Source organism: Argentina silus (genome assembly GCF_951799395.1).
Source record: "Argentina silus genome assembly, chromosome: 4".
In the NCBI taxonomy this organism is placed as follows: domain Eukaryota; kingdom Metazoa; phylum Chordata; class Actinopteri; order Argentiniformes; family Argentinidae; genus Argentina; species Argentina silus.
In genome coordinates, this window is record NC_139658.1 from 13,229,193 (window position 1) to 13,373,371 (window position 144,179).

At 42.8% G+C, this 144,179-nt stretch overlaps 7 protein-coding genes across 7 annotated transcripts in view; 4 read left to right on the top strand and 3 right to left on the bottom strand.

Annotated features, from left to right (window-relative positions):
- Positions 1-14,779: 14,779 nt before the first annotated feature.
- rspo4 (R-spondin 4) lies at positions 14,780-21,642 on the bottom strand (the record flags this gene model as incomplete). The annotated part of the gene is made up of 5 exons (XM_083667724.1): positions 14,780-14,784; positions 15,082-15,279; positions 16,552-16,689; positions 17,845-18,033; positions 21,618-21,642. 5 exons carry the CDS (start codon positions 21,640-21,642, stop codon positions 14,780-14,782), a joined length of 555 nt encoding a protein of 184 aa, XP_083523850.1.
- A 16,318-nt stretch (positions 21,643-37,960) lies between these two features.
- Positions 37,961-43,593, top strand: psmf1 (proteasome inhibitor subunit 1). Its single transcript, XM_083668318.1, has 7 exons — positions 37,961-38,184; positions 38,664-38,816; positions 38,926-39,008; positions 39,235-39,432; positions 41,978-42,031; positions 42,898-43,056; positions 43,311-43,593. The coding sequence occupies exons 1-7, from the start codon at positions 38,056-38,058 to the stop codon at positions 43,360-43,362; spliced, it is 828 nt and encodes a 275-aa protein (XP_083524444.1). The 5' UTR covers positions 37,961-38,055; the 3' UTR covers positions 43,363-43,593.
- A 16,922-nt stretch (positions 43,594-60,515) lies between these two features.
- On the bottom strand, positions 60,516-61,289 carry tmem74b (transmembrane protein 74B; the record flags this gene model as incomplete). Its single annotated transcript, XM_083667725.1, has 1 exon — positions 60,516-61,289. One exon carries the CDS (start codon positions 61,287-61,289, stop codon positions 60,516-60,518), a length of 774 nt encoding a protein of 257 aa, XP_083523851.1.
- A 2,607-nt stretch (positions 61,290-63,896) lies between these two features.
- blcap (bladder cancer associated protein) lies at positions 63,897-65,830 on the top strand. Its single transcript, XM_083668319.1, has 2 exons — positions 63,897-63,977; positions 64,790-65,830. The coding sequence occupies exon 2, from the start codon at positions 64,948-64,950 to the stop codon at positions 65,209-65,211; it is 264 nt and encodes an 87-aa protein (XP_083524445.1). The 5' UTR covers positions 63,897-63,977; positions 64,790-64,947; the 3' UTR covers positions 65,212-65,830.
- Positions 65,831-66,601: 771 nt separating this feature from the next.
- ripor3 (RIPOR family member 3) lies at positions 66,602-93,488 on the bottom strand. The gene is made up of 22 exons (XM_083668317.1): positions 93,388-93,488; positions 82,325-82,433; positions 80,412-80,564; positions 80,071-80,149; positions 79,923-79,946; positions 79,745-79,798; positions 79,407-79,556; positions 78,305-78,368; positions 78,162-78,205; positions 77,157-77,282; positions 76,127-76,272; positions 74,952-75,081; positions 73,544-74,272; positions 72,586-72,731; positions 71,965-72,124; positions 71,688-71,817; positions 71,200-71,361; positions 70,573-70,731; positions 68,802-69,004; positions 68,194-68,277; positions 67,318-67,408; positions 66,602-67,059 (listed from the first exon to the last, which is right to left on the bottom strand). Exons 2-22 carry the CDS (start codon positions 82,420-82,422, stop codon positions 66,959-66,961), a joined length of 3,033 nt encoding a protein of 1,010 aa, XP_083524443.1. The 5' UTR covers positions 82,423-82,433; positions 93,388-93,488; the 3' UTR covers positions 66,602-66,958.
- A 4,555-nt stretch (positions 93,489-98,043) lies between these two features.
- On the top strand, positions 98,044-141,098 carry chd6 (chromodomain helicase DNA binding protein 6). The gene is made up of 38 exons (XM_083668316.1): positions 98,044-98,144; positions 99,502-99,551; positions 106,635-107,251; positions 108,177-108,330; positions 108,431-108,580; positions 108,884-108,949; positions 109,051-109,112; positions 109,492-109,609; positions 110,539-110,625; positions 110,785-110,919; positions 111,088-111,209; positions 112,362-112,605; positions 117,030-117,206; positions 117,912-118,055; positions 118,602-118,857; positions 119,140-119,350; positions 119,622-119,817; positions 120,481-120,648; positions 121,331-121,510; positions 122,564-122,674; positions 123,258-123,460; positions 124,447-124,646; positions 125,115-125,274; positions 125,609-125,698; positions 125,934-126,037; positions 126,192-126,321; positions 126,598-126,670; positions 126,785-126,839; positions 127,073-127,364; positions 127,734-127,942; positions 128,188-130,365; positions 131,248-131,393; positions 131,574-131,798; positions 131,948-132,517; positions 133,354-133,554; positions 133,794-133,937; positions 134,135-134,239; positions 136,076-141,098. The coding sequence occupies exons 2-38, from the start codon at positions 99,525-99,527 to the stop codon at positions 137,171-137,173; spliced, it is 9,408 nt and encodes a 3,135-aa protein (XP_083524442.1). The 5' UTR covers positions 98,044-98,144; positions 99,502-99,524; the 3' UTR covers positions 137,174-141,098.
- Positions 141,099-141,670: 572 nt separating this feature from the next.
- Positions 141,671-144,179, top strand: part of rbl1 (retinoblastoma-like 1 (p107)) — a 15,799-nt gene continuing 13,290 nt past the window's right edge. The window contains exons 1-3 of the mRNA XM_083668657.1: positions 141,671-141,918; positions 142,703-142,836; positions 143,520-143,720. Of these exons, the coding sequence (XP_083524783.1) occupies positions 141,760-141,918; positions 142,703-142,836; positions 143,520-143,720 (494 nt within the window). The 5' untranslated portion in view covers positions 141,671-141,759. The remainder of the gene's footprint in view (positions 141,919-142,702; positions 142,837-143,519; positions 143,721-144,179) is intronic.

The window sequence follows — 144,179 nt, forward strand, 5'->3', positions numbered from 1 at the left end:
GGGCAGTATTCCCTGGTTTGATTCCAGAGGAAAAGAGAGCTGTATTCCCTAGTTTGTAAAGTGAGGCTTGTTAAATCTTTTCTCACTGTAATGAAAAGCAGGTCCAGAGCACTCAACCAGGACTAATTAGAATCCTACAAGACACACACACAAGCATGCATGCACACACACGCACACACGCGCGCAAAACGTCTGGGGGAGTAGGGGGAGGAAGAGTGGATGTGTGTGAATGACTGAAGCAGAGACCTCCAGTGAGGAGACTCTGGGTCAAAGTTCAGAGGTCACTGCCACAATCTATGTGAGGGACAGGAAGTGGAGACAGTCCTCAGAGAGAAATAGAGCAATTGAGAGCAGGAGGGAGAGATAAAGAAAAGAGAGAGCAGGAGGAAGAGAAAGAGATGAAGAGAGAGCAGGAGGAAGAGAAAGAGATGAAGATACAAGAGAGAAAGAGAGGGAGAGAGAGCAATAAAGACAGATAAAGTGAGAGAGAGAGAGAGAGAGTGGGATGAAGAGTCATCTCCTATATCATCATGCTTAATACAACCATCAGAACTGTGACAAGGCAGTATGCAGTACATAGCTTCCAGGGTCTTATGTTTCAAGCTGGACACAGCACATAACGCAAAACACTTAATCCTGTGTCATCATTCCTCCATGAAGCAGATTTACAGTGTAGTGCAGGGACATTAGTGTGTGACCCAGTGAAGCTCTCTCACACAGCGTTAGCCTGCTATCCAGAGTCCATACAGAGAGTCTTAAGGCCTGTCTAGTGTTCAACCCATAGCCATTAATCCTCTGACATATATTTAACATCCTGCAGCTAACAACCGATCTCCCAGGGGAATGTTAATTTATGGGATACTGTGCAATTGGGCCGTGAATGGCGGGTCTTAAAACATGTTCCCCCAGTGAGGGGCAAATCTAATGTGATGTTCAACAGGAAGGCATAACTGGGGGTTTCTGCGTGACTGTATGTTCTGTAGTTGCATGTATGATGATTGCGTGACACTGCATTGAGATACCCAAGATAAGACACATGGAAGATGTGGTAAGTTTGTGTGTGTGTGTGTGTGTGTGTGTGTGTGTGTGTGTGTGTGTGTTTGTACATGTGTTTATGTGTGCGCGTGCATATTGTCATAGAGAGTATGGAGGAGGTCATGTTTTACGAGCTAATTAAATTGACTTCAAAGAAGCTTGAAGCTTGTATGAAAATTCAATTTTTACCTAATTGCCACTATGTGCAACAGAAAACGTAAGGTTATGTATACAACCACTGTTCCCTGACGGAAGGGAACTAGCCATGTCATTGCTATGGAGAATATTGAATCACGTACGGTCTCACACAGAGAATTAAACAAGAGCTCAGACAGACAGACATACCATAGGTTCGTTCCTTGATACGAAACCTAGATATACATGAGTATACGCACACGCCGCCTAACCCAGACTAGACCCAGTGGTGAAAACACTGTGTGTGTGTGTGGGGGAAAGTACAAGGGGGGAATGTGTGTGTTTTCCTGTGAGGCAATGACATCGTAAGCCATCGTCGTGGTGTTGTCCATTCTTACGAGGACACGGTGTCCCCTGAGAGGGTAGGACATTTTTTGTGTCCAGGAAAGATTGCGACATGAAAGTATGCGTCCTTTAGATAGATCGTTGTAAACCAAACCCCTGGATAAATGGTACAGTTGCCGATGTGTTAACATCTTGAACTGAAACACCCTGAGGTGTCTGTTCAGAGCCCGGGGGTCTAGAATAGGGTGCAGTCCTCCGTCCTTCTTGGGAACCAAGATGTTTCGGCTATAAAACCTTGATAGAACATCCTGAGGGGGTACCTCAGTAGAGAGAGTATATCTCTTCTCTCATTACAGGGACCACTTCAAGGGGGTGGAGCGCTCTTTATATGGGCAAACTGAACATGTGTATGCGCAATGGAGTTTGACACCAGGCAAGAATACAGTGGGGCACGATACTAGCGGACAAGGCAGTGTACCATGCGGTTTTACCATCGTTAATCACATTAAACACATACAACTTTTTGATAGCCAATAGCTTGGAAATGCAGGTTAGCTGGGCTAAACACGCCCTTTTCGCACAGTGCCCATGTATTTATTACCTGACCTCCTCTCGAGCACTGGAAGGCCATTGGCTCACCAATAGCATTCTGAAAGGTCTTCAGCCAGTCTCTTGTGAAGGCGAATCCCCATAGCAATGGGATGGCCAGTGAACTGACCGAAGGGAAACAGGTTGGTTCTATATATTCTATTTCTATGTGCCAATCATTTCTATGGCTTGTCGGAGGATATTCCATCCATACCCCTGTGAAAACCACTGTCCCATCACTGTCTCCAAGCGTGTTTATTTTGTCTACGGATTCAGTTTACTAACCATGATCCCATCATATCTACCAAATCTCAAAGTGACATTTTCCATCTCCAGCTTTAACAGTATAGCTCCACAATATTTCTACTCACTAAACAGGAGTGAAGTTGGCCAATCTCCCACCTAATCAAACTGCACCAACTATAAATAGGCCGCTCTATAGGAATGTGTGTTTGTTTGAATTAGCGCTGTGGTGTGTCTCGATGACGGGCAGAGTCTCTCCACCAATCTTTTCTGACCACAGGGGGCATTTTTCATAATTCCGGCACCTGAGTAAACGTCACCCACTGTTTGGCAGCCGTTTTCTTAATTTTGAGCGCTGGGCCGTGCGGTCAACACATCCTCCTCGCCTTGAGTCCTCTCCTTCACTCCCCAATGTTTGTTTGTGTCCATTCAGTCCTCCGGTTTCACTTTTGAATGATGAGGTAAATGTAGTGGAACTGGTTATGAGAATATCGTGAGGTGGTAGAGAGACAGAGAGACAATAAAAACAGTCCAAAGGGAAGTTTCATTCATTCCTGCAGTTGAATTAAGGGTGTTAACACCTGCACTGGCTGACGGCTGATTTAAAGTCAACAGCTAAAGTAAACATTATCACAAATGAGTCATTATAGGAGAATAACAGAGCGTATTGAGCTCCAGCTATGGGCGACTGTTTCAAATATTAACATCTGTGGGGAAATTATTGTAGGCTTACTTTGGTGAATTTTATTCTTCCACTGTAGACCGTTTAAGCATCAGACTTTCACTTGGTATTTGGACACCAGACTGTTGAAGTCTAAGAAGTAGACCTACAGTAGGTTATACAGCTCACTCACTGGCAGAGCTACAGTAGGTTCTACAGCTCACTGGTAGAGCTACAGTAGGTTATACAGCTCACTTGTAGAGCTACAGTAGGTTATACAGCTCACTGGTAGAGCTACAGTAGGTTATACAGCTCACTGGTAGAGCTACAGTAGGTTATACAGCTCACTTGTAGAGCTATAGTAGGTTATACAGCTCACTTGTAGAGCTATAGTAGGTTATACAGCTCACTTGTAGAGCTACAGTAGGTTATACAGCTCACTTGTAGAGCTACAGTAGGTTATACAGCTCACTTGTAGAGCTATAGTAGGTTATACAGCTCACTTGTAGAGCTATAGTAGGTTATACAGCTCACTGGTAGAGGTAGGTAGGTTATGGAGAGCAGTAACCAGGCTCCTCTGGATAATGTTTAGCTGACTATTCACTCACTCACATACTCTCTCTCTCTCTCTCTCTCTCTCTCTCTCTCTCTCTCTCGCTCTCTCGCTCTCTCTCTCCCTCTCTCCTTCTGCTTCCCTGAGACTCAACTTTGATCTTGGTCAATATTGACCTTCCAATCCAATCAGGACTCTGTGTCACAGAAGTCATCTGATCTACACCAATCATCGCTCCTGGGACTTGGCGAACATCAAAATGGGATTAGGAACTTTCAATCAGACCAACAAAGGCATTATGTGTAATTGGATTAATATTGGTTAACTGGGGCATGAGGTAAGAGGAATCTTACACAGTGTTTGATTGAGGGATCACACACACATATAAATGTTTCTTCATAGCTGGACAAAACATTGCTTTGCTGCATGGAATTGATCAATGAAATGAACAGCAAACAATGATAGTAACCTATATTATGCCTCAACTGTAGACCATGGGGCAGATTGACACCTTGTTTAGAATCTCTGATATCACATTCCAACGTTGTGCACCTTCCCTTTAAAAATGTTACAAAGGTTCTGGAGGCTCTGGTTATTTTGCCTTGGGTTAGGATTAGGGTTAGGGTTAGGGTTAACCATAACCCTAACCTCACCCTACTTCCTATGGAGCACTACGTTGTTCACACAGCTCTGCTATAATCTAATGCGTCTCTGAAAAATCTGAACAGTGGGTTGCTGCCCCCCAGTGGTGGAATCGTATAGGAACATGATAGGAACTGTACTGTAGTGAAGTGGAACATCTTGCTCGGCTGAAGCTGAAATATCTCTGAAGTCACCCCACTTCCTGTGATAACGTCATATCGCTGTGTCTACCCTCTAATTAGGATTTTAATTGCTTTTTCAGCTTTTGATGACATACTTTGTCAAAGTGCAGAACTCGTAAATGGGCTGGGTGACTGACATATTTATTTATTTAGCAGTTTAGTTGACAGGGACAGGATTCACATTAATGAACATATCAGTTAACAGACCAATGTTAATATGTTGGAGTTAGCTAGAAAGATACATTTTACAGTATACATCAGTAGTCCCTGATGCATCGCTAGGGTAAGTAAAGTAGATTATGGCGGGCCGATCCCAATGCTATATGGAGCATGCACTTGATAAAGCTAAGGTACACAGTGTTGTACATGGTTATATTATTAACCAGCTTTGGAAGGCCAATATGCCACTGCAGCAGTGAAATATGGGCAGTGTCAAAATATTGACCACCTCGGGAAATCTCAACAATCAATTGTCTCTTATGGAAAATTAACCTGAGAGCTCTACTGAGAGTCCAGGGGCTTAAAGTGATTTAATAGAAGTGAATAAGGACAGTAGTGGCAATCAGTTGTCATCTGGTAACTGCTGTATCTTTTTACTCAATGATGCATACACCAACTGGTGTTTCATTGGTCTGTTGCTACAGTACATCCCATTTCTCCACTCTTAACACCTCAAGTATACACTTGTGCACTTCCTAACATTGATTTAATAGCATTGCATGGTCCAAGCATGGGCACAAGTCCATTCATGTCTAAATCTAAGTGGGGAATACACAAGTAGCTACTTAAGGGTGGGGAAATGGGATGCAGCTCATGATAGTTTGAGGACAGGACACAGTAAGGTACTGTAGGATGCATGCCACAGCATGCAGCATGTACCTGTAGAATGCCTCCTTCTTTTTTTTACCACCAGGAGGCACTGATTCCAAATATTTCCTCAACGGGAGCCATCATCATTCAAGGACATTTCAAATACTTATGCATGTATGTGCTTGATTAAGTTTACCTGCCACAATGGAACTAATAGAATAGTCCTAAAAATGCAAACACCACCCACCTGATACTGCAGACAGACTCAAACAAATGCTGAATACTTTATGAGCTAATAATCCACCAGACATATTGTTAATATCTGTGTTTAAGGCAACATCAACTACATTAATCTGTACAAAACAGCTAGTCAGAGTATTGCAATACTGTGCTTCATTGTTATGTACCAAATACTGCATGACAATGGAAACATATTTTAAAGATTATAGATGTCCTAAAAACAGTTTTTTGGCTCTGTACTCCAAAATCTGGGATTTGAAGTCAATGAGGTTAAAGTATAGATTCTCAGCTTTTATTTGATGGTATTAATGTACATATTAGTTTCATCATTTTGAAATGACAACACATCCATAGTTTTTTTTTTATTTCAGGGCACCAAAAGTAATAGGACAGATTCAAAAACGAAATGAAGCACTCATGTTTAGTATTTGGTCGACAATTCTTTGCATGCAATAACTGCCTGAAGTCTGCGACCCATTAATCCCACCAGACGCTGGGTATCTTCTCTGGTGATGCTCTGCCAGGCCTGTACTGCAGCCATCTTCAGTTGTTATTTGTTTTTCTTTTTGCCTAAAATGTTATCATCAGGAAATTAAATGCATGTTCAATTGGATTTAAATCTGAAGATTGACTTGGCCAGTTAAGAACTTTCCACTTTTTGGCCCTGAAAAACTCCCTAGTTGCTATGGCAGTATGTTCTTCTTACCGTATGATAAAGCACCATCCAATGAATTTGGAGGCATTTGCTTGTACTTGAGCAAACAAATTATTTCTATACACTTCAGAATACATTCTGCTGCTGATGTCTGCAGTTACATCATCAACATGCCCAAACCATAACACCCACTCCACTATGTTTCACAGTATATTTTGGGCAGATCCTTTTTTCTACAAACTTTCCTCTTGCAATCACTCTGGTAGATGATAATATTCATCTTATCAGTGTTTCATCCTGCAGTGAAGCCTCTGTAGTTTGGCTGGTGAGGTATTCTGCGTATGGTAGTCTCTGACACATTCACGCCTACCTCCTGGAGAGTGTTCCTGGCATCCACGGTGGAAGTCTTCCTTGACCTACCAGCCAGATTGCTGAGCTCACCAGTGCTTTTTTTTTTCTTTTTAATGATCTTCCAAACTGTTGATTTTCGCAAGCCTAAGGTTTTGGCTTTGTTTCTGATAATAGCCAAATAATGGCTTCCTTGACTTTCATTGACATCTCTTTGGTCCTCATGTTGACAGACACCAAAAGCAAACGCAAAGCCTACAATCAATACTAGACATTAACAGCTCTCTTATGCCTGCACAAATGATGTGACGGAACACACTTAACTAACCAGAAATACCTGTCAGTCCAATTGTCCCATTACTTTTGGTGCCCTGAAATAGGGGGACTATGTATAAAAAGTGTTGTCATTTATAAATGGTGAAAGCAATATGTACACAAATATCATTAAATAAAAGCTGATAGTCTATACTTCAACTTCATAGTACCTGTTTGATTTAAAATCCAAATTTTTGGAGTATAGAGCCAAAAGATGAAATGCTTCACTGTCCCATTTCTTACACAGGGCACTGTAATTCACAAATTGACAGCCGATAAAATGATAAAATGATGAACGCCATAAATGAGGACAATTCACCACCATGAAGTAGGCCTAGGCCTAAGTTATGGCCAATGGAGAACGGCAGGTTAATTTTCAATGTTGTTAATATTAAGTGAATTGAAATTGCATGAGCAAAAATCTGAAATAGTTTTTATTTCCAATGACTGAAATAAAGATGGAAAATGTAAATCATTATCATAATTATCTAGAATTGGAATTTGTATTCAATGAAATAGTTGCGAAAATCTACAGAGGATTTTCTTCAACTACGATGAAAGGGACCAATAACCTGGTGGAAAAACCTGGTTGTAGCATCCACTGGAGGGGGCATGTTTGGTAGCAACTGGATTATCTAATGCGGAGATGAGCCCCAGGTGTATACTAATTGATGCTCTGGTCGCATGGGGAATCTTGGTTGCAATTAGGATAAGCTCTTTCACATCTGGATCTGATTTAACAAGAGACCATCTTATGGTCATCCCATTCAGAATGTTGGTTGCAATTCACTCAACAAGTCTATTTTAACAGACAACAGACAACACAAGAGGGATTCAAGGCTTCCTGTTAGGAAAATAAATGTATTGAACATTTGAAATAAAGAACAATAAACTGAACTGAAACATTATTTGTAAACATTTATGGATCTAAGAAAAAAGAAAAGTAATATTTGTAATTAGCTCAACTGCATACTGACTGCATAACACATTTCAAAGCAAAATATACATTTAAATCATACATTATGTATTCTGATTGAGCTAAAATTAGCTTCTCTTATGTAATGTTTCATTTTAATGAATCACGTCAATCTCCTCATGGGCAGAACTCCTCATGGGCAGAACTCCTCATGGGCAGACATATAGTTGAGCCAATTAAATGTCCCTAAAAGCTTTCATAGTCTATGACTTTTTCACAACCGCTCATGGCAATCAGAGTATGGTAAGCTAAGCTCATTGTAAATGGATAAATAGTTGGCATGCCCTCGTAACACTTTGCCAATAAAGTTATATGGTTTGAATCTCTGAACTGAGGACAGCTCTATCTAATGATGGGTTTAGCCAAAGATTCACAAAGCAAATACCAAACATGAGCAGAAACTGCACATGATCTGCTAAAGACGCAGTCAGCAAAAGTGTCTACTTTTACTGTGTGTGTCACTGTATAAGTGCAGTTACCAAGGCATACATTCGTATTGGGGAATTACTCCCAATTTGTCATTTAAATGAGTAATAAATATGAGATATGATGAACTGGACCACCATGACATAACTGCTGCCCTCCACGAGGAGTGAGTAGAACGGACATGTTTGTTTGATACATTTACAATATTCTGGCCTCAAGACAAAAACACATCCATACATGTGTCTTTTTTTAGGTTCCCCCGGGCGGTTCTGTAACAGTTCCATTGGTCAGGAGTTGCAACCGTTTCCTCTCTTTCTTTTGTCCACCTCGTCTCTTGTTTTTTCTTCTCTCTGTTAGGAGAGAAAACAAACAAAATCTTAATTCATTGCATTCCACTATATATTCTAGTGTCATATCCATTCTATGTTGTTCAGTATCAGGTTAGCCTTCCACCTTGACCTTGGCTCTTATCTCCCCCGTCTACCATCTGTTTTGATTTGTGCCAGCATCCCCTTAAACTGTTCATGGTTTGATCTGTTGCCATAACCCACACTGATATCAGAAACCATAGCCATTACCGTAAAATGGTTGAAGCTTTACATACTGGAGGTTACGATTGCTATAACAAGCTGTAAATTCTGCAAACACTGGCATATTAATAATTCAGACTGATATCCAAATACAGTAAATGTCAGTGAAATATTGGGTTGTTCAACAACGTATTCTCAACAGTGGGTACTCCAGGAGGCAAGGCCCACTGGTAGACATCAGATACAGCAGTTACCAGAGTACAAGGGTGTGTAAATCTCCTGCAGTAAATCTCCTGCAGCACAATGTAATGTTCTTTGATAAACAAACATCTAAATCTAATCCTTTTTAACAAGGGAATGATTAAAAACAAAAAACCTTAAGGGGCACCGTTATGGGTAGCCAGTCTTTTTGGCGGAGCACCCCTATTGCCAATCTGTCATGCCCTCCCCCCTGTCAGGATGAAAAGGATTTAAGAAGGATTTATGGTCCTGATGCCTCTCCTTTTACCTCTGCTGCTCCAACTGCAAAATATGGATCGTAAAACCATCACAGTGAGCTCCTCAGATCTTCCCCTGGGTGATGACGGAGATGTTGAGTCAGGTCAACTCTAAGTTCTTGCTCAGGTCACTGCAGAGCTCAGACTTGAACAAGATGTAACACAAATACCACTGTTCTCTGTGGCACTATAGCAATTACATTCACTATACAGACAGTATCCTAAGTAATGGTAAGCGTGGTACTAATACGAGAGAAAATGCAATTAAACTGTATTGAACATCCACATTGGACCATTCAAACATTTGGGAGAACTGTTTTATCTTTTAGATCTCTCACCAGCAAATCATGAATAGATTGCATTCAGGATGAATAGATTGCATTCAGAAGTGCACAGAGAAAGAAATTCCCTCCGAGCAACAGTTGGTTGTATCAACGTAGTTTCTAAGTTATTTCAGCATTCAGTGTTATCATGTTGCCTCACAGTTGGTTGAATTTGCAAAAGGTCAAGGGTCAGTTTCTCGAAAGCTTTATGTGTATGTGTATTACAACAATAGCTATGTTTAACTGGGGGAAGTTCAATCACATTTTGGATCATTACAGTTCTATTACAACTTACATTACGCCATTTTAAGCTGTAGTCCATGATAAACACTGCCTGTCTAATGGCCAAACTATACCAATGTCGTCACAGCGCCGTAACATCTCTGTATCGTGAGCCGCAGTTTAACAACTCACAGCGCAAAAGCAGCACATCTGCGAAATGAGGCTCGCTTGAAGCAGCATAGTTTTTACACTTCGAGTCTATTCTCCACGGCAGAGATTGCAGAGCATTGCAGAGATGTAGATGCAGAGAAATAAGCACATAATATCACATTTAAATTCACAAATAATCTCAATCATCCTAAAACTAAGGAGGAAAATTGCAAAAATCACCCTGCACACATTGAAAGGTTCAGTATCGCATTTTAGGCTTGTATTAAAAAAAAAAAGAAAAACTGTGTTGACACAATTGTTGAAGTCATGCAGGTATAGGCTGCTTAAAATAATTGAAATTGCAGATTTGTTGTCGAGGTTTCAAGAATATAGCCTCCTGTTAAGAAGTGTAGCCGAAATAATTTTTTAAGATAGCTTCTCTTTATGAAATAGAGCCTACTTTGTCATCAGATCTTGCCACTTGTTTGTGGCAGTTCATCTCATCTTGCTCTTGGTGCAGCACTCTGAAAACTGTGTTAACTGAACTAAGATGGTACCCTCTCATTTCCTGTAGTTTCAGAGTGAGACACAGAGACCAATGAGATGGCATCTGCATATGGGGAGAGAGTTGAGAATCATCCATCCTTGTTGTCATCTGGGCTTTATTTATATGGACGTTTGTTTGATTTGAAGAAGTTTCCAGATGATTGAGAATTAAAGTCACTCGTCCTGAAATGCTTCTGTAGTTTGCTACAGTGTGTTTTTCCATTTGTGTGTGTGTGTGTGTGTGTGTGTGTGCGTGTGCGTGTGCGTGTGCGTGTGCGTGCATTCATGTGTAGGCCTTCAAGTGTGTGTGTACCTCTGCATTATGTGGAGGCTTTTTGGTCTCTGTTGCAGATCAGGACTAAATTAGATTTCCATCCTGCAGGACCAAGATTTGGTGGATCCCTTCAGGAGCCTGGGGAAATGTCATGAGAGCTAACCATCTTCATGTCCTCCTATAACTGAATCAAGCACAACGATGGAAAACTGGCCTCTTCACCGAATTATGAAAATCCTCCGAAGCAGAACATTATTCTACTGCTGACATCCATCATGGAAAAGGAAGACCTGACGGATACAGACAGCACACTTTTAGCTACCAGTAGAAGTCGGCCATAAACTCAAATCTAGGATCTGAGTGGTAACACTTCTCCAGCCCCATGCCTCATCTTTATGTGGCAGGGCTGATGTTTTGTTGTTTTTCAAATTACGGATTGGGGCTTTAATCCTTACAAAACTATAAATCTAAACCCTGAGGGGGAGAGGGTTGCATTTTATACAAATGACCATTTTAAGGGCTGTAAGAAGCCTACATAAACCATGTATCATGTGAAGGTCACACTGCAGTATATATAGGGTGAAGAAGTTATAACATTTGGCAAAACGTCAGATGACCTGTTATAACACCCTTTATATAATAAGCTTGTGAAGCATGTATAAGGTTTATAAAATGGGACAGAGGATAAACTGGTCAGGGCTTAAGGGAAGCCTCATCCAATTTGGCACAGTCACCAGTAGAGATCTTGATCTCAGTCGAAGATCCATTTTATAAATAGTAGTGTTACTTACAGCTTTGTGAGATGCAGACAGTTGATTTGGTACCGGCAAGAGTTTGGAGAGGCATAGCTTTTGCACTGAAATCAAGTAAAAATAACATTCTAATTCCCCTTCACATACTGTATACTGTAGTATACACATCTAGGGAACATGGAATCTCACTTTTCCTCCCAGTGTTGAGCAACAAGATATCTACCCAAACAGTGGGGACTGTATGTAATCAAATGGGGATAAACCCCTGCTATAAAACAGGAGACACAAGAACAAGTCTACACTATAGCTGCCAAAAAGCGGATAATCAATCATAGAAGACTAAATTCAAACCATAAGCGTGAATAAGATGTTCATGTTGACAAAGCTATACAGACCCACTATGTTCCAGAGCAATAGACCCCCTATACAGTACAACACCAACATTGGGGTCACGTACTTGTCTGGATAGATTCAGGACATATGCTGCTGAAGACTTCAACTGTTTTGAGAGGCAGGAAACATTTATCCCACATGCTTTTCATTTGGATTAGATGTTTTGGTCACTGTAATTTCCTGATTTGAAATCAGTGTTTTAATCTTGTTATTAGGGAAGTATGGTTGGAGACTGTTCTTGGCCTCCACTTAAACAGATTACGCCGCACCAAACACAGATGTGCAGTCAAACAGAGGTTATTGTATGTACGTCTCACTCTAATTAGTGGGCAGACATTTAAATAACATTACGAACCACTGAAAACAACAGAAATATGTTTTTAGAACATCATTTCCGATACATTACATCTGTCCTGTATAAGGCAAAAAAAAATATCATCCAAGTATCTAACTAACATCTATGTTAGTTTTACCTAAAACGTCTGGAAAAAATTCAGCTGTATCTGAGTCAGGCCTAACGTTTAAGATATTCTTATTGACTGATGTCATATTGGTTTCATGGAAGGTCGTTGGACAAATACAAAACAAGGAGCATGTTCCACTTTTCCTGAAACCTAATATCCTGGTGTTTTTGCCATACACAAATTACTCTTGATTCATACCGATATTAACAGATCAAACATTCTAAATCACGTCCTCTTTCCATGGTTCATTGTGAACAATGATTGATAGCTTAAGCAGACAGGTAAATGCCACTAATTAGTTAATTACCCTCTCACATCATTTAGTCTGCCAAGAAAATAAGCTCCAAACAGCCGTGGTATGACCCTCTGGATGTAGAGGCTAGGAGGATGTGTCTGTGATGATGTGCAGCTCCAATATCCGCATCTTAGCCTGCAAGTATTATGTAATGACATCCTCTAGATAAATAGTGGAGCACAGCCAGTACCACATAATGACATCAGCTAGCTCAACAGTGACATTAGTAGATATATCAATATTAGCAGATATTTTATATTTGTAGCTAGTAGAGTCCTCTAGCTCAACAGTCCTCTTGCTCAACAGTCCTCTACCTCAACATCACATCCTCTACCTCAACATCATGTCCTCTAGCTCAACATCACGTCCTCTAGCTCAACATCACATCCTTTAACTCAACATCACGTCCTCTAGCTCAACATCACATCCTTTAACTCAACAGTCCTCTACCTCAACATCACGTTGAGCTAATTAGTGCATGATGACATCCTCTAGCTCAACTAGGGGACCATTAAGGGGGAGAGCATTTAAAGTGGCCAGAAGTCAGTGACCAAACGGTTGTCCTTAAATGTATGTTACTACATAGTAGTAACTGTGGTATCAACATGGTACTTACATAGTAACTACTATGTAACTGCTATGTAATTACAGTCTAGTGTTACCAGTTATAACACCAATGTTATACGATTGGCCAAAGTCTGCTCGATCAATGTCTCTCCCTGGCAATAGATAACAGTATAACTCCATTAAACATGTTAAAAACTGCTAAAAACATGCTAACAACTGTAGTCACTGTCTCAATCTATGAGCTGTATTTGCTTTTCATCGAACCAAAGTGGCCCTAAATATGATTTAAAAAGACATAGAGAGCCAGGCCTGAGTAATGAGTGCCTGTGCAAGTACTGCTTCTCGTAGCTCGGGGGCTGTTGGAACATGGCTATGTGATAACCTAATACATATGATACAGGAGAGTTGACTCTGGGTTGTATTACCCTGGACTCCTGCTCCAGATGGTTCCATGTGTTTCCTACAAGCCACTGAGTTCAGTAATGAAGTGACTATACATTACAGCAACATTGTGCGTCATAAATACTCATTTTTAAAATGGAGTAGTAAATCCGCCAGTATATATCATTGGCGCAATGCATATCATTTTAAATCCCTGTCAGTATAACCTTATACATATGTTTGTATATCTAAACTGGTTATAATTTAGATTAGACTCAAGTGGGGATTATTTAAAAATGTGTTAAATAGCTAATGAATGTTTACTGTGCTTGATGTAAAACATGAACTTACTGACAGAAACATCTGTCCAGGCTGCATTAATGAACACTGGCAAAAATATGTCACTGTGTTGCAATAACAGAACGTCTATAGCATTACTAACTAAACAGATATTTACCAACCTCAGGGCATTAGGACTCCTGGAGCTTACTGACAAACAGTGAGTGGGTCAACAAAAAAAATAGAGAAACAATGTCAACCCTGACAATCATCTGAAAGCAATAACAACACGAATGGAAATTAAAAAACGTAAACTAATCTAGGAGAACAGAGGAATGTCAAAGAATGCCACAGTGCCTTTCATCCCAGATGTGTGTCATTAAGCCTGGGTGATGGCTGCTCCCAATGTGAGCCCCGCAGATCATGTTTCTCTGTCTGTTAATGCCACTGGACATCTGAACTGCCAATGATAATGATAATTGCTGCAAACAAATGCCTTGCAGTGTAGCATCAAGATGGAATAAATACTCACCACTTAAACAGAAAATATCTCTAATTGGGGGCAAACACTATGTAGCCTACATTCCAGTGTTTCAGTGTTGTATTTTCTAACATAATATTGAGCAATAAAAAGTCGCAAATGGCCCTGATTTGTTTGAGTAGCAACAAATACTGCCAGACTTTGCTACTAATGGCAAACACATATACATATGACAACTATGATGAATATTATGCGCAGCAAGACAAGTAACTGGTGACCACTAGCCAAGCCAATAACAATCTCTCTATAACACAATGTTGCTTCTGTTGTTGACGATTTTCAAACTACGGGGGACATATTTATAATATAATCTCTGTTTTCATAGTCATAAATGCTCTGGTTTAATGGTTTATTTGACCAATTTCACAGTGGGACATTTTGAAATAGATGTTCTATTGGGTTTGGATGGATTCAGTCTGAAAATGGAGAACATATGACGGTACATCTAACTTCGGGAGGACAGCACTAACAATCTTTCCTTCACGGTGAGTTACAGAGAATGCAAGACAAAAAATCATACGAGGGAAAGACTACTTTTCTTGGCCAGGAGAGCAGCAAAGTTTTTATATGGTGCAGCACAGTTATGGTATACCATTCAGATTATATCGCAGAAATACTGCCAGATAACATGACTCTAAATTTGTTGGAAAGGAAAGGAGAGAGATGGACTGATATATTAGCCTCCCTCATTTCCTGCATCAGGTTTGTCTCACCTTTAGTGCATCTCTTCTTCATTCTACACCTTCTACTCTCACTCTGAGATGGACAGAGCGAGGCCTTCTCTTCGGGCATGGTCCAGGATGGTTGACGGGTCCTTGTCTGGAGGCCCCATCGGAAGCCACAGCTGAGGCCATTACGGAGACAGGCGGTCCATTCGCCCCACTCGCCTACAGGACCCAGCGTACAGCCCTCTGAGATACAAAGGAGAGACAGGGACTTTAGACAGGGCTATCAGTGTCAGGTAGATAGACTATAGATAGAATTAGTGTATAGCAGAGGTGATTTTTAATTAACACTCTCATCATGAGATAGCCCTGTCATGAGACTTGTAAACTCAAATGTTGCCTCAGATCTTGAGGATGTCTTCTTGGTAGACTCTTGTGTCATCCATGCTGGTGGAACGCAGCCCATCACAAATGCACCTTACTCTATCCATTATGATATTCATTACAATACAGGGGAAAGGAGGGACTTTAGACAGGGCTATCGGAGTCAAGAAGACAGTTTTAAATACACCTTACTCCACTTAAAATACAGGGGAAAAGGAGGGACTTCATAAAGACAAAGTTATCAGAATAAGTTAGAAGTTGTGAACATACAGTACCTTCGGAAAGTATTCAGACCCCTTCACTTTTTCCACATTTTGTTGTGTTATAGACTCAATTTAAAATTGATTAAATTAAAAGAATTTGCCATCAATCCACACACAATACCCCAGAATGACAAAGCAAAAAACAGGTTTTTAGAAATTTCAGTAAATGTATTAAAATTGAAACAGAAATACCTCATGTATTCAGACCCTTTGCTATGACACTCTTAAAATTTGCTAAAATGCACTCAATTCAAAAAGTTGAATTGAGTCCATCTTAATGCAAGGATAATAGTTCATGTAATTTTGTAATTAATATCTTTTTGGGTTTCTGATTTGCATAGAAATCTATTACACACCGTGTAATTGTGTAACCCACTTTCCGAAGACACTGTAAATCTCACCTTCGAAATAAGGATTTCTAGGCAGTTTGTCACAGTCAGGTAGATAGATAGGCCTCAGGAACGCACCTAGTCCAATTCACCTATTAGAACTATAATTGATGCTCAACTATGTATATGCATACAGTATACAGTATATGCATGGTAAGGAATCATCATTCTCATAGGTGCATGTGGTCCTCTGTGGCTCACTTGGTAGAGCCTGGCGCTAACAACGCTTAGGTTGTGGGTTTGATGCCTGCTGGGACCATATATACTGAAATGTACGCACTCACTGCAATGTAAGTCGTCAGTTAAATGGCATAGAAAAAGACACATATGACATATGTTACATCCACAGCTGGCAAGGAGGGTTAATGTAGCATCATTCATTAAGTACACCTTGAGAGGAGGCAGCATGCATAAAGATATATTCAATCGATCATCACTAGGGGCCCGAGATGAGTCAGTGAATATGTGTGTAAATCACTTACCTATACAGTCGGTTTGGTGGGGTAATGTGCCATCTGGACAGCCGCTGTAGCACTTGCCTTTGAACAGCTGGAACCCTGCTGTACATTTAGTACAGAAGTCTTTGTTGAAGCACCGCTCGCAGTCAGAAGATCGGCATTCTGGGAGGAACAAATGCTATAATGCTCAGTACATACATGTACAGTACACTCCGATGGTAAGATAATGATAATTGTGTAATGCTTAGGCTACAGTAAATTATTATTAAAGGAGCTCCACATTAAATCTGGTTCCCTTGTGGCCATGACTGGAAATTGCAATTACAAAAAGTGGGTTTACACTAGCCATTAGTACTAACTAGCTTCCATCACATAATCAGCTATCCAGACCATTATGATAAGATCACGACATGTTAAGTGACATGTCAAGTGAACAGGTTACAGTGGGGAGCTATTACTTTTAAACACTATCGCTCCACAATCCCTGCTGATTTTCTAAGGCCATTATATGCAGTAGTACAGTGAAATTGTCATGTGTAGTTCCTTTAAACACTGTAACACTTGCCATATCATACACTTGCCTGCCATAAAACCTTGATAAGCATCATAACATAGTCATGAAGTGCAAACTTTCCTCTGTGATTCGATGACATCACATAACCCAGTTATAATGACATCACATAACCCAGTTATAATGACATCACATCAGTTATAATAACATCACATAACCCAGTTATAATGACATCACATCAGTTATAATGACATCACATAACCCAGTTATAATGACATCACATCAGTAATAAGTCATAATGCAAGAATCATGTTTTTTATTAGTGCATGTCAGTTTCTATAAACCAAGAGTTTCATATATCTGGCATCAGGGCAGCCCCGAATATTAAAAGTGTATATATAAAAAAAAAAATTCAGGGGGCCCTCCTGCAACCTGCACAACCTGTTGTGGGGGATGGGTGCAGGTTACAAGTGCAACACATTTTCAGCATGTGCAATATTTCAATTTGTTTATTGTTTTTGTTCTCAACTGTTAATAATACAGTTATAGACAATATAACATTCATCTTTTGGGGAAAATGCATCCAGTCTATGTGTTTATTGTTGTTTATTGTAGGGAGTAGGGTGTAGAGTGGGGTCTAAATTACAGGAAAAAACTCTTTCAGGTGTTTGAGAAACTCAAAAAGCAGAGCCCTGTCTGGCATATTATACATTTTATGAGTTATGAGAAATTAATTCAATTCAATCTTACTTTATCAATCACATTACTTAAGAAACACTCCTTAACCCTAATCAGATAAGACTCACTCATGCAGCGGTTGATGTCTTTGCCACGCTGGCCGAAGTGTCCGACCGGGCAGGCGTGCAGGCAGGCGCCGTGGTGTGTCATGCCCTTTCTCTGCAGGAATAGGAACAGCCTTTCTGGGCAGCGCACACAACCATTGTCCCTGGAACACTCCAGACAACTACGACAGTCTTCTGGACCCTCTCTAGGAGCTGCACAACACAAACATACGTCACCTTACACTGAGATACTGCTACTGTTAACATTCTTGATGCATTGGTTCATCAGTTTCAAAGAGGATGTTAGGGATTTTATGTACAGTACATATTAGTGGATCTTGATGTGAACATTTAAATGCATTAATGTATTAAGTATAATGCATTATAACTTATTATAAGGATGTATGAGCATTTATATTATATTATATTATATTATATTTATTTTTCAAACTCATAATCTGTTATGTTTTTCTGTGGGAACTTTCGTACTGGCTGATAATAACTGATAATAACATAATAACATGCCAATGAGACATTTGTCAGGTTAGTAATCTCTGAATGTTAAAAGTTCTGCAAAAGCATGATCGGACTGTGAGGGTAAGCCTCCACTGCTGGTTCCAGGTATAAAGATAAAGGTCATTTAGGGAGTATGCGAGTACATATAGAACTGTAAAGCTCTCTTTGTCTGGTCCCAGGTATCCAGACATTAAATAGCTTTAAGAATTGTTAGAGGGAGATGAAAGGAAAGGATTGTGTGAGCATGAGCGATCGCAATCTCAGATTCTTGCACAATATCTGTGGCTGTGTGCCTTGTTGAAATTCTTGTTGAATTTCATCTGTATAGTACAAATCTCCAAGAAAAGGTGCACACATGAAATACACAAGACATGCTGGGCACTTTACAGTGACTATGTACAGGATGTTGTTAACAGTGCTATGAAAATGTCCATTATCTGAACTGTATTTGAAGAGTTTTGTGGCAAAACGCTATATCCACCATTTTCTAAAATATACTTTCTCTTCTATAAAATGATTGTTGTCATGACATAAAAACCCTTTATAATACATTTGAAAGGACAGTAGCTATGTTAAGTTATTTTCTTACATATTAATCATATCCTTAAAATTGGAATCAATCTTGATTATTTAGATTTGTTATGATTGCTAATGGATAATATATATATATATATATATATATATATATATATATATATATATATATATATATATATATATATACACAGTACCAGTCAAAAGTTTGGACACACCTTCTCATTCAATGGTTTTTCTTTATTATTTTTATTATTTTCTACATTGTAGATTGATATTGAAGACATCAAAAAAGGAACACATATGGAATTATGTAGTAGACAAAAAAGTGTTAAACAAACCAGAATATGTTTTATATTTTAGATTCTTCAAAGTAGCCACGGCCCTGGACTTTGACAAGAAAACAGCTCTGGACTTTCAGCCGACAGGGGGGGGGGGGGGGGTTCGACCGGCTCATCCACCGGGAATTCTCCCGGTGTTCCAGATGGCCAGTCCGCTACTGTATACAGTATGTGTGATGATGATACAATAATACAATGATAAAATGATACAACACAACAAAGAACACAGGCTATTGCTGCTAATGCCTACACAATTCAATTGAGTTGGTAATGTAGCAAAATTAAACCATTATCAATGAATTGAAGCAAATACCATGAACAACATGGTTGAACTACAGATTGTTTGCCAGTATAAATGAGGTTTAGTATGTTAAAATGTGTAGCTTACTGCATACATTTGGCTAAACAGTAGGCTCTAAATAGCATGTACCAGGGTTAGTACAGTATGTAGTAGATACTTTTAGTAAAAAGTGAGCTTTCGGTCACATCCCTGGACTTTGGTGACATAGTATTTTATAACCAAAAATCAATAGGTCAATATTCCCCAATTCATGCCGAAATCATCTCAAAGTAAACTGTGTTAGCCACTAGGGCAGCTGGGGGGCAGGGGGCAGCTGGGTGGCGGGCAATTTAGTAACCCTTCTCTCACGGTTCCATCTAGACACTAGGGGGCGGCAGAGACCACCCCATGAACTAACTGGCACAACAGGTGCTCCTTATTATTTCATTAGGATCTTCCTATTTAAGTTGTACGCTTTTGTTATTCCTGTGTGGTAGCTTGACTCTCAGCAGTTGTATGTTTCTCTCATGGTCTTCTAGGACATGTGTTAGTTAAAGATTCTCTAGTGTCCTAGTTATTCTAGTTATGTCCTCGCCAGTGGTATGTTATTTTCTAAAGTTGTTCCTGTCTAACCTGTGGATTACCTGAAGTAAAGTGGCTTTGCCTTTGAACTGCATTCCCTCGTCTGGTCTCCTCTCTGCACCTGGGTTCTACCCCACACAACCTCACACCTTCCTTCCTGCTGAACATAAACATCCATAGCTAGCATGGAAGAGAAACTGCTACAGCTTCTTGTCTGTAAAACTTTGAAAGGGATTTTGAAGCTGTATGACTTGTTCAGTTGGAGTTACTTTTTGGGGATTAAATTTAAAACATAGATAATTTGGGCAAACTATCCTTTTAAGTCAAACAAACATTAGTCTTTAAGAAACATAACAGGACTTTTGTTGGTAATTCTTTATCACACTTTGGCTTGAGTGTTGATATATTGTTAAACGATTTATTATCCCATTCTACCACTCAGTCCATAGTTTAGAGCAAACAAACTTTTGTAAAATAAGCTTTTGGGTGTGGCCTCTGTCTGTCCAATCAGGCAATTTCTTGACAATTTCTTGACATTTTGTTTGGCGACTCACCTAGTTCAAGAGTTCACCAAGTTGTGTATGGTAACTTTAAGTTCTGCATCCAATTACAGCAATTCAGTGAATTATCAGTTTTCAAGTGTTTTTTTGTTGGATTAGTGTGTAGATATCAAATGTTGACTTTTCACATGATTCTACATGAAGATACAACCCAGACCTCGGCACTCATCATTTTCCATAAGTTACAAAGCCTGTTTCCCAGTCCTAAATGTGTTACCAATGTACTAAGTTCATGCCTGTTTAAGTGTGGATGAAAACGGAGGGACTATTTTCTTTTTTCTTCTTCCTTTTTTCCTATTTTTGTCTCCTCTCATATTTAGCCCCAGGAGTCGCCGGAGGGGCTATGTGAAGTGGAGCAGATGGTTCTGATCACTCCCTATCCTTCATGACGGTAAACAGAGAAAGAGACAATGATGTCTGGATTGAGGCAACTAGGGACCACAACCCACCACCTCCCATCTGAAAGAGAGAGCACTGTGAATGGAGGAAGCGACAGAGAAACCACAACTCCTCTGAAACAGAAAAAGGCAATCCTGTTGAGATGGAGGGACCTCAACCCGTCTGAAACAGAGAGACCTCAACCCATCTGAAACAAAAAGAGACAAAACTGTCTGGATGGAGTTAGCAATGGAGGGACCACTACCCCTCTGAAACAGAGACAGTGTTGATAGAGAAAGAAATAGATCCCCTCTGACTGTATGTACACATTTATTATTATTGATTCTTGACATCTCCTAGTCTCAGATTGAAGTGGGAAGTCGCAAATGACAAATGAGGCTAAATCTGCTGGAAGTTTATGCAGTCAATCTGTTGGAAAATTCCTACAGTCGCCATAAACCATTTCCACTCTTCATCTCTGTAATTCATGAGCTGCTATAATAAACTTGATTTTGCCAATCTATTTGATAAGGCAAGCTGATAAAAACAAACCATTCTCTTTTCAAACATCCTTCACAGGTGGTGGCTGTCTGCAGCACTTCACACCTTGTGTCTGCTGCGGCAGCGGCATTAAGATAGACCACCGCTGCAATGGCGGCATGAACCTATGGTCCACTGTATACTTTCTTCATGACCGTCTCCATCTTCGAACTTTGCAAGATTATTTTCAGAAGTGATGAATGACTAATACTGGCTCCATGACATCCATGAGATGTATTATATTTTTGTGAAATGATTTGAACATGCAAATCTGATTATTGGTAGCATTCAATTTAGCTATTTCAGTAAAACCTAACATTTATTTTAACCCCTGAGCGCCCCGGTGCATTTTGGAGACAGGCTATTGTTGGAGAACGGAAGTTATTCTGTTTGATCACCACCACTGCTGCCCAACTGCTGCTCAAGCCCAGGATATGACAGAGCTGAATATACTGTACTGAGAATCAATATCCACCAACATTTTATCAACATTATTAGCCTACAATAAATCGGTAAAAACAGATTAATCTTTGATAGATATGGTAATTTATTAACGTTTACATAAAAAACTGCTGCTGTCGAAAACCAGTAATGTTGCAAGGGTTGCTCAGAATCAAATGCTTTGCTAAGTTCGCTTTAATAATATAGTAATATCAACAGAGAATACACATACCCGTAAACAATGTATTTTCACCAGTGTTTAATAGGGAACAGTACTTATTTGCTTCAATATCATCAGTGGCCCTATATATTAGATAATTCACAATGAGATTGACAAGATAGCAGTTGTCAAATCTTTATCATAATCATATTGGTTTGGTACTGTATGCTTTACACATTTTGAGTGAAAAAGTCGTCCCAAGAGCCACAAGAGGTACAATCCTTAAAGGGGCAATCTGGGATTGGTACATCCATTTTTTTTACTTTTAAATTAATGATATATACCTAGCCATTGATTTTCTTGAAGAATAAAACTTGCCTCATACATCAATTTAGGACCAAATACAGTCAGTGTGGTCTTGGCATGATGAATAGCGCTTTTCAGAATTTGTGTTCTCAAAAATAGTCATGAGACGAATTAAAAAATATGCAGGGAAAATATGAGACTAATAAACAATATAATGACACACAAAACAGTCTGGTTTTAATCAGTGTGTAACATAAAATGTGAGAACGATGTTTTAGGTTCCAGCATATTCCCACACATTTTCTAACCTGCTGTTAGAGAGAGCTGCAGGTTTAAGGAGCCAGAATGGCTATACTGTAAACTTTGACCCTGTGTCGGTCCCTGTGTGGGTCATCTCATTTGGTTTTTAACAACTTCCAGGTGCATAGAGCCCTGCTGGGGCTCAGAGGAGCTGGCTAACTAGCTAAAAGCCTGGGGCATATGGTTCTATCGAACTCAGTTCAAGTTTCTACATGTTCGGCGCAAATATAGCAGGACATACTTTGCACTTTTGTTTGTTTTGAATTTGTATTGATACCACAATATACAGCAGATGGCAATATACTGATGATGTACAGTGCCTTCGGAAAGTATTCAGACCCCTTTTTTGTGTTATAAACTCAATTTAAAGTGGATTAAATTAAAAGAATTTGCCATCAATCCACACACAATAGCCCAGAATGACAAAGCGAAAACAGGTTTTTAGAAATTTCAGTAAATTTATTAAAATTGTACATAGGTATTCAGATCCTTTGCTATGACAAAATTAGCTAAAATGCAAAAATGTCATCAACAAATCACTCAGTAAGTTGAATTGAGTCCATCTTAATGCAAGGATAATATTTAATGTAATTTTGGAATTAATATTGTTGTTTTTATAGACTGAGCAAATGGAGAGGAACAAAACTGGAGAGGAACAAAAATCTACAAAGTTGAATGGTGGAGAGGAAAAAGCACAGTCGATGGGACAACATCATCTCAGTCACTCTACAAAATAGGTCTATAACCAAGTGGCTAAAAAGAATCCCTTAATGGAAAATAATCTATCTCATATCCATAATTGTGTTTGCAATAACAAATTCATACAGCAAATGCAGCAAAGAAAATGGCTGGAAATGTGTTTATTTGGTTTTACTACAAAGCCTTAAGTTCGGTGCAAATCCAGCACATGCAATGCAGTTTCCGCACCATTTCTTGTGTGAAGCATAGTGGTAGCTGCATCAAGTTATGGGTATGTTTGTCACTGGCAGGGACTGGGGAGTTTGTCAGGATCAAGAGAAAATTATGAAATTTGTTGAGTTGGTAGTGACATCCTCAATCTGGAAAATAGCATCCCAATGAATTAGCACTAGGCTTCTACTGTGACTCGCAAAATTCCCCACTCTTATGCAAGACGTGGGCTGTAGTAAACAAAATAAGCAACTACTGTACACTCACTGGCCACTTTATTAGGTACACCTGTTCAACTGCTCAGTAACGCAAATATCTAATCAGCCAATCACATGGCAGCAACTCAATGCATTTAGGCATGTAGACATGGTCAAGACGACCTGCTGAAGTTCAAACCGAGCATCAGAATGGAGAAGAAAGGTGATTTAAGTGAGTTTGAACGTGGCATGGTTGTTGGTGCCAGACGGGCTGGTCTGAGTATTTCAGAAACTGCTGATCTACTGGGATTTTCAAGCACAACCATCTCAAGGGTTTACAGAGAATGGTCCGAAAAAGAGAAAATATCCAGTGAGCGGCAGTTCTCTGGGCGAAAATGCCTTGTTGATGCCAGAGGTCAGAGGAGAATGGCCAGACTGGTTTGAGATGATAGAAAGGCAACAGTAACTCAAATAACCACTCGTTACAACCAAGGTATGCAGAAGACCATCTCTGAATGCACAACACGTCAAACCTTGAAGCAGATGGGCTACAAAAGGGGGTCCAACCCAGTAATAGCAAGGTGTACCTAATAAAGTGGCCGGTGAGCGTATATCCTGACAGCAAATTGCACATACTGTACATATCTGGGTACCTTCCTAAAAATGTATCTTTTGTGACCTAATATGGTGAAGAATTTTTAGTTGGTGTTATTTCATTCGCGGAGCTAAGAGCTAGAGTCTATAAAATATATTGAACTTTGACTCTGTCGTTGCGACCATTGTGATGGTTACATGACTGTGAAGCATCAGAGAATGTGCAGTAAAGTTCTAAAATTCTTAGATGGAATTCCCTGCTTTAATTTTGTCACATTCAAAATGTGAGATTAGATATTTTCTGTGTTGTATTTTGCCTCTGATCTATAAAAAGTTAACAGTGGATTAATATTTTTGTAATTAATAAAGCGTTGCTAAATCAAACATTTGTCAACTAGTCATCATTTCAGCTAACAAGCTAGCCACTTTTGCTAGCAAATTGTAGTTAGCAATGGGAACAGTTATAATTTAGAAAGATAAAAGCATCACTGTTGAAATGCCAGATAGATTAAATTCCCTTTTGATAAGCTATTTTCAAAAACTTATGCTAAGTGAAGTGGAAATATAACAACAATGTTTTTCTAAGGTGTTATAGGGATAAGGTCTTATATAAAGTGAATACACACTGTAGTTTGTGATTGTGCATGAGATGCTTTGGAGAGTTGCAAACTTGGCAAATTTAAAGTTGAAGTTGTTACATCTGGCTGTCACCTGAGAGTGTTAATGTTGTTTGGAGTTTCTGACATCAAATCACTTAAATGATCCGAACTTGGAGGTCCAAGATCACAGATCACAGAATTCTGAGTTTTTGACTTGGTCATGAATGCACCATGAGTTTGATGTGCGTACATATTCAACCAAGAACTCCGCTTGCGACCTCATTCATGTTTGTTTATGTATTATTACAGGCAGCAACATTATGATTGTTAGCAGAAGTGAGTACAGTTAAGTTGTAACATTGCTAGCTGACTAGCAAATGTCTCCAACAATGACTAATGTCTTCAGTTCAGTTATGTTGACATTCTACAGTTTATGGCATATGGACTTGACATGAATCTTGTTATACAACTTTTACATTGAACGTAAACTAGGCCAAAGGTTTCTAGCTCGAGAGCTAATAGGAAACATCCTACTGTAGGCTACTGTACTTAGCTACTGTACCAGCTGCTGTAATTAACTGTAGCTAGCACAGCGGTTTGTAAGCAGAAGGTTGTGAGTTCGATACCCGCTTAGGGCAAGCTACTCTATCCCCCATTCGCTATATTGATGTCAGAAGTAGTATGGTATCAGAGAGGCATGTCCATGTGAGGGACTTGGTATAGTGAAGCATGAAGGGAGTTAATTCTCTTGGTGTTGTAGCTAGCGCATTTTTGTTTTGTGTAAGTGAGATAATGTGTTTCTACGTGATATTGACTGATGATGGAAGCTTTACTGCAACCAATTCACACTCTCACTCTGGGAAGAGTGGGTGAACATTCTATGTACAGTGCCATGCGCAAGTAATGGGACAATGAAGCATTTTTCTTCTTTTAGCACTATACTCCAAATGTTTGGATTTTAAATAGATTCTCAGATTTTATTTGATGGATTTATGTACATATTGGTTTCACCATTTAGAAATGTCAACACTTTTTATTCATAGCCCTCCTATTTCAGGGCACCAGAAGTAATGGGATCACTGACTTGACAGATGTTTCTGGTTAGTTAGGTGTGTTTGGTCACATCATTTGTGCAGGCATAGGAGAGCTGTCAATGGCTAGTATTGATTCTAGGCTTTGCATTTGCCCTTGGAGTCTACTATTGATGTTTATCAACATGAGGACCAAAGAGGTGTCAATGAAAGTCAAGGATGCCATTATTAGGCTGAAAATCAGAAAAATTGCCAAAACCTTAGGTTTGCCCAAATCAACAGTTTGGAACATCATTAAATAGAAGAAAAAAAAAACTGGTGGGCTAAACAATCGTGGCTAGTAGGCCAAGGAAAACTTCTAGAGAGGATGGCCAAAGAATGCTCACCATAATTAAGAACAACCCCAAAACAACTGTCCCACAGATCAGGAACACCCTCCAGCCGAACTACAGGGGCAAGGTGCAAACCACTAGTTATCCTCAAAAAGGATGGTCAGGTTACAGTTTGCTAAAAAGCCTGCAGAGGAATTGTGGACAGATAAGATGAATATTATCATGTACCAGAGTGATTGCAAGAGGAAAGTTTGGAGAAAAAAAGATCTGCCCAAGATTTACAGCATACTACCTCACCTGTGAAACATGGTGAAGGGGGTGTTATGGTTTGGTCATGTATAGCTGTCACTAGAACTGGCTAACTTGTCTTAATTGACGATGTTACTGCTGACACCATCAGCAGAATGTATTCTGAAGTGTAAAGAAACCTTGTGTCTGCTTGAGTACAAGCAAATACCTGCAAATTCATTGGATGGAGCATCATTATGTAGTAAGACAATGACCCAAAACATAATGCCATAGCCACGAGGGAGTTTTTCAAGGCCAAACAATGTAGTTCTTCACTGGCCAAGTCAATCTTCAGATTTAAATCCAATTGAACATGCATTTCATTTCCTGATAATACAATTTTAGGCAAAAAAGACACAGAAACACACAAAAAAGATGGCTGCAGTACAGGCCTGGCGGAGCATCACCAGAGAAGACACCCAGTGTCTGGTGGGGTTAATGGATCGCAGACTTCAGGCAGTTATTGCATGCAAAGGATTGTTGCATCACTTAATTTGGACATTATATGAATCTGTTTCATTACTTTTGGTGCCAATTACTTACACAGGGCACTGTAGTCAAACAGTGTTCTTCAATAAACTTGATGATGACGCTCTAGTCAAAACATGTTGGTGTGCTTTTGCAGTTTAGCCCTATATCGTTTGCTCTGTCACTGGGACATTATACATTATTTTTTCTCTCTACCACACGTGTCCCACCCATTAAAACACCTTATATCCTATTTCTGTCCACTCCATATCTTTTGTTTGTTTTACACAGCCCAATCAAGTGCCTGTTTGGCTTCCACTTGATTGTTTTGATTGTCTTCAATAAAATGTGGCATCATTTAGTCTTGCTGCAAAGTCTTCCCAACCTTTTTGTAGACTCCTTGAAAAGTTTCTGAGGCCTCCTTGGGGTCTTAGATCCCAGGTTGAGAACAACTGCTGAAGCTTATAGCAGTAACAATGATTTATGCTAATCTTGGTTTGATATGAATCATGTTTGTCCAGATCTCTGTGCCAGCATCGCCCCAACCACCACAGTTCTCGTAGGTTAGAAATTGAAGGGGACAGCTAACAGCTACAATAACCAATGCCAGATGTATATGTCACACACATAAAGTGATGGGTTTTGACAGCAGGTCAACCACCATACCTAAATGAGCATTTGACCTCTTAAGCCAAAAAGTGGTAATAGCTTGAACTGTCGGACTGTGTTAGCTTGAAATGTGCCTGGGACTTCATGGCACATGATTATACTATTAGAGTCCTCTAATCACAATCAAATAAGCTATTTTGAGTTTCAAGCTAAATGTCGGAAACATAAATTAGGGTATATCTTCAGACAGGTCTCCACAAGTGAAATTCAGTATGTCACTGAAAGCTACCTGCCTCACAGTGCAAACTACTACAAAGTATACATTCAGAGCATTGCAAACAAAAGATGTTCTGCAACTCAGCTCCTTGTTGTGTCACACCAAATAGCTAGTAACAAATAGCCATTGCAATATTAAATGCACTTTTAAAGTACCTAGAGGAAGGGTAGCACATAAGCTATTGTATTATAAGGATTTAAAACATTTTTTATAACCAATTTAAAACATTTTTTATTTGTTTGTTGGTGAGTGTAATGATAGAAATGTGTAATATAGAAATTGTAACATACTATGCAAAACAAAATCTATTAATTGGAAGAGAAAGGAATCTAGATAATATCATATTATCAATGTTGATTAAATCACTATGATAAGCTTTGGATAAAAACGGTTGAAAACAATCATTATCAAAGGTAATGTCACATTCTATACCCCTTTTAAATTTGTATTTCATTTGTATCTTTCTTCATAATTCATTACTTGGTATTCTAAAGACATATACATACAAATGTGTAACAACAACAATCAATAACTATGTTTGTTGCAATATTCTATGCAATAGGAGTTTTAACGTCAGGAATGACATTTTATCAGCTGTCTACAAATCTCTCATTGAGTCCACGTTCACTTTCAACATCATATCCTGGTACAATTCCCTTTCCATAAAAGGCAACAAAACTTTCAAGGATCATCAATCAAGCAAGCAAAATAACTGGTACCACTCAGCAACTGTCTGAACTCTACACACAGTCAGTTACAAGGAAGGCCACACTCATCGCACGGACCCCTCACACCCCCTCCACAACTCTTTCACTACTCCCATCAGGACGCCACTTTAAAGTTCCTCTGACCAAAAAAAAACACTTACAAAAAATCCTTAATTCCCTCTGCAATAACCATCCTAAACAAACAATAAGGATACCGCATACTATATATACTACTACTAACCTTCTCTTTGTGCATGATGTACTTACCACTTACCACTGTTCATGTTGTGTCTGTGTTGTTTTTAAGGAACTGAGCCTATGTCAAAGACAATTTTCTGTCTAAATGCAAATTTGATGGACAATAAGGTTTTCTGAATCTGAATAATACCATTACCTTATCATATGTGAATTTGAAAAGAAAATAGTTATCAAATAGTTTGTTACAGTACTGCAGTATGAACAACAAAATACCTCACATTTTTTAAATAATTTTTGGCATAATTTGCAATAGTGTCTAAAGTTAATCTTCCATCAATTCAGCAATTTGTATTTTCATTTAGATTTTCTGAATGGTCTGTCAAAAGAGACTTACAGTAAGAAAAGAAAATGCTCACCATTTCGTTTTCTTGCACTGGAGCTCATCATTATTGCATTACAAACCAAGGTTAAAATGGCAACAAGTCGCAAATGCATCTGGGCTGACAAGGAGCGCCTCAGAACAGGTCTCCAGACATCTGAGGGGACTCCAGGGCGGCTGAACTTTAGATCCACTGTCAGACGAGTTTGGAGTCGAGAAGGTGGGAGAGTGGTCTCCTTCCCACACTGGCTGCTTGAGGGAAACTCACCGTTTAACAGGCTAGAGAAACGAGCTCCACTTATCATAGCCATCTTTAACCCTTAGCAGTCCACTACAGGACCTGCAACATTGTATCAATAGCAACAACCACGTCACTTAAGAATGTTTGTAGAAAGAAATTGTTTGGTTTTAGGCAAAATTGTTTTAGTTTTTACTCAACAGACCACTTTCTTTTTAGTCTTGAATTTGTTCATATACAGTAAGGGGGTATTAGCAGAGGGAGTATACATTCCATCACTCTTGATATACAGGTCATTATCCTCTTGAATTGAATCCTCTTGCTAAATGCTACATACTTAAAAACAGGGCCCTTAGATCATTTGTACTAGCTCATAACAAGTATATTGGTTTCAAGTATATCAATTGTTTATTTCTTCTATACCACAGAGGGCAATTTGAATTCTTTAGTTGCACGATGACAGTCAGGGATGAATTAAGTGTGGTTCTAATTCCTAAATCATGGCATTTTATTTGGAAGTTTGAGGCTACGTTTGTTTATTCTTCTGGGTAAACTGTGGTTTTGAGGAATTGTAACAAGACAAAGGTTAAGTCTGAATGCAGTGTGGCTTTCCACTATGCCAGTGGTTCCCAAACTTTTAACAGTCATGTACCCCCTGTCGGTTATTTTGTAGCCTAATTGATATTCTATGAACATTATCCCTTACATATTAGACATTGTGATAATATTATTCTGTTGGATAGGGTACATGCATTTATTTTTTGGTATTGAGACTGCAGTCGGCTATTCAACAGGACTGTTTGGGAATGTAAATCACAGATTTATTTAGCGTACCCCCGATGGATCCACGTACCCCCGGGGGTATGTGTACCCCACTTTGACAATAGTGGCTCTATGCCATTTTCAGGCTGTATGTCTTCTCATCATTTAAGTATGGGAAAGTAAATTTGATAATGGGCGAAATATATTTTAGAGAACAGTGGACCATAAAGAAACATATAAACAATCAATTTAAATAAGCCTAGCTTTGTGATAAGATTAAAAACTATTGATAAGATAACATAAGATAGGCTTAAATAAGCCTAGCTTTGTGATAAGATTTTAAGTATTAGAGCACCATTCACAAATGGTTGAAAAGTTAATAAAAGCATGTTCATCAAAAATAGCTGGTATTTTAACAATGCTTTGTTGAGTATGACTATTTTACCATGGACTCAAATTCGACATCCCTAGTAATTTAACAATTACTATCTTTAACAAAGTTGTATTATGACTATTAACCCACACAATCCAATCTTAGCACAGACTATCTCGTTGGTAAAGTTAGTGAAGAGTTAATTACTCATGATATTATCCTTTCCTTTATGATTATGATATTGTATTTTCTCTGTGTCTCTGTTGAGAAGACTTGATATTGATTTAAAGGATGAAAGATACATGCTAGCACACCAAATGTACGCAGTCCATGCCAGAGATCAGATTGGCTACCGTATTGCTACTGTGTGAAATACTGTCTGGGATAGGATTTGTGTACATTATGTTCAGATGCAGCTGTGCCGAGGATAAAAAATAGTTAGACTCAAACAAAAATTTCCCTGATGTCAGTTTTTTTACAAATGATAAATAAGATAAATAACTGAGTGTGATTTCAAAGCCAAGGCCAAAGACAGTTCAACTGAAACGTACGGCACGGTTCACCTTGATCTGATAAACGCCGTGGAGCTCCACAAACCTACCGCAATTGAAACACAACCCATTCCTCTATCGGAGGCATCTAAGTCCCGGGTTGAGACACTGATCAGGTCTGTGTTTGATGAGGTTCAAGAGCTGGGGGGAGGAATAGAGGGGGTGAGAGAGAGGGGGAAGAGAGGGGGCCCATGTGGCCATGACAACATGTTAAATGTACACCAGATGCACCCCTTTGCCTGTGTGTGTGTTATTGGCTGCTTAGTGGCACGCCATGGTGCTGTAGTATCTGCACAGTGTAGCCCAGACACTTCACTTCTCCCTTTCAGCTGTGATCTTCCCACACGGCCTGGCCACCACCACCACCACCGTGTCTGGTCTAGTCGGCACCGCCTCTCTGTTCTGTTCTGTTCAGGCCCAGCCGGGGATGATCTCAGGGGCTTATGGTCCCTGCTGCTTCCAGTTTGTAAGCTTTTGTTTCTCTGGTTTCTCCCTTTTGGCCTGAGGGCACCAGTTGAAGGGTGTAGGAACCCCCCCCCCCCATGCAAACACACACACACACACACACACACACACACACACACACACATGCACTCACACACCACCACCACCTCCATCTTCCCACCTCATTTCTGTCCTCCAGTTACCAGGAAGGTCTGTTCTGGGCCTAAGTGTTTGTGTGTTTGTGTGTGTGTGTGTGTGTGTGTGCGTGTGTGTGTGTGTGTGTGCGTGTGCGTGTGCGTGCGTGTGCGTGTGTGTGTGCGTGTGCGTGTGCGTGTGTGTGTGGTGTGTGTGTGTATGTGTATGTTTGTATTCAGAGCCTGGTTTCCTCTTGCAATGGATATGTCGGATACTCTGTGTATCTGTCAGGCCAAATTCATGTGCTTTCTGATAACACTCAATACTATCTGATATTTTTTATGAAAAACGATCAACTGAGCCTGCAGTGATCCATCACATTCCCAGACAGCAAGCTACCGGTAATATTATGGCATCAGCGTATTAATGATGGGTTGACAGTAGAGAGCCGACGGTTGGTATGTCGATGATAGACATTGGCATGCAATTGGTAGACCGACAATCTGCATGCACCAAAGTTCGGCATGCCATTGGAAGACACGCCAAAAGTAGACCGACGCCGGCATGCCCGTGGGAGACGGACTGTCAGCTTGAAAACGCTAAACTGACAGTCATTATGTGAATGGTGGACCAATGTAGGCGTGGTAGACCAAGGTAGACTGACAGCAATGGTGGCAGGGGAGTGGGAAGAGGGTGACAAGGGAGCGGTAAGAGGGTGGAAAAGTAGCGGGAAGAGAGTGGGTAATGACCTTAGTGGAGGGCTTGTCAACAGCCAGAGCAGTGTGCCATCAGTGGACTGACTCAGGGCCGGTTGCGGGCCAGTTGTTGGGTTGCAGATGGTGATCCTAATACAGTGTGACAACGGACCACTATTTGTGGTGTCAGCTTGCCACTGTTGGACCATCATAAAGACGATTCCGACTCACTGACAGCTTTTGCCGATAGAGGGCCACTGCCTTTGCTGACAAAGGGCCACTCATGGGCCACCACAAGCTTGCTAGCTAGGTTGTACCAAAGGATATCTTCATCCTCAAAGGACTAGTTGCTAGTTGCGCAGACATACTTTGGGGAAATTGCCAAACATGGGGGGTGCTCTCAGTAATGAACACCCCTCAGGCTGCATGGGTGTATTTCCAAGTGATGACAGTAAAAGGAGCTACTCCAGCGTTGAAAGATGTCATCAAGGCTATGGGTGATGTGTTGAGATTTATTTGTAGGAAAACACATGAGGAAAACCGCAGAATGTTTTTCATTTCTCTTTGAGCTCGTGTCACAGTAGGAGTTGATGATCCTCTCATCAGACCTTTTACATTTGACCATTAAGGGGACATTTCTGTTGGATGAGTTGGAGGTAGATAAAATTCAAGTGGAATACAGATGTCCAGCGCACACAGAGGCCTTTAAAGATGGACAGAACATGCAGGTGTTTGGAATGTGTTTGCAATGAGGGAACGAGTTCAGTCAGAAAAATCATTATTTTCGGACCGGAGCCAATCTTGTATGGGTCAAACTAGTCCACACATACGTTGTGAACTCCTATCAGTATATCCAAAAGCATCCATCATTTAGCCTATGAAATAGAGATGTCATCTCTGTTGGACGGTACTTTATACTTGATGCCTTGATGTTCTGAGATGAAAGAAAATTCAGCAAAAATCTAGATGGTTAGGACTCAGTCATTCCTACAATGGAACATACTTACATTTTATTGGGAATGGAGAGCAATAAGAATCAAATCATTATGTAAAGCCATTTATGACATCACCGACATCTACAGTACTAGGAACGCCCACAAAACTAATCTCAGTAAAATGTAATGTAAAATGTAAAATGTAAAATGATGCAATTGCCTAATTAAACACTTTCTGAGCTTATCCTTCATATAACTAAAGTAACAATAGTTTTATGAATTAATACTCAATACAAAGAGTCAGAGAGAAATACGAGGCCTCCTGATTGTACAAACAATGATGGTTCAAGCTGTGGGGAGCAGTGTTTAGCAGTCAATCAAGACCATATGGTGCACCTGGGATTGTGTGTGTGGTGCATGTGTAGAGCAGGCCCTTTAAGCCGTAGCACGCTAGCACTTTTACACTCAAAGAGCAGTGTCGAAAGAACATCCACTCGCTGCCTCTCCCGTTCATTCATTATCACAGTACAAGATACAGCACAGCAGCCACTGCTGGCCATTGTTCACCTTTATATGCAACATGCCGATATAATGACTGAGCTGGGATGTTTCACATTTTATTTTGCCCACAAATATCAAATTTGATTTGTATTTGAAGTAGTGGCCAGAATCATGGATACTATAAGTGACTAATGTTCGCCGGCTTCAATTGCACCGCCTGTGCCCCCTTCAGATAGGAAAACATTCCTCACATTGACAATCATTTATTCATCTTATGACTGGGAATGGAGAGGAGGCTACTGTGGCTTTTTGTTTTATAACTGTGTGGAAAAATCCACCAGAACAGCTTGGCTTGTGCGGAAGACTCCAGTGGGGTTGGCTAATGAAGGCCAGACTTCGCTCATCATTATCGCTAAAAATTACCTGCCGATTCTCACATTAAAAACACAGACCAACCTAGACACTGCCACATGTGCAACAATGTTAGGCAACAGAACATGGTACATGTTGCTGCTGTGGGAAAGCAGGGTGGCAGGGCAGGGGTGAGGGGGGTGATACACCGGTAGACCTACAGCCTCATTTCAGACTCATGGGTCTCTGCTCTGCTCCACCAGTGAGTCTGGCAAAGTCAGTGTGTGTAAAAAAGAGGAGTCAAAATGTGGGTATTCTGTTGATGTTCAAAATGAAGTTACTAACAGGTTGTAGCACCAATCAGATATCAAGAGAATGGGGGTTGAAGGGTGGGAGACGCTGTTGTACTTCCACCGTGGAGCCAACATCTAAACCAGCCCATGTATGGATGTTTTTGTTCCAGTACAGCGCTAATTTAAGAGAGGTGGATCAATTTACCACACTAGCGTGACGAGTCAACTTGCCAGAGACCTGAAGATTTACTGTACGTTGCACGTCCCTACCCCTTAAGCTCAGCAGTCTAACTCAGTCTTGTGGCCTGGAGTGGACCCTGGTTCGAAATTGTCACCCTAACACACCTGGTCTATGTAATTAACTATCATGGTCCTCAAGTCCTCATGATATTTTTAAAAGTTGTGTTCGTGTTGGGATTGAACAAAAACATTCATACACAAATGATGGATGGAAATGGTTGGAAAAAACATAAATTATTTCACCATATGACAAAGCAGCAGGTGATTTGACACAGGAACAAAACAGGGACACAGGAACAAAAACTAAATGCTGTTCCTTGCTGAGTTTAAACATCGGCACGTAAAATTGTTGCACAATCCATGTTCAATTGATCATTTTGTTTTAATAACCAACATTGCATTTCCCCAGTGATTCCTTACCCCCACTTATTATACTTTCAGCTCATTTGCCATGGGAAATATTGTAGGTCTCGAACATTATGTAGCTGGGGTCAAGGTTTAAAAGTCTGCTATAGAAAAGAGAACAAAACCTTGCAAAGTTTGCCTTCAAGAGGCAAGTACAGGTGGTGATATGGTATGCCTTAGTGAATCACACCACTTTTATATAATTCTATTCTATTATTTTATTTTCGATTCCATTTATTTTCTGTCTATATCGTACTGATGATGCTTATTTTCTGTTTATGTACTGCCACTGAGGTGATTTGGAATCACGCTCTTGTGATAAAGTAGTCCAGCCTGAGATATATAAACTCAAGTGTCGCCCTCAGACCTTAAGGATGACTCTTGGCCTAATGGTAGACGCTGGGGTCTTACACTTTGGGGACCCAGGTTTGAACCCCACCTGTCACATGTATACCACAGAAGAGAAAGATGCTGTGCCACAGCCTCCATATCCCACAGAGAGACTGGCAGAGGTTAAAGGCTGTTGTAAAAGCGATCATTATAAATAGTGCAAACAGAGGGGCACGAACTATACAGTAGATGGCAGAGTAGGCTTTATTTAATAAATTAACTTCTGTGCAACAATGTGTTTTAGATATGTGTAAAGGGGAACCAGATGGCAGTGTTATCATTCCTTGAGGTTTTAAGGAACTCGATGAAAGTGTGAGATCGCATCTCTATGTGATCTCATCTCATCTGTAATGATTTATTTCAGCATGGCAAATCCCATCAGAAACGCTCATTTGTGGCTATCTGTAAATAAGCATCACAGCAAATTAGTGCTCTTTGGTTATCAGAAGCTGTTTATGTCACAAACAGGACAGTCAACCCTCAGTCTATGAATGTTGGTGTTGGATATTAGGATAAATATAGGATGAGGCTTTCTTTTCCCAGTAAAACCCAGTTTCAGGTCTGGTGTATACTGCAGCCTACTTTACCTGTTCGTTCTACCAGGTTCTCTATGGGTCAACCATTAATAATTATTATAATAATGCAAGCAAGCATTTCACATGGATTATTAAAGCAATCTGAGAGTTTTTGCTGTGCCCGGCCTCAACACCTGAATATTCAGAGGTCTTATGTGATTTTCATTTTGGACAGTAGGTGTAAAATGTATTATGAGCCAATTGCTCTTCTAGGAGTCATAACTTTATGTAGAAATACGTGTATAGTTTTAATCGCTCTGACAATTGTCAATTTGGGATTAGTTTGACCCTATCTTATTTTACTTATGATAAATGAAACCGCCCTCAAAACAGCACTAGAAAGCAACATGCCGGTATTGTGTCAGATACTGTAGTATTCCCGATCTGACAGAAAGTGTGTTTATAGTAATTATTATGATGACAATTATTGTAAAATAACAGTAATAGTTGCTTACACTTATGATGCTTGGTCCTCCAAAGCAGTTTCGTGACTAATTACAGTTATTGATGATACCATGAATACTGATATATTACTCAACTTTTGCAATTATGATTAATTACTACTTCAGTAATGATTGTCAATTGCATACCCTTGTTTATCACATTTGTGTAAATATTAGAACAGTGATAGCAAAAAATCTTGGCGTGCTTCTAGACCTTGATTTGAATTTTGAATCTCACATCAGTAATCTCACTAAAACCTGCCAGAGGAGCTGAGGGCATCACAAACTGTAAACACCTTTAAAATAAATCTTAAAACATACCTTTTTAGTTTAGCATTCTTTTAATCCATTTTATCTTAATCTACCCTCTTCTACTGTGCTGCACTGGTCTCTCTGTTCTACCATGTCTCGTATTTCCTATACTATCATTTCCTTATATTACTGTTTATTTTCACTGTATTGTTGTATTTCCTTATATTCACGTTTATTTTCACTGTATTGTTGTATTTTCATTGTATTGTTAAGCACCTTGTATTGCAATTTGGCACGAAAAGCACTATATAAGTAAAGTCTGATTTGATTTGATTTGATTTGATTTTGATATTCCAATGCACTTTAGATCATCTATATTAATCTAATTATGTATTACAAATATGTATCTTTTTAATTTATTAATTTGTAAGACGTTGCTGATGTTTGCAGATCACATATTAATGATTGCATCTGTAACTTTATATCATTCAAGTCAAAAATGTTGATTCATTTTGGTGTTAAATTGACAAATTGCGATTACATCCATGTTCTGAATTAAATTTAAAATGTATGAAAACACGTGAATGCAATGGTGACATCTAAGTAAGCCATCATCAATTAGGTTTAGCCTCAGATCCCTCTTAAAACCACAATTAATAGAGGGGGAAACCCATCTGACAAGGGAACACATACTGCCACCGGTTTAAATGCCTAATAATTGTATGGCTCACAGGGCCACCTGCAGGCTATCTCATGCGTTACAACCAATGACAGTAAAGTTACCATTGATATGGAAAGTCACAGTACGTCCACACCACTACTACGAATATGTATTGCTGTTGACTTTAGAAATATTGTAAGACATTTCTCTTTACTATGTCGTATATATTGTCTAATATGTATTTGAAGTCTATTGCAAAGACACAGCTTTGCCCTTCAAATATGGGCAATACCACAGGTGTGAAGTCAAGTGGAATACGCAACCGGAACTGAAATAATGAGTACGTTTTTTCCGGGGACGGCATGTGACGGACCAAAACATCATGACCAACAACACCATACGTAATAGTCATCTCTTTCGTTTTCTTTTCTTCTCCAAAATCGTCAGCTCTTAACTTTCTGAAAGATGGCGGGGTTGGAGGTGTTGTACAACGGCGTTGCAGGTAGCATTAGCTGTCCACAGGACGTTGTTGTGTGTTTCGTTCACTGGGAAATTATAAAGAGCGGATACAAATGTCTTGGGTCTGGCGATGAGGTGAGTGGTCTGCTTGCTTGCCACTGCTCGATAGCTAGTTAGAAATTCAACGTTATCACTTGGTGTCAAGCAGTTTAGCTGTTAAACTAGGATTACACTGAAATTATGCCATGGTGCCCTGACTGTCAGTCAGCTCGTTTACGGCCCGTGGCAAGAGGCAGGATGGCTCAAGTTGCTATAGTGATGTTGTACTCTTTTCCCGACCTTCTCGAAATGATCAGCACAATGATCGGTTGGTCACTGTCTAGCTTGCTATATTAATCGTATGGCTGAGGAGTTTGATAAGCGATTATGGGAATGTGATGTTATATTTATCTGAAGAAACATTCAGAGATTCAAGCTGCCATAACCTAGCAGGTGCAAGTAGGTTATCCAGACCTTGCATTCACATTGGGCTATCTGTGTTATGGGTCTAACATAGGGATAGCTGTGTTATCTGTCAGTCACTGATGTGTCTTTCACTCTGTTGTAATGATCAGCCTGGGAGTGGTGACAAAAAGTCGGAGTGTCTTCCCTCTGGTTGGAACAGCAGCAAGGAGCTGTTCACCCTGAGATACCAGTCTAATGATGACAAGTCACATGTCCTGGTCAAAGCCATCACTGTGGACTCCACCTTGATCTTCAACCTAATGGTAACCTACAAACCAAATACTGTAGTCTTCAACTCATTTAGCAATAACTTATGTCTTAGAAACGTCTGCAGGCTTGATCTAGATGTTATTCTCTCCTGTTTCTCGCCAGGATTCAGCCACTGAGCAAGTTTCAGACCTGACGGTGAATGTCGGTGAATATGTGGATGCAGATCATTTGCAAACATTTGAAAGGTTGGTTCACATGTTGCAACACTAATCTACTTGACATTATAACAAATTATATTTTGCCAATAATCACAGATGTTCCATCTGTGTTATTTGTTGACATCTGTTTTATTTATTTTTTTATAGAGATTTTATTTTCTCTTTTCTTCCTGTAAAGCACATTGTGTTGCATCTGTGTATGAAATGTTATATCAATATATATATATGACATTTGATCGCCCTCTCTTGTCAGTGTATTCAAGAACACAGAGGATTTGGCGTCAAAGGTCAAGACACGACTCCTTCCCGTAGTGCCCACACCGAAAGCAGAGGGGAGTAAAAAGAAGAAGGAGAAGAAGAGTAAGAGAGACACGTCAGATGACAACCAGCCGGACAGTGACCCTCTCCGCATTCCTACAAGACAACCACACACTGGGAGGCAGCCTAACTGGTGAGTGGTGTAGTAGTAGTAGTAGTAGTACAGTAGTAGTAGTAGTAGTAGCAGCAGCAGCAGTAGTAGCAGTAGTAGCAGTAGTAGCAGTAGTAGTAGTAGTAGTAGTGATAGTACAGTACTTTATCAGTCTGTGGCACTGAGCATCTATTAACTCTCACTCATACCAGATACTTTGCCCTAAATTGCACTGATATGTACAAATTGGCCCTTTGGCCCATGAACTATTCAAAGTACGGTAGGCTGACCTCACAGAGGACGTTAGAACTAATGCATGTGCTATGTTCAAGAAATAACAAATCGGTTTTGCTTCATTAGTAGGCCTACATGGTAGATAAAACATCAGTAGGGGCACGTTCAGTGGGGCTTAACGTTGTGTTACGTTTTGCAATGGAATCATTCATTAAACAACATGTTCTGTTTGAACGGTGCACAGCGATCTTTAACTTTCTCTGAGGCTGTTGGCTCCCGCTTGGTGGATGCGTAACAAGCTGGTGCAGCAAACTCTCAGTCAGCACCCACTGTTGCTAGTCATTCACAACACCCCTGTTTTCATTCCATTAAACGTTGCACCACATTGTGACCAGCTGAATGCGGCCCACTGGGTCCCCACTGGGTAAAACGCCACAGCTTTTGATGAACAACCTTCTTACACTGAGGAGCGTAGAGCATGACATGTCACTGCTCTGTCACAGTCCCAGGGTCGAACTGTGGGCTGTCTATGTCTGTTTTCCCCAGTATGGTATGGGCTGTGGGGTACAGTAGGTTGTGAAAAAAACAAGGATGAAAATAGTAGTTATTTTGATAATGGTGTAGGCTAGTTGAAATGTAAAGCCTCTATGAAAATTCATAAAGATATAGTGTTATCTATTAGCCCATATATTGTGACTCTGGAATAACTCGTGAGGAGCAATTTTCCCAGCAACATTTGAAGATGAGAGGAATATTATTGTGCACACCCAAACGCAGACTGTTAGAAATCTTGGGCCATAAAGTTGTAGCCTTTAAATACGTTTGATTGACTGCATAATGTTCCTTGTGTCTAAATTAGTCATACGTTTGCTCTAAAAGAACAGTTGAGGTGGATAATGAAATGAGACAATATGACAAGAGGTACTCTGTAAAAGTAAGAAATAATTGACAAAGTGGAAACTAAAAGCGAACATTAACTACAGAGTGTGCCCCCCCCCCCTCTTTATACACACACACATAGACACACACACACACACACACACAAACGCTCTCTCCCTGGTGGCACACTCATGCCCTCCTTTCCTTTTGATGTTGAGGTTGGCTTGGAGCGCTGTCTAGACACTGTAAGTCACACAATGAGCTCCCAGCTTACCATTCAGACAGACACAGGCTGTGTCTCAGTACTCTCCAACACTCCTTCATCTGCACTGATCTAAGGACACAGGAGAGGTGAAGGCAACATGGGCGATGGCTATTATTGGGTATTCACTTTTACCCGTCCGGGTCCCTGCAGATAGAGGGAAGGAGAGTCAAGGAGAGGAAGCAACTTGATACTATTGAGATGTGCCTGCCACACTACTATCCAACTCCCCATGGTTATTTGCCCTGGGATTAATGAGAAATGAACCATAAACAGTTTAGTATAGTCTTGGCTGTGGATGTGGATTTGAGGGTATGTGGACGCTAGTATGAGTTGCTGCAACTGGCGACTACTGGGTGTCATCCCAGCGCATGTCCTCCATCTTATTCAATATTTACAGCAAGGGGTCTGTGCGTCTACTGAGAAGGAGAGAGAAAGAGTGAGGGGAGTAGAGAGAGGGAGCTGGAGGGTGAGAGGAAGAGAGAGGGGGGTAGACAAAACATGAGAGAGCACGGAGAGGCTATTTTTAAAAAGTTCAGTAGTGTCGGTCTCACTCTGCAGACATGAGGCAGGGGGGTGGGGGGTGCGGTGCAGGAGAGAAGAGTGCTGTCCTTAGGAAATGGCACAGGTCCAAAGATGGATCCTGTCACTTGGCTTCCGTCTTCTTCCCTCCTCTCTCTCTCTCTCTCTCCCCCCCCTCCCTTTTTTGATCCTGATGACCCTATCAGATTGGTCCGGTGATGTCAGCGATTTATCGACCTTGGTGCTGTCGTGGCCTTTCCCGGCGGGAGGGGAGGAGGGGGAGGGGGAAGGGGGGGGGAGAAAGATGGAGAGAGGGGGGGAGAGTGAGAGAAAGAGAATGAGAAGGAGAGAGAGAAAAAGAAAGAAAAGGGGCCTCATTAATCACAAACTGCACTGGGATAACCTGCTGAGAGACACAGCTTGTGTGTGTGTGTGTGTGTGTGTGTGTGTGTGTGTGTGTGTGTGTGTGTGTGTGTGTGTGTGTGCACGTGTTGGGTGGGGCACTTGCTATATCAGAACATTAGAATAGAGAACGGTATATTCAAATTGTCTTCGATTGAATTGAAGAGGTTGAACAAACACTGAATGTTTGTCTTAGCATACATATTGCTGAAGTAGTAGTGTTTCATTTGTCCGAGGATGATCGTGTGTATGTGTGCGTGCGTGCGCGCGTGTGCGTGTGTTTTTCAGGCCAGACCCTATGGCTCCATTTGCTGCAGGAGGAGCAGACCTGGATCCGTTTGGGTGAGTTCCTCTCTTTCACTCAGCAAGGGCAGAACAGCCGACAACGGCAAAGACCTTGGACCATTCAACATCCTTCATAATGTCTCCTCACTGACAAGGGCTTTTATATAGAAACGTGTGCACACTTCCCCTGCTACTGTAGATGCAAAGTAAAAGCAATTGACAAATTCAGTAAGAAGTTCTCCTTGAGTGCAAATCATGTTTTATTGTTTTGAATTTAAAACAACTACTCAGCCACCAAGGCCGTGTGGGCAAAGAATTATTCACAATTCATTGTAGACCGCTTCAATGTTGTTGTACTTATCGAGGATTAAGGGACTTAGATGATGAATAATGGATATAGTGCACAAATATTACGGAAGGATTATTATCCCAGAAGACACAAAAATAGAAATTAAAGGGATAGCTCACCCAAATTACAAATTTAGTTAGATTAGTCTACGGGCCAGGAAAGACTGTATTCCACGGTTTGGATTTGTTTAGTTAGCCACTGTTAACTTAAAATCACTTTAGCCACTGTTAACTAAATTAATGGGGGAATTGGAAAAAGTTCCAGATTGCATGGTGAAATCAATTCAAATTAACCCTATGACTTGGTTTGAAGTTACATAGAGGTGATTTGGCCACACATTTGGAACTTATAGTAGTCTACTTTCTCCATTACCTCTCATTGTTTTTTGGTTAGCGGTGGCTAAGGTAAGCCATTAGTGGCTATTCAAACAGGTCTGAACAGTTGATTACAGTCTCTCCTGGCCCATAGACTACTGCTCACTACTCAAGGTAGGGAACAAACTAATTTAGTAATTTTGGTAACAATAGAGGCACAATAGAATAATGGCTGTTCATTGTCTGTGTTTGCTTCCTAGGGGTCGTGCTGGGGGGATGATTGTGGACCCCCTGCGAGCTGGTTATCCTCGTTCAGGGTTTGACCCCTCTGGTGGGTTACCAGGCATTCTGCCGCCAGGCGCTGTGCCACCTGGGGCCCGTTTCGACCCATTTGGCCCCGTCGGGAGACACAGACCTGGGTAAGACTTACATTCCACACTGAGGCCCCATTTTGCTTGAGCAAAACAAATTGCCAGACATGTTCCAAATAGGTGGGATAGGACGTAAATGAATGGAAGCTTTGAATACTGAAGCTAGACATTTCATTGTACTACACAATAGTTGTAGTAGTAGTGGTGGTAGTAGTGGTAGTAGTGGTAGTAGTAGTGGTAGTGGTAGTGGTAGTGGTAGTGGTGTAGCGATGATGTTCATATATGTGCTCTTTGCTTTCCAGGCCAGACCCAGACCACATGCCACCACCAGGTTATGATGACATGTTCATGTAGAAGAGAAGTCACTTCCTGCTTCCTCCTCACACACTGGACCACTTCCTGTCTCCCCACTGCAAGAGGAGTTTGAACTTAAAATTACTGACAGAAACCTGTGTGTGTAGTGTGAGGAATACAATGCACTTACATATTTTGACGCTTTTTCTGTTTTTAGATTTGTGTTTTCAGTCTTGGCTGGTCAATAACACTCAATGCAAAATGCTCTAATAAAATATCTATGACATTCCAGCTTTTGTTAAGTATGATTCCATAGAAAATGGGTTGGAAGGCAGAACAGACTGTACAACACAAAGTGAGCACAATTCTGTGCTCATATATCCTTTATTTAAAAAACAGCCTACAACGGTGCCCAGGAAATCCTGTTAATTTATTTTGGGTCACAGTATATCAAATTCTCTTCTCCATCTATTAAATACTGACCTTCACAGGAGAACCAAACGAACGTCGGTGCTGTAATGTAAAATCGCTTTTTTTGTACTCCCCCACAGTGAAATGAGATGCCAAAGGGTCATATTCCCCCTGTCTTTTTCCTGGAGCTTTTAATACTGTGTAATCTGAGGGGATAGAAAAAGAGAGATTATCCTAGTATAAAGGAATACATAAAGGACAATTGATCGCATGATACACACCAGTATTTCCAGAAATTACCTGCTTATTTTAGGTCTCTGAAAGCAAAAGGTAACACTTAGAGATATACAATTATGTATTCATAGCACATTATAAGACTTGTTATAAGCATGTATGACTGCATGAAATCATGTCATGATCTTGAGCTATTATCGTAAAAATTATATTATTTTTACACTCCAAAAGTTTCAAACAAGTACTATGAGGTTAAAGTAGAGATTATCATCTTTTTTTATGGTATTTGTGTACATATTGGTTTTAAAAAAATATATGCATAATCCCCATATTTCAGGGTACCCAAAAGTAATGGGACAGATGTATCAAATGTCCAAATTAAGCACTCATGTTTAGTATTTGGTCGGCAATCCTTTGCATGCACTAACTGCCTGAAGTCTGCGAGCCATTGACCCACCAGATGCTGGGTATCTTCTCTGGTGATGCTCTCCCAGGCCTGCACTGCAGTCATTTTCAGTTATTGTTTGTTTTGATGTATTTTTGTCAAAAATCTGAGGTTCCGTGGTCTATCTTTTCTCCTGATTGCCCCGCATTGACCAGGGAGACCTCAGCGGGTGGAGATAGCACAGCTTCTTTACTCGTGACATTGGTGCCTCACATTGTGCAGGGACTTGCTATCCCAATTGCAGGGCTAAATATTCCACCCGCACCCCAGGGTGATGCTTTTATGGGTTAGCCTGTGAGAGGTCCAATTTACACTAGGAGGGCTTGACCCTGAACACATTTCAGCATGAGTGCTTGAGCCCCCTCCACAGCAAGTCTACATGACCTCAAGTGGAGGGCGTTTGAGGGTTGGCTTGAGAGACGTGGTGTGGTGCCTTTTCAGTGCTCCACTCCCACAGCCCTCTCCTTCTTACAGGACCTGCCATTAAAGGCTACATGGCCACCATCCGGCATGTCATGTTGGTCCTGGTCAAACGACTATAGGGGCTCACCCCCTGGTCTGTTGTTTTCTGAAGGGAGTGCGCCGCATTCATCCGGTCTCCAGGCCACCTGTCCCATTTGGAACTTGTCCCTGTTTTTTTATGCGTTTACAAACGCTTGATCGAGCCTTTGGTGACTTTGAGACATTGTCTTATGAGACAGATTTGTTGCTGGCCTTGACCACGGTCAAGAGCGGTCGTGACCTCCGTGCGCTTTCGGTTCATCCTTCATGCACTCAGTTTGCCCCTGGTGACGATACGTCCTAACGCCGTGTTCATTCCAAAAGTCATTTCTATGACATACAGTAGTCATGCTGTTTTCCTTCCACTTCCCGATGCTTCTTCTCCGGAGGATAGGTGTCCAAACACTCTCTGGTTGGTGCGCACACTATGCATTTGCAAGGACAGATCTGAGGTGTTCAGGGGGTGTGGTCTACTGTTTGTGTGTTCGCCAACCTCGTACGGGGTAGGGTACTATCCAAACAGGGGCATTGTACAAATGTCTCATAGTGAGATGTTGAACCAAGTCGACTGAAAGAGAACTTCTCTTCTCTGAGGGAGACATCTCACCAGAGGTGGTTTGCAGAATGAAATGGCAGTGCATTGCAGTAGCCTTTATAAGGTACTTTCTAGTGGTTTGCACCTTGCAGTGTTGCCTCTGTAGTTCAGCTCTTCTGCGGATGGTCTCAGACACATTCACGCCTACCTCCTGGAGTGTTCCTGATTTGTCGGACAGTTGTTTGGGGATTTTTTTTTTATTGTGGTTATCATTTTTTGGTAATCCACTGTAAAGGTCTTCCTTGGCAAACCAGGCTGTTTGCATTTGCTGAGCTCACCAGTGTCTTATATATTTTTAATGATGTTCCGAACGTTGATTTTGATAAGCCTAAGGGTTTGGCTTTTTTTCTGATTTTTCAGCCTCATAATGGCTTCCTTAACTTTCAAATGACTTTCAGACACCGCTTTGGTCTTCATTGACAAACACCAATACCAGACTTACATTTTTTCAGTCTAGAATCAAGACTAGACATTGACAGCTCTCTTACAGTGCACAAATGATGTGACAGAAGAACAAATGAATAACCAATAAATACTTATTTATGTACATAAATACCATACTCAAGTAAAAGCTGAGAATATATACTTTAACATAGTAATTGTTCAAATTGTTGTGGAGTACAGAGTCAAAAGAAGAAAAAATGCTTCACTGTTCCAATAATTAGAGGGCAATGTATATAGCATCCTCAGCTTGCCTTGAAATGTATCTGATACATATATACTTATATATTTTTAACATTTATTATACAAAATATTATCATATGAATCATAATATATATTTTGTATTAAAAACAGAATATATATGTGTGTGTGTGTGTATATATATAATCATATATTATGATTCATATGATCATAAATGCTTTAAATGAAAATGTAGACCTTATTAAAAAGGGTGTGTTGGTTTAGTGTTTAGTGTTCTGCTCTCTGCTCTGTAGCTATTGCTCTCTGTGTCTTCTGTGATAGTCTGTACACAGTGCTATACTCCTTTGTACTGGAGTTATCCCTCATTGTTATTCTGAGCACGTGCACTGCGTGGAGGGGAGTGTGTGGCATGCTTCTTTTCCTTCATCTCACTGTTTCCCCCTCTGTCGATTCGCTATCTTTGTTCTCTTCTCACTCCACCTCTCTGTCTGTGTGACGGTGTGGAGTGTGCAACATGGTTTTGAGGAATGTTCCCTCTCTGATCACTCACCACAAGTTGGAGTATGGCTCAGCCGCAGAAGAAAGCTCTGACCACCGACCTGGTGAACTGTTGTAGCCTGGAACCAGACTGAATTAAGCTTAGTTTCGCTTCTCTGAAAAGAAGTCTGGACCTGCTTTAGTTGAAACCATTTGTGCCCGTGTCATCATTGATGAAGGATGTTATATGCAAAACTAAACTGTCAGCGAGTGGATAACCTCCAGTGCAAGTCCTGCCCATAGTTTCTCTCTGAAAGAGCGGGTCCAGACTGATATTCAAGGACGTAAAAACGAAGAAAATACAGTCTGGTTGCAGACTACAGTTATGTAGTCTTCCCAACACACACACACACACACACACACACACACACACACAGTATAATCAATTCCTGAAACAGTAGCTTAGTTAAAATTGTCGATTCACTGTAGGGGCTCTCCACCTTTAATGATGGAGTGGGCTGAAGCAGATGTATTGGAAATCAATGAAAGGAATTGCACGGCTGAGTCCTAATCCCCAAACTCTCCATTCCTTCACAGCAACAGCAACAACAACCACACACACACACACACACACACACACACACTCATTCCATTATATAGAAATACAATGTAATATTATATAGAGTGGGGCCAGGTGATGAAGTGTAGTTTCATAAGGGCCTGTTGTTCTTGCAGTGTGAAACCCCAGCCGACTCGATGTGTCCTCTGCGGTTTAGATGGCTCCCTAGGTTACAGACTGGCTGAAAGAGAGAGAGAGAGAGAGAGGAGGAGGAGGAGGAGGAGGAGGAGGGAGCTCAGATTGCCTGCGGTATGTGTTCTGCTCTAGGAATAGCAATTCATCCTGTGGACTTAAACAACACCAGGGCCATGGCACTTATTAAAACATTCTACAGCCAGGAGATACATAGAGTGGGAATGGGAGGGAAGGAGAGAGAGAGAGGGATACTTTATCTACAGAGCCTGACAAAGACAGAAAGAGGGGGATTGTGCTGGGGAAGCCCTCTGCGAGCACTCTTGCCACAGGATGTGGAAAGCCATCTCAGACAGAGATTTCCGTGTGAAAACATTCCTTCACGTCTGTTACATTCACATTTGTGTACAGTGTACCCCAGGCACACTCAGAGCTATGGCTGAGCGATGTGTACCATTGACTACTACTACACACAGTCTGGGATTTGTGCATCTGTTGTCATTTCATGCTGTATACTCACTGATTCTTGAATAATATGACTAATGAATGCTTAATATTAGTAGTACAACTGTCTTACCTATTTCTCCATCTCTCAACTTACCAAAAACCTATACCTTTTGTGGTGGGCCACTAAAGATTTATATGGCAAATATATCTTGGCAAATACAGTGCCCTGCGTAAGTAATGGGACAGTGAAGCATGTTTTCTTCCTTTGGCTCTACACTCCAGAAGTTTGGATTGTAAATCAAACAATTACTAGACATAGTCTAGTAATTGATGGTATTTGTGTACATATTGGTTTCACCATTCAGAAATTATAACACTTTTTATGCATAGTCCCCCTATTTTAGGGTACCCAAAAGTAATGGGACAGTTTGTTTGACAAGTGTTTCTGGCAAGTCAGGTGTGTTCTGTCACATCATTTGTGCAAGCAAAAGAGAGCTGTCAATTTATGTATTGATTATAGGCTTTGCATTCGCCTTTGGAGTTTGCTATTGGTCTTTGTCAACATGAGGACCAAAGAGGTGTCATTGAAAGTCAAGGAAGCCATTAAAAGGCTGAACATATTGAAATAAACTATCAGAAACATAGCCAAAACAGTTTGGAACATTATTAAAAAGAAACAAAAGCACTGGTGAGCTCAGCAATCACAAGTGGATGACCGAAGAATGCTCACCATAATTAAGAAAAAAAGGCATTGTGGACAGATAAGATGAATATAGAGTGATTGCAAGAGGAAAGTTTGGAGAAAAAATTATCTTTATATATATATATAATAAGAGTTACAGTATACCACCTCATCTGTGAAACATGGTGCAGGGGGTGTTAGGTTTGGGCATGTATAGCTGCCACTAGAATTTACTAACTTGTCTTAATTGACGGCAGCAGCAGAATGTATTCTGAAGTGTACAGAAACATCTTGTCTGCTTGAGTGCAAGCAAATGCCTCCAAATTCATTGGATGGTGATTCATCATACAGTAAGACAATGACCCAAAACATACTTCCATAGCAACTCAGGAGTTTTTCCAAAAAGTACCGAAGTCAATCTTCCGATTTAAATCCAATTGAACATGCATTTTATTTCCTGATGATTTTAGGCAAAAATACCTGAAAACAAACAACAACTGAAGATGGCTGCAGTACAGACCTGACAGAGCCTCACCAGAGAAGATACCCAGCATTTGGTGGGGTCAATGGGTCGCAGTTATTGCATGCAAAGGATTGTTGACCAAATACTAAACATGAGTATTTATTTTGGACATTTGATAAATCTGTCCCATTACTTTCAGGTAGCTTGAAATAGGGGGACTATGCATAAAAAGTGGTGTAATTTCTAAATGGTGAAATCAATATGTACACAAATACCATTAAATAAAAGCTGAGAGATATCTACTTTAACCGCATAGTAATTGTTTGATTTAAAATCAAAACTTTTGGAAAAAGAAAATGCTTCACTGTTCCATTACTTACGCAGGGCACTGGATATCCTGGCCACACACACACACACACACACACACAGACACAAACACAGACACACACACACACACACACACACACACACACACACACACACACACACACACACACACACACACACACACTTCCCTGGTCCCTCAACGTGATTTCACAGCAATAACACCACCCTTGCAGGTCATAAATCACCTGTCCTGCTCTCTGGAGAGGTAGTTTACTCTATTAGACGCTTTGCCTCATGTCTAGGGTTCTCTCCCAAACCAAGACTCCTCTCTTTTCATTGTGCTTTTCCCAGAATGACCACCCCCAACCTTTCTGTATGGCCATCCCATTTCATCTGGAGAAAAGGAAGGCACCTCTCCCTTGTGTAGCTGCTGGCTGCTTTCCATATACCTATGGACATGCTGTGGTCATGCCTGAAAATAAGACAACTTTGTATCATTCTTTGTGCCAAGTACACTGAGCTTGCTGTTGGTAGATACATCCATTATTTAATTGTCACAGTCTGTGAACAGCAGATATGAATAGTCTAGGCTGGACCCAACTAGAGGATGAATGACTGAGATTATAGTCTTGGGGAGAAGAGATGGATTAGACCTAGAAATTAGACCTTGGGACGAAGCTGCAATGACTGATATCATAACCACCAGGGAGCTATTCATTACTATTCCCACAGCCTCAAGATGTGTCTATGCTGCTTGTTACTGTAGCTGGACAGTCTTTGCCAACAGCTTATTCATCAGCTAAATGTACCTTGCACAGTTGCCATAGCACATGATTAATTCTATTATGATTGCAGATGCAGAAGGCAAATAATCTCTTGTGAGATTGGGGCACTGCCAGTTTCATCTCTCAAATCTACATTAGTTCCAGACTGTAGTTCATCATTTAACTTGTTTAACCCACGATAATGACGCACCCCCACCACCTCCACCAAAAAGTGTTATGCCGTCATCCATTGGTAACACTCTGCCTCCGATACAATAGCGAGTTATTGTTCATAGTGGGAGCCTGATCTAAACGAATTACCTGTACTGGCATAAAGTCGACTATGGAAGATGATATGGTAAGAGATTCTATAAGAGTTTAGTTGTCCTCCCAACTTGTGCAAATCAAACACATGGCAGAGGATCTGACAAAATACGTTTTAGTACACAACTGAATAAATATGTCCAAACCTTACATTTTCAATGCAGGTGGAAACGGAGTCGAGAAAACATGAAACTGTAGGCTAAAGAAACACTCCATGCAATACTGCTTCAAGATTCAAGATTCAAAGTGTTTATTACCATATGCACAGTAGAAAACTTGTTTCCCTGTACTTGCTTGCGCGTTTAATAATCACTGACGTTTCGGTCAAGAGACTTTCTTAAGAGTGTAAAATTCTGCGCAATTGCCTCGTCGCAATAGATAAGGTTGATAATGGGCAATTAATTAGGCTACAGCGGATTCCAGTTGCATCCCAATTTGTTATGCATAGGTATTATTGATATTGATATGGACGTCACGTGACTCAACATCAGCCACAGATCGTAATATTAAACGAAATAGAATAAGCAAAAGGTTTAGAAGTGTAGGGAATTAAAGCACAGAACAAACAGATCCCGCAAAAGTAGGCATAATGGACATGAAACAATGACATAAAGGGATATAACAAGCATAGGCCTATTGATTCCGAGGATAGAATAGAGAAGTGCATGCATTTTTATCAATTAGGCTACCTTCTTTTAATAAAGTTAACGTTACAGCCTATGTAAAGTAGCGCAATTCAAATGTAGCATTTGGGGATAAAGACCTTCCAAAAGGCTGATGTATCTGTCGCTTAAAAGTGGGTTAGTCTCTTTCCAGACCACAGCCGCTTTGTGGTCTGGTATACAACTTTTATTGTCGACCTATATAGACCACTGTTGGATTGTCAGTGCGCCCTGACAATCGACGTCTGAGGTCAACGGGGTTTCAGTGCCATGGACAGGTACTCACCTTCGAATACGATTCATGGGGAGTGTGAGCAGTTGCTTGGGATAAGGATCATTGTGGCCTGCAGCGCTTTTTCTACTGCTGGGGAAGCGTTTACAAGAGAGCCATCAACGGGCCATCAATGAGTATTTAATAACAAGAAATGTCAGATGGCAGTAAGGTAGGCCTAGTGATTATTTTAAGTTTTGAGTAGAAATGATCAGTAGGCCTAAGTAGCCTATTTGATTAGTTGATATGATTTAGACCTATTAATCATTCTGACTGGTTTAAATACAGGTTGAGATATTAGTTTCAGGTTTCATAGGTAAGCTATAAACGAACCTTTAAAAATTGCTATGCTTGCTTGTTATAGGGTTGTTATAGGCCTAATATTGATAAATCTATGTGCAGAGATTATTTACGGAGGCCTTTTTGGGAATAGTTTGACTTAATCGTAAACCAAGTGTAAGAACATCAAACAAAAATGGCATAACAAGTGATTAGCCTGTTCTTTATGTTAGGAGTTGGTCAAGCAAGTTAAGAAAGGTTATATCAAGAAAGTAATGACTGAGCATTAAGAAACGTGAAGTTTTTAGACCTTAGGGCACAGGTGTCAAACTCATTCCATGGAGGGCCGAGTGTCTACAGGTTTTTGCTCTTCCCATCTACTTGATTGATGAATTAAGGTCACTAATTAGTATGGAACTCCCCTCACGTGGTTGACAAGGTCTTAATTGAAAGGAAAAAAACAAAAACCTGCTGACACTCGGCCCTCCATGGAATGAGTTTGATACCTGTGCCTTAGGGGATCAGAATTTAAAAAGCAAAAAGCAACAGCTGAGATTACCTGCTATGACGCAGACAATGCGTGTAGCCATCGTTTGTGACGTCATGTGTAAAACACTTAATTCACGGTTTTCCATTATGATCAGTAGCGTAGAGTCTTCGGTTGCAACCGTCTTTCCTAATGAGCCATTAACACAATCAACGGGCATTTAATTACTTGTCTATTATAACAAGAAATGTCAGACGACAGTAAAGTAGTGGTCGTTTTGAGTTCTGAGTAGAAGCGATTGATAACATTGACTATTCAATATGATTTAGATCTATTAATCAGTCTCACTGGTTTTAGTATAGGTTGATATTGGTTTAAAGTTGTATTGGTAGGATATACAGTAGCCTATATAACCTAGATTGCAAGGTTGCTGTCTCTTGATGGGCCTAAATGTATTGTCTATTATGTGCTTGCCAGATATTTACAGAGGCCTATTAAGAAATAGTTTGATAAGTCATGAATAACATTGAATATGTCCTTATACCCATCAGAGCTTGGAAGAGAATGATAATAATGATAGAGAATAAGGGGAAGGAGAAAGTGATTCAGGAGGTGAAGGGGCCATGCAACGTAAGAAGGCAGATCTAGGATTAGCTATTCATGTAACTTTATTGTATTTAAATGTGCTGCGATCTGTAATCTGACTGACTGTACATTTTATTTTTGGGGAGCTTTTCTACACCTTACACCATAACAAAAGTGGTAAAACTAAATGTTGAACTTGTTGTGATGGCACAGCTTCCTCCACAGGAAACAGGTCTGATTTTCTGAGCAGCAGATCAATGATTGAGCGGCTGGAGAAGGAAGTCCAGAAGAATCTGATTACCTCACATGTGGAGGCAATAGGTTCTGCTCCAGTGCTCATCAGCTTCCTGAAGAGTATGACCAATGAGTATGTCCCATGTCTTTCAGTAACCTTGTATTCACATTACACACCCAGCTACGTGGCAGGGCCAGCCTACAGGTTAGAGAGGAACAAGAACGTTATCTTCAATTCAGGGGAGAATGGTGGAGGCAGAAATCTGAGGACAGGCTCATTGTAATGCATGGAATGGAATGAGGAATGGTATCAAACATGTAATACCATTCCTTATTCCATTACATGCATTACAATGAGCCCGTCCTCTGATTTCTGCCTCCACCAGCCTCCCTTGCTTCAATTTCAGGTCAAGTACTATCATGTTTTAACTGTGAATTCACACCAATGAGTGAGCAACTTAAAGAGGTTTTTCTCACCTTCTATTTCTTTTTTTAGCCAGTGGAGGGTGATACAACAGGGAGGTAAGAATAATGTAAAATTCTCCATCCATGTTCACTGAGTAATACTCTAAGAGTAGTATCAAGAATCAAGAATCTTTCAGTGTGTTTTAGCCATCATTTTATCGATTATATTTGATTCTTGTTTAAATAGAACATGACAACAGAAATAGGAAAAGTGGAGCCTTTGATGTGACCATATAGTTATCATAGAGTATACAAAGGTCACTGGTCCAAAGTAATGGACTTTATGAGGAATAGGTTGTAATTCGAAAAGGACCCCTAGAATTTATTGACCAAAATAGTACAGTCTTCAATACAGCTTACGTTCGAGCAGCTATCCATGCTATGCCTGAGGATTATCAAAGTCGTGACCCAGACAGCCCTTCAGATCATACTTCCAGCCTTAGCAACAATACTGGGAGTCAACCTGAGGAGTGGTGTAACCTCCCCAGAGTCCCAATGCTCTCTGGAAGGATCTGAGAACTCCATAGTACTCAATGAGCGAGAGCAGAGGCTTATGATCAGTGAGATGAACTACCGCTCAGGGAAGCAGGAAGAGAGTGTAACTTTCATATCCGGAGAAGAATTCAGTCCCATCACTTTGTGAACTGAGATGATGGGTCCTGGGGAATATCAACTTATTTGTTTTCTTTATGTTTTTGTTTTTTTTACCATTGGGAAAATGGAAGATACAGAGTGTAACAAATTAGTTTAGTTACAGATTGATTTATACTATGTCACCCGTCATTACATAAAGTACTTACTTACTTGCGTAATTCCCTTTTTTTTTTTTTATTGTTGTTTAGGAATACATAAATCAAGTAGATCATCCAAAGCTTTACCCTTTAACAAAAGCAATGACCTATTATTCCAAATAGCATAGCACTCAAACATATAATATATGCTATACAGTATTTTGGACTTAAAATTATGATCATGTTGAATAGAAACCTAAGAACCTCTTTGTTTGTTCAAATGCCCAAGAAACCCATTCATACACTTCTTGAGCAAGACACTGAACAGTTTTCTTCCTGGGATGCACAGCTCTCGTTTCTGTAGGTAAAGCTGCAGTCCTTCTGGTTACCAAACTCGCACCCACCCACCTCACACATACGCAACACGGAAACCCTGCCTCACGCATCCCACCCGTCCACCACCACTCCACACATCCATCCTAAACCCCAATCTAGCTATAATATAAACACATACACTCAAAACTCATCCACCTATCAAAACTCATCTCACACACCCATTCAACTGCAATCAGAATCAGAATTATTATTTTTTATTATTTATTTGGCCAAGTATATTTGCACATACAGGAAATTGACTTGGTAAGGTTGGTGTTTAACAGAAGGGTGGCTAGAGGTGCAGCTGTTGGTGTAGAGGGAGAAGAGTAGAGGAGAAAGCACACAGCCTTGTGGGGCTCCAGTGCTGATGGTCCTGGGCTCCGAGACAAGCTTGCCCAGCCACACATGCTGCTTCCTGTCTATCAGGAAGTCAGTGATCCACCTGCAGGTGGGTTCAGGCACGCTCAGCTGGGATACTTGTCCGGGAGAAGAGCTGGGGCGATGGTGTTGAATGCAGAGCTGAAGTCCACAAGGATCCTGGCGTAGGGTGCCGGGGGAGTCTAGGTGCTGGAGGATGAAGTGGAGTCCCATGTTGACTGCGTCGTCTACAGACCTGTTGGCACTATAGGCAAACTGCAGTGGGTCGAGTAGGAGGTTGGAGATGGCCTTAAGGTGGGTCAGCACGAGGCGCTCAAAGGTCTTCATTACCACAGAGGTCAGGGCGACTGGTCTGTAGTCATTAAGGCTTGTGATCCTCTGCTTTTTAGGAACATGCATGATGGTTATGTTCGATGTTTTGAAGCAGGCAGGTACCATGCATTCAACCAGTGAGGTGTTAAAGATGTCTGTGAACACTGGAGACAGCTGGTCTGCACAGTGTTTCAGTGTGGAGGGGGAGACAGCGTCCGGTCCAGCTGCCTTGCAGGGTTTCTGTCTCTTTAACAGTTTGTTGATGTCTCTCTCCTGGATGGAGAGAGGTGTGATGGGGGAGGGGGCTGTCTAGGTCCATTGTGTAGGGGAGGGGGGGTAGTGTCTGTGTCCAGGCTGGGAAGAAGAGATGTGACAGCTGTGGAGAGGGGTTGGGTGTGACCCATCTCTGGCCCTGGACCAAAGTAGTGCATCCTTCTCCAACCCAACAGCTTTCATCATTAAATGTCATTGCATTGATTTTACTGTGATTTCTGCCATCTCTGAAACATAGTTGTAGTGATGCTGACAGGACGGAAAAAGAACACTCACCTATTCTATGTTGTCTGCACATCTCTTGCAGTGGAAGTGGTTGTTTACGGTTTCAATCGTGTTGTATGGGATGTATTCCAAGACACTGCCATAATGTAATGTTGGTTCTTACATTTTATGAAAATAGGAAATATATATATATATTTTTTTATTATTTTGATCTTATTCATCCAAAATATCAATTTGGATATTACACTTACAATGTGTATAAAGAGCACACCTTGAAGTATCCTAGACATTCTATCCTCACAAATTTATTCACAAATCCATTGGAACAGCAGGCTGTTAGTAAAGTTTCCCCAAATAAACTCAGGGTGCTCCACCAATGGGTTGGGTGTACAGTATGAATCAAACAGAGGATTAACTGACAGATGTAAAGTATCAATTGTGGGGCGGCATTCTGCATTCACTTAACTTGATAGTATTTCCAGGTTTTCCATTGAGATTTTGCCTCTCTGAAATGGTCTGTCACGCTGCTGGGGCTAATGTTCCTTTATCTGCAGCTCCAGAGCCCACTGTAATAGAATCAGTGAGTTAAACTTGTCAGACATGGTAAATCCAAGGCCTCTTCACCTTCTAATGCTATTTGAACTTAGCCCTTGTCATATTCAAAAATGGAAACTAAAGGTAACATACCTATTTCCCCATAATGCAATGTCTCCTGAATCAGTGACCCATGACAACATCTGACAAGAGATGTGGAGGAAATGTATTGGGAGGAAATGTGCAAAATGTGTACAAAGCCTTTAAAAGCACAATAATGTACAGTACAGTAAATGCCTAAATCTTGCTATATTAATAAACTGAGGTATTCAAGATTGAACAATACGATACTGCTATCAATTCCACCAGTGAGATATCCTGTCACTACTAATGCCGCTAATCAGATAGCCCCTTCCATCATTGGCAGGTCTTGTTTACAAATCTACAGATGGCCCTGCAGGTTGATAGGTTGATGTTCAGCTAATAAGCGACAAGAGTAGCCAACTACTGAAATGTGAGAGTGAGAGAGAGAGAGAGAGAGGGGGGGGGGGGGGGGGGGAAGGGGTAAAGACTGGCTGATGCAATGAATTACAAACAACAGCAACCAAAAATTTATTTGTCACATTGAAATTATTCTTAAAAATCGTCACATATACAGCTCTTAGATATTTACATAAATGAGGCATTGGACATTCACAACATCTGACAAAATACACATGCGATTTCAACAACCCTCTTTCTCTGTTTATTTTCTACCACCACATTAGATTCCACCCTAAAGTCACTGCATAACTGTGCTGTTCAATTATGAGACATACAGTATATTGTCAAACAGTCTATAGTATTCACTGGTATCTCAATCATGTCTCAGTCATGCAAGTTCATTTTGCTGTGCTGATCATATTCATCATTGTCAAAGGTTTATAGATACAAAAGATTGAATAACAGTAACATAAGTCAACTTTCTAACATATCTGGATGTATCCACAACCATTTTGTAACCCCTCTATTCACTTTTGTAAGACTTATTGAGGATAAGTTTCTGTCAAAACTAACAGGAATGTTTGGGATTTACAGTATCAAATGTTGTGACTGTGATCAAGTGAGTACTTGGTATCTCTGTGTGAAGATAACATCATGCTACCTGTCATTCAATGGTCAAACCCCAAGAGTGGGATATTGCATCAACCGTAATATATGTGAACTTGTAAGCATTATTGTGATGTCACTGTCATTCGTAAATTAATATATGTTTTACATTCATTCATGGTCCTTGAGTGACAAGGTAGTGTATTACAGTTGTGCATATGCTTTTTGAAGTGCATTTATTCAAGTATTATAACTGAATATCTACTGTATCAGGACCTGTGTTGACTAGAACATCTCTTGAATGACACTACATCCCCCTACCAGTACAACATAACCCACTGTAACATTCATTGGACACAATCAGCTTCACATGGACATTCAATTATTGACCCTCTTTTTCATAACTATCAATGCGACATTACTCTTGGTCATAAGCTACAAACATTGTATTGATTGTTAAAAACACCATTATAAGAAAAAGCCAAAGTACACAACCACTATAAAACTTTGAACTGATATTTAAGGCCAAACCACGTTGCGCGTATCAACAATGTAAAATGCTCTGTTAGTTATGACATAAAAAGCAGCATCAGTGGAGGTCAGGTCCGGTGAAGTTTATTTTTGATTCTTGTTGGAAAAGATCTTGCATATGGTCAATAAAGATCTGTAAATGTGTTTCTCTGATATATTTTAATGTATACTTATTTTGAATATAATACAACCTGTGACCCAATGTTGAAACAACTGTCAACTGTCCATAGGCCTATGTAGCTTATGTATATAGTATTTGACTAGTGCATACAGCATATTACTATTAATATCATTTCAGAGAAACATGTTGCTCCTTTCCAAGTACACAGACAGAGTAGCCTCTTCTGTCTAGACCAGTTGACCCCTGCTATGTTATTTGTGGAATTGGAATTCTTACATTCATGTTGGCCTACAAGACTGATCCTTGGCATGTGAGTATGTTGCTTACATAAATGGTACAACCTGTGTCCTAACTTCACAGTTGAATTATGAGACACAAGGCTAATATCCTCAGCTCCAGCATATTTAAAGGAGCCTTAGCTATTCATCTTTGATGTGCTTTCTGAACCCATAGAAATTATCTCATTTGGTTGCTCTAAAAACAAATGTATAGCAAACATATTCTAACCTGTGCATTACTTCGTCAGTCTTACTCTTTTCTTTATATGGTTATAGGTTTCTCTTTTGATATCTGGACACGCATTTTGTATAGGAATGTAAAATATTTAATTTGGACAAAAGGTGTATTATTGTGAATATATGTACAGTAGTAAATAGTACTGTGAGTAATATGCTGCTTTATAACATGCTGGTAACACTTTTATTAAAGGAATGTTCTACCCAAACATTTGTTTCCCTGGTTTGGCCCAGACAGTGCTTAGTTACATATGTTGCTTCCTTAGATACTGATAGGGCCCCATTCATTCTGGAATATGTCCAAAACACCTTACAGACACTCCAATCCAACTCACATTATGACATAATCCCTCTATGAAGACTTTGTCTGCATTATTCTTTCAGAGAATTCACTTTTTTACACTATAATTAACCTTTCCTAGTTTGGAAAGTCTGGGAAAATCATTTGCGGAAAGTGGCTACTAAGGAGTGGTGGAAACCTGTTTGAAATGAGTGACACTTTGTGACACGTAAAACCAATTAAATACCTTGAGCAGAGCGGAGCTCTAAAAAAAACAGAAGGGTTCTTGGTTCTCATGTAACATCCAATGAAATTGCGAGCACATTCTCCCATTGCTCTGTCTAGTTCAATCCAAGCCAGTATGGCTACTCTAAAATTCTCCAGACCTCCAATTTGGAGGTATGGCTACGCAAAACTACACTGTAATACATGCATTGTGTTGTCATAGTAACAACATGCTAAAGTGGTTTACAATGTAGTAAAGTGACTTTTCAAAAATCAAATGTAGACGACATCTTCAGAGGGGGATTCTGTCATAGTATTACTTAATTTGGAGAGTCTGCAGTGTTTTCAACATATTTCCAGAATGAATGGGTCCCTATAAGGCCCAAAATATGACTACTCAGTATCTAAGGAAGCAAAACATGTAGCTAAAATCTATCTGGGTGAATCAGCTAGGTCAGGGCCAAACCAGGAAAAATATATAATTGGGTGGAACATCCCTTTAAGATGCTCAATGTCTGTTTAGTGACAATGTAATTACTCAAGTAACAATGTTGTACTGTATGAACACATTGCATCGTACTTACAGTAAGCTCAACTTCATTGCAATAACATGTTAGTGCAATGATGGTGGAGTAATTGCAGCATAACTACAAAAGTTGAAGAACTTAACAACTTAATGTCAATTGTTACCAACTTTTAGAGAAAGAGAGAGATGGGATAAGAGAGAGAGAGGCACAGAGCACAGGTCTGGCTCCAGCTCCACAGCAGACCTTAATAAAGACCTCCATGATATCTGTTTCACCGAATGGATTTTATATATTTCTAAGGATATATATATATATGCAGAAATAGTCTATAATAGCTGTTTCATTTCACTGTTTTAAACAAGGGACTCTCTCCTTCTCCTATTTGGTCAATGTCTTGCATGACGGACAGCGTCTGTGGACTTTTTACTAAACATATGTTTCAGAGTTTAAACTGTTGCTGGTTCTACTCATCTGGTACCTATATATATTTGCACCATTATGAAATAAAATCCTCTGTGTTATCTCACAGGTTCTGCAAAAAACCTGGCAAAGGGTCTCTGTTACATAAAGTTCTAAACATTTCACTATGTTGAGATTGTGTTAGTGTTGCTATGTATGCTTGCCAAGACCAAGTCCACTGGGTATTTTAAGGGTCAATGTGTTGCTACATGTTTACCTTGGCTTATAGGCTCACAGGATAGAGCTTTGCATGTTAGCAGATGTGAACATAATTTACAGTGACCGTGTAACTTTTTAAGGCATAATTGTATCCTTACATTATAATAGCAACAATGTTTGTTTACATATAATACATCTGTCTTGTTGATTTACGATGTGATATACAGTAGATTATGACTACCTCACCTGTGCTTTTCATATAGCCTATGATAGTCTTTGATTGGATCAGGGGGCAGACGATACATTTCTCTATGATGTGTGTTTTCCTCAGATGTGCTCTTATCCACATTAGGGCTTTCTTTCTCCACTTTTCCAAAGCCCCATCAAGCAATGATTACAAACCTTGACATAGTCTGTATTTCTAGCATTGTGCTCAGATTGTGTGCTGCTCCTGCTGACTCCCGCCGGGCACCTGGGCTCCGTGTGTACTTGTGGTCGGCACTGAGGAGCCAGAGTGGCTGGGTTCACATTCCACCAGAGACTCACCCCCCTCGCCCTCCCCCAGCTGTCTCATCCGCAGGTTGATCGACCCGTACGTCTTCTTGGGACGGACGAAAGTTCTCCGGCGGTAAAGCTCACCTTTGCATATGGACACCATGAGCAGGATGGAGAGGAGCATGCCCCCCAGAGTCAGCAGTCCTAGGCCTGCGATGATACACTTGTCCAGATGGGAGCCCAGCTGGGCGTAGTACATCTCCAGCTTCTCCATCTGACGAGCGGAGATCAGGTCTGGGTTGACCTTAGCCTCTCTGGGGATGGTGTAGGCAATGACCACCAGCACTATTCCACTCACAAGGAACACAAGGGCAAAGATAAACCCATAGTCGACGGAATGGTCGTTGAAGTCAATCTCCTGGCCCTCCTCAGAGTGAGGTGATAGCTGGTCCCTCTGGAAAGGTTGGGGGTGGGACTGATAACCCCTGTCGGTAGATGTGGACCGAGGAACACTTGTACTGGGCCCAACGTGGTCATTGAACCTCGTCTCGTGCTCCTCGTCCTGATAGGAGGCATTCTCGATGCCGGCGCTGGCCGCTGTCCGAGGTCCTGACGGCTCAGCTTGTCGCGGAGTTGTAGAGGTCTGGTGGGCAGCGTGTTTGCTGCTCCCATCCCCCAATTCACGGAGCTCTAGGGCGTTATAAGACTCCATCGAAATTCAGTCGATGCGCTCATGTCGTTAGAATATGCAGCCCTTCATTATTTTTGACGAACATCTAGGGGAAAATGTCAGATTATGCAAAACAATTGACAAGCACACACGCTGTGGCTTTCCATCTGAATGCAATATTGTCTTCAATCTAAATGCAATCAGAATGAAAATATACAAAGCTATAAAATAGCCTATCAAGCCCTGAATTCGATAGTAAACAGTGGCATATACGTTTGTTAAGTGTGTTGGCGGTGGTGTGGATATAGAGCCATTAAACCACTGTCTCGAAGGGCATTGTCACATTGAAGGCTGAATGATGCCCTCAAATAATATCTTAGACATGTTTAAAGCCTCTAAGCCATTTACCGACAAACATGTAACACACATTTACTTTCATGATAAGACTATATGAGACCACACACACACACACACACACACACACACACACCCTCTAACCTCGACGAAACACCAACATCTAGCGACTCTACACAGCTGCTCGGATCACTAACTAACGGGTGAAGAGTCCACGCTTTAACAACTTTGACATAGGAATCGTAGTTATCAAAGAGCAATCTGTCAATTGAGGTCGATATTTTTAGATGATCAAGGTTATTTGTGATTACAGAATTATTCAACTACAGGTTACTGACTATATATAGCCTAAATGATTTAGATATCAACCCTATACCTGCTATGTTGGTCCAGGGGAGATTTCTCCTTTTCGAAATACGCTACAACGCGCAACCAATAGGATGACCTTGATCCTCATCACAAAAAACGTCTATTTCTGATAACTCAGCGAGATTAGAGTATTTTAACTGAGTGGTAGATAAGGTGCAATGCAATACAGCGTACTGTAATAAGACTGTCTACTATATATGCTAGCCTACTGATGCATAACCTTTTCATTAAAAAAAAAGTCACACCCCATATTAAAGACACGAGAGAACACATACCTCCAGGTGTTGATGCTCCGGCGATAAGATTGTTGTAGTGCAGAGATGCCGGGTGTTGCGAGGGAAACCTCAGCGAGAGACCTTGGAATGGCCATGCGCAAATAACCGTGCTGTGGAACTGGTGTTTGAAAGCGAGCGCATCGCTTAAGTGAAGCGATACCAGTCATGACATATTAAAAGCATAACCCGCTATACGCTCTTTCTTATCTGAGTCAAATAGGCTCCCCATCGCGTAATATAAGGCGCGCTTGGGTAAATGATAGCCGGGCAACGACGTTGTGATGGAGGACCCGGATCGAGCGACATACAGGCGGAGTACTAGGGTTTACCATTTTGAGGCAAAATCTAGGTTTACCATTTTTGTGCTCGCTGTGAACTGTTAAAGACCATCTCAGATGTGTTTTAACTGCACTTAGCATAACCAAGGTCAGAATGTGACGAGCCAAGGCTAATCAAGTCCAATCCAATACTGTAGATTGCGACGTGCAATTATGCCATTAAACAGGCGACTTTCAGGGCGACTGATTGTAGTGAGCTGTGACAATCACCTCCACCGGGGATTTGCCTGAGGTTTTGGTCCTTAAGTATGGTTCCTTCCATTTCTTAGCCTATTAAACAAACTAGACCAATACAACAAATGGCTTCAATGGAATAAAAGTTCAATAAAAATGTTTTAAAAATCATTTAGTTAATTTGTCTTCTCCTTTGCCTCATCTAGGCCTCATGCTCGTAGACCTGTAACCTGTCGCAACAACACCACATATTTGTGTATCCTCCCTATAGCCTACCCGAAACGTCACTAACAATTCACAAGATATTCAATTAGATATTGTAGGGATATCCTCGGATTTCACCACTTTGATACCATGTAATTGTTGCATTTATTAGGATTCAGGGAGTGAGGAGCGTCAAGGAGTGAAATGGTGGGATTGCCATGGAAACTGGGGGATCAAGCGTAGGATATGCATCATTTATACAATTGCCTTCACTGAGCTCCTTTCAATGACTTTATTCATCACTAAATTGAAACCATTGTTGTTGTTGTTGTTGGTTGTGTTAGGGAGTGCAATATCAAATGACAATCATAATGGAAGATACTCATATAAAACAAGAAATCTAAAGGATAGTAAGTTACATTCCTTTAGGTTGTTGATTGGCTTATTGTAGAGTAAGCCTATAGCTTTCTAAAATTAGTGTAAATTAAGCTTGCTGCACCACATCTGTAAACATCTTGATTCCAGAAATTAAATAGATTTTATTAAACAAATAAGTTACATCTTATTTATTATGACTTTCCTTTCCTTTCCCTTTTATTTATTTAAATTTTTTACAAAGCAAGCGGTTATGTTTACATAAAATCGATTTTGAAAAGATGCTGATAGGCCTACCATGATGCCTCTGCTGTGCCTATTTTCATGTACTGTTTTCACAGCATTTTGGGCTTTTAAGTAAGGATGTTTAGAATAAAGCCGGAAAATAACTTTTAATTCATCTACAGTGTATCAAGGAGGCAATTAGTTGTGTGATACAACATCTACAATATCAGACAATACATGTATGACAAGTTCATGCTTTTAATTCATTCTGCAGTATGCGAATAATTGTAGTAGTTTAAATTCAGGCGTAACATATTTCGGGTCCTTTGACTCATAATGCTAAAGCTACGCAGTCGATTGGGCAGCAATGGAGTCGAGCAGTATGCTTGATCAAGAATGAACCTGGAAAATGGCAGGTCAGATTTGATTTGATTGTATTAATTATATTTATACATGAGCAAATAACGCATTCATATATGAAATATAGTTTGAAATATCGTTACACACCCCGTGCTTAGTAGGGTCATCAGACGTTTTCATTAGCTACATACTGGCTAAGCTGACGTTAGCTGCTACGTGCTAGCTAACGGACTGTAAAGTCACCAACAAGACTCTTCACGTTGCTAGCTAAGCTAGCCAATACAATTGATTAGCTAGTGAGCTTGCTTGTTACTGCATTGTGAAAAAGGTAGTCTGTGTTAACACAATTATTGCCACTGTTTGATGAAATGCTAGCTAACTTTCCGCCTTATAAAAGCTCACGTATCTAAGCTAGCTAGCGTAGCTCTCTAATTAGCTTCAGTTGGCTAGGCCTTGGCCACTAGCACTAGCTAAGTGCTAGCTTAGATATGCTTTGCTGTCGAGCACTAACTTAGCTAGGTACCTGCTCTCAGAGTAGAAAGCTATATATCCCATTTAGTATGCGTTTTTATTTTTAATCAAAAGTGACTTATACTTCAGTGAGTTAGTTATTTTTTGTGTAGGTTTATGAACCCAGTGAAAATCGAACCCACAACCTTTGCGTTGCTAGCGCCATGCTCTACCAACTGTCTGGACTACACACAGGACTTCGCTGTCAATGTTTTTGCTGTTTTAAATACATCGCTTGCTAGTTGGTTTATGATGACATTTCAGCAAGATAAAAGCACTCATATGGTTGATGACATCTCGGTACGTTGCATTGCATGGTGTAACTGCACATTTTATTTGATCCCTTTTCTCCTTTCAGGCCTGACCTGATGGTAACAAACTACAACCCGCTCCCACGTCGCTGCAGCGGTGGTTAGGATTCCCCTGTCTGTGTGTGTGTGTGTGCGTGTCATTCCACCCAGCCCTGTGGCCACCTGATCGAGCTTGGTGTGCTTACCACCTACCTCCTCAGAGACAATGTACTGCCTGCAGTGGTTACTCCCTGTCCTCCTCATCCCCAAACCCCTGAACCCGGCCTTGTGGTTCAACCACTCGATGTTCATGGGCTTCTACCTGCTCAGCTTCCTTCTGGAGAGGAAGCCATGTACCATCTGTGCCTTAGTGTTCCTGGCGGCACTGATCCTCATTTGCTACAGCTGCTGGGGGAACTGCTTCCTGTACCACTGCCACGACTCAACACTGCCAGACTCAGCACACGACCCCAGTATTGTGGGCACCTAAGCATTGCCTCCACTTCTCACAAGAGGAGCACACGGACCCTGGACAATCTGTATCTAGGCTGTCAATAAGACCCCTCCTCCTAACCAGAGACTTGTGTAAGATGCTGAGAAACCAAGTCTCTCCCACCAATGGCCTACCCAACCCTTCCCACCCCATCACTTCCACTACTGCGCTCCACCCCTCCTCTTTTCCCCTGGTTTTGCGTGAATGTACCCTCCCACACTACCCTGGACTCATCGGATCTAAACATTTGCATGGGTTGCCTTTAGAGTTTTTCATATGTCGTGTTAATACACATATTTTAATTACAGAATGCTGAAAGTTTCCAAAGGGTAGAAAATTGAATGTGTGTGAGTGTGTGCGTGTATGTGAGTGATAGTATGACTTGGTGTTGTTGTGAAAATGCTGACTATCAGTATTTTGTGTTAAGGTAGCAGAAAGGCGGAAGTGAATCTACTGTGTACCTGTTTGAGTTCTTTGTGGATTTCCACAGCAGAAGAGTGTTGTTGAACCTGTAACGTTGTCACCTTCCGCTGCAGAGCTCGACCGCTGTCACTGCTTTTAATTTAATAAAGTTCATCCTCTGAAGGTGTTTAAGGTGTTATCACACTGAGCATGATGCCCTGGCCTTGTGTGTTTTCTCTGTACTTTTAGATTTCATGTTGAACTGCAGGCGTTATCCATGTTTATCCGTCACACACTGTGTGTCTAAGTCTATGCATCCTTCTTGCTATTCAGCAAGACCAAAAACAAAAGGCTTTATTCGATAGAAATAAAAAATAAATAAAAAAACAGGGTTATTTTCAGAGCCTGTTCACAAAGTCTCATAAATGAGAGAATGTGATTGTTTTCTGAAAGTCATCGATATGTTAATTTCTTTTTAATAACAGCATACCGTCTGGAGTCCAGTATCTGGGATGAACATTGATTTTCATGTTGAAACAGGCTGTAAAGAAACCCCCTGCTCCAGCTAGCTAATGAGCTCTTGATCAAAAGGTTTTGGTTTATTTTTAACTCTCGCCCAGTGTGATGTCCCACTAGGAAAGGTCACCATTTTACTGCTGGCTATCCAGTCAAATGTGGGCCCTTCAAAATGTTCACATTATTCTGCCCAGTCTGCTTTTGGAAATACCTTGAAGTACAATGAAACCAACAAGTTAATGGTATGTTTATGTTCTACTGTGTGTTCTGTTTGGATGCTGTAGCTGGCTAATGACACATTTTGCCATTAAAAGAGATTAGATCATCAGCCTGGATATTAAATTGCATTTTTCAGCTTTCACACCTTTGTTATAGGATAGTTATTTACTGTATCTAACCTGTGTATGACGGAATGATTCACTGCTGCCCTATTTCCTGGACATTTTGGGTCACATGAGAAATGTATTTTATTACAAGCACAAAAAGGCTGGTTGGACACAATATTATATACATTTATTTGTTTCAACTAAATGTCTTGTGTACATTTCATATTGATATTGGCAACATATAGAATAAGATTAATTCATAAATATATATCCATAAACGTTTCATATCATACAGAGCACCTAAAGATTAAATATAGTCTGTTCCTAAGACATTCCCCATTTGGGTACGTACAATGTCATGCCTCTACATGAATCAGGAAGACCAACATAGTCCATTGGTATGTTTTACTGTGGTGAAATATGTCCTTTTGGCTCTGATCCAGCCAATGCAGTTTGGCAACACTACCAGGAGAGGGGGTACATCCATATGACTTCCACCTCTATAGTCTTGTGATCTCAGTGTCCAAGTTCTGATATGCTTCCTCTTGCAGCTCACAGTAAATCTTATCCATTCTCTGGAATGCAATGTGGCCCTTTTTACCTAAAAGAAAAGAGAGCATTCTATCTGTTCTTTGTCTATGTGAGACAAAGCCTATCAGGAACATTACTGGAGTGGAACTCTCGTTATGCATTAAAAAACAAGATTAGAATAGAGCTAAATTATGTATCGGCTGTAGACACCTAGCAGTTTGATCACATATAAGTTCATTGGTCTAAGCCACCAGGTCAATAATCACAATGCAGTTTCATAGAAATAAGTGGAAATGGTTTAGGGAACGGTAATAGACTGAATGGTTACCGAAGGAGAGCACGGTCTCTCTTGCTGCGCTGCGTAGGTCCTCATCTACTGATCTCCACAACTCTGCCACCTGGTCAACGCTCTCTGTCGCCTGCCCAACAAAGTGGTTCAAAGGTCATAATATTAGCGTGCCAAAGTTTGTACACATCACCAAGCCTCCAAGTTACTACCTCCTCAAGACATAATCTCATCATCTAAACACCATCGACTTTACACATAATCCAAGCCCCGAAACTTTTCACAGTACGACATCTGTAGTCCAAGCACAGCTCATCTTTGGCCAGTATCTTATTTTGAATTTGAAATGGCTGCCATTGGAGTGGCTCCCTCAAATATGCCACAGAAGAATCCCAGTGAAATACAGCGATAGGAGAGAAAACCACCAGGCCAAAACAAACAGGGTTATAGCATTGGTCGGCAACAAGGTTAAGAATCCGGGGGCACGCTAGTGGTTAGCGTCCAGCATCGTCCAAAGTGTGTTGACGCAGAGCGGAGAGACTGATGGAGGGAAGGTCATCTGTGTACACTAAGCTTGGTGTTTGATTCTCTTCATGACAACACACTATGGCATGGAGGTCCACCTTGAATCCCAAATTGGCCCCTAGTATCGGCTATGCCCTAGACACTTGTGTAGATCTGAGAGGATTGGACAGGTTTAAGTAAAATGATAATGCAGTAGCTCCACTTTTCCCTTTGATAGGCCAACATACTGCCGAAACCTATCCTCACAGATCTACATCTAGTTTTAGGGTAGTTGGGGCAAGGGGTTGGTTTGGGATTCAGGGACAGTTTGCAGGCAATCAGACCGCTGTACAGCGAACACATACACATACATATACACACACACACACACACACACACACACACACCACCCACCCTGAGACACTTCAGGGCGAGACAGGCGGCCTGCTGGACCTGGACATCACTCTCCCTCAGTGCCTCCGTGTAATAGACGATTGCCTGGCACGATAAGGAAACAAAGCACATCTTGTAGCATCTGTCTTTAGTAGTTGTAGTAGTAGAAAACCATTATCATCCACAATGGGGAAATTGGTTTTGCAGTGAATCATAGTCGAGGAGTAATCTTTGAAATCCAAAAACACATTGCCATTTGTAAGTAAGACTGGAATTCAAGTCAGAAGTCACTGTGTATTCACGGCCGGTTTCCTGGAGCAGTCCCTAGACCAAATCGGCTTTTTAGTCTAGTAGATTTAAACCAACCCAGGGAAACCAACCCATACTGTAGTTTTACCTAAAACAAACAAAACTTCTCTTACTTAATCACCATGAAATTGGCAGCTCAAAGAAATGACATGAATATCAAATGCATGAACATGACTGATCAGGATCCAGAGTTGAGTTTCCCAAAAGGTTTGTAGCACGAAAATCATCTGGAGTCCATCGTAAGCTGTGAACATGAAGATAAATCATAGTGCTGCGAAACATTCGGTGTGAGGACTGATAATTCTCTTCCCCTGCTGTACCTTGGCTCTGAAGGCCTTGCATCCTGCGGCTCTGCAGAGACAGTTGGCTGCGGTCTGGGCCACCTTGTGGTTGCCATCGGTCTGCAGACCAGCCAGGAGCTGCAGGGTAGAGCCCAGAGGCAGCAGCTCAGCGATGCGTCTCCCCCTCAGCTTTTTCAGCGCCCTCCTCCTCTTCGGACTCTTCAGACACGACACCAGATACACTGACGGGACAAAGGAAAAGCACATTCATCGTAGTGTGTTATATATAGCGTGTTATAACAGATGCGTTAGTGTGTTATAACAGGTCCTAGAATCTGCCACTTGACCCTTTTGCCAACATTTATGGAACAATGATAAATGCTCATCGATTATTTCTGACACATCTAGACTATGTAGAATTCATAGTTCGCTTCATAGAGTTGTCATTCATTTAAAGTGTGACCCAGAGATAGTCTACTGCATGCATTTTGATGAGTAACATGATCTCTAACGAGTGATACATTTTTGCTCTCGAATCTCATGCACCTGTCTATTTCTAAGCCTATTAGGTATCTTGACTGTTTCTGCATTAAACAACAAATGCTGTTCTTGCCCAGCTAACGTTTCTCTTTCTGCCTTAGTCAGCTTGTCGTTTTCTTGGCAAACACCATTGGCCAGGCAACAGCATTGTTGAATGCAGAAACAGCCAGACACCTAGGCTAGGAAATAGACAGAAACATATATAAAGGACACGGTACACAATCCTGTATTAGTCAGACAATCGAGACTGGTGGTATTCATTTCCATCATGGTGGGGGGGGGGGCTCGACATTCACCGAAATAAACAGAAATAAGACAAGACAGACAACACATACAATATAATACAACACTGTGCAGGGAACACATGTGCAGGAGATACAATAGCAACATCTAAAACGGACTCATCAGAAAACCTAAAAGAAAACATCCTATCATCACAATCAAAATGCATACAATGGATCCAACCAGTTGAGTATTGTTCCTCCCAGCTGCTGCTGCTGCTGCTTGGGCCACATGATTATCTCAGCGCTTTCCTCCTCTGGATATAGCAGCCAATTCTGGACATGCAGATTCAGTATGGGGCTTTTTTGGAGTGTGTGTGTGTGTGTGTGTCTGTGTGTGTGTCTGTCTGTCTGTGTGTGCCTGTGTCTGTGTCTGTGTGTGTGTGTGTGTGTGTGTGTGTGTGTGTGTGTGTGTGTGTTGTCCCCTGGGCCTGCTGAAGACACAGCTGTAGAGGAGATCTGTCCTTTTTCACACCATGAGCCTTTTCATGTCCTGCTGATTCACATGCTCTAGTTTATGGCTATAGTATGGAACATGGACCATGCTCTAGTTTATGGCTATCGTATGGAACATGGACCATGGTCTAGTTTATAGCTATAGTATGGAACATGGACCATGCTCTAGTTTATGGCTGTGTTGACATGTTCTCGCCAGATGTATGGAATGCTTTGGACCTATATACAGCTTTCCCACATTCTCTTGGAGGTGAAACGACTATGAAATCTTGCAGTAGTTTAACTGCGTTGTCGTTGCATTCAAAACCTCACCTCGGATTATACATGACAAATGCATGACACTCATCACGCATCATGATCATCAGCAATGGTTCTAACAATTGAAGGATCCTTTGAATGAAGCGTTTACATTGTGTAACGTAGAACATATCTAAACAGAGTGTGTGCATGTGTATGTCCTGCATTCAAATTTTGGGAGCATCTTATATGTGTGCGTGTGTGCGTACGTGCTTGCATGTGTGTCACTATACTACCTTCTCTGGAGAGGCAGGAGATGTGCTCCCCCAGGTCCTGCAGGCCCCAGCGGCTCAGGTAGGTGGAGAGCTGGAAGATGGTGACTCTCTCCTGGTTGCAGCGTGGCAGGGGCACCATCCTACAGCCAGCCTGGATCTGTAGCAGCAGCTGAGAAAACACTGCAGACAAGAGGATGCCAGCCAGCCAGTCAGTCAGTCAGTCAGTTAGTCAGTCAGTCAATCGCCACAGTTTCATCTGTGTGTGTGTGTGTGTGTGTGTGTGTGTGTGTGCGTGCCAGTCAGTGTTTACTGACCCTGCAGCAAAACTCTATTCATGCCAGCCAGAGTATTCTATCTCTATCCACAGTTGCTTTATTTCTGAGTATGACATTAGAGGCTACTATTCCACTCTCACCATATCTGTTGTCATGCTACACAGGACACAGGATTAGTGGTACCAAACAGTGCACAGAGTAAGCAGCCTAGCTGTATAACACAGCATGTACAGCAGCTATTTGTGAATTTCTTTTGTCAAGCTACGGGTATTGCTAATTGGAATAAAACAAATTAAATTTAAAAAAAAGAATTTTGACGCCAAGCGAACCAGCTCTGTTGCACACCGTACCGTAGCAACACACTTTATTGTACCTGCGTATGGCTGGCCAGGCTGCTTGGCTTTGACCTTGTGGATGTAGCGTTTCCTCAGGGTCCCAGCGAACGTGTCAACGGGGCAGCAGAAAAGCGAGTCGCCCTCAGTACACTCCTCCCAGAACACCAGCAGCTCCCTCTGCCTCTGGGCCTTGGGCAGAACTGGGACAGTGAGAGAGGACAACGATGATGAAACAAAGAAGTAATGTATGAAAGGTTACATTCCGAAGACGTGAAAACTATTTAGAAAGACTATTTTCACATACTTTTTACTGAATATGATAAATAGAGATTGGCATTGAAACATACGATATTGAGTGTTTAGTGGTACATGTAGGCCTATTTATGATTTTGGTGAATATTTGAATATGAATATTTGGTATATATGTTGTACCACGAAAACAAAAACAAAATCTGCATATGTAAAGTATATTGAATGAATCATTTTTGTTTTGGGGGCATAAAATGAAATGACTGTGACGACTTACTGTCATTTGCTGAGAGCATGTCAGTCTTCTCCAACATCAGCCTGCTGACCTTTTCAAGTACCTCCGCTTGTAGTGACATCTCCTCTAGAATGTCCCTCTGAACAAGCAATGACTCAGAGCTCCTCATTGCCTGTAAAACATGGTCAGTCAGTGCTATATCTATCTGCCTGCCTGCCTGCCTGCCTGCCTGCCTGCCTGCCTGCCTGCCTGCCTGCCTGCCTGTCTGTCTGTCTGTCTGTCTGTCTGTCTGTCTGTCTCTGTGTCAGGGTCCTCTCACCTCCAGCAGCACAGTGCAGATTCCCAGGTGGGTCTCCAGAGCCTGGTCCAGACTACAGTTCCCAGTGGTCAGTGGGGCAAGGTCCAGCTCCTCTGGTGATTGGCTGTCCTGAGAGAGAAGTCCCAGGCTCCTCAGAGTGTTCTTCTGGAAGGAGCTGATTCTATTGGATGGGAGAGCTGATATGAAAACACAATTGCAGTAGAGACTACATTGGAGTCTAATAAATGTACTGCATCTATTTCAGTGTGTAACAGCCATGCATTTTCTTACTACTTGTGTGTTGGGAGGCATTTTTAGATGTGTAGGCCCATGAATGAGTATTATGGATGTGTGCTTCTCTATCACTTGATCGAGGTGCAGTCGGTATTTAGCTCTATCCCACGTTCACTAGCATTTTACATCCACAAGGGGGCAGATTGGTGATTCCCTCCATTTCGACTTCCCCAATAGTAAACATGAGTATGGCTGTAAGATGTTGGTGTCAACTTAGTGAATAGGCAAAGTTGTCAGTTAAGTGCACAGTATAGTCTGATAGTGTGTGTACAGTTGACAGTCCTTCTGTATGTCTGTAGCTAAGAGTGAATCATGTGTGATGATCAGTGACATGTCAGTGTAACCCACCCAGTGTTTCTGAGATGTATGCTGCCCATACAGGACATGTCATCATCAGCATTGAAGTCTGTGGACAGGAAGTCAAAACTCCCCAGAACCTCTTCTACAGCCAGCATCTCGTCAGACAATGTCTTCTTCAGCAAGGAGAGATTATTCTGAAGGGGACAATACGCATGCGCACACACTCAAACACACACACACAGACACAGACACACACAGACACAGACACAGACACAGACACACACACCCACACACACAGACACACACACACACACACACACACACACCCACGTACACAAACACACACCCACGTACACAAACACAAACGATACACAATCGTGTTAACAAAGCTGACAGAGCAGTTACTTGGAGAATTCATCATTTTGACAGGGCCAGTAGTTCTAATCACGAAAAGAGAATGATATCTTTATGTTTTCTCGAACTGTTCCATGTAAAGTATGTGTTACAATTCTTGATGGGTCATACAGATAATAGTAGATAATAAGCAAAACAACATTTGTTGGGATTGTAAACATGGGTTCGTAGGGAAAAAGAGAGGACACCATTGACACTCCCCAAGGGAGGCTGAGGCAGAAATGAGTCCCAGTTTTTTGATCTGCTTAAATGAGTATTGCACATTAAAAAAAAGGCAGTTCAACTTTACAAACGAGTGGTTTTGTCTCCTCTCTTTGGTCTCCTCTCTTTGTTGGAATCACTGCTTGAAATATTGCACCTCAAGGCTGCGTGTGAATCTCTTTTTTTTGTTGTTGCTAATAGGCGTTCAAACCCAGAGGGTTAATGGCTTCAAAGTTCCTATCAGAATCAACATCTAATACAGTTCTAATACAATATAGCACTTGGCGGAGGAGTTTTACATAGAACCATAAAGGGTTCTCCCACAGGGGCAAGCCGCAGAACCCTTTATAGTTCTAGTAAGTCTTGTACTATACATTCTCCTACTACTCACTTTTAAGATGGTGTTTAGATGGAGGATCTGGTTGTCTAGTGCCCTCAGCTCCTTCTCTGTGCACTGCTGATTCTGTAGAAGTCCCTCCAGCTCTGCTAGCAGAGTGCTGACCCTCAGAGCCACAGCTCTCCTTTGGCTGCTGCTGCTCCCCGCTGGCCTGGCTGGGGCCTGGTGGTGCTGCTGATGCTGCTTCTCATAGTCATCCTCATAGCCCAGCCTCACCTCCTCCCCAGGGCCCTCGTACTCCTCCACCGTGGGGCCTTCATACCCCAGCCTGGCCTCCACCGTGGGGCCCTGAGAGGTCTCATTGCTCCTCACCTGGGGGCTCTCTGTGTCCATAGTAGGCCCCGGGCTAGGGCTGGGGCTGGGGCTGGGGCTGGGGCTGAGGCCTCTGTTCTGCCTGAGGATGTCTGGGGTGCTGTACCTCTGCAAGGCCAGCAGGGACCCGGGGGTGGAGGAGGGAGAAGAGGGGCCTGTGTCCTGGTCGCTGCTGGGCCACTCCTCCCCCATCTCCTCCCCCCTGCTCCTGCCATCCAGTGGGGGGGTCTCCGTGGGTTCGTGCTCTACCAGGGAGATGTGTGTGAGGCTGCCCGCCTGGCTGTAGGCAGTGGTGGGGGTGGGGCTGGTGGAGGTGTCGCCCAGGTAGTTGAGCAGGGACACACCACGCGATGACTCCCCCGAGATCATGGAGAAGGTGCCCTCAGGGTCCTGGAGCTGACGGACCATGGACTGGACAGAGAGATAGAGAGATATACAAAGGGAGGGAGAGAGAAAGGGAGGGAGGGAAATGGAGGGAGAGAGAGAAATAGGAAGGAAGGAAAGAGAGAGAGAGCGTGGGTAGGAGAGAGACAGATAGGGAGGGGGGAGGGAAGGGAAGCGGTGGGAAGGGGGGTGGGGGTGGTGGTGGGGGAGGGGGGGGGGTGGATACAGCATGAGAAACATCCCCAGCAGTCTTTTGGTGTCAAATGTACTGCAACGATACGTCCAGCCTGACATCTGGACACACATTCCTCTTTCCAGGGTTGCCTTCAGGTTAATCCAAGGCAGAGGTCGGAGACAGACATGTAAGACCATTTTATCCAAAGCCAAACTACAATGTCTACAGTATGAGAGAGACGGGTCAGGTCATTAGTAACATCGAGACAAAACCCACTAGAGATAAACAAAACACAACAGCTAACAAGAGCTAACAAGAGCAACATGGTCCTATACAGTAAGGGTCGTTGACTGTGAGAAATCAGGTCAACATGACATCATTTTATGATGTTTAGATCATTAGACAATTTTCCTGTGCATTGTGTGTGTGTGTGTGTGTGCGTGCGTGCATGTATGTGTGTGTGTGCGTGTATGCATGCGTGTGTGTGTGCGTGCATGTGTGTGTGTGTGTTGGGATGGAGAGGTTACTCACTATGAAGTATTTCTGTGTGAAGCTGGGGGTGTTGGGAGCGGTCCAGCTGTACACGGACCCCTTCCTGCTGGGGATGGATAGTCTACTGGGGGCGCTGGTGATGGGCCTCATTTCCCCGCTTTCAAACGGACTGGAACACACGTAAGAGGGAAGGAGACGATACATGGAATGGATGGTGTTAACTGTTGGGATGCCGAAACGAAAGCAAACATCGAGACCAAAATGTATGACAATGTATAATGTATAGCATTTCTCTGCACAGTATTGATGATCTTCCTCTTCCATATTCTCTGAGTGAGCAACATGGTCCTATACAGTAAGGGTCGTTGACTGTGAGAAATCAGGTCAACATGACATAATTTTTTTACAATCAGAAGGTATCGGACAGCTGAGCTTTAGGCATTAGGATCTGGTTAATGTACCAGTACTGGGGAGAGAAACCATGAAATGTCCCCTACCTGCTGTCTGTAAACTCACTGTAATGTGATCTGTCGTGGTGTGTGTGTGTGTGTGTGTGTGTGTGTGTGTGTGATGTGTGTGTGTGTGTGATGTGTGTGTGAGTGTGTGTGTGTGTGTGTGTGTGTGTGTGTGTGTGTGTGTGTGTGTGTGTGTGTGTGTGTGTGTGTGTGTGGGAGGAGGTGGATGATGTATGAATGCGGTAGTCTGTCTAGGATCAGCTGCTCATCCACAGCTGGCCCATGTTAGAGGTGCAGCTAGAGGACTTAATGGAAACAATGAAGCGTGAGGGGGTGATGATTGTCTGGCCTTCACTCTGTTTCTGTCTCTCTTTCTGTCCCTCTCTCTTTTTCTCTATCTATCTATCTACCTACCTATCTCTCTCTCTCTCTCTCTCCCCCCCCTCACACCCACTCTCTCCCTGAGAATGGAATGTGAAGGCAGCAGAGAAAAATGTTTTAATTATTCTTAAATGCTCTGTCTCACACTGTCTGAGCAGCAGCTGCAAATGTCACACTATTTCAATCGTGATATCATGTTTCATTCTCTTCTCCTGTCTACTCCCGTCCTGGAAGGTCGCAGTGTGTGTGTGTGTAGGCTTTTGTTTCAGCCCTTTTTTTTATGCACCCGACTCCACTTCTTCAATCTGAACTAGAATTAGTTGTTTACAATTGGAGTCAGGTGTGTTAGTACTGAGCTGTAGATCTGTGTGTACATACTTCCAGACCACCTCCAGGTGGAGCTTGATGGTTCCCAGTTCAGTGATGTCGACCACCATCAGCTGAGGGCGTGCCATGAAGAAGTCGGCGCTCTTACATGTTACCATGCCGACCAGCAGGGAGCCCAGCCCCTTGGCCTCCATTACCTGAGGACAGACACCTCATTGGTCAGTGGTGAGTTCATGAATGGCCACAGAACCTGTGACCCCTCCTCATTCTGCAGATTGGAGATTCTGATCATTACAACTGATTAGATGTAAAGAAACATTTCACCGATGGTCACCACGACTCAACAGCAAGTTAAAGTTGTCTTTGTTTTTCTAAACAGCCAGGAAATCTAAAATAGGTCACACAAATACGCAAGAAAATGAAAGTAATATGTCCGAATGATGAAATCCTACAACATCCATAGTGAGGCATGTCTAAGCTAAGATGCACATTAGTAAACACAGATGATAGATGTATGCGCTAGCCAGGTGCTTCTAGATGTAAACAAACATGGCAGTAGCTAATTTGGGAACGGTAAGATCACTCCTCCCTAAAGTTTAAAACCATGTGATGACCCCCAAATAGGTCACTCAGGGTAAAATCCTCAAACTAGCGATACCTAGCTTTTAATCTACAGAATGCATTTGTACGCCGTTTACCCTTGCCCACATGTTTGTAAGGTGATCTGGAAAACGATTTTGAGGTAAAAAAATAAATAATCTGTAATGTGTCCCTTTAAATTAAAGGGATGCTCAAAATCTTTTGGGGGTATATTGCTCACCAGTCCACGCATCATCATCTAACTTTAAAAAAAGTAAATATAAACTTGTCATTAGGATATCTATGAAGCTTGTATGTACAAAATAATGATATTTTGGGACCATACTTAGTTTTATGATTTTAATTAAAGACTGAAATGTACCTGAACGCACTTAACACCACAAGTTAAGTTCCTCATGATAAAATTAAATAAAGTTCTTCCAAGTGCAGGAGCAAATAGAGTGTGTGATTTGAGACAAAGCCTGTCTAAGAGAAAACCGACCTTGATCTCAAAGTTCTGATGGATGTGAGGGAGGAAGATCATCTCCTCTTCATCCCAGGACTGCCTATCATCCGTCTGTATCTTCCCCCGGATCTTCCAGCGCTGCCTCCCCAGACGAACCACAACCTGGAGGGAGAAGACGTTATCATCCACGGACCACAGCTGTCATACTGTATTTGTAGTGGAGATGGTTTGAAACCTACCCGTAGTCAGTTACCTGACCTGACAACCTGAATACATGCCTTAGCTCTAATGCCGAAACGACACCTACACCGAAACGAGAGGGTACCGTCTTAGTTCCGTTAAGACAGTTTTTCAGGGTGCTGCACCCAGAGCGAGATGAGATGCGCTGCCACAAACGTTGGTCCGATTACAAAATAGCCTACAATTTATAAAGGGAAGCTATCTGAAAAAAAAAAACCTGCTACATTGATAAGGGGTGGCTATAGTCTTGACAACAAGAATGACAACTAATCTGCAATTTCAATGATGTGAAGTAGCCTATACCTGTATGACATCAACAATTGCATAAACACTTCTTTTTTCTTTTTCTTTTTTAAAGTAAAAGCCTAAAATGCGTTACCGAACAATTGAATGTGTGCAGGGTGATTTTGGCAGTTTACCTACTTAGTTTCAGGATGATTGAAATTATTTTTTTTTTGATGTGCTTATTTCTGCCAAGGAAAATAGACTTGAACCGTTAAACGACGCTGTTTCAAGCGAGCTTCGCTTTGCAGACAAAGCTGTCATGTCTCATAGATCACCGTGAGTTGTTAAACTGCAGCTCACGGTACGGAGACGTTACTGCGGCATGACAGCGTTCGTACAGTTTGGGCTCGCTTCCACATGGGAGTCCTGTGTTCGAACACCGGCCGGTCACACATTCACTGAAAAATGCAGCTGGTATATGATATGTGAAGAACATACTCATGTATGTTAGTCTTTAGTATGTAATACCCGATTCTGAACATTTTTATTGGAAACAAGTTCAAAATCGAAGTTTACCTCATATTGGTCTCCAGGGCATAGTCGAGCAAAGCCGATCAATCCTGTTGATAAGAACCATATGTTTCAGAGACTGAAGTTCCCATGCCCTACTTTAATAACAACCTTCATTGGATGGATTCAAGGTAGAACATGTGTTGTACCTTTCATTTTGATGTGCAGTTCTCCCAAGAGAATCTCCAACTCTTCTTCCATGACAGACATATCCTGAAGAGTAGGAATAATACAGAATTGCAGGTCACGCCTTACAGTCTGGTTTTAGTTGGCACTTACTTGCTACTGACTAAAAAGGTATTAGAAAAGTAACAAAGAAAATGGACTTTCTGATACATCAAAAAATTTGGTGGTAACTGGTTCTAAAATAGTACTGTGTGTAGGGGTACTAATGTCAATGATTCTTAAAGAAACCAAAGTGTTATTCATATGTTATCATAAAGTAATACTATTTGATCAAGGACTGTCTTTCCAAATACTTGGTAAATTGCAGGCTTTAAAATAAAACGTTAAAATAAACCATATTGCATTCTCACCAGTCATTTCTTGACCTTACTGGACTCAATAGTTGTATGCTGGTTCTAAGGCTGTGAGAGAAGCCATGACAACCATCTATCTTCTCTTGTGACAACAGAAGACAGATGGCAGGACAGTAGCTCATGTGTGAACCATACGTCTGAACCCTACCCCCAGACTATGTCAGTGGTGAATGAGGTTATGGGCACTCACGTGTGACCCGTACCTCGTCTCTGTCAGTGCCAAAGAGACTTATGGTGTGTTAGGACCCATGACATATGAAGATAAGTGGGCAGTCAGGGTCTCATCAGTGACCTGTACTTCCAGATTAGTTGATTGTGTGTGTGTGTGTGTGTGTGTGTGTGTGTGTGTGTGTGTGTGTGTGTGCGTACCTGCGTGCATGCGTGCATGCCTGTGTGCCTGTGTGTCTGTGTGCCTGTGTGAGTGGTCATAAACATGGACACAGAGGGTAGTGTTTGACCAGTACCTTAAAACTAGGGTCAGTGGTTACAAAGCTTAGCATGTATGAATGGTCTCATGAAAGAAAAAGATGAATGAGCTTTTAGTTGTCTGTTAATGACCCATGTCTCATGATCTCATGTCTGTTACACACATGGAAACCCTTGGGTTATGTTTGACCAGGGGTCTGTATAAGCTTTTAGTGTGTGAGAGAACCCATGAAATCGCCAGGATAAATGAAGTTGTTGCGGTCAATGGTGTGTGACCATACACTACCTCCAGGCTGTGTCGGTGGTTGCGGTTGAGTTCCAGTAGGCTCTCTCTGGAGGCTCTGGAGGAGGGGGATAGAGAGAAGGCCTTCTTCATGTTGACCGCTCCCTGACACAGACGCCACTGGATGCAGTAGGTCTCGAACAGCTCCTCTACCTAGGAAACCACAGGTTGTCATGTAAACAAACATCCAATGGTTTTTTATGAGGCTGTCATAGTCACCCACATGGTCTTAATCTTCCCGATGCATGGATGCACAATGGCATGTAGGCAAATGGCTCTCTATTTGACAGTAGGACTAGGTTTGGGACTACACAAAAGTAAATTAAATCCTAGAAGTATACCTTACTGATTTGGAACTCCAGTCTTCGTATGTATCTCTCCAAAGCTCTGATCTCCTGTGAAAGCGAATGATGAAAGCAAAATGGTAGATGATGTAACATTTGATATTTGACATTTGAACTTCTTGTGTTGCAGTATAGAAAAAGCATATGAGAACACTGGGATAAATGTGGAACATACCTTCTCCAAGTCATATAGGAAGGCCTGAAAACATAAAAGTTTGTTGTTATCTTACTTTACTGTAAAATCATTTACTTGTAGATCTTGCACAGGTCATATCATACAAAATGTTGAGTCTGCCTGGAGATGTTTGGAATGATACTCTCACCAGTCTGGAGTTCCTCTTGGTGTCTCTTTGTTGAGAGGACAGAAAGTCCATCTCAGCCTGATGGCCCTCCAGATACTCCCTATAACGAAACTCAACATCAGTCACCGAGCAATACCTACAGTGCTGATTGGTGCAGTAGTACTGAATTAACACAAACTCTGATTGGCTCTCAATTAGTTGATGCCCCTAAGCACAGGTCTAACATAAGCTTACTGTCCATATCCTTACCTTAACCATCGGGGAAATAAAACAACACTGACCTTAGATCAGTGTCTATTAGGGGCAATTTATCCTTCTCTGTTCGAAATGAGTTGATGTGATATTTGTGAGTGGATACGTACTTGAGGCCCTTCCGTAGGGCCTGGAAGATTCTGTCCACCTGCTCAGGTTGATGTCCCCAGATACCGCCGCCTGTCCGGCTGGGGGAGGGTTGCATCCTTGGAGATTTCGATGACAGGGCTTTGGACCTGAGAGAGTTTCGCACCGAGGAGACCCTGTTTTCAAAGAGACCAGTGGCCAAAATCAAAGTTTGTTAGATGTTTAACATACCTCAAAATTGGTCTAATGTCAAGATGAGTCAATGTCCCATGCCATTGGTTGTGTAGATTCAGCTATATGTCTCAACCCCAGATGAAAGGAGAAAATAAGTACTTTGAATTTATTTAGGACAACATGATGTAAGTGGCCAACACAATTTATGGGGTGGGAAGTGGATTCATCTGGACAGCACACGACAGTACTCTGTTAACAGTTAGTTCATTGTATTGCTATGCCCATAGGCCATAGCCCAGTTCACATATCGTGGTAGATACAAACAACAGTATCATTAGCACAGCTACACATGTGGGGGGTCAAGAGGAAGACTATATTTACATGACATCATCTACTGCATTTTTTCTCACACTCTTGTGGTCAGTGTGGTCATATATATAACACCATCAAAGCTTTATAATGAAGAAGGATGAAGACCACTGTCAGACCACCTGTTAGCTTGAGGTCAATGGACTCTCTGATAAATAAACCTCCAGCTACAATCTGTCTCTCTCTTTTTTTTCTCTCTCTGTCTCTCTGCTTTGTTACAGGAAATGCATTCCAGTGTGTGCTGCTCCAGAGTTCTTGAGATGACATTTTGTCTCCCTTTGCAAACCAATCTGAATTCCGGAGGCCTTTCCCACGTGTGTTGAGCAATCCTGCTGTATGTGTTCAGATGTTCTATGGCATATTCATTGAAACCAGAGAGGAACTAATTGATCGATTAGGAAGAGAGTTAATTACACTGAAATCAAGCCAGGTTCCACTTTAAAATAATTAAGGCTGTTTTAACAGGGCAATGTGGGAAAAACCTTGCCAAAATCCATAGCTCCATCTCTGAATTTGAGAGTGGTAACATTTCTCCAGCCCCAACCCTCAGCTGTTTACCAAAAAGAAGTGGGGGGGTGACCGCTTTGTTGTTGTTTGAATCATGCAATATAAAGGGCAGTATAAGAGCAAAGCACAAAATGTGAGGACCTGTTATAACACCATTTGTATAGCAATAATTTAATGTACTTACAAATGATTTGTTAAGCATCTGTGTAGGCCTTATAAAAATGATAAATTGTTTAAAGTGCAACCTAAAGCCAGGCAGGGAAGGCTGGTGGAGGTAGAAATCAGAGGATAGGCTCATTGTAATGCATGGATTGGAATGAGGAATGGTACCAAACACACGATTCTCTGATTTCTACCTCCACCAGCCTCCCCTGGTATAAGATATACACAATGCAGTATTGAAAGAATGAAGTGCAGTGTGTGTTGTTTTAACATAAAGACCCCATACTTGGTTTGTACTCGTGATACTGTAAGATTGTTTACTTTAACCCCAAGGCACAGGGGGCCACAACCAACAGTGTTCTCAGAAAACTTCTTCCCTTCCACTAGGCAACTGGCTGCCTGGTGATATGATCAATCCCAGCATAAAGGGCTTAGGGATAGAATCCATTTACATGAGCACTGCATCAGACTTGGGTTCAAATAGTATTTGAAAACAAAACAAACGCTCAAAGTCGACCCAGGTCTGCACTACATCATGGAGGTCTTCCTTGACTTTGCTTGTTTCAACTGCTCTATATTGATTAAGCAAGGAACTGATGTTGAGCATTTCAGTGGGAATGGGGAGGTGGTTGGTTCGGCAGGCTATGGCTGAAACAGAGGTGTGCTGATTGGTTGTCTCAACAGCACCACTGTTGGTTGGGTGTGGGGATTGGTTGTCACTCACCGGCGACGTCCACTGAGGGAGCTGAACCCAGTGAAGGAGCGACTCCTCTGAACCACGCCTACCTCCGCTGGACACTCGAACCGCAGCTTCACCGACATCACCTTGCTGCCTGCTTTTTCACACACGCATGCACGCACACACACACACACACACAGATATATGGGGATTTAGTGGAAAATACTACAAACAGACCAAGGGCCGTATTCAATCAAAACTTGGCTAAAACAAGTTTCTTTCTTTCACTGTGACATTTTAATTTCATCCATCAAACAATGATTGATAAGGAAAAACCTGGTTACTGGATTTAATGGTACAGAGCACAGAGTGCTTCACCTCCAGCAACACATACTCATAGTGTAACGTTTCTTTGTTTATGTTTGTCTTTGTTTCATGTGAGACATTTTTTGTTTCCTGTTTGTTTTGTGTTCCTCACCTTGTCTCTCGTTTCAGACACTTCACCACCTGCCCTTGTGTGTTTCCAACCTGTGTGATTGTCGACCCCGCCCTGATTAGCTTCACCTGTTCCTCATCATCCTTCCCTGTGTATTCAGTCTGTTTGCGCTCCTGTCTTTGTGCCAGTTTGTCTTTGTACCTTGTGTCAAGCGGTCCAGTGATTTTTCCTAGCGATAAGTATTCCTGTTTTTTTGATTTCCGAGTGTGTTTTTGACTTTGCCTTTTTGCCTACCCTTTTTCGGATTATCTGCCTGCCTTTTTGAACTGCCTGCCTGTGTACCAAACCCTGCTTTGCCTACCCCCTTCCTGGATTATTCTGCCTACCCATTGACTGCTTACCTGTGTACCGAACCTTTCTGAAAGTGAAGACTTTTCTATTGTATTTAAGTTTTTGTCTCTGAGTTGTGCGTTTGAGTCCTTTGCCTGAGTACTCCAGTCATTACACAGATTTGGAGAGGGCACTATTAAGTCCAGATAAATTAAATACAGAACACATGGGTTTACTCAAATTACTTAGACAATAAATCACTCCTTCATACCCTCAGACACATCAAAGCTGTCTTCCCTCGCCCCTAGGGCCACATGACACTCTACCCGGTGAAGAATGGCTCTCATTTGGTCCTCTCATATTTTGTCTCAGTAAAGTTGTCACATACTTTTTACATTTGTGTATTCTTCACCAGTGTCAGTTGACTTTGCACTCTCTGTCCCACAGCACCCTCCCACACACGTGCACACACACACACACACACACACACAACCCCCCCACCTGGTCCCCACACACCCTCCATCCCTCCCTGTCTGTCTCAGTGTTAGTTAGACTCAAAGGATACGTGCTGTTGACAGTGAGGCTGAACTCGGTGAGGACCATGGAGAGATCTAGCGATATAGTGATCGCAAAGCCAGAACCCTCTCCTCCTCCCTTTGGTTGTAACTCATGTTTCACTTCCTGCCCGGAGGTAGAAAGATCCTGAGGTGCTCAGGAATGGTTTGGACAGACATACTGTCTATCTGGCTGGCTACTCTCCTCACTACCAGATGGAACTGTCTAGAAAGCCACCATACAAACACACAGAGAAATCCTTTGAACATTTATGACATATGTTATGATAGTTTCTTTTTGTTTTACATTATAATCTTCCATAGTGCCAGGCTTGGTCAAAATTCAACAGCTACTGTTCAACAGCTTTGGAGAGGAATTCAATTCATTGTTGAAAGAGGTAAACATGGAAAGGTTTGGTGTTCCTCATATCCGGTGGTGGGTGAGAGAGCCGAGGTAAATGTTTACACCGACAATCTAAACATGTTTAAGCCTCAGAGGCCATAACCACAGCTCTATGACTGTCCTTTAGAAGCAGAGCCAGACATAAGCTAGGGGAGGTTTCCTATTGCAGGGGTTCCCAAACTTTTTCACTGTGGGACCCACCAGATGAGGTGTATTTTTTTTTCAGAACCCACCATGTAACCGGGGGTGTGTGCAGTGCATGTGCGGGAGGTGGGGGGGAGTTGATTGATGATTGATTGGAAAATAAAACATTGTTTGTTTAAGGTGTCAGCTAGTAAAACTGATATTTGGCAACCTTGGACATGTGGATTACCTGACAGTACGTGGCCTCCCAATAAAAAAAGCCAAGCAACTTGCAAGATATTGTTCTGCGTGTGTGTGTGTGTGTGTGTGTGTGTGTGTGTGTGTGTGTGTGTGTGTGGTCAAACATTGTTTACAGAACTATTGTGACATCCAACTCATCTGAAAGCTGTTACTTCCACCCCAGGAGAATTGTGTCCCCAACGCTGGACTAACAAACAGAGCTGATTTAAGTGTCAGTTAGAAGAAGTTGACATGAAGACCCATGCTGCACATGTTCAGCATTGTTCACATTGCTGACAAAGCTTAGCACACTGGGTTGATTAAAACAAAAACATCCCTCGCGTCCGAGAGTGCATGACTCAGATGGCGTTTTTAGCAGCTGGATTCATATCCATGGCAACTGTAATGGTTAACAGGCCCTGGTCAAATGCATGTCAAATACTTTCACATACTTGATGGAGTTGATTAAGTTTGCCTGATACAATGGAACCAATGGAATATGTGTGGGGTGACAGAGGCCATATTAATAAGAAGAGATTGAGTTACTGCAATTTTTTAAATCTTGACACAAGGTTGACTCTGACTCTGAGTGCAGTGTGGATCTCCACATGACACACACACACGCACACGCACACACACACACACACACACACACACACACACACACACACACACACACACACACACACTGAAGCTAAGGGAGCCCCTAGCCAACTGAAATATTAGCACAGGGATCGGATCCAGGAAGAAAAGCTGTCCTTATGACAACTTGGAGGGACGATCCGGAGACTCACAGTTCTGTTGGCTCTGTGTCTCTATGCTTATTTCCACAAAGTGGATCAGAATCACCAGGATTATCCTCATTGACCCAAAGTACAAACATTATGTCAGGAGAGTGATGAGACCTACTGATATCTGATGAAAAGCTGATCTAATCAGGAACAACAATATGGCCATTATCGAATGTCAGAATGAAACAAGTTAGTTTAGAGGATGAAAGACTGTGAACACAGCCCAACACTCCAGTCAGCTGGTCTAGAATGGTGTTCTAGCGTGTCGTTCAAGTTCTTGTCTTTTATTAGTCTTCATTCCACTTGGAAAATCTGTATTCATCATAATCTGTTCAGAGTTTTAACAACCTTTATTCACCATAATCTGTTCAGAGTTATAACAACCTGTATTCATCATAATCTATTCAGAGTTATAACAATCTGCATTCATCATAATCTATTCAGAGTTACAACAACCTGTATTCATCATAATCTATTCAGAATCTTAACAACCTTTATGGTGGTACGGTAATGCTAGTGTCAGGAAACAAAGCACATTTGCTTTCTTGTGATTTATTAAACATCAGCTCACTTGGTTCTCATAAACCATTGCCTGCTTAGCATTATAGCATGTGTTATGACAGTGTTATGCAGGTATTATGACAGGCAACTTTGAGTGTGGTGTCAGTGAAAGTCCTGGTCATTAATATCAGCTAATGCTAGTGTCAGGGGTATCAGGGACCTAAGCCTATTAGCAGCTCTTGTTTAAGCCGCTCTACATGGTGTATTAACCAGTAACTTCATTAAGCCTGTTAATTAAATGTTAAAGAGGATTTTCGTTCCCAGTTGTACTGCCACTCCAACAAAATGGACAGAGCCTCAATGAATAGAGTTGATAACTCGTAATGGTTATTCTGTTTGTTTAAAATTCAAACTTCGACTGGTGAAACTGATGAGAGCCACAGGCTGTACAATTTACAATTTAAGAAGAACAATTTAAGAAGTGCATAGTAAAACACAAACTCCATAACCAACACAGACACATTACTGATCTTGTAGCCTATTACAGCACTAACTGTACAGTATTTGTTGCCTGGTCACGGTTATGGGAGATGTTTCTGAGCATAGCTCTTCACTCTGGGGACATGGGACATGAATGAACTTTGACCTCCAGCAGGGCCGGTCCCTACGGGCCATTCGGCTTCCTCTGGCTCTGCACCACACATGACGAAGGCCGGCCCCTGCAAAGTCCATAATCTGATCATCAGAATAATGTGCTGTTTCTCTGCTCTCGTAGCAAAAACCTACAGAGCTCCCATTATGCTTGCCAGTTCTCTTGCAAATACTGTTTCACGTCTGGCATTCAACAAATAAACAAGCCCTAGGAAAGCTTACTGTTGGGGGTACTTTAGGTTTTCTGAAAGTTTGAAAGGTTTTTCCAATCGCTATGAATTCGTTTTGGGACACGGGCTACGGAGGGGGAACAGGAATCCAATGTGAGCAGTACTTAGCGAGCAGGGGGAGCACGAGATGTTTTTGTTTTGTTTCGAGACATATTTTACCTGCTGGACACGAGGTATCCAGGAATCACAAGCACTTTTCCATATGGTGCTGTTAAAAACAGAAACTCATGCATGTTTTGCAATCTTGTTTCCTAGGAGATAACAACTGTGAAACTCTTTTTGAGAACTGGGTTATACGTATAGCTCTCATATGCAATTAGAGAAAAACACTTTTACTTTGAAAGTTACAGTATGGTTACAGTATTTCTGACCTAATTGGCCTCCATTGGGAACATAAGATATTAAGAAAACCACAATGTTCAAAACAATCACAGCTTCAACTTCCCTCAACCAAACAAGAACACTCTGTAGACCACCCCACCCAAAGAAAGAGAGAAAAGCACCAAATCAGTTCCTTGTGTGTTAACCTCACATGGACTTGTGTACATAAAGGGGGGCCAAGGGGTTGTGTGTGTGTGTGTGTGTGTGTGTGTGTGTGTGTGTGTGTGTGTGTGTGTGTGTGTGTGTTTACAGGGTAAAGGGATGATGTATGTTGGGGCCACATGGGGGCTGCTAACACGTCCTCAGCCAGACCCACCAAGGGAACACCTCCTAAATCACCTCCAGGTCAGGGGTAATTGTTAAGGACCAGCCCTCTCCCTTCCTCCCTCTCTCCCTCCCTCCCTCCCGCCATCCCTCCATCCCTCTCTCCCTTTCTTTCCCCACCCTTCATCCCTTCCTTCTCAGTCAGACACAAAGGTATTCAGTGAGACCCCTCACACACTCACTCAACTGCTGCACACACATGCACACATGTATACAAACATACTCCCCCCCCCCCCCCCCCCCCCCCCCCACACACACACTCACACACACGCTCACACACACACTCACTCACTCACCCAGTAGACCTTGGGTGCTAATTCTGTAACCTAAAACCATGACAGTCTTTAGCACCACACAAACCAGCGCAGACCTCCCTTTTAAACACATCGTTCACATAAACGGCAAGTTTTAAGAGGTTCTGGGGTGTTTCATGGATGGTCTCAATGTTTTCTCCAGATGCTGCCTCAGTGTTCTCTCCGCACCCCCCCCCCCCCCCAACCCCCCCGCACCCCCTCCATTCATGATTTACGAGTCTTAATCACTCCTTTACTGGCATCATATTCTCATGATTGTATCTTCAAGTACATTCTTTATTCGCTGTGAGATGCTTCCATGTATGAAATGACTTGGTGGTCCCCTGAAATCAAAGGCAGTTTGTGTTAAGTTGAGGAAGGACATATTCATATCCATAAGACTACAATGCTTTGACCATATTACTGGATCATATCAGTTTGTTCGTCACTCTTCTGCCTCTCATCTTAACCAAAAGATGCAATTCACAGACATTTGACAAGCTGTTCCAAGACCATAGAATCTATACAGATGGAACGATTATTGAGAATAAAATACTGCATGAAAGTAGCATATGAATGCCTGAGTAGCATATGAATACCCTTTGCTTGGGTATGCATGCAGGTCTGTGTGTATGTGTGTGTGTGTGTGTGTGTGTGTGTGTGTGTATGTGTGTGTTTGTGTGCGTGTGTGTGCATGCATTGTATGTGCCCGTGTAAGTGTGTGTGTGTGTATGTGTGTGTGTGTGTGTGTGTGTGTGTGTGTGTGTGTGTGTGTGTGTGTGTGTCACTCTGAGCAGACACTGGACATGATTTAAAAGGCAGAGAGAGTGCTCAGGGAGTACTGAGGCTGATTGACTATCCTGCTGACTCTGTGAATTAAGGCCCACAAACCTGGAGGAGACATCTTAGTCTATTATATGCTTGGTTGCTTGGAGGCACAGCGTATCAGGGAATTAAGACAGACGAGGAGGTACTATATCCTATGTCTGTGTATTCACTTGCAAGCAGGGTTAACAGAGAAAAACATGATAGCTGCTTCTATGAGGAAAGAGCCTATTCTATTGACTTTATATCCATATATTATCCATATACTATATTAATCTTGACAAGCACATTGACAATGCTTCATCTCTATATAATATGTATCATTTCAAAACAAGCATGAAACTAAACAAGCCTTAACCTAAACTTATCACAAGACCTAAGCTAATCAAAATGAAGGGAGGAGGAGACTGATTAAACTATCGCTATTGAGACAAGCTAAAGTTCTCTGTCACATGCACTCTGACAAAAGAGACTATTTTAGTCGTGTAAACAAAACAAAAGGAATGGTGTTTTTGTTCGTATACAGAGAGCTAAGACTTCCCCTTGGGATTGAGAGGGAGCCACTTGAAAGCCTGACGGCGGACAAACAGCACAGACAACGGCAGACAGCGACTGACCAAAGAGTAGTTCAATTAAGGCTTCTTTTTCAACTTGATATTTTTGTTCTTGTTTTGTTTTCTTTTAATGGATCCCAGAGCTGTTGCTTCCTGTTTGTGTGGAGTACCAGATGTGCTGTAGGTCTGGGTCTGGGTCTGGGTCTGGGGCATGATGCTGGGGCTGGGGTTGGGGTTTGTTGCTAGGGCTGGTGCTGGGGTTAGGTTTGGGGCTGGGGCTGGGGCTGGGGCTGGGGTTGGGGTTGGTGCTAGGGCTGGTGCTGGTGCTGGTGCTGGTGCTGGGGCTGGGGCTGGGGCTGAGGCTGGGGCTGGGACTGGGGCTGGGGCTGGGGTTAGGTTTGGGCCCCAAATTTAACCCCAGCACCAGCAGCTCTAAACTAAACAGGCTGGGGCTCTGACTGGGGCTGCTGCTGTGAAGACCATGGGAATGCAGTCACAACACAACAAGCCTCCTACATGACTCGGAGACCAGGGAGCCTCTGGGATGGCTCTAGTACGGTGGCCCTGAGGGGTCACTCAGTAAAATGGTTGATGTTTACATTAGACTGTAATGGATCCAACAGAGGATACAGAGGATAATAGAAAACACAAGGGGCTTGTGAACCAACATGAGGTGTCAGACTACTCTACTGCCTAGTTAGAGCATCAGAGTGTTTTAACATGAAACAGGTCAAGGCCAATGGCCATCTCTTTCCCTCTTAATCTCTCTCAGACTTTGTTTATCTCTCTCTCTCAATTAAATTAAATTCAACATTGCTTTATTGGTAACACACAGAACTTTTGCCCCCTCACAACAACAACTAGCTCTCTCAGCGGAACACCCAGCTTAATAACTTCACGATAAAGCCTAGTTTGAATTCATGCTGTCCCTTTGTATCGGCATATGTAAACCTCATTCCAGCATTTCTGTCCTGCTGCCAATGGCCCCCCTTGCATTACTAATACAAACTCTCTTCTGGAAAATGAAACCTTATATCTGACTGGGGGGAATATGGTGCATTCGGCATGGGGGGTTCATACAGTATGTAGAATGTTCCAATGTACGGTACTGTCGTAGAACATGGCGTGATGTCATAACTACCCCACTGCAGTAGATAAAAGTAGTTCTGATGACTTTGTTGGAGCATGGTATATGGTACTACGTCATTCTAGTGTGAGGTAAGTCGCATGAACTGCCTAGCGTGGACAGAGTTGTGCTATCTGTAGTAAGACAATGGCTTGTACCTTGACTGAGACCTGAAGACAACCCAAGCTATATATGACTATAGGCTTTAGCTCAGTGGGCTAACACATGTACAGACTCAGGTTCAAACCCAGTTTGTCACACCATAGAATTGATCTCAAACTCAGTGCTGTAGTATAGAAGGAAGCTATAGAAGGCGTCTCACAGAATGGCTCAGTTCGGCCACACAATGGTTGCATTCCAGTAGGTTCCTCTATTCCTCATATCCTCTCTCCTTGCTTCCTTCTCAAAACGCATTGGAGGAGAATATCTAAGGGGAGGAACCTTGGATCTTGGAAACGTGGAATAAAAAAAAGACCATTGGGACTCACCCAATGCGTCCCTCAAGAGTTATACAACTTATTTTTCTCTGTTATCAGTGCATGTCATCATGACTCTTCCACTGTCTCCCAAGCGGCTGAACACACAGAGGTCATTCACATTCTTAGGAAAGAAAGATCTGAGGTTTTTGACAAAGATTCAGTGAGAGCTTCCATGTTTCTCTTCTGTATAACCTTTCAATGACTGAAAAGCACCATTGACTAGTGAGTGAACCCTGTCGATTTCTACCTCCTCCACTGGTATGTCAAAATCCTTCACATACATGACTTAGTTTTCCTGGTACAATGGAATGAATAAAATAGTCCCAAAAAGGCAAATGTATTTGACATACATGTATGTATTTGCATATGGTTTGCTCATATGGTTTGCTCTTGTGGAAACCTTCTCAGTATCATTTCTAAGCCAGGGAGGACTAAGTGTGTTGGGTATCTGCTATCTCAAAGAGACAAACAGCTGTAGGGCTCTGTGAGGTTGAAGGCATATGCTGGGCATAGATACAGATGGGGCACATGTCAGTCTGGGCAGGACAACATGACATATTCAGAGTAATACTACCAGTATCAGAGAGTCACTATGAGTCTGATGACTATGGGTGGAAACTGCCCTTCGGCACAAATCCTAACCGTAATTATTGGTGGGAAAAACACAAAACTGACCTTAGATCAGCGTCTAGGTCCAACTTCACTCTACCGCACTGTAAGAGGAGGGGTGACAGAGAAGTGACCCATCCTACCAAAGGAGTCAAAGGAGAAATTGCAAATGGTTTTCTCTTTTCTTAAGGGTGTTTGTGTCCAACCAATAGATCCTACCCTGATAATGGCGGTGCTGAGACATCAAACAGGTTCATGCTGTACATGTATGTGTTGTAGGAACATATTTTGGACCTGTGTGTGTAAAAGCAAGAATTATGAGTTTATCTGTGATTAAAAGCTAATTTAGTGTAAAGAGTTATGTTTGGTCATGAAATTTCAAACCTGTCTTATTGAGGGACATCGATCTGTATTAATTTTAAGTTAGCAAATGCTGTTAGCGGTTGGTGACCGTGATAAACAGAACTAAAGTGTGAACTGCAGCCCATAAACTGCTTTTAGGGTAAGAAACCCAATTTGTAATTTTGTTTGTGGGTGAATTGAGGGTAGTTATCTTTTGAACTCATATTTTGAAGAGTAATATAACACAATAAACCCAATTTCGAACATTCACTTACCATTTGTAATTGTTGCCTCGCTGGAAGGTGAACTTGTTTACTTAAGATATTAGATTTTTTGGAGTTGAAATGGAGATAGCTATCTTGGAACACTGCCAGCTGCCAAAAGACCAAAGAGTTTATCAGCTGCATCACAGATATACTCTGAGGAAACGCTATCTGCTGCCATAGCTAATGAAAAATCCAAATTCACAACAATTGCATTCCAATGGCTTTTCTATGTGTTTAATGGAACATGACAGCTCTTCAACTCATATTGACCTCTGTGGGTTATCAGCTGTAATTCCTTGGACGCCCATTCCAGTGTTATTGTTCATGTTCATGTTCATTTGACAACAGTGACCTCTTCTCACTACAGCTTGAAACAGTTCTCACACTCCAAACTGGAAACATTCCTTGGATTTTCTCCCCTTTCGGGGTTCGCATTTCTCAAGCGAGTAGGTTTAATCTGGAATTTGGTTTCGGTTCTCACAGAAGGGCATCGACGCAGCCGTGGAGTGTATGTATGTGTGTGTCTGTGTGAGTGTGTGTGTGTTTGTGTGTGTGTTTGCTAGGATGGAGGTGGTGGTGGTGGTGGTGTCGGTGGTGGGTGGAGGAGAGGGGTCGTAAAATATGACAGTTCACAAGTGTAAATTAACAATCCTGGTCTTTGAGCTGGTGTGGAACCTGTCAGACTCTTCCATGGGTGCTGCTTCAGATTAGCGCACGTCAGAAGAGCTCCATTGGATCTCATCACTCAACCCTCCGCACACCTTCCTTCAAAACAGACATCTGCTTTCCAACCTTTGGGAGAAGATGCTTCACAGGCTTCAACCCCTGGTCTCTTTCACACCACTCAAATATGTTTAGATATTATCATGAGGAGCATACGCAACTCTTCATGTCTCAAGCTAAACATCACAAAACCACCTTTGACACAAAAACGCCAAGCAAAACCAGCCCAAAAGGATCCCCTATGTGCAGTATGAGCCCTAAAACTAGAGGTTCCATACCTGTGGAAAAGCACAGCTTAAACACCCCCAAGCCCCCCCCCCAACCCCCCCTCTGTTTCCCAAACAGATAGATTGCGGTTCACGATTTTCCAAGAGCACGTGCCAGAGTTTGAAAAATAAACACGGGCTTCAGACTTGTGAAAAGGCATGGTGAGGCTTACTAGATTTGAAATACTGCCTTAATCATGACTTGCGGAGCCGTGAAAGCCCTGCTCTAACCTGACTGACAACTCTACTGTTTATGTTTGATCTGGCAATGAGAGGATGATGAGTTCATGAGAAAATATGGCAGATTTGGCACAACAAATAACTTCAGGCAACTGCAGTACTCAGCTACTATACACTGCAAACACATCTACAGTATTTGCTGAAAGTGTGTGTGTGTGTGTGTGTGTGTGTGTGTGTGTGTGTGTGTGTGTGTGTGTGTGTGTGTGTACCATGCAAAAATGTCTACTGTGCTAACAGTAGAACAGAATTACAGGTATGTAGAATTATTGAATGGTTAGTATGAATGTTCATGTAATTTACTTGGAATGAAAACACAAGATGCTGTAATGGACACAATCTGTACATGCAACACCACTGACAGCGGAGCTAGCTGAGTAAATAGTAGAAGTACATTTGAAATGACAAAAATATTGGACCTTACCTGATAGTACACACTCCTATCCCAGTGTCACAACTGTGTATCTGGCAGACGTTTGAAGTTCCTCTGTTGTGCTCATCTCAACTGCTGTTGGAGAGTGCGTGTGTGTGTGTGTGTGTGTGTGTGTGTGTGTGTGTGTGTGTGTGTGTGTCAGTGGGCTAGGCAGCCGCCTGTTCTCTCCTGATAGTGCAGCGTCTCAGCTGAGAGGCTCCAGGAGGTAAAAATGACACTTGATTCCAACAAGCCGTATTGCAGGAGGAGTAAAAGACAGAGGCTGGACATATCAACTACTACTCAAACTCGGCAAACATCCTTGCTCTCCCCACTCCCTCTCTTTCTCCATCCCTCAGTTCTTTCTCCAGCCCACTCCTCCCCTCCACTCTTTTCTCCAACTCTGTGCGTTAGGTCTCTCTCTCTCTCTCTCTCTCTCTCTCTCTCTCTCTCTCTCTCTCTCTCTCTCTCACTCTCTCTCTCTCCCCCTCCCCCTCTCTCTCACGGCTGCTCCCTCTGTTTAAGTGTAATTTCTCTTCTTTGTCTTTCTGGCCCAGAGTTACATCAAAGCTGTAAATTAAAATGCCCCCCACACACACACACACACACACACACACACACACACACACACACCACACATACACACACACACACACACACACACACACACACACACACACACACACACACACACACACATTTGGCTAGCATCAGGTTTGGCAGCTGGACTGAGACTGAAGAACTTGGCTATCTCACAGCCCCATACAGCTCTATTACATAGAGTTATTACAACTCTATTACACATAGGAATACCCTCAGAGAGATGCCATGTGTGGGAACAGGCAACACTCCAAGATACTTACCGCAATCAACCCATAACACTTGTGTCACACACACAAAGCCTCCTGGGATCCCAAATAGAAAATTTGATTTGATACACAGAGATGCACATATGCACACACACACACACACACACACACACACACACACACACACACACACACGCTCTCCCGTTACACACATGCAAAAAAGAGATAAGGAATGAGACAGACTTTTGCCTCCTGTATCTCACTAAGGGGACCCCCCTCTCTCCACTCTCATGTCATGTGACCATGGTGGACAGGGAAGAGCTGAAGCATGTGTGTGTGGAGGGGGTCTGTCAACACCTGTGATTGGCTCTTCACCACCTTGTGTGAGAGACACATAAAGCATGAAGGCCCTCAGTTGGACTGAGACTAAAGCCCTAAGCACATTTCTAACAGTGTCTAGAGAACATTTATCAAACTCGATGGAAAGAGAAATAGGCATCCTAGGAAATCCAGTAGAACTTTCTCCTAAATTCCATGTATTAGGAGAATTAATGCGTAAAACTCATGGAATCCTCTTACCAAGTTCCATAAATCTCTCACCTTATGTTTTTCTTGCAATGGGCTTTAAAGCTATGCTATTGGTCTAAACACTATTTCAATAGTTTGGATTGATATGTCACAATACTGATTCTAATCACATGATTGTCTTTGGTCTGAAATGTTGCTCTTCACATGCTGTCAACATTCACGCTGTAGTTTTGGAATAATACAAATACAGTACCGCCTTGACAGCATGATACTGTACAACACCACTGGACCAAACATACATCCTCCAGTACTGATGTTGTGTTGTTTTTAGCCTCTGATCTGTATGACCTTTGTCTGTGAATACTGTATGTAGTGACATCATAGCGCCCTCTGCTGTTGAATTTGTGAAACTTGTCAGGGTAATGACAGACACACACTCCCCCTCTTCAATGCAGTGCAGTTTATTCACTACTCCACAGCCCAGTGATCATCGCAGAGGTTCCATGGATTTGTCACAATGGTAAAACCATTCATCCTGCTTCAGCATATTAGCCATACTGTATTTCATTTGCTGATAACATCCCCAGCCCAATGTCAGAAAGTCAAGTCACAGAAAAAAAAGTGTTATGTACACATCTGTATTGATCTGCATGTCTATGCTCATGTTGATAGAGTTGGTTTCAAACATTCATAGATTGGTTGAGTCCTTTGTCTCACACAAAGAAAAGAAGGGAAGCTAGGGTATGCCACATTGGTCACAATTTGGTGAACAACCTTGAAGAGAAAACCAGGGGATAGACCATGGTACCGACATAAGCTATCGCAACTTCCCCTAAAAAAAATATATACTTTGAGAGAAAAAAGACCAATCTCCCCTGTGGTGAAAAGCAGAGAAATTTAAGGACTCAATGTTTTCAATTTTTTTTTCTTCTTCTTCTTTCCAGTTCTCTGGGCTGAGGGCCAAAGCGAGAGAGGAGAGGAGCAAGGGGGGAGCGAGAGAACGGGAAGGAGGGGTAAGAAAAGGGGGAACGAGACGAAAGCCGGGGATAGCAGGGGTGCATGGAACAGATGCCTAAATGCTTTAACCCTTACACAACCAAATGTGCTTCTCATTAAAGGCTCATGTTGCATTTTTGTTGCCAAATGAATAGCATATGCCGTTGTGGCACTATCATTGCAATTTTTCCACACAAGTACTTTACTAATAACACAACAAACCGATTTCCTTCATCTATAAAGGAGACAATGATTGTCAGAGAATACAGATCTCAGTGTGATCATTGGTGGATGGTGGTTGAGCTTTGGAACTCTGGGCCGGGGTTTACTGCATCCATAGCCTCACTGGGGGAGCAGATGGGTGGGAATCAACTATGCTTTGGAGATGGAGAATCATTGCACAAGCCAGAGAGGGCAGCATGCAGGTGCACGCATACACGTCCATACACGCACGGACGCACGGACGCACGGACGCACACACAATCAGTTGTTATTGTGTTTATTTTTTTTTTACTCAGACTATACACTATACACTATAGATAGAACAATCTATCTATCCATCCTTGTAATAGCAGTACATTATTGTTGACAGTTTCTCAAATTGATGAGTGAATGACTCAAAAACTACTGAAGGACTGAGTCACAATCTGTTTATGTGATCAAATCAATAAAACAAAGATGGAGTCTGTGAAGGTCTTTGTGCTTTATCATGCTGCATGAGTAATACGAATGATCATTGGAATATTACTAACATTTTTCATCCTATTTCATCATTGTTACCATTTTTCACCTCCACTTTGAGCTTGGTCTAACAATGCCCCTCAGCTGAGAATTTATTCACTATAAAGCACAGCCTCTCATGCCTTATTGCTTAAATTGGTACAATCAACATGTTAAACCAAGCATTGTTATTTAACATTGTTCCTACTTTTCACAATATCACAATAAGCATAGTTATTGTAACATTAAGTGTTAACACATTTCGTCATGTCACAATAACCATTGTTTTCAAAACAGTGACTTTTACCACTTTTCATCATGTCACAAAACCAATACATTATTACCACTTCTTACCATTTCACGTTTCACCAGGTCACAGACTAGGCTAAGCATTGCTATTGTAATGTTGTTACCATTTTCTTCGTGATTACTAACTTTTACCAAACATGTAAATACATGATTGCAATGTATTGTTGGAGCTATAGACATCCTTCCTTCCATGTACATTGAGAGATGCCTACAAGTTTGGAAGGGGATGTTGGGTAGGGGATGGGATGGAGACTAGGAAAGGATTTCAAACTTCCAACCTCTCAGCAACTGACATGTGTAAGTGAAGAAGCAGGTACCGTAGAATCTCTCATTTTGGAAGTTGTGATTTCTTGGAAGAATGTATAACAATGACAATGATTCACCTTTAAGGCCTTAGAAACATTGTCAAGCGGACAGACAATCTGCATCCTTTTTAGCTGGACATAAAGAGAACATGATGTTGTATCCTCCTACAAACTGACAGTAATTGCACATGGGCTATAGTTCCGCAAGGGTAGTGTCAACAGCCCAACAAGGGCAGTGGCTGACACATTGGGCACTGTCATTCCACCAAGAGCAGAATGCCTCAGGTAATAAAACACCTAGACTTCCACATACATCATGATTATAGGGTTTCATACAGACTTTACTAAAATATCCCCAAAAATCCACCCTTCTCCTTAGGCTATACTTGATACACCGTTGTTTAACTTGTGGATGGAGGAAAAAAGTAGAACAAAGGCCCATACAAGGAGAACACATTCTGTACCGTCTGCACACTTCACATCACATCAGAGGAGTCCCACAAAACACAATTCACTGATCAAATTCTGCACAATGGCAACATGTTTTTATCCAGGAAATGTAACATCCGGGAAACGAAACATGAGCAAAGACGTGGAATGTTACATTTTTTCCCCTTCAACGCTGTAATGATGGAGTAAAAAGCACCATGATTGGTGGATGCAGGGAAGAAGAAATATAAAACCACCGGAGAGCCGTAGCATTGAGATCAGCAATAAAAACGTATTCGGGAAAAACGACACGACCACAAAGCGAAACCGATGGACTCTTACGGCCGAAAAATCTGTTTTTTTGAATGATTTACGGTAAGGAAAGTAGTTACATACGGCCAATCGTAATACGGTTCACATCAATGCAAATAACTAAAAGTGCACAATGGTGCTTGCAATATGTAGCTCTCAGACAAACGTAGAACGGCACTCCTTGTTTGACAGCTGGAGGACCAATGGAAATATCCATCGACCCAGCTGCGCTATGGTGCAGCCAATGAAAAATAGAATGTTACGGGTCCAATTAAGGTTAGGCTGTTGTAGCAGGCGGCCAGTGCTAAACTTCACCAAATAATAGCTGTTTGTATTTTGGCTGCTGCAGTAGCCATTTTAGGTAAGTAGGTCTTTTAACTTTTATTTTTTATTCTGTGTTGTATTGCTGGGTCCTGCGTGTCTGTGCGGTGCTTGGATAGTCTCGAACTCGTGCATCCCTCCTGAATGAACTCCTCGGCTCTTGTGCTTTATGAGGATTAAGAAATTGCACGAGTTTTTTTCCGTCACCCACCCCCTCTAATTTTTTATGCATTTTTCTAAACTGTCATGGCGTTTTTGTGTCCTTGGAAATAAATGCGGGGGTAAAGCTCAGTGTTCGGCAACTGATGCCCTGACCGGTGTGTTGTCCAGGTAGGTGAGGTCTTATTCAGAGGGGTAGCGGCGATGTCCCTGCGAGGAGTTATAAGGGGGTGTTAACACGTGTAAGGACTGGAATATATAACATCGTTGCAGTGACATTAGAGTTAGCAAGCTGGCTAGCTCGATAGATTGCTAGTATAAATAGGACACGGTGTTGCCGTTGTTTGTGTTATTTTAGTGAGATGTTTTGATGAACAAAGCGATCTTAAACATATTTGAAGTTGAATGAACAAGTCAACTTGTAGCAATACGGTTTTGTTCTTAGGATTGCATAGGTTCTTACAATGGTATGTGCTCCCGCAGGTAGCTTGCTAGGTAGGTTAATTATTCGTATAGATTTTGGTGTAGCCCTTTGCAGCACACCTACGACCGGCCAGGTGCAACATTGCGCCTCTGACCAGAGCCACACAAAGAGCCAGTGACACAGGTAAACCAGCCCATAGACCACCTGTACTACATCACTCCAGCCTCCGCTCTAAACTGTCAACAAACAAATTGTCAATACTTTTTTATTTTTTTTTGCTCATTAGAGAATAGGTATTTTCATCTAAAAGGTAATTTTATTTAGTTAAAATTCGCTTTTTTAAATTTATTTATTTGGAGTTGTTGTTTTGTCAGTAGGCGTAGACGTAACCATATAACGTAAATTTCAAGTTGTGTACATGGACAATGCAAACTTCAGGTTTGTCAAAGTCTGGTCACTTTCATACTATTTGTAGTTACACATGAAACTCATGACAAAGTGTCACATATGGTGTCCTTTGGAGAGGGCTGTCTTTTAATAGAGGCCTGGAGTGTGACAGACCTCTAGAGATCAAGAACTGTGACAACTAAGCATCCCCTATTTTGCTGTGGTTTGAGATGATTATTAAAAGATATGAACCAGATTGTTTTGAATTAAAAAAAATTGTATGTATGCATGTATGAAAAACAAGTTGACTAACTTTGCAGTGCCACTCTTAATGACTTGATGATTTTACAAGGTTCTATTAAGGATGGTGTGAGGGCCAACAAAGTGGTTTTCCCCCTAATCAAATAAATGTATTTCTGTCTCACAGATGCAGTGAAAAAATAAAAAAATATGAAGATACACAAGAAGGACAAACAGGTTTGTGTCTAATATTTTATCTTTCACACTGTACTAATTCCTTGCCCACTATCTTCCTTCTCTTGTGCTGACTTTTGTGCGCGCAGGAGGGAACACAGACACAGAATTAGTTGTTATCAAATGGGCTACATCTACAGAAACCTTGACATATAATGACTACATTTAACAAAGAATAGTTCTGCCACCCAATACAGACTATCTTTTAGTTTTTGTAGTGTATTGTTTGCTTCAATATTCATGAGCAGAAGCAGCATAACAAATGGAATCGAATGATGAGTCAGAGCTATGAGTGTGATGACGCAGCATTACACATGGTATCTGTACAATATTAGCACAGCAGGCCAGACTACAGTACATTTTTCCTTCTCTCACTGATTGGTCCCTGCTTGAGAATGAAGGCAGTCAACAACAGGCTTAATACTATTTCTAGAGGACCTTTTTTTGGACAGGACTTGAAGCCCTTAAAAGTGATGGTTTGATGTTTAATCAGTGGTATTGTCGTGAATATGTCATGTCATAGTTTCAAGCTCCAGGTCACCCCGGAATCCAATGATGTCATGGTCGAGCCTTGGAGAACAACCGCAACCACATTGCTGTTCCATAGGTTTGACTTTAGGGTGATTAGACAAGGGCCTGTGTCTACAGGTGGGCAAAGAGATCTGGGCAAGGCCATGTCTGGCTTTACTCCACTGCTACTCTATTGCTATGCCATGGTAGTGGAGGGGATTTGGAATCACACTCTTGTGATGAAGTAGCCCTTCCAGAAACTCAAGTCACCCTTGGACCTTGAGGAACTCCTTTTGGCCTCATGGTAGATGCTTGGGTGTACCATGTGGGAGACCCGGGTTAGAACCACACCATTGTTAGGTTAATTGATCTTGTTTTGTTTGGGCATCCAGAACAATTTCATTTGGCCTCCTTATCTGTAGATGGTAGACAGGAAGCAGGGAATGGTTACAGCTGTGACAGAGATGGTTGTGGACTAGCCTAGTCTATTGTAACCCAGGGTGGAGGGTGTACTGCAGCCCAGGGTCGTAAGTATCAAGGCCAAGGGGGGAAAGGGGCTTTACACAATACAGGGTTGACCCAAACTGTACTGTACTGTGCTGAATCAGATATTTTCTTTTCACTTGGCACAGTACAGACATTTACATTTCACATTTATGGCATTTAGTAGACGCCTTTATCCAAAGCGACTTACAACAAGTACATTTGTCTAAGTGAGTGAATAATCTATCCATCAGTCATCATAAGAAAAAAGTAATCTATGCTAGGACCAGGGGCTATTGGCAGTCACAATGCTAGAAGAAGGAATAATTCCTTTTTTAATTTATTATTTATTTATTTATTTTTTACAGCTCAGCTCTGTAATGTGATTAGAGTATTATGCATGACATGGAGTGCTATCTCAGTTAAGGTGGCCATTCTGTAAGGCTATACCGTATATGTGTCTTTGTCTTCAATCTGTATGTCATCCTCCATGTGGGGTAGTGGACAAGTGTACATTTCAGGGAGAGTGCAGAATTGGGATGCAGGAAATGTGTTGTTTTTTTATGTTGAAGCACGTTTTATGACTTCTATTTTCCCCCAATTGGCTGAACATCTCTTGCACAATGAGGTAAACACAGGAAAAGGGCCAACCCTGTATTATTTTGCTTTTCAAACCATGATTGAATAGTGGCAAACATTACACAACCCACTGTTTTGGATTTATCCAAGTAGTCTCCAACATATGGCACCATTAAATGGGATAGGGATTGTAAATGGGAGAGTAGAATAGGGGTACCCTACTTGATGGAATAAATCCATTAACTCCTCCAGATTGATGTCATGACATGCAAATACAGGAACAAAGGCCTATTAATGCAGGAACTGCAGTATTTGTACAATAAAAACAGGAACCCACAACTTCAGGAGAACAGCACAGTAGGCTAACCAAGGTACAGGCCAAGCCTAACAACACTCACCTTGCTGAAATAATGTGTCCTCATTCAATTTAGGCTACATGTCAATTAAACGTAGATTGTTTTTATTGTTGAGGCTAAACACTAGGAAAGGAAAACCATCACTTCGATCAAATTCTTCCCTCACACCCATGACCACTCCTGTTAGTATTTATAATGAGTGACTTGAAAACCCCTTTTGTTTACATTGAAATATGGCATTTTGGCAAGATTCAATATTGTCGTACATACGCATTGTTCATATGGTGAAATCGCAAATCTTAATGTCAGCGTTGTATTTGTATACACACCTTTTTTAATGTCAGTTTCAAGCTAACCCACTAAGTACTCTTCCTTCATCCGGTACAAGTACTTTTCATAACATTGCCAGGAACATGTGACTGAGACAAAATGAGAGCGTACTTTAATGACCCGAGGAAGCAGGTTATGTTAGTGTGAATGGAGCAGCAGTAGCAGTTTCTACTGTGTGTTTCACGTGGCCATCCCCTCTCCATCTGTAAGAGTTTCTCACTTCAGCTGTCTTCTCTCTTAAGCTCAGTGAAGCTGCTTCAACCCATGCCTACCACTCTACCCCCTCCCCTTCAATGAGGAAGAAACGAGTAAAGCTCCACTGCGAGCTAGCATTCCTCCTGCCACTCCTCACAGTGGATTTCCCCTACCCATACCCCTTCCCTGTCCCATGCTTCCTTAGTCAGCTGGGTTTGAATGAAACAGCCCCTGGCTCTAGCCTAGCCGAGCCGACTGGAGAGCCGCTGGGGTTTTGTGGAATGAAACCCAGTCCTTGGCTCTAGCCTAGCATAGCCTAGCCTAGCCTAGCCTAGCTTCTGGAGAGCTGTTATTGTTTAGGGGAATGGAATCCAGCATTTGGCTCTAGCTTAGCCTAGCCTAGCCCTGCTGGAGAGCTGCTGGTGTTTTGGGGAAAGGGAAAGCAGCATTGACCTGATTGCAGCTGTGGCATTCGTTCGGCAGTCAGAGGGTTTATTGATTCATGGGAAATTTGATTGCAGGCAGCTTCTGTGTGGTCGACAAGCTGACTGGCGTGCACACTGCAGCAGGTCACTGGAGGCAGTGTGTTTGTTTGTGTGTGTGTTTGTGCACGCGCTTGTGTGTTTCTTCAGTCATGTAAGCGCGCATGGGATAGGTAGAGCCATGAAGCGTCAGTGTAATGTGTCGGTAGCAGTTCTGTGGTTCTGGAGGCAGGATCCTGGATAAGGGCTGTACAGTTCTGTGGACTTCATCAGTGCCCAGTGTATTCACATCTATAGGACTTCCCAGGGATAGTGAAAGAAGGAGGTTATGGAGCAAGGTGAGGACGAGGGATATACTGTTTTTGTTTTATTTTGTCCTTTCAGCTGCTTGTGTTCTACAGGTTTGTCCATTGCCCATGAGCTGAAGTGGTAAACTTTTATTGTGTTTGGAGGTTAGCAGACCTGAAGCAGTACTGTGTGTGTGTGTGTGTATATGACATGTTACTGTTATTTGTGAATATGAACACTGTGTGTGTGTTCAATGTCACAAATCTCATTAAGAGACTCATTCAAGGTGTGTGTGGAGTTAGCTAATAACTGAAACACAAGGCTGTTTCCTATAGAATGACAAGTAGACATAACCCTCTCTTCATCAACCCAGTGTGAAGTTTTGGCTAAACAGCTGTTGACTGACACAGGGGGTATCAGGTAACATAGCGCCTGTCTGATCAAGTGCAAAATGGAGGAAAATGTCAAATAGTCCGGTGAGCTGGCAACGAAAGGGTTACCATGGAGACTGCGTGTTTACGTTGCCGCTTCCCGCAGCTTGGTACAGAGCCTGTTTCCGTGGCGACGGCCCTGATTCTAACCGGCGCTGGAGTCTGTGATTCATTGACATTATCCTCATACCTGCACGAGGCAGGCTGCAGATTAGCGTAGCCCTGCGCATTAGCCCTGCGCTAGCCTCAATAGCACGCATGAGTCGTCCCATATACCCCCCTCCACATGTGCTCTGCCCTGGTTTATAAATAACATGTTGCTCAGAATGAGCCCCGTGCCAATATTAGCCTTCATATGAATCGTACTGTATTTAAATGCATTCCACACAAATCACTGATTCACTGTGAACATGTATGAATACAATCAAAGCCTCAGCATATTAAAGCTCAAGGACTTTTCCATAAAACTAGATTTGTTTGTGGGTTGATGCATATCAGTGCTTTGTGGCTATCAGTAGCCTTTTGAGCCCATGTCTCGATATGAGTCCTGAATGTAGTTGCATGATGATGTGCTCATTATTCTCATAATGTGAAACACAAGCTTTTGCTTTCAGTGACCGCTTCAGTTAAACTAGGTCACACACCAACACCCCCGCTGATGGACATCCTTGTCCTCCATGTATGACCTTCAATAATGGATATATTAACATTGATTTAGTGCTTGTGTACAGATGTTTGTACATGTACACTTATACATGTGTAGGTCAATGTATCTGCCAAAAACTATTTCTCCACCCTTTTTGCCCCCAGAACCTGCAAGCTGTGGTCTATTACTTCCAAGGACCAGCAAGCTTTTGTCTGTCCGTCCTCCTTGGACAACTGCAAATATAAAAGCCATCGCATCAGAACTGACTCAATCTGTGTCTAACTATCTGAGGGACGGGTCAGCAACAGCCCCGTCATAACAGACCGTGGCTGTACTGCACCAGTTGTCTCCAGTGATCGGATCATCAAAGTCCTTGATTCCATTCTTTTCTATAATCCAGTCAGACAGAGGATCAGGCTACATAAGAGCCCATGACTATGTCTGCTTGTCTTACCAAGTTAGTTTTGGCACCTTCGCTGCTTTATTTGTAAATATCATTTGAGGTTGTTGTTTCTTTGAATGGTGAGACATTAGAGAGTGTAATCTCTGCCTTTCCCACATAGCAGATTCTCTTTAATTGTACTACTATGAGTTGTCGTCATTAGTTTTAAACAGGCCTGAAAATTCAAACCCTACCCGACTGCCTTTATAGAATAGCTTATATATTTCCAGAAATGGGTTGTTGCTTGTTTTGTGTGTTTGTGTTGATGCCAATAGCGCTCCATAAGAGAAGGCTTCACGCAGCAGAGTTTTGTTATGCTTCCAATTGATCTGATACTCTTGGGTCAGGTGCAGGCAAAGCGAGCATGACAAAGCAGAGAAACATTAGCAAATTGGGATGTTACGCAGCCTTTAAACACCAGTTCAGTAATTAGGTCTGACAGAAACAGCGAGAAAACACAAAAAAGCTCAACAACAAAAAAAATCACTCAATTATTTGCAAGATTTCTTCAGATAATAATATGATGGAGACGCACAACCACACAAGATTTTATATATATATATATATATATATATATATATATATATATATATATATATATATATATATATATATATATATATATATATATATATATATATATATATATATATGTGTGTGTGTATGTATGTATATATATTTTAAAAAAAACATAATATTCATAGTAAACACAGCTCTGTCGTGGGAACACAGCTCTGTCGTGGCCTGGCCGGAATCAATTGCTCGTCGGGATCAGGCTGAAAATTAAAACTCTAGTCTTCATACGCCATCAGAGGGTTGGGTAAGGCCCGATTTCATACCCGGGTCATGCCAGAATACTGCTGAGACATTAGCAGCTTTGTTAGATAGGGTTTGTTGAGAGTGGGTTAGCCTGGGATATGATTAATATTTTAATTTTCATCTCTTCAATGATGGACAAAGTCTTTCCATGTTTTTCTTCAAGTCTGTAGATACAGAATGACATCCTCTACCCAAGTTACCTCTTGTCAGCACACCAACATGCCATTTCGATTGGTCACAAGGTCTCGTCATAATTAGAGCCCGACCCATGCTGGATTTTTAGATCCGATGGCGATTTATTGGGGCCAACATTCACCAATAACTGCTGATTATTTATTTTTTTAGCACAGTTTTCAGTAAACAATGGCAAAAATATGCTCTTAATGCCGATTCGGCAAAAGTCCATATCTCAATAATGACTTGAAAAGACCTCCATTGATAAATAGAGCAACATTTATTATTTTATGTGCACAGTTGTTCAGTGCACTGCTTATTGATATCAGTGATTTGCTGTTCAATCTAACTTGTGACAGTTTGATCATCCACTGAATTATTTGTTATACTCAAAAATGCACTGAAAAGTATTGAAACATAAGAGTTAATTTCCAGTAATAGTTTATTCCAGCGACTGTGCTAATTAACTCCAAAAAGCTTTGAATGTTATTGTGCTAAATTCAGCCACTTCAATAGGAACTCCAGCAACAGCAAACGCTAATAAACAGGTTTATTCATTCATAAAAACCCTATAATTTGCTCTTTATTTGCTCAGATTTTCAAAAATTTGAGAATGAAAAAGAATGTCAAGCTTACGCACATCAGTGCATTATCAGAGAGATATGTGCCAATACAGACTTCTGTAAAAGGCCAATATTGGCCAAAAATATCGGTGCTCCGATATGTCTGTCGGGCTCTAGTCATAATGCCTCATGGGAAGAGTGGCCATTATAGATTTGGTCTCTGTATAATTAACTGCATTATGACAACCGAGCCAAGAATTTGAGGAAGGAGTGAGAAAGATGAAATGTCAAGGAATGAAGACATGCGTGAACCATACAAGAATTCGGAGAATGGCAGTAAAATACCTCTGAGTGTTTCCATTCCAGGGTTTGGGCTTGAACCTCTAATTGGAGACGGAAACATTGATGTCACCACACGTGTTTTAGGTTCTCCAGGATTTTGTGTTTGGAGGGTTGAATGGTTCCACTCAAAGAAAGCGATAAAACACTTGGTTGAAACTGCATTGGTGTACATTTCTATATATTTTGAAGCCATTGCCTTGTGTTGTAATACAGTAGGATCATTGTTACCATTTGCAGTACTGTAGTAAGACCTCTTCTGTCCCCTTCATTTGGAGTACACAAATAGGCCTTGACCAAAGACATCATGTCAGCCTAAATGTATGATATCCGAAGACATGACCTGCTTTTTATTTTATTCCTTTATCCTCCATTGAGCCACCAGTATTAGTGTACTGTTAAAACGGGCCCTCCTTGGTTAATAACCCACTGCCCTGCTTCTGTTCCAGATGTCCACCAGCCACCTACTAAAGCACACTCCAGCTACAGCAGCCTCTACTGCCACTGACCAAAATGCACAAACTACGTTACCCAGAGGGGCCCTGGGCTCCAAGGACCAGATCCGGGTCCTGGGCGGGCAGACCAATCACTGCGTGGCCCACGCCAGACCTCCCAGGATGGGTGAGGCGGGAGCCAGCGCGGGCAGCCTCAACCCTTGCCCCCCCTCCTCCCCCCTCAGCGAGGAGGATGATGGAGGGGGTGGCGGGCCGCGGGTGAAGAAGAAACGAAAGAAAAAAGACAAGAGGGAGCACAGCGCCAGGCAGCAAGGGGGGGAAAGGGACACCAAACCAAAGAAAAAGAAGGAGCCGAGGGAAGGGAAGGAGATGTTGCCGAGGAAGTCCAAGATGCCCAAGGAGCCCAAGAAGACCAAGGAGCTGAAGGAGCCCAGGGAGAAGAAGGAGGTGAAGGCACCTCCCAGAGAGGTGAAGAGAGGGAGGAAACCCAAGGTCAAGGTCCTGCCCCCTGCCCCTGTCCCTGTCCCTGTCCCTGTCCCCGTTCCTACCCCAGCCGCAGCAGACTGCACGACCTTCCCCTCTCCCCCGAGACAGAGAGGCCGCAAACCCAGGTGAGGGGCTGGTTGACACTGCTGCTTTTTAAGAGGCTTTATTTTACAGACCCCTAATTACCTAGTATTTACTAAAACTGCATGGTACAACGGTGTAATTACATAGTTATTAACTAGGGTATGTCTCTGTTACTTTAGTGTTCAGTTTGACCCTGTCCTCTTCCATTATATTGGAAAATGTGTCTGCTGCAAGTTGCTCAATAACCTAGATAAGGACTTAAAAAGTGTCTTGGTATATCGAATGGGGGTGAAGGTATGTGGTAAATTTGATTTTAGAATCCCTTTAATATTGGAGTTTTATGTTAGAGACTTTGTTCACTTAGAGGGTCAAAATAACATTGGGCTTTATGTCACACATAATGTCACACATCAGTTGGTATCCACTGATAGAACTCTCCACTTTTTCCCACTCAGATGAAGGAAGTTTAGGATTTCCCCCAGGGTTTTCTAATCTACCGACAGTGTAGAGTCCTTGAACCTTGTTAGGTTGTGGACTGTAAGTTTGTGTTTGGAGTGAGGGACACTTGGGCCAGTGCTATTATTTAAGTTTTCTGCTCTGACTTGGTACTGAGGGAGCTGTGGGAGTTTGTTATCCTAATCGCTCTACCACACGTGCAGAGTTTAGATAAGGAAACTAGGGGGACCCCCGGACCCCTGGTCAACCTCGGCACTCTTATCTGCACTCCAAACGGATAACACAAGAAACAAACCTACATATACAGCAGTTGTAGTCTATTCTCTGCAGATAAACCCACTTAGCTCTGAGGTGGTGGGGATTGGGGCACTGAACACACGTGTGTGTGTGAGAGACCCTCTTTGGTCAGTTGAGTACCGATTTAAGGTAAGGTTAAAATTAAGTTAAAACTTCAAAAAGAGCACACTATCCCTTTAACCCCTGTGGGGTTCACCCCTGTGTGTTGTGCAGAGAGCAGGGGCCGGTCCCCGTGGAGAAGAAGAAGAAGGGGAAGAGGAAAAGCGAGGCTCTTCGGGAAGCTGGAGAGAGCGACGAGGCAGACTCTGCCTCCCTGTCCACGCTGGCCGTGGCGGGAGATGAGAGCGTCGACCCCCTCGACAGCACAGTGAGTGGTCTCATTCTTTCTTTCTCTCTGTCTCTATCTCATCTCTTCCTCACTCTCATCTTTCTCTCTCTCTCTCTCTCTCTTGCTGTATGTCTAATAGAAGCGTCGCTCTGGGCGCCAAGTCAAGCGTAGGAAGTACAACGAGGACCTGGATTTCAAGGTGGTGGATGACGACGGAGAGACCATCGCTGTGCTGGGGTCCGGACGTATCCCCGCCCTCAACGCTGCCTCTCTTGCCTGGCAGGCTGAGGTAACTACCTCCCTCTCAATCTCCCTCTCCCTTCTGATCTTTACCTCCCTCGCAATCTCCCTCTCCCTCCTTCTCACCTTCTCCATGTCCTTATCCCTGTCCCTCTTAGTTTTCCTCTCCATCCCTTTCTCTCCTTCTCTATCGCCTTATTCCTCTCCTTCTTAATTTCCCTCCCCTCCCCCCCTGTCTCCACTTCTGCCTCCCCTCCTATCCTATCCTGTCAGCTGTGCCCTACTTCCGTCCCTCTCAGTAAGGCCAAACACTCTCTCCCTCCCTGGGTGAGTAATTCTCTCTCTCTCTCAGGAGCCCCCCGAAGATGAGGCCAACATCATTGAGAAGATCCTGTCAGTTCGAACGGCAAAGAAAGAGGTACGCAGCCCCCACACACACACTGATGACAGTGTCTCTATGGAATAGCTCTGTGTGTGTGTATATTTCATTTGATTTTTCCTTCTCTTTCTTCTCCCTAGACCTCCCCAGAGGAGGAACCACCTGAGGAATCTGAAGAGTTCTATGTCAAGTACCGAAATTTGTGAGTGTGACTCAGCGAGGTGGAAGGCTAATGTGCCACCACTGTCATTGACAGCCTAACACACTGCAGCTCAAAACACAGTGTTTTTGTGGTGAATTCTCTGTGACAGGGTGCTTTGTGTATAAAGTGTGCAGTGGCGTTTGAGGTTTCTAAGAGCGTTCAAAGCCACACCTTATCAAAGGCACCCAATTCCCATGGTGGCTATCTATATTCAAAGATGCATTTCAATATCTTCAAAAGTGCTGGGATAGCGTCGCGCATGCAGTTTGTGTGATGCTTTTATGAATACTCCCCACAACCAACTGGCTGCGGGCAGTAAGCGCTGCAGGGCTACGTTTCTCACGTTAAAAAATAACCCGTTCCTATTCCTTGTTTTCAGCTCATACCTACATTGTAAATGGGCCACGTTGGAGGAGCTGGAGAAGGACCCTCGGATCCACCAGAAGATCAAGCGCTTCAGGACCAAGCAGGCCCAGATGAAGCACATTTTCACTGAGGTCAGGCTTATCTTCTTACCTTACCATGTACCTTACCTCGTACCCCCTCTTACCTCACGTTTCTCTTCCTCTGGATATCAGTGTCTTTATTGCATGTTGTCTGTGTCCTGGAAAAACCTAGTATCTTTTTTTTTTTTTTTTTGTCCTGTGAAGGAAAAAGATCACATTGTGAAATCCCAAAAATGCCTCAAAATACTTGCCAAGGATGTCAATTCTACACATTTTTTTTTTATATACACTTACCGGCCACTTTATTAGGTACACCTTGCTAGTACTGGGTTGGACCACCTTCTGTAGCCCATCTGCTTCAAGGTTCGACGTGTTGTGCGTTCAGAGATGGTCTTCTGCATACCTTGGTTGTAACGAGTGGTTATTTGAGTTACTGTTGCCTTTCTATCATCTCGAACCAGTCTGGCCAATCTACTCTGACCTCTGGCATCAAGAAGGCATTTTCGCCCAGAGAACTGCCGCTCACTGGATATTTTCTCTTTTTCGGACCATTCTCTGTAAACTCTAGAGATGGTTTTGCGTGAAAATCCCAGTAGATCAGCAGTTTCTGAAATACTCAGACCAGCCCACCTGGCACCAACAACCATGCAACGTTCAAAGTCACTTAAATCACCTTTCTTCCCTATTCTGATGCTCGGTTTGAACTTCAGCAGGTCGTCTTGACTATGTCTACATGCCTAAATGCATTGAGCTGCTGCCATGTGATTGGCTGATTAGATATTTGCGTTACCGAGCAGTTGAACAGGTGTACCTAATAAAGTGGCGAGTGGAAATAATCCTTGAAATGTTTAATTTTTAGAGATATAAGTTTTTTTCAGGATGCTGACGATATGTAATATCCATGCACAGTGGCTCTTGTGGGACTGTGGAATCCAAAAAGCCTTGATTTAGTCAAATAATCTCTCCATTGTCTCCTGCAGCCTGATGAGGACCTGTTCAACCATGACTATGTGGAGGTGGATCGAGTACTGGAGGTGGCAATCACTACAGACACAGAGACAGGAGAGGTGAGTCGCTCACACTGGGAAAGACTGTGTGTGTCTCACTAGCCGTAGCTGTTTCAGTGAAAACATAATGAATCACAAGTATTAGACCAGTTACATGAGTTGGATTTATCGTGAGACTTCTAACTGTGTGTGTGTGTGTGTGTATATATATGTGTGTAGGAGGTGACCCATTACCTCGTGAAGTGGTGCTCCCTTTCCTATGAGGAGGCTACGTGGGAGCTGCAGGAGGATGTGGACCCGGGCAAGATCAAAGAGTTTGAGGACATCAAGAAGATACCTGACCTGAGATACGTGGTGAGGGGAGGAGAGATGCACCTATGCTCCAACCTTTAAATGAAAAATTAAATAAACTATGTATATATTGCGTATGCTCTTGAAAAGTAGCTTATGATGACGATGATGTGTTTGTATGTGAGTTTTAATTCGGGATTGTGTGTGTGTGTGTGCGTGCGCGCCCTGCAGGAGAGACCTTTGCCAGAGAAGTGGCAGAAGCTGGACAGGTCTAGAGACTACCGGAATGGGAACCAGCTGAGAGAGTACCAGTTGGAGGGCATGAACTGGCTGCTGTTCAACTGGTACCACAGGTACCCCACCACCTCTCTTCACCCCCTACTCTCCCCTGTCTAGACATTAACAATCAAATCAAACTTGATTTATTGTAGCACATTTCATACGCCGATGCAATACAATGCACTCTACAGGAAAACATTTATTAAAATAAAAACAACAAGATAAAACAAAGGAGGATAATACAAGTATTATAGCCATGGTAGTTTAAACAGTTCAAACGGTAAAAGCAAAGATGAAGTAACAAGGTCTACCAGGCCAACAGTGGTAGTAGCTTCGATGTAGAATCGATGTTGAAGTGAGGAAGGCCAGAGGAGGAGTTATTGTGTTTTCTATAATTGCTTCTTTGTGTTAAAAAGTAAAAGGTTTCTCAATTGAATACATTTTACATTTTACGCATTGATCATTAATGCAAACCAGTAGCCTACTAGCATTGATTCAGCTAAACCTAATATGACATAATTTTTGGGATATAAAAATAAATTATCTTGAAAATGTGACCTTCTGTTTAATTCTACCTAGCTTTCAACAAGCAGCAGTTCACTTGCTACCAAGCCACAATACTTGAAAAAATGGAACCAAACGATTTAAATTTTCCAAAACGATGTAGGCTATAAACTTCACCCAGTTAGGGACAATGTTGGTGTTACACACCTACACTCACTTTGTGTACTAATGTTGTGCACTATGTTTAAATTCCTCTTCCTTTTATACTTATCTTCATTCTTGAAGCCCTATATTGCCCTGTCCTATTTACTATTGTGTGCTGGTAAACTTCCACTGCCAGATGCATAGATAAGTCTCCCTGATCCAAAAGGCTACCTGACGTTTATAGATGCAGGATGTTGTTTATAAATTAATATTACGTATGTGTGTTACACAGGGGAGTGAGCGAGAATGTCTATATTTTTTATCTATGTGCCACACGTTAGCAAAGCAGAGCCAAAGCTACGCTCCACAGTTGCGGTCGACATGGGGATGGCTAGGTATAGGCCTCAATGCGCACAAACTTGTCAACCTCAGAGAGGGGAGCGCGCATATTGGCCTGCTGACTGTGGGTCAGGAGGAGGGAGTTGTGTGTCTGTGCGCGGGCTTATCTTTTGAGTTTAAAAGTGATGGACCCTCTCCTTCCGGCGCCTATGAGCCTCACATTTGTATTATTATGACAGGAAAAACTGCATCCTGGCAGACGAAATGGGTCTGGGGAAGACCATCCAGTCCATCACCTTCCTGTACGAGATGTTCTCCATGGGCCTGAGGGGTCCATTCCTTATTATCGCCCCCCTCTCCACCATCACCAACTGGGAGAGAGAGTTCCGCACGTGGACCGAGATCAACGTCATCGTCTACCACGGCAGTCAGATCAGCCGGCAGATGATACATCAGTACGAGATGCTCCACAAGGACCAACAGGTGTGTGTGTGTGTGTACAACAATATCAAATATTGTGATATTTTGTGCATATCGTGATATTCTTCTCGTACAGAAAATAGTCTGTAAAAGTGCTTAAGACTCCAGATATGTGAATGTGCAGTGTTGTGCTGATTTGCAAGGCAAAGCACATCTAGCGATGAAAACATGTCTCTTTGTTTCACCAAACTATTTATAACACCGCCGTACTGGGTGATATGGCCTAAATGTCATCAGAATCAAAATTCTTTTATTTGGCCAAGTATATTTGCAGATACAGGAAATTTACTTGGTGAGGTTGATGCATGGGACAGAAAAAACAATATATAAGCAAAATATTAACAAAAAAAATACAAAATTGCTAAATATTAACAATAGCAAAGACTAATTTACAAAATTGAACAATAAAACAATAAATTATGTAGGCTGTGCGAGGCTAGGAGGCCATGAGGATAGAGGCTGTGAAATGGGTATGGGGCATGTACACTATACATTAGAATCATTTTAAATAAATATAAATTACACTGTCAGTGCATTGTGTGTGTGTGTGTGAGACAGGGTGGGGTGGGGGGGCGGGGAGTGGAGTGGAGTTGAAGTCCCAGAGTCAGTGAGAGGCAGGGAGCTTGTTTGTGAGCCCCACTGCCATGGGGAAGAAACTGTTCAGGTGGCGCGAGGTTTTGGTCTTGATGGACCAGAACCTTTTGCTGGATGGAAGTCTATGGAAGAGGTGGTGACCAGGATGGGAAGGATCAGCGATGATCTTTCCTGCTCTCTTACTGGTCCTGGAGTGGAACAGTTCCAGGAGAGACGGCAGGTTGCAGCCGATGACCTTCTCGGCTGACCGAATGGTTCGCTGCAGTCTGCCTTTGTCCTTGGCAGTGGAGGCAGGAAACCAGACGGTGAGCTGAAGCAAACCAGATGATGAGCTGAAGATGGACTCAATGATGGCCGTGTAGAACTCAACCATCACTTTCTGCAGCATGTTGAATTTCTTCAGCTGCCGCAGGAAGAACATCCTCTGCTGGGCCTTCTTGATGCTAGAGGTGACGTTCTCCGCCCACCTGAGGTCCTGGGAAATTATTGTCCCCAGGAATCTGAATGACTCCACACATGATGAGGGGGGCAGTTGGGGCTGTGCTTCTCCTTAAGTCTACGACCATCTCTACAGTTTTTAGTAGGTATCATGGCATTTCCCAAATTTACAGTGTTCTTTTGTTTCTAAATAATACAAGTTCTAAATATGTTTTATGAGTATTAATTACATGACTCTGCATAGCTTACTTCAAAACATTACCAACAAAGATACAGGGGATATATAGTGCCTTCATTAAGTATTCACCCCCGTGGCCTTTTTCCACATTTGTTGTCACAACGTGACTTTAAAATGGATTTGATTTTGACACTGATCTACACAAAATGTAATTAAAAAAGGAAAAGCTGAAATGTCTTGAGCCAATAGGTATTGACCCCCTTTCCTATGACGCTTCTAAAATGAGCTCAAATGCAAACATTTCTTCAACAAGTTACTCAGTAAGTTGAATTGAGTCCATCTGAGTGCAAAGATAATAGTTTATGTGGGTTAAAATATTTGTCTTTGCAGGGTCCCTGATTTGAATAGGAATCAATTACACACTGGTTGTCACTACAAACTGAGCAAATGGAGAGGAAAACTGCTCAGGAATGCTACCTTGACGCCGTGGTGATTCTGTTGAATATTTACAAAGTTGAATGGCTGAGAGGGAAAACTGTAGATGAGACAATGTAGCTCAGTTTGTAGTGTGAACCTGATCCACCGTTGATTCCTATTCAAATCAGGGACCCTACAAAAACAAACATTTTTACACCAAAATGCTACACCTAAGTGCATAGGTTACCACAACCTGTTGGGAAATCAGTGTAACCAGTTTAAGTGCATAATAGGAACGATGAGCCTCTACTATACTTTTGAAGAAATCTGTTTCATTCATCTGTTTGCTTCTAATATCTCACAAGCAGGGGTTCCGGTAAAATCATGAATCTTAATCTGTCAACATCACGGACGAGATTGAAACAAGTAAATATTGAAACAATGTTGAAACAAGTAAATGTTTACTCGTCAGCATGTTTACCAATCAGGGTTCGCGGCAATCTCCCCAGATGAGAGATTTTGGCAAACTGAATGGTTGCCCAACCCGTCAACTAATTATCATGAGTTATATTCTACATAGTCTATCCACAACATCTTCCCAGAAGAAGGCATACCAGCCTGATAATGTGGACCAGAGATTACTCTGGTATGGACATAAAGTGTCGATCATCATCATAGCACCAGTTACAGTAGATCACACAGCAAGGCAGGACTAAAACAACAGTAGGCTGTTTTTCACTGACAAATCCCCCCACTCTATGGATGACCTCAGACTTGCAAATGATCTGAATAATTCTACTGTAGATTCGACAGACAATGGAACAGTCCTGACTCTGACCCACACAACCAACCCCCCTCCACAACTATCACACCTCTTCTTACCAGCCTGGACAGAGACACTACCCCCCCCCTACACAATGGATCCAGACAGCCCCCCCCCCCCCATCACTCCTCTCTCCATCCAGGAGAGAGACGTCACCAAACTGTTAAAGAGTCAGAACCACCGCAAGGCAGCTGTACCAGACGCTGTCTCGCCCTCCACACTGAAGCACTGTGCAGACCAGCTGTCTCCAGTGTTTACGGACATCTTTAACACCTCACTGGTCGAATGCATGGTACCTGCCTGCTTCAAAACATCCACCATTATCCCAGTTACCAAAAAGCGGAGGATCACAGGCCTTAATGACTACAGACCAGTCACCCTGACCTCTGTGGTAATGAAGACCTTTGAGCGCTGCCTCCACTGCCAAGGACAAAGGCAGACTGCAGTGGACTATTCGGTCAGCCGAGAAGGTTATCGGCTGCAACCTGCCATCTCTCCTGGACCTGTTCCACTCCAGGACCAGTAAGGGAGCAGGAAAGATCATCGCTGATCCTTCCCATCCTGGTCACCACCTCTTCCATAGACTTCCATCCGGCAAAAGGTTCCAGTCAATCAAGACCAAAATTTTGCGCCACCTGAACAGTTTCTTCCCCATGGCAGTGGGGCTCACAAACAAGCTCCCTGCCTCTCACTGACTCTGGGACTTCCGCCCCCCACCCCACCCTGTCACACACACACACACACAGTGCACTGACGGTGTAATTTATAATTATTTAAAATGATTCTAATTTATAGTGTACATGCCCCACACTCATTTCACAGCCTCTAGCCTCATTGCCACTTAGCCTCGCACAGCCTACAAAATGTATTGTTTTATTGTTCTGTTTTGTAAATTTGTTATTGCTATTTTATACATTTCTTGTCAATATTTGCAATTGTTTTTTCTGTTCCATGCACCAACCTCACCAAGTCAATTTCCTGTATGTGCAAATATACTTGGCCAAATTCTGATTCTGATGTTTTAATTGTAGTTACCGTAATTTCCGGACTATAAGCCGCTACTTTTTTCCCACGCTTTGAACGTTGCGGCTTAAACAATGACGCGGCTAATTTATGGATTTTTCCCGCTTTCACAAGCTTCATGCCGCCAAAAAACTGAGCAAAAAACACATCATGTGACGGTGCTCAGTTTTTTGGCGGCATGAAGCTTTCATTAGACCAATGAAATTGCCGAACGGGTTAAGGTGAAACAATGTAACTGTTTAGATTAAATCGAGCGCGCTCAAGCTTCCCATCATTCTGATTACGGTAGTCATTCATCGGATGAAGCAATTCTGAGGCTATTCAACTCCGACACCGAAGGAGATGGTGGTTTCAGTGCACAGGAGGAGGAAGATAGTGACCAATGACTTTCTTGGTAGGCTACTGTTTACCGCTAATTTTTTATTTTTGTTACAAGCCGTGTTTCGTTAAAGCCTATTTATTTTTGTTACAAGCCGTGTTTCGTTAAAGCCTATTTATTTTTGTTACAAGCCGTGTTTCGTTAAAGCCTGTGTAAAGTTCATTTGTTTCAATGTACCGGTAGGCACCTGCGGCTTATAGACATGTGCGGCTTATTTATGTTCAAAATAATTATTTTTTAAAAATTCAGTGGGTGCGGTTTATATTCAGGTGCGCTTAATAGTCCGGAAATTACGGTAGTTATTTTGCTGCAATATTTTTGTCTGTCTAAAAAGCAGTAATTCACGAACAATTGTCAGTTAACGACCCCTGCTCACAAGTGCTTTTGATGAAATTGTGTCTTGCTGAGGCAATTGTGTCTTGGTCAAATGTTTTGACTCAAGGTCTTTACAGTTGAGCATATTTGAAACATTGATTCTGCCCTTTACCACACTTAACACCCAAGCATTCATACAGGTGTAATAAGCAGGATTTTCATTCTTTCCCCCCCATATCTTTCTCTCTATCTCTCCACAGGGTAATCCTGTACACGGCATGTTCAAGTTCCACGGGGTGATCACTACCTTTGAGATGATCATGGCGGATTGTCCGGAGCTGAAGAAGATCCATTGGCGCTGCGTGGTCATCGACGAGGCCCACCGCCTCAAGAACCGCAACTGTAAACTCCTGGAGGGCCTCAAGATGATGAACCTGGTGAGAGACTGACTATACCGCTTGTCTGTAGCAGAGCTTTCGTCAGTTTCCTGAAAGCTTCCTAGCTAAAGTATACTATACCGTATCTCTTTTTAAAAATCCAGGCCCACTCTCTAGACTCTTCTAGACCAGCAAAATTCTTCATTTAACCAATTTCGTTCTTTCACACACAGAGGATTGCCTTGTCTGGTCACCAGGGAGCCAGATATCATGCAGATTTCACGTGGGTTCTTTACACTACGAAGCTTTCAGGAAACTGACCCCTGGTCAGTCAAAATGTGCTGCAGTCATTTGTATCGAAGAGAAGAAAATTGACCAGTCAGAGTCGAGAGGGGGATACCTGTTGAGTTAAAATGATGTGATGTATGGCCAACTAATCACATCACCCCCATCTTCCAGCTGGCTCATCCAATCGAATTTATTTGATTGAAATTGAACAAAATTTCATAAATGAATTTTCTAAAAATGTATTGACTTGAAATGTAGTTTACTTTAACTCCCCTCTTCTCCACCAGAGTTCTCAAACTTACCTGGACAAAGTGTAGAAAACAAACTCTTAGACACAATTATTATGCATTATAACCCTTTTCCATCACCCTCAGAATGTTGCCGTAAGAAGAGTCCTACTGAGTGGAACATTGACATAGTAACTGTGTGTGGTGAGTAGTTCTTCTATTATGAACTGTTCCATTGTTTTCCCTGTAGGAACACAAGGTTCTGCTAACTGGCACTCCGCTGCAGAACTCTGTGGAGGAACTCTTCAGTCTGCTCAACTTCCTGGAGCCCCTACAGTTCCCCTCCGAGAGCCTCTTCCTGGATGAGTTTGGAGACCTCAAGACCGAGGAACAGGTCAGTCTCCTCTCTGATGGCCAGCGCCATACCAACCCCATCTCCCATACCTCCTATGCATCTTTATTTATTTATTTTTTAAATATGTTTTTAGGGCATTTCTGCTTCATTGGGATAGAGACAGAGATTGACAGGAAGGATGGGGGAGAGAGAGGAGAGATGACATGCAAGAGGGTCGGAATCTAACCAGGAACCTTGCGATTATGTGGTATGCGCATTAGTGTGCTATGCCACTAAGCGCCCCATCCTCCTATGTACTTTTAGAGATTGGACAGGTGTAAGCAACATTTTACACCTGTCAAAAATAAGGCAATATTTCCACATCCTTGTCTATCAGTAGTTAATTTGGAGCTGTTGACCATAATTCTTATACCAACCAAATCTTCTCAGTTCCTTTCTTTACAAGCGCAATGGGGAATAGGGGCTAGGGGTTGGTTTTGGGGGATCGAGGAAAGTTTTTGTGATGGCCAATGGACCCCTAGCTCTTATTCCAACCCTAACCCAATGTACAGACCTCAGAACCCCACCCTCCTCTCCTCCCCCCAGGTGAAAAAGCTGCAGGCCATCCTCAAGCCCATGATGCTGCGGCGTCTGAAGGACGACGTGGAAAAGAACCTGGCACCCAAGGAGGAGACCATCATCGAGGTGGAGCTGACCAACATGCAGAAGAAGTACTACCGCGCCATCCTGGAGAAGAACTTCACCTTCCTGGCCAAGGGGGCCAACCAGCACAACATGCCCAACCTCATTAACACCATGATGGAGCTGAGGAAGTGCTGCAACCACCCCTACTTGATCACAGGTGAGATGTGTGTGCGCACACTTATGTATGCACACACGAATGCATACCAAACACACACACATGCACACACACACATCCAAACACAGCTAAATTAATTAATATGTATGTCACCACAACTTCCAGAGTTCCTCCTATTTGCATGCAGTTAAGTTTGTGCCTAATGGTTCTAAGTAGCATTATGAAAATGTCTGCACACCCATTTTCTCTGACTCTCGTAACACTCTCCACAACATATGTTAAGCAGCTTGCTCCCCCCCTCCTTCCTATTGTTGTGCTGTCCAGGTGCAGAGGAGAAGATTTTGGAGAGCTTCAGAAAGACCCACAGTCCAGACGCCTGGGACTTCCAGCTGCAGGCCATGATCCAGGCTGCGGGCAAGCTGGTGCTGATAGACAAGCTGCTGCCCAAGTTGATCGCTGGAGGACACAAGGTGCTGGTCTTCTCCCAGATGGTCCGCTGCCTGGACATTCTGGAAGACTACCTCATCCAGAGGAGGTGAGGCCAGGGTTGGAGTTGGTGGAGAGGGCTGGAGCTGGTCGAGAGGCCTGGGGCTAGGGGAGAGGCCTGGGGCTAGGGGAGAGGCCTGGGGCTAGGGGAGTGGATGAATGTTACTAGCATGGCTAGGATTGGAGCCAGGGGTTGGGTGCACAGAGCTGGGGGAGTGTGCTGGGCCTGGTGAACTGGTGGAGAGAGCTAGGACTGAGGAAGAGGGCTGGAGGCTGGGGGCTGTGGGTCTGTTAGCTCATCTGTGCGTGTGTGTTTCCAGGTACACATACGAGCGTATCGACGGAAGGGTGCGGGGGAACCTTCGTCAGGCGGCCATAGACAGGTTCTGTAAGGTTGACTCGGACCGCTTTGTCTTCCTACTGTGTACTCGCGCTGGGGGGCTCGGCATCAACCTGACCGCGGCAGACACCTGCATCATCTTTGACTCGGACTGGAACCCACAGAACGACCTGCAGGTGAGAAGAGGGAGAGGACTGAAGCAGTGATGAAATTTATAGGGATGGGGTCACACTCGCCCATATTTCATAATCTGATACATATGTTAGTAACATGATAGCTTGGATAGCCCTATCCAGAAACTGTACTATTCAGCCATTGATAGTGGAATAATAGTCTTGGTACCCTCCTTGAAAAAGTTGACACAATGCATAGATAATGAAGGGACTGTGCTTTGCTGGTTGGATTACTCCCTTCTCAAATTGAACCTATATACACTGCAGGTCAAGGACTCATCCCACAACTAACCAATGAGCATGTTCCGCTTGAAAATCTGAGCTGAATATTTCAGGGTTCAGTGAAAGAGAAGAAGACTCTTTCACAGACCATGTAGTGTACATAGCACGCTATTGTACCACATGGTCTGGTGCTAGGCTAGATATAAGCCTTTGTTGGCTCTAGTTCAGCCCTGAAATAATAGCCTTATCATTGGCTGCAGTCACGTTCTGCCCATAGTCTACCTCCTGAAGTAATACAATTACTTGAAATAGAGAGAAAATTACCCAATGAAATGGATCAATAAAAAAATAAGATGACTTATATATCATGAGATTTTGGTGAGCTATTCTGTTCTTGACCCATATTCTCAGTGTACTTGTGTTGTGTCTGTTCCTGCCCACCAGGCCCAAGCTCGCTGCCACCGGATTGGCCAGAGCAAAGCGGTGAAGGTGTACAGACTGATCACCAGGAACTCGTACGAGAGGGAGATGTTTGACAAGGCCAGTCTGAAGCTGGGCCTGGACAAGGCTGTGCTGCAGGACATCAACCGCAAGGGCAGCCTCAACGGTGGGGTGAGTGACCCTGACCCTGCTCCATGAAAAATAATACAAATCAAGGAATAACTGTTATGACTATTATGTATGTATGTATGTATCAGCCTGCTTCCGCACTGTATTGGATTAGCTACAGGACCTGCCTACCTTTTAATGTAAATAGCCATGTGAGTATCCTAATAAACTTGACCTTGGATATCTGGGGTGCTTGAGAGCAGAGCTGTAGAGATGAGCTGTTGTAGTCAGTAGTTTTTCAATTCCACAAAATCACACATGGTTGTCAGGATCACATCTACCAAGATGTTTTGCGAAGGCATTTCTTAATTTCATCCACTTCCATCTTTTGTTTATATTAAAATCATTTCTTAAATATTTTATTTGTGATTGAACAACTGACGGAAGGTGAAAAACACATTACATACAATACACATTACACAAATACAATACAAAGCAATACACCAACATTATTTCTTGCCACTCTTTGTTTTTTTTTCAACATTCCCACAGAACCATTCCAAATATGAGTAGTATTTGGTCCTCAGCTGTTTCTCATTCAGAGAGGTCCTTTACCAAATTAAATCAGCATTGAGAGGCCAGCTGAAGTCAAGTGAGGGCTATGGGTGTGGCTCTGTTGTTCTGTGAGGGGGGGTTGTGGGGGCTGCGGTTGGTTAAATGGCTAATGGTGGGGCGTTTCCCAAAGGCGCAGCAGCTGTCTAAGCTGGAGTTGGAGGATCTCCTGAGGAAGGGGGCGTATGGTGCCCTGATGGATGAGGAAGACGAGGGATCAAAGTTCTGTGAGGAAGACATCGACCAGATCCTCCAGAGACGCACGCAGACCATCACCATCCAATCAGAGGGCAAAGGCTCCACCTTCGCCAAGGTAACCCCTCCCCTTTAACCCCTATCCCTAACACCCAGACCGTCACCATCCAATCAGAGGGCAAGGGCTCCACCTTTGCCTACCGTCACCTGTTCCCCGCTTTCCCTTTATCCATAACATATGCATCTCACCTGTAACCCCTTACCGCTGTACCTTTTACCCTGTATTGTCAACAGTCTGAAATTGTACAACTACGGATGACAGTTCTGTTCTCCAGCCTCCCCATGTTGAGTTTATCCTGCTGTCCAGTCACGGTGATGGGGGAGGGGAAGATGGAGCAAGTTCACTAATATCTGATTTCATACCCTGTCAGCTTTCTCAACACGTCCCAGTGTATGTTACTTGTGTGGAGTCAGTCCAGCTGATGCACGTGTGTGTGTGTGTCTGAGGCCGGTCTCTCTCTGCCTCCACCATCAGGCCTCTGCAGCTCATGCAGAATGCTGCTGCCCGTCTGGTGTTCAATCTCCCCAAATTCTCCCATGTCACTCCCCTCCTTCGCACCCTTCACTGGCTCCTGGTGACAGCTCGCATCAGATTCAAGACCCTGGTGCTCGCCTACCGGGCGGCAAAGAGAACAGTCCCTCCCTACTTGCAAGCAATGGTCAGCCCCCAAACCCCTGCCCAATCACTCTGCTCTTCCACCTCGGCTGGTCGCCTGGCACCGCCACCTCTATGTGGACGCAGCAGCCGCGCTACTCGGTCATGGCTTTTCACTGAATCCTGGTGGAACAAGCTTCCCACTGCTGTCATGACTGCAGAGTCACTACCTATCTTCCGCTGTAGATTGAAGACACATCTCTTCAGGCTACATCTTAACTGTCCCTCCTAAAGACCTCTTTATCCCCACTACCCCCCTGTACAAGTCTCCTCTCTTCTTCTAGCATTGTGACTGCCAATAGCCCCTGGTGCTACCATAGATTACTTTTTCTTATGATGACTGATGGATAGATGATTCACTTACTTAAACAAATGTATTTGTTGACTGCTAAATGCCATAAATGTAAATGTGTGTGTGTGTCCTTGTCCTTTCTCTTCCCTCCTGTCACTGTCTAGGCCAGCTTTGTGTCTTCTGGAAACAGAACTGACATTTCCCTGGACGATCCCAACTTCTGGGCCAAGTGGGCCAAGATAGCCGAGCTAGAGATCGACTCCAAGGCAGAGAAGGTAAAAGGGGACGGGGGGGGGGGGGGGGAGGAGGATTAGGCTCCCTGTGGTGGGGACTGGTGAACCCTGACTAGGTTAGTACCACTACCTGCTGTTGGAGCAGCTCCAGGGATTTGTGGTCTCTCTCCCCCGTATGTCGCGGCAGATCAAAGGAGGCGTGGAGAATGCGGCTAGAGAAGAAGGGGAGCGAGGAGCGGGAACAGGCCTGGTGAAACGGTTTAGATATCTGGCACTGCTCCTTCACCCAGCCCCAACAGATGGGTTGCATTAATGAGAGAGAAAGAGAGAAAAAAGAAAAAAAGAGAAAGAAACTGCATGCGAAGCAGAGGGAGGAACGTGTGTAGCTGAATTAATCCTGTGTGTGTGAGGGAGAGAGAGAGAGAGACTGTGTGATTGTCCTGTACTGTGTGTTTTGAGAGAGTACATGCAATTTCAATATCAGAGCTGAGTTTATGTGGGGTACACAGTTTTTGTGTGTTGCATTTGTAGTGTGTGTTAATGTTATACGTGTATGTATGCTGTGTGTTCAAAAGTGTGTGTGTGTGTGTGTGTGTGTGACTAAACCTCCCTTTCTCTCTAACAGGAGAGCTTGGTGATTGACACTCCTCGTGTGAGAAAGCAGACTCGCCACTACAACTCGTTCGAAGATGACGAGCTGATGGAGTTCTCTGAGCTGGACAGCGACTCAGAGGAGAGGCCCTGCCGCACCCGCCGCCTCAGTGAGAGGAACAGGCGCTACCTCCGTGCAGAGTGCTTCCGCGTGGAGAAGAACCTGCTCATATTCGGGTAAGACTCGACACGCTCAAAGTCACACCTTGAGTCACAACATCATTCTTTATAAGAAGTATTTTTGAACTACTCTATTGCTACTTAAATGGCCCAGACCTTAACCGCTTACTATACCAGAGTACAACACTAACACATTGTATCTCAAAGACATTAGGCTATTTCAATGTTAAGTTCTCCATTATCCTCACTTAAAGGATAAGTTTGGATTTATTGAACCAAATCTCAATGTAATTGGCATGTTGTAGATGGGTATAGGCACTTTTTTTGTGAATTTGCTTGGTTTTGATAAACTTAGCGCCTCCAGCGATACCCTCATCAGGCTACAATGGAAGAAAAGTGGACAATCGTGCAACTATGAATAAAGGCGAAATACTTTTCAAGACTGCAAAGCACAGTACAGTGATGCAGGTCTTCAGATGTTGTACATAAGAAATTGTGAATATCCAAATGTTCCCCCAGTTATATTCCATTTTGTGGGACTTGCGATACTTCCACCACTTCTGCGTTTCCTCCTCACTTCTCTCTCGCTCAAGTCTAACAAAATGGAATATAACTTTGCAGAAAAAGTTTGGATCACCACAATTTCTTCAATTTCTGAAGACCTGCATCACTAAACTGGGAGCTTTGCAGTTTCCAAAAGGTATTTCTGCATTTTTGGAGCCTTTTGTTCACGATTGCACTCATTTCCTCCAATGTAGCCTGATGAGGGTATCACTGGTGCCGCTGAGTTTCTCAAAACGAAGCAGAATCACAAAAAAGTGTCTGTACCCTTCTACAACATGCCATTTACATCAAAAAGAGATTTAGTTAAAAAAAAATCTGAACCAATCCTTTTAATGTCCTATTCTACTACCTAAGCCTCATGGTCTAGTATTCTGCCTGTTTGTCTTGATGAGTTGGCTGGTCTGTGGTTTGCACTCATGTCTTCTCTCTTTCCTCCTCTCCTCTCTCCTCACTCTCCCTACCCTACCCACACACCACAGCTGGGGTCGTTGGAAGGACATCCTGACCCACGGGCGTTTTAAGTGGCACCTGGCAGAGCGCGACATGGAGCTGCTGTGCCGGGCGCTGCTGGTTTACTGTCTACGCCACTACAAGGGCGACGACAAGATCAAGAGCTTCATCTGGGACCTCATCACGCCCACGAAGGACGGCCATGACCAGGCGCTGCAGAACCACTCTGGTGAGAGGCCTGCTGCATGTCCACGTGCTACAACTCACTCACCTGAAAATAAGGAAAGAGTAGTCAAACTCAGAAATGTATAGCCAATATGGGAAATCAACACTTTTTTTTTGTTCTTTTATCAGCGTTAAAAGCAGTTTCACTATAAATAAATACAAAGATAAAAGGCAACACTTAGCCCTAGTCCAATGTTCCAAATTACTATAGCCATATCGCCCTGAACTATAGCCATATCGCCCTGAACTATAGCCATATCGCCCTGAACTATAGCCATATCGCCCTGAACTATAGCCATATCGCCCTGAACTATAGCCATATCGCCCTGAACTATAGCCATATCGCCCTGAACTATAGCCATATCGCCCTGAACTATAGCCATATCGCCAAACCACAGCCTTGTGTGCTTTGATATGTGTCCCTAAATGCTCCTATATGGTGAGGTGAACGTATGGTACCTCTCCTCCTCAGGCCTGTCAGCACCGGTTCCCAGGGGGCGCAAGGGCAAGAAGCTGAAGAACCAGCTGTGCCAGCCAGAGCTGAAGTATGCCGACTGGCTTGTCCACTGCAACCCAGAGGTGGTACTGCAGGACGACAGCTACAAGAAGCACCTCAAGCAGCACTGCAACAAGTCAGTCACTTACAGTATTGACATGTTTACTTAGTGCATAGTAATGGTTTTTGTTTGATATAATGTAAATGTAATTTAGAGAACAAATACTTTTACAATAACAACAAATCATTATGATGAGACTGTGGGAATGGGTTGTGTATTGTAAGCCCTACCCAGCGTGGCTGCTGAATTACCTGAGTGTTTAGGTGTATAGTAAATGACTAATACTAATAGGGTTGGGTTGAGAGGGGTGAGGATGCTGTACTACCTAAAAAAGTGGATATGTAGTGTGTAGAAAACAAGTGTACAATAATAAACTAGGGAGTGGGATGTGTTCCTGTGCTCTCCCCAGGGTACTGCTGAGGGTAAGGATGCTGTACTACCTAAAGGTAGAGGTCCTGGGAGATGCTGCTACCCAAACCCTGGAGGGCGTCCCTGCCAGGTAACTTTCAAAATGGCCTACCATCAATGATACTTGTCCTATGTATAACACAGGTGTTGAAACAAATGTCACAAATGAAAGGATCGATGAAAGTTTAAAACAATTAGTTTGAAATTCATGTTTTTCTTGGTGCATTTATCTGTACTTAAAGACACTCACGTTGCTTTTTTGCTCAGAGTCTGTGCGTGTATCACACTCGTTTGCTAACTTGAAATGTTGCCTGTGGTCTGAACAGTAAACCGGAAGTTGTGCTCCCGGATATCGACTACGTAGAGATTCCAGCTGGCTGGTGGGATGCGGAGGCTGACAAGTCTCTCCTCATAGGAGTGCACAAACACGGTAATTACTCTAGGGTTTTCATCATCACTACTGCCAGAGAATCCACACCTTCAGTGTCACAGCAGTTGATAGTTTGACTTGTTTCACATGTAAATGTATGCCTCACAAACACACTGTCCTGTGCATGTGTGCGGGCGTGTGTGTGTGTCCTCAGGGTATGAGCGCTACAATGCCATGCGGGCAGACCCAGACCTGTGTTTCCTGGAGCGCGTGGGCATGCCCGACGTCAAGGCTCTGTCGGCTGAGCAGGGCGGGGGGGAGGTGGTCTCTGACATCACTGACAGGTAAGACACACACACACACACACACACACACACTGGGGCAGGGGTTTCATTATAGTGGCAGGCATATGTATGCATGTTCTTTATTGTTTTATGTGCTGTGTAAAACATTGAGCAAGAAACAAATGTCTGCATTGTAGATGTGTTGATGTTGAAGTGGTATGGCAAGTTTTTGTAGTTCTCTTTTAAACTTAATCCCAGGGGAACGAACTCGCTGCGGTGTGAGAACTGCTTTTACATTCCCGGTCTTAGATTTTTTTCATCATCTTTTCACATTAGTACTTGTAAAAGTGATGTCAAAGATGACACCGAGAGCAAACCAGAAGAAGGAGGAGAAAAGGATGAGTGCAAGGTATGAATGAACTCTCCAGGGACTCAACTCAAAAAAACTAAAAATAAATGATTTAAGTCCTTTGATATCTAGAAATGTTTATTGTGTGATGTTTTATGGTCTATTTTCCCAAAGGATGAGACCAGCTCCAGCAACGATGCAACAGAAAAGCATGACTGCATCGTTCCAGGTGGGTGTTGCATTCCGAGGGTTTGCTTGCCCCAGTTATTTCCTGCTAACTTTGTTTGTATAAATGTGAGAATCTGAAGTAAATAGGGCCTATACAATGGTGCTAGCAACACAAAGATTGTCAGTTTCAAAGTTAAAAAGGCCCATTGAAATGCTCTCTTAGCTTCTAGTGTTTGTGACCTATTCTTAAATGACTGAATGAATGAAATGTAAGTATTGCTGTGTTGTTCCCAGACTCTCTCTCAGCTGAGATGGCCCAGGAGGTTATGGAGCTGCAAGGTCGCCCCATGTGGCCCGCAGGTCCTGCCCTCACTGCCCGACTGCGGCGCCTCATCACTGCCTACCAGCGCTTCACACGACGCGAGCCCCTCCGCCATGACTTCCTGCTACAGGACGGGTTTGGGGCAGGTCAGGGGCAGTTGGCGTGGCAACTGGGGGAGGAGCTGAGGCGTTGCTCCGTGGCAGCTGAGCCTGACCCTCTCTTCCTGGAGTGGCAGAGAAGGTGGGTGATGATGTCAGAACTCAGGTGGGTGATGTTGTCGCTGCTCTTTACTTAATTGCCACCTTGCTTTATGGTTCTATCCCGGCTCTACCCTTTTCACACTACTGAGCTGCACCATGCTTACCTGGTTATGCATCTGTAGTGTGTAAAGCCCCTGTGTCGAGAATGTGCTCGTCATGTTCTGGCCCACGACTTACAAACATGCATCCTTTGCCCAATTCCATTTCGTCCCCCTCTGGTGGAACAATCATCATAGCCTTTGCTAATTCACTATTTTCAAGGTTTGTTAGCACTGAAAGAGTGCGGTCTAGAAATGGAATTGCTTCCATGAGAGCTTGTTGTGTTTCTGTCATAAGTGTAAGAACAGGCCTGCGTGTTGTTGTCGTGACTTAGGTGGACACGACGTGAGCAGGCCGATTTCTACCGCACGGTGTCGTCCTTTGGCGTGGTGTATGACCTGGAGAAGAAAGCCTTTGACTGGAACCAGTTCCGCTCCTTTGCCCGGCTAGAGAGAAAGACTGACGAGAGTCTGGAGAGATACTTCAGCAGCTTCGTCTCCATGTGCCGTACAGCCTGCAGACTGGCTCCTCGGAAGGACGAAGGTAATTACACCATAGGGGAGCGAGAGGGACTGTACTTGTAACAGATTCAGTTTCAGGAAATCTTTGTTACATAGCTCAGCAGTATATACCAACCATTGGTATATTGGATATGATCTATATATAGATATATGATTCAAGTTAACCCATAGTTAAAAAATTTAACAGACTTTCATCACGGTTAGTCTCATAACATGGTGTTTTTCTTAAATAATTCAATTCTAAAATTATTCCCCTATCTTTCTCAGGCCCCCTGGACCACACTCTGTTTGTGGAGCCAATCACAGAGGAGCGAGCGGCACGAACCCTCTACCGCATCGAGTTGCTGAGGAAGGTGAGAGAGCAGGTCCTGCGCCACCCCCTCCTGGGCGTGCGTCTGCAGCTGTGCCGCCCCAGCCTCTACCTGCCCGTCTGGTGGGAGTGTGGCAAGCACGATCGTGACCTCCTCATCGGTGCAGCCCGTCATGGCCTCAGCCGCACAGACTACTACATCCTCAACGACCCCCAGCTCTCCTTCTTGGAGGCCCACCGCAACTATGTCCAGAAAGAGAACCAGCAGGGCTACCCGGGGGGGCACCCTGGCATGGTACCCTCCTCCTCACACCCCCACTGCTGCCTCTACGACACTGGGCTGGGCCACTGCCACTCGCCCCAACCTCCAGACTATCACTCCCATCCTGCTGCCCCCTCCTCGTCCTCTTCACCTCATAACCCTCACCTCCATCCCCACCCTCCAGAGGTGGTGGGAACAGACCCCGGGCCAAGCCTGGGGATGGTGCACGGGGCCAGGGAGGGCTTCCTGGACTGCCCCCCCCTGGATGAGTCTTTGGAGCTGGCTTCGCTGCAGCACGACAGCCTGGCCTCAGACTCCCTCCACGGGGGGAAATCCACAAAGGAGGCCTTTAACGGCTTCCCCTTCAACTCGGCCTCAGGTGGTCAGAGCATGCTCAACTCGTATGGTGTGGCCGGGGAGCTGAACGGCGGGGCGGCCGACCTGGACGTGATGGTGGGGGAACAGGGTTCCTCTGAGGAGACGGGGCTGATGGCCCCCTCGGTGGAGCTGGACCAGCTACAGGCGCCTTGGGAGACGGCTGACCATGCCGGACCTGCCCATGACATGTTCAACGAGGCCGACCCCATCCTGGGCCCACCCACCCTGGAGACTGAGTTCCTCGATGCTGAGCAGCCGGGTGATGGGACTGGAGGAGAGGACAGAGGGCTTGACGACTGTCTGGGTATCCCCTCCTCCTCCTCTCACTCCCAGAGTGACCCTGTTGAACAGCTCCCCTCCAGCTTCATGCTGTTCAAGGACATAGGAGTGAGCGACGAGCCTAGTGGGGATCAGACTGATCTGTCTGCCAGCCCCCCACCGCCTTATGTCCCCCCTCCTCCCCTGTCTTTGGCCGACATGACCCTCCACCCCCACCAGGCTGGCACCGTTGAGCAGCCAGAAGAGAAGCTGAACGACTCTGATGTGACCCGTAGTGTGGTCAGTCCTGGGGAGGGGGCAGAGAGCAGTGTGGTGTTTGAGTTTGACAAGGAAGAGCTGTCCGGGGACAGTCAGGGCCTGGAGGGAATGGGGCATGGTCTTGAGGGGATGGAGCAGAGTCTGGACGGCTCAGCCGAATCATGCGAAAAGTCCCAGGAGGAACCATGCCAGGGGTCCCTAGAGGAGACATCACTGGACTCTCTAGAGGAGTCGTGTGAGGCGGCTCTAGAGAGACCAGTGGAACATGCTCATGAAGGGCCAATGGAAGAGCCTGAAGATAGCCCATGTGAGGGTCTTCCAGAGGACAGAGGTGAGGAGCTCTTAGTGGAGGAGTCAAACCATGGTCCTCTTGAGGAACCAATGTCGGAACCTATAGAAGAGCCTAGTACAGACCCAACATCAGAGAGACCATTCCCAGGGCCACTAGAGGAAGTGTATGATATGGAACCAGAGAGGATCTGCGAAGGGCCCGCTGAACCAGAAAGCACATTCACTGAACACACTTCCACAGAGCCCACCAAGTCCTTCTCTCTCCCCATGCTCCATGAACCATCCCTGTCCCCCCATGCTGACACAGTGGCACAGATTAAGATGGAGTTTCCTTTGGACCCAGAGATCTGTGAGACCAAGCCGGATGGAGTGGACTTCAAGTCTGAGGGAGTGGACTTCAAGCCAGAGGGAGTGGACTTCAAGCCAGAGGGAGTGGACTTCAAGCCAGAGGGAGTGGACTTTAAGCCAGAGGAGGGAGTGGACTTTAAGCCAGAGGAGGGAGTGGACTTTAAGCCTGAGGAGGGAGAGGACTTTAAACCTGAGGAGGGAGTGGACTTTAAATCTGAGCTCCTGGAGCCTGACAGCACAGTCCTCACGCCCAAGCTGGAGCAACCGGAGGGGCTAGAGGTAAAGGACGAGATCAAGGAGGAGAGGCCCAAAACTCCAGGTATTGTAGCCTCCATGTTATCTACTCATGTGTTTTAGGAGGAGGAGGACCATTATCGGCCCAGGTGATATTTTTGACCTGGTCAATATTATTGCCTAACCAGCAAAGAGATATCGACCTAAAAGGAGTACGCCAGTTGAGAATCTGTTAGCATCATACACATTATGTTTGGAAAGCCTGGGAAAATTGAGGTAGAAGTGCGTTAGCAAACGGTGTACACCTGTAACATGCTTGCCACACTCTCACCCAGTCAATAGGCAATGGAACAGCCAACTGATACCATCACTTCTGCTCAAAGCCAATGAAAATGTGACCTCTTGTTCCATTCAAATGGAATCAACTAATAACAATTTCTCCAGACCCTCCAAAGGAGGCGTGAGAACGTTATTTTGAGGTATGGCTATGCAAGATTAGCCTATAATCAACTTCCTTGTAGGTATTCTGATCAGTCCAGAGTATATGCTTAAACATTTGGGTGAATCGTTAAATTTTCTGTTAGTGGAACGTGCATTTGGGAAACGTCTATTTATATAGTTCACGTTTCAGACGTGGAGCCATCGTAAAAATGCCCCCTGTTGGCCAATGGCGGCCATTTTGATGTCTACTCCTATGTTTTGATGTTCAAGGATTACAATGGTACCATGTGCATAATCATTAACTGTTCAGATTATCATATAATGGTGAACTCAGTGCCCTGTGAAGAAATCAGCAAATGTTTTAGTTTTTAATTTCATTCGTGAATTACATTGACCCTGTCCCAGCCTTTTCATCTAATGTCTTATAAAGTTAAAATCTTTTAAGCCTCAACCTGACTTCCCCCCCCCCCCTCCTCATTGGTACTAATACAATTGTATTCTATTCCACATATTTCCCTACTTTCAGTGGTTGAGAGTTATGTGGAGGCTCCAAGGTTTGCAGCACCTCTGTCCATGTGTGAGCTGCCTGACAGTATGCAGGATGGCAGAGAACCAACCATTGCTCAGCTACTGCAGGAGAAAGCCCTCTATTCCTTCTCCGAGTGGCCAAAGGTAACCAACCAGATTTGGCAGGTAACAGATTAGAGCACGTTTAGGGAAATAATGATGTGTTCAATGCAAGTTGTTGGATACTTCTCAGCCATTTTAACTTTTCTTTTCAATGTGTCTATTTGCGCATTTCGCTGCTTGTGTTTGAAACTTTTCTTGAGTGATTTGTATTCTGTTGTGTAGGACAGGGTGATCATAAACCGCCTGGATAGCATCTGCCACGCCATCTTGAAGGGGAAGTGGCCGTCCTCCAGCCAGCAGTATGAGTCTCCCAGCTCCTTGGCCAACACTTGTGTTCCCAACAGTGTCCACCACCAGCGACCAGGCTTCCTCCCAGCCAGGGTACAGGCCCAGCCCTCCCCCAGCCTCAACTTCAACATCCCAGCCCCAGTCACTCGCCTGCCCAAGGTGACTTCACCACATCCCATATTCAGTCTCTGTCCCATACCATGATTCACACCATCATTGTTGAAGTCCTTTCTCTGTGATGTTTGTGTTACTATTCACCATTCTATTGTTAATATTCTTCCATTCTTCTTCATTTCCATCCCATTCAGTACAAGCCAAGAGGTGGCGCGTGCAGCCGGGGAGGCTGGAGGTTGACATCCTTGCCTCTCTTGCAGGAGAGACTGGTGGCGCCGCCCTACCTGCCCGAACTGAAGCGGGGCAGGCGTGCCTACGAGTATGATGCGGAGGTCCTCAGTAAACAGTGCCACACAGGGGAGAAGATGCCCGTGGTCGCCCCGCAACACAGGGGCGGGGCACTGCTGCTCAATGGGTGGCAGGAAGCGGCTATGGACCTCTCCAAGGCCGGGGATCTCAGCATCGGGGGCGAGGCGGCCACCGTCGGCCACATCAGCCACCAGGTCCACCCCGGCGCCCACAAAGTGCCTACCATGGGCCAGGTGCAGGAAGCGATGCAGGGAGCTATGCAGGGCTCTGTAGGGATGGACATGGCTGGGATCCTACAGGCCGGCCTCATCCACCCCGTCACCGGCCAGATCGTCAACGGTAACCTGAGGCGTGACGATGCCATCATGCGTCGGCGGAGAGGGAGGCGGAGAAATGTGGAGGCAGCAGACATGGGATTTGTCAAGAGCAGAGGACTGCACATCCCCGAATCACAGGTTGGTTCTTTTTTGATTTTTTACTACATTTTATTGATTTTCAAACAGATTGTGTATACTTGTTATGCTGTTTGTTATTCAGAGAGAAAACATTAAAATGTATAATATGAATGGAAATGTATTAGCTAACTGAATTTTAAGATTATCCACCCATCCCTACAATAGGGATATTCCCCATGTAGACAAGACTATAAAACATGTTTCCTCTTGACCTGCCCCTGTACCCACCCTTGTGGAGGGAGAAATCGGAAGACAGGCTAATTCTATTGCATGGAACAGAATGAGGAATGGTATCAAACACACCTAGTGGTAGGGGATCACCCAGCTGGAAATTAGATGCACTTCTACTCTAATGTTCTAGAGGGGTTTCCAAGTCGGTTGTTCTAATGGGCCACTGGTGAAATATTTTCTAATAGGAGGTACTTGAAGTATTTCTGACTTTTGTTTGTTTGTTTTTTCCAATCCAAAAGTTCTATACAGCAACCTTATAATTATGATTCTTACCAGAAACAAGGTTTGTGTCCTTTCCAAAGTTCAGAAGATGAGATTATCTAGTTTAATATTTAGTGGTTTATTACTTGGCTGAAGCAAAATCTGGATTGTTATACATTGACCCTAGTAGTATGAAGAGATTATTAGCCCGAGGATGTATCAATCGTTTTTAAAGGGGAACTCTACCTAATTTCCAGAAGTTCATATGTTATTTCTTTCCCTAATAACAGGGCAAGGAATAGCATATGAACTTCTGGAAATCGGGTGGAGTTTCTCTTCAATGATTTAACAGGGTATAATGGACTAACAGTTTGTTTGTTTACATTCTGTCTTTTTCTCTACAGGGCAGGGTAGAAGTCATCAGCCACTCTGCAGTCTCCTCCACCTCCTCTCCCACGGAGCGTCCTCCAGGCACCCCCACCCCCACCCCCACCCCCACCCAGCCCGAGGTCTTGGCCATCGACAGAGAGGCGGCCAGCAAGGGGCTGATGGAGTGGCTGCGACAGAACCCCAACTACAACATGGAGATGCCTACCTTTGCACCTGTGAGTTTTACCTAGTGATAGCTGTTGATTTTCTTTTCAGAAATGTGCTTTTTTTCTACCTCAATCGTAATCTTTCCTCTCCTGAACTGAAGTTTAGCTAGATAGGCAGTGTTTTGAAGGTCTTGGTTGGAATGCTTCCCCCATAGATTCTGTTTAGTCTCAGTTACAGTATAAACAGTGTTCTGATTTGGCCCTAGTTAGTTATGAACAGTTGTCTGATGTAGTTCCCTCTGGTCCAGTCCCCTGGTGCAGGCATGCTGCACAGTTTTGTGGAGCGGCCCAAACAAAGGAGGCATCGCTGTAAAGACCCCACCAAGTTGGATGTCAACAGCCTCACTGGGGAGGAGAGGGTCCCCGTGGTTCACAAAGGCACCGGACGCAGGGTAACACTCCCCCATTCCCAACTGAGAGAGACACACATACACTCTCACACACACACCCTAACTGAACTCCTAATGACTGAATACTCATTCTCTCTGAGGCATTTGTCATCTGAACATAACTGCCTGAGCTATAATATGTGTAGTTTTATTAACCGAATTTTCACTGTTTGTATTAACTGTAATATTATGTGCTGTAGCTGGGGGGCGCTATGGCTCCAGCGATAAAAGAGCTGTCCCGATGGCTGGATGCTAACTCTGAGTACTGTGTGGCTCCTGACTGGGCAGATGTAGTGAAGCACTCTGTGAGTACCCTTTTCACTCTAATTTACTCTCATACACACTCCAGTAAGGCTCAGCAACAGACTAGCATCCTGTCCAGTAGGTATACTTTTAAATCATGCTGCCTCGCGCTACAGAAACATGGCCTGGCTTGTGTGTTCCGGTGCACAAGACCTACTCTAGTAGTCCCTCATCTTGTTTGTTACTGTATCTATTGTTTAGTCCCTCATCCAGTGTGGTTATCTAATAGCTAATCTAGTATTCTATCTGGTCCTCTAGAATAGCAGAGAGCTGTTTAAAACCTCTCTGCCTCAATGGTAGGGCTGCACAATATATCTTGTGTATTGATGTTATGTCAATATGAACACAGGCTATATCCACATCGAATGTCTCTGTTTTACAGTGCTGTGTCCCCGTTGTTCACAGGGAGGGCTTTTCTGTTGGAGCGATCACCTTCTGTGACCAAAGAGAAAAATAATTTGGGTGCCATTAGGCTACTATCATACTAACCTCTGTATTGATATAATTTACTTTACTTCAAACACAAATTTCACCAATAGGCTAAGACTAAATATATATAAGTTATATATATAAGTTATTTGTTTACAAATGTGTAACTTGTGTAGTATAAAGCCTAAAGAAGAAAACATGCTTCATTGTGTCATTACTTATGCAGGCCAGGGCACTGTATTTTTTATGACTTCTGTTGAAGTGTATCGTATAAGAAAAAAACAGCCTTTATTAGTAGTTAACCATACTTCTCTACAAACATTCTACAGCTGCACAACTATTGATGTTGCACATGCAATAATAATTGCCTACTTATGGCTTTGTTATGCCTACCATTGAAAATGCCAAATCGCCTTGGCTAATTTCTCAGCCATTTGACCACCAATTTTTATGCCATTTCGTATGTCTACTCACCATGCCAATGTCTACACATCCCCTGAATATTGTAACAATTTGTTCAGCTGTTATCGTTCACCAGGTACCTTAACAAATAGCATTTCTCTAGTCAGACCTACAGCAATTTCAACAGAACTGATTAAGATGCGGCTTTCGGGCCCAATCAGGTAATGTCTCAGAGCATTGCATCGAGACCGAGTTAAGTTCGTAGGTAATACAGTTTTTAGTGAAATGTAATACAGTTTTTAGTATATCACAATGAGACATGAGAGGAAAAGGATCCTGTATTACATGAACCGAGTGCAGCCTACAATACATTACTGTATTACATTGTCTGTCTTCTATTCATTGCAGTGTATGTCTGAATGTAGAGCACCGTGCTGTACTGACAACAAATTCCACCAACCTAGGTTGTGTGGCAGTAAAAGGAACGTATCTTATTATGAAAAAATCTATATCACTAGCTTGGGATAAAAATATATAGATATAGATATATATAGATAGAGAGAGAGAGTGTGAATTAGGCTGTTTGAGAGAAGCTTTGAATCCTAAGCAACCTGCCCAGTGGTTCCCAATATGTTGTTTGAAGTACAGTAGACCAATATATGCAGCACTATAGCAGGTGTCAAAGCTGTGTGTTGGAAAACCTTGTTAGTGCAAAGGTGAAGTTATGGGTGGTGGTGCTCATTTTGAATTTCTTTTGCGGCTTTTGACAAGCCATAACTTCTCACTTAAAACATAGTTTTTGACACTTCATAAAACGAAAGGTCATGGACACAGTCCAGAACTTTAAAATTAGATTTGTTGCTATTGCAATATCTAGCAAAATTACCCCAACATGATATTTTGTTCATATCCTGCAGGCCTACTCAATGGCAAGACTTACTTCCAAACCCCATTGTGGCAAATTCTAAAAAAAAAAAAAACTAATCTTGATTTCCTTGTATTTCCAGGGCTTCCTCCCGGAGGGCAAGTTTACCCGCATCCTCACGGAGCCCGTGTGCCGTGACCAGGGTCCTCGCCGCAGAGGCCGACGCCCTCGCAGCGAGATGCCCAAGCCCCTGCTGTCCGAGTCGCCCTCCGGCATGGGTCCCCTCTTCATGAACGGCGGCCTGATTGGCAGCATGGACCTGGTCAGCCTCCAGAACCTCCGCAACGTCCAGGGGATCCCGCTCACGGGCCTCATGGGCTTCCCCCACGGCTTCGCTGCCACTGGGGAGGATGCCAAGAATGGCCTGAGCATGCTGCCCATGATGCTCCACGGCATCCACCACCATGGCGCGGTGCAGCCCCACATGTTCAGCCTCAGTGCTGGGATGATGGGCCAGCCGCAGCCTCCTTCTAGCTCCGCCCCCAGCTCCTCCTCCTCCTCCTCCGTCGCCACGGTGACCACTGTAGCGTCGCCATCATCTGTGGCCAGCAGCCCCGCCAGTGGCCCCGGTTCCGCAGCCTCAACAACGGGAGCTGATGGCTCCGCCCTACAACCTGGCTCGGAGAGAAAGAGAGAAGAGGGGAAGGCAGGTGCTGCCGTGGTCAGCCATAGCATGGCGTCCATCAACACCACCGCCGCCACAACTATCACCAGCAGCAGCGGCGGCGGCAGTCACCTGACCTTCAACCCCTTCCTCATACCTGGGATGTCCCACGGCCTGCTCTACCCACACATGTTCCTCCCCCACGGTGGCATCATGGCACTGCCAGGCATGCCCCCCGCTGACTCCTCTGGCAGCCCTAAGAGGAAGAGGAAGAGAACGACAGAGGTAGTTGGGGAAGCAGGGAGCTCGGCCCAGCCACAGACAGAAAACGTGCATCCGACTGTGCCCAGCGGCGCTCAGACAGGGGAAGAAGCACCTGAGCTGGCTGGGTCGGAGGCCCAGGTTCAGGAGGGGCAAGATATCCATGACCCCCCGGAGGTAAACCCTGAGCAGAGGGCTGAGGAGGGGGAGAAATCTGTGGTGGATGGGGAGAGAGGAGCGCAGGAGGAGGACAAAATGCCTGAAGAGGAAGGGGAAGAGAAAGAGTCGTCAGTGAGGGAGGAGGATTCACAATAGGCGAACTCCCCCCTTATACTCTTTCTGACTGTGCAACAGTGTAAAGTTTGTGGTGTGTCAGTCAATGTATATGTAAAGACTTTTATTATCCAACTTGTTCATGTTTATAGCGCTCCTGCCCCCTGTACCAAACTTGTGTGATCTTTATCTTCTATAACCTCCCACATCCTCCATTCAACAACTCGATGACGAGAGATGGACACTCCTGCATGTTACAGTAAACCACCAAAAGCCATGCGAAAGAGGAGCGACTCGACAGTTTTTACACTGTCGAAACGGGTTCGAACGTGGTCTGCTGTGTCGTGGACATGAAGGACTCCTGGTACATTATGTTGTGGTGGTAATAAGTTAAAGCTAGGGTGTTTTTGTCTGAGAAGGAGGTGAGAATGGTGTCTCCTACCACCTACCAAACAACACACTGACTGCACTCCCAGGCGCATTCGGGAGGGTGCAACGTTGCAGAACCTTCAGATAGAGATGTTTCTTATAGATACAACAGGTGTGAGTGTCTGTCATAGAGTAGAGTGTCATGTCAGCTCTGTACAGTACATTTCTAGCTGCAATGTTCTTAACTTTGGACCTCACTGAATGCACCCCCTGGATGAGTGACAGCTACATTAATCAGTAAAGAGCTGAGGTAGCTAGCTGCCCAGGGACTCATGTCTCCTCTGTTTCCTTTATGGTTTTAACAGGGTTGTGAGTCAATATGTTCCCCTTTTGATTGAAGGTCCTTCGAAATCTGTCAATTTGAGTAGGAATGCAAGCGAGGTACTAGCTTGTGGCCCCAGGTTTGAGGAATACTAGCATGACTGCTTCTACATTCTCCAAGGACAGCTTTGTCCATCACCAGTTGGTTTGTCTTGTTGCTGCTATGTGAAACTTGTCAATCGAAATTAGAGAAGAAAAAAACAATGTATCTATCTATACAAAATTACAGATGTAGTGAAACACATGTTTGAGTACGACGGCTACTCAAGAAAATAACTAAACTATTGCTTCAAAACCGATAGCAGAGAACAATCCTGAGATTGACTTTTGATACAATGCTTTTTGAAATGTATTCTCACACAGTCACTTTGAAAGATGCCCTCCTCTGTTCCCAGTCTCTCTGGAGACTAATCATGTGTTAGGGCTGGCACTGCCCTATGGCATGGGCATTTGTGCCAGTGGGGAGGGGGTGAGGGTGGGGGGGCAGTGAGGAGGTGCCATAAACCAGTTCATAGGGCTCCAATGATAGAGCCTTAGCATCGACGAGGGAGAGAAGGCAGACGGGAGGGTATGGGAGAGGAGGGAGGGAGGTAGGGGATTTGGGGATTCTGTGTGTAAAAGAAAAAATATCTGTCCATTCCCATCCATCTGTCCAGCGTTAGGAAAGAATCGATCATTTGATCGCAGAGAGAAAGGGAGGTTGTACTGTAAAGCAGTGGCAGAGTGCCTCCACATTTTAAAGGGTTCGTCGTCTCCTTTCCTTTCCTCAGATGCATTTTCAACATCCTGTAGACTAGGTCAGAGTTTTTAAATATGTAAATCTATTTAGCTGTATATTGCTGTTACTTTTGTTTACAAGCACACCATGTTTTTAGTTTTCTCCGTTATGTCACTCGATATATTGGGGGGGAAATAGCAAAACAGTACCAGTGTTTCTTGTATTTAACATACTGTACTGTACACTAAATGGATGCAAACGCTCCCGAATTTTCACAACAGGGTCTGTTTTTTGGGTATGTTTTCAACTTGGCTTCAGAGCTTAATAACTTTTTGACTTCACTTTTTTGTTTGTTTTCTGATATGAAAACAATATTTTTTTTGCACAGTGTCCTTTTGGTGAATGTTTACTTGTACCTGTATTCTGTCTTTTTCTTTCTTTGTTTGTTTGTGTGTGTGTGTGTGTCTGTGTGTGTGTGTGTGTGTGTGTGTGTGTGTGTGCATGCATGCGCACACTTGCACACAACCTGGCCCGTGGAAGACATGTTATCGTAGAGCTCTTTCTATTTCTTTGTCTTGCCCTGAAAGTCACCTTTCTTGTTGAAAGACATGTTTATTGTTGCCTTGTCACAAAACATGTGACTGTATAATTTATTTTTTGCTTTGCCAAACTTTCACCAAATATGACATTCTTTTTCTTTCTTTAATCTTAGTTGATTATATTAAAAGTAAAATGCCTTATTTAGCTAGTGTTTTATATATAGATGTTTTGTTACATCTCCATATTGGAAATTATATATCAAAGTACTTTGTTTGTTTAGTTTGTTTTGAATGCCTCTTCAGTTGTATGCATACATGCCTTGCTATTGTGCATCATCCAAACTAGGATTTGGTAACATGGTGGTATCACAGTCGCTGCACGGTAATGGAAGATCGTTATATGGATACAGCTGTCTTATGTTCCCATTCAATCACCGTGTCTACCCACATAGCCCACTCTAATTAACGCAATCAGTCCTCAAAGCACAAATGGAGAACAAGAAATGATTGTGTTCTTATCAGTGACAGTGCCTCAGATTTGGTTTGATAGCTGATATCAGTTGATATCCTTTAGAGGGGATACCATATTAAGGAGGAAGTGACATGTGTAAGTAGAACCATCCCTCCAATTTAAATCTCATCTGATGCAATCATTGTGAAGGGCACCATGCAAACATTGATTGGTCTCGTCTGATAACCTGGATGCCCCCTTGTTTTATTCAAATGACAAGCTTTTGATATGCTTATATTCACTTAAGAGGCCTTTTGTAACTAACATCAAGCATATATGATGCACAGTATGTATACAACTGGAGTGGAGGTAATTGCTGAGTTATGTGTCTTTGGATAGACAAGCAACATGTTTTGGGGGGTAACTAATAATAATCCAACTGAAGTAGATATTAGGTCAATATTCACACTTCATTAACACACCAGAGCCCATGCCCATTTCCTGTTACTTGGCTTGTTTGTGAAAACTTGAAACAGTTCATTGGTGCAGTATGTGACTATAGTTTGAAGGTCAATGAATATGTATTGTCTTCATGTCATCATGACAGCGTTTTACTGTGCGTGTATTCTTTTTCAGTTAGTCTTTGGTAATTTATGTAAGGTCAGATTGATTTCAAGTCATGTATCTCATTATGTATTTATTGTACAACTCTTGTCTTAGCATTTTCATGTTTATGCCTGGTTTGTAACTTCAAGGGGTCAGAGGGACAACAGTCAGGCTTCTAAAGCTTTCTGGCATTCTACAAATTTGAAAGAAAAAAAAGTTTATTGTATCATATTTGCCATCACCTGTGGCAGGAATAGTTGAAAACACGTAACTTGATTTCATGACAACAGTGTAAAATGCACTTAACATGTGCCATAGATTGTGGATCATTAGGATTGAGGGATCAATTTCCTCAGCGTGAATTTGGGCTGAATTGTACATTATCCCATTTTCTGCAGTCATACACCAGTTGCTGGGCCCTATTATGTCTAGTATTTTGCACGTCAGGGGGAAAGATACAGGATCTGGTTTGCCAATGCCCTGCTATGTGTGTTGTGATTGCATGCCTGGACATGCTGGTTGTAGGCCCCGACAGTAGTCACAACATTCAGATGGTAGACCACCACTGAGTGGGTGTGTGTTTGCATGCATGCTCCAAGGTTCTGATTCAGCAGCTGCTTGTGTTAGGACAGCAGTTCTCAGCTCATATGGTCAAGGCCAGTGTTCACTGAGTGGATGTACTGTAAGCTCCCTAGTTACATTAAACCAAGTGCACTGCACTGTATGTGGGATCATTCTACAAAAGAAAAAGTACTGGCTGACATCAGCAACATGAATACAGTTGTGGATTTTTTTTTTTTTTTTGTTGAACTAGCTCCTATATTCCCATGTGGACCAATCACATAATTCAGAACATGGTATGTGATCTTTTATTGTGCAATAAAAGATGACTTTCAACTTTCATCAAGTAAAGGGGTGTTTTTGCTGCTCATTCACTGTGCATATAGTAATGTTCAACTTGCCTTTTTTAATTTGTATTTTATTTAGCTGTGTGTCAACTAGGGTATAGCTCTATATAGGCAGGTTTCCCGGACACATATTAGGCCTATAGTCCTTGACTAAATAACATTTTCGATGGAAAATCTCAATTGAAGATACATTTGTCTAGGATTAGGCTTAATGTGTCCAGGAAACCAGGAAGGATATTTGGCCAAGCCAGCTCTTGCTTCTGCTTTCTGAATTCTCTCTCCAGCAGTTCTTCTTCCAAACTGGAATTCCTGTACGGTGTGCAGGCTTTTGCTCTTCGCTAGTACCAATACACTTGATTTTAACTTATTATCAAGCCCTAATCAGATGGGTTTGTGCTTGACTCGGCAACACGAATCGTGGTGTATTTGTTGAAGTGTTTAACTTTACTAACAGGGGAGGCGGCGCTGTCCTTCCTTTGTTTACCCGTTTATCATTGGTGGCAAAGGAGCCGTTTTCCCGCCAATTGCACTTCGGTGCATTGTGGGATTGGTTTGGATGACCGGAGGTCTGGAAGTGGTGTCTTGGGGACACTGTTTTGATCATATTTGAAAGGTTTTTTTTTGGATATCTGGCGTTCTGTAAATTCGATTTACAAATGCGGTGCGACGACTCTGATTCCGATTCAGGGAGGACGGACGAGAGTTCCGTCCGCAAAAGCCTGGAAATGCTTTGCCAAGAGCTAAATATGGACGAAGAGACGTCAACCGAAGCCATGCAAAACTTTACATCGATTTGGAATACATACACCCTGGAGGTAGCAAGCTAGCTAGCTTAGCCATCCAAAATGCATAGTTGGAAAAAATGCATTGTCATTTCAAACCAGAGGTTTTCAGCGTTACACGTTTTGCTTTCACCAATATCTCAGATATAATGTTTGTAGATATTGGGAACATGGATTGGGATTCATATGTAACTCTCTTGCTAAATTATGAGTCTGACACGGACGTGACACTTTTGCTAAGCTAACATTAGCTCGCTAGCCAGCATTAACAGCCGGCACTGTTTAAAGACCCACACTAGCCACATATAATACATGTCCTTAATAAGGTCGGTACAGATGTATCGGCTAGCTACATATCTTATCCTGATCAAATAAAATATAGGGGTATTTTACTAATTTGTTGTCTCATAGCTTCCAACCATGTCTCCAAAAAGTAGCTCGCTAATATTCTGGAAAGTCAGTCCATCTATTTGCGTGTGAAACTGTCATGGGATGCATTTCCCCTATTGTTTACATTATTGTCGGCGATCCACTTGTCAGCATGTTACGCCAGCCAAGTATGGCATCTAGCTAGCTAGTTTGTTGTGTGTGATCGTTTTGAAACGCTCATACTAACAGCTATATTCAGCAAGGTGGCAGCTAGTGTAAAACTTCTCCTAATTTGATATTTTACTGCAATATTGCCTGATCAAATGCATACAGTTTCCACAATCTCTGTAAACGTTAAAAGCTGCTGTGACCATTATCAACCCTTTTGAAGGTGGAACGACAACTGTCATGGCTGACCCTACACTTCTGACTTGTTGTTTCCTCTCAGGGTGAGGTGGTGCATTGGCTAGCCTGCTCCCTCTATGCAGCTTGCAGAAAGGGCTGCACGCCCACTGTAGGGAAGGGACTGATGGAGGGCAACTGTGTGTCCCTGACCCGAATACTCAGGACCGCCAAACTGAGGTCAGTGACGAAAGGAATGGTATCCCTACACTCCACAGCATCAATATGTCTAGAGTTGGATTTATGGTCTTACTTGCTAGCCTTTTCCCCAATTGTTAGGAACATGACTCCTCGCGTCCTCTCCTCAGTCCTCCACTACACGTCCCACTGAAAATGCATTGGAGGAGAAGATAAAGGTTCCTCCCCTTCCATATTCTCCTCCAATGCTTTTTGGGGACGAAGCGAGTGGAGGACGGAAGAGAGGACACAAGGAGTTGTGTTCCTAACAATTGAAAAAAGGCTACTGTGTTACAGTAGTTCTGGTTAAGGGGTCTGTTATTATCTTCATCCTGGTTTCAATGAATCCACTGCAGAATAACTGTCAATACTTTCCTGCAACACTTTGACTGTAAAAAAAAATCCTCTATGCTTAATACAAATCTGTAACGTTTCATCCTATGCATCATTCCGTCCTGTATCCATCTCATAACTCCATCTCATGATTTTGATAATGATCATCTTAACGTTTTGATAATTCTCAGTGTATTGGGGGAGATGGGTTGAGGAAATTAAAGACTTTTGGGTTTTAGCCCTCGATTGACTACAATGATCTTAAGCAGGGCTAAAACTGCCCGTTTCATTTGTGAAGAACTTTTATGCTGTTCACATCTGAAGTGGCCTTTCCTTTCTTATGCCGGTTTCAGTTTGATCCAGTTCTTCAACAAGATGAAGAAATGGTCGGACATGTCCAACTTATCTCAGGATTTTCAGAATCGTATGGGCCGCCTGGAGCGGAATTTTGAGGTGTCAACTGTGATCTTCCGGAAATTTGAGCCCATATTTATGGATATGTTCCAGAGTCCCCAAGGAGAGCCACCTCGCCAGCCAAGGAGCAGGAAACACAGGTTCATACCTTTTATTTCCCCCTCTCCCTCCATCGCTCTTTCTCTCTCTCTTTCTCTCTAGCCCCTTCTCCATAATCGGAAAATCAGTCCTCTCCTCGATTCAGCTGTCCTTAATTCCTCTGTGACCCGGAAACCGATGAGTGGTCGCCATGTTTAAGAGCCTATCAATTGTCCAACGGGTAGATTCCTCCCTGTCCAAGCTTATATCCACATGCGGAAGACCACAGCCCCTTTACGGTTGAAGTGCGGGCTTCCACAAATTTGCGGATCCACTGTGTCTTTGAGCATATGAAAATTAATTATGAAGATTCAAGATCAACAAATCGCATAGTGGACATTATACACTAATGATTTTCAGAATGAAGCTAAAACAACTTTATATTAAGTTGTCTAGTGGATGAGAAATTACATGAATATCATTTGCTCTACTGTACATGATCATGTAATCATGTTCCCTTT

What these genes read in the sequence shown, in the direction of transcription:
- blcap (XM_083668319.1), top strand. Translation starts at nt 64,948, where the DNA reads ATGTACTGCCTGCAGTGGTTACTCCCTGTCCTCCTCATCCCCAAACCC.
- psmf1 (XM_083668318.1), top strand. Translation starts at nt 38,056, where the DNA reads ATGGCGGGGTTGGAGGTGTTGTACAACGGCGTTGCAGGTAGCATTAGC. An exon ending in CCTTGATCTTCAACCTAATG is followed by an intron (nt 38,817 to 38,925) that starts GTAACCTACAAA and finishes GTTTCTCGCCAG; the next exon opens with GATTCAGCCACTGAGCAAGT. An exon ending in CATTTGCAAACATTTGAAAG is followed by an intron (nt 39,009 to 39,234) that starts GTTGGTTCACAT and finishes CTCTCTTGTCAG; the next exon opens with TGTATTCAAGAACACAGAGG.
- chd6 (XM_083668316.1), top strand. Translation starts at nt 99,525, where the DNA reads ATGAAGATACACAAGAAGGACAAACAG. An exon ending in AGGGCAGCCTCAACGGTGGG is followed by an intron (nt 120,649 to 121,330) that starts GTGAGTGACCCT and finishes CGTTTCCCAAAG; the next exon opens with GCGCAGCAGCTGTCTAAGCT. An exon ending in CAGATGTAGTGAAGCACTCT is followed by an intron (nt 134,240 to 136,075) that starts GTGAGTACCCTT and finishes TTGTATTTCCAG; the next exon opens with GGCTTCCTCCCGGAGGGCAA.
- ripor3 (XM_083668317.1), bottom strand. Translation starts at nt 82,422, where the DNA reads ATGTCGGTGAAGCTGCGGTTCGAGTGTCCAGCGGAGGTAGGCGTGGTT. An exon ending in ATACATCTCAGAAACACTGG is followed by an intron (nt 72,125 to 72,585) that starts GTGGGTTACACT and finishes CCCATCCAATAG; the next exon opens with AATCAGCTCCTTCCAGAAGA. An exon ending in TCGCCCTGAAGTGTCTCAGG is followed by an intron (nt 67,409 to 68,193) that starts GTGGGTGGTGTG and finishes TTTGTTGGGCAG; the next exon opens with GCGACAGAGAGCGTTGACCA.